The 127,770-nt window shown below is 37.4% G+C and overlaps 2 protein-coding genes and 1 pseudogene across 4 annotated transcripts; 2 read left to right on the top strand and 1 right to left on the bottom strand.

Moving 5' to 3' along the window:
• Positions 1-11,857: 11,857 nt before the first annotated feature.
• On the top strand, positions 11,858-82,171 carry LOC131792876 (uncharacterized). Of its 3 annotated transcripts, none has more exons than XM_066170856.1 (23): positions 11,858-13,201; positions 15,108-15,638; positions 16,145-16,261; positions 16,888-17,415; positions 17,881-17,997; positions 18,218-18,292; positions 18,692-18,775; positions 59,782-59,871; positions 60,453-60,542; positions 61,113-61,202; positions 62,104-62,184; positions 65,105-65,194; positions 65,743-65,832; positions 66,144-66,224; positions 70,524-70,640; positions 70,838-70,909; positions 71,788-71,871; positions 72,966-73,046; positions 73,664-73,753; positions 74,140-74,214; positions 74,563-74,640; positions 78,195-78,326; positions 79,376-82,171. In XM_066170856.1, the coding sequence occupies exons 1-23, from the start codon at positions 11,959-11,961 to the stop codon at positions 81,079-81,081; spliced, it is 5,742 nt and encodes a 1,913-aa protein (XP_066026953.1). In that variant the 5' UTR covers positions 11,858-11,958; the 3' UTR covers positions 81,082-82,171. The 3 variants fall into 3 exon arrangements, with proteins under 3 accessions (XP_066026953.1, XP_066026955.1, XP_066026954.1); XM_066170857.1 differs by lacking the exons at positions 11,858-13,201; positions 15,108-15,638; positions 16,145-16,261; ... (2 more) ...; positions 18,218-18,292; positions 18,692-18,775 and adding exons at positions 51,414-51,600; positions 53,147-53,196; positions 53,983-55,138; ... (2 more) ...; positions 57,966-58,040; positions 58,606-58,689; XM_066170858.1 differs by lacking the exons at positions 59,782-59,871; positions 60,453-60,542; positions 61,113-61,202; ... (11 more) ...; positions 78,195-78,326; positions 79,376-82,171 and adding exons at positions 20,759-20,848; positions 21,431-21,520; positions 22,099-22,188; ... (7 more) ...; positions 36,212-36,343; positions 37,389-38,779.
• Positions 82,172-87,894: 5,723 nt separating this feature from the next.
• On the bottom strand, positions 87,895-89,741 carry LOC136282876 (uncharacterized; annotated as a pseudogene).
• A 2,127-nt stretch (positions 89,742-91,868) lies between these two features.
• LOC131788575 (uncharacterized) lies at positions 91,869-118,166 on the top strand. The gene is made up of 15 exons (XM_066170830.1): positions 91,869-93,099; positions 96,132-96,662; positions 97,169-97,285; positions 97,511-97,582; positions 104,509-104,566; positions 105,028-105,086; positions 105,458-105,517; positions 106,678-106,761; positions 107,380-107,469; positions 107,856-107,957; positions 108,305-108,382; positions 109,769-109,900; positions 110,854-111,490; positions 117,643-117,659; positions 117,811-118,166. The coding sequence occupies exons 1-15, from the start codon at positions 91,869-91,871 to the stop codon at positions 118,164-118,166; spliced, it is 3,624 nt and encodes a 1,207-aa protein (XP_066026927.1).
• Positions 118,167-127,770: the final 9,604 nt, after the last annotated feature.

The following is a 127,770-nucleotide window of genomic DNA, read 5'->3' on the forward strand; positions in this document are numbered from 1 at the left end:
TCAGCGTGTGGAGCAACTTAACCTTCTTCCATCCGATGATAGTGGCATTGATGATGAGGACGACAATTTAAACCATCAGCAGGTGAGCCATCACCTCCCTTACGTCCTGGTAAGTTAAAAGTGAATTTACGATGCTGTGATTCTAGAAGACGCCGCAGTCTGTCTTGGTGGTCGCGTCGGGCCTGGCGGCTTGTATGTAAAATAGTTTACGATCGATTCCGGTCACGACGACGCGGCGAATCCTATTGGCAGGAAAATTTCACAATGCGCAAGTTTGAGATCAGCTCACCAAACATCGCAGCCACACGAGCAAACACAGTACGTGGAAAGTTTCTTAGCCTTTTTAACGCGTGAATTGCGCGCATGCGCAAGAGTGGGTTGTAGATATGATGTAGAGAATGGCACTCGCTCGCTCGATCAATTCCTGTAAACTTTTTTTCGATTTTAGGCTTTTGAGTGCATTTGATAGTTTTTGGCGAGTAATAAACAAACGAAATGACGACCTTTGTTGCTAAGAATAGTGGTGGGGTGAAAAAGAAGCCAATGATAATCTTAAAAGAGTTTTAGTTTCAACAAGCGGCGCCAGCGACTAGCAGGTGTCGCTTATTGAAAATTTTAAACTGTGTTTTTAATCTTACTGCAGTATTTCTTTTAATTGCTTGAGTTTGATTTAATCCTTTTCATTCATTTAAATTAAATTTCATTTAAACGGTGAAGAAAGAAAAGAAGGTTTTGGAATATACTTTGTTACGTTGCTGGAACTCGAATGAACCGGAGGAGCTTCATCATCTAAAATGGGACTCTATCATTGCAAAGGATATGTTGGTTCTAGAAGAATGTGCGGACGAAACCACCATACGGAAAGCAGTAAAGGAATCTTTAACGGCTAAATTTCCTTTACTTGGCGTTAATGATTTAGAGTTTGTATAGGTCCACCACAAGACAATTTCGACTCTTCAATTGGGACCAGGATCTGAGTACAACTATTCTGTGGTGAAAAAGTTGGCAGGCCAAGGTTTGGTATATCTGAAAGTAAAGCAAGGGTTTGGGTTTGTCTTTAATGGAAGGGCAGAAAGCGATGAAGATCTTTTGAAGTCAGCCTTTGACTGTTCAGCTAGTGCGACCAATGCTCCCCCAAAAATTTGATTTCTGATGTTGGAGATAATCAGCATGTTGTAAATCAAGATTTGTTGGACAGTGCAGATGCAAGGGCACCTTTAAAAGCTGATCAGCTGATAGAAGAAATTCACAAGCAAGGTCTGAGTGATCCTCTAGAAATGTTGCGTTTCTTGCAAAAAGAGCTTGTTCAAGGGCGTGATTTGGATGTGACAAGTGAATCTGAATTAAAGGAAGGGGAAACCAACTATATTCGCATAGACAGGTATGACATTTTAAAGACAACTTTCACAGAGCTTAGATCCATAGAGAATTTCCATATTACATTTGACGTGGATTTCTTGGGAGAAAAAGCAAGAGATCTGGGTGGGCCACGCAAAGAATGAATCCGCCTTATGAATTTGGCAATCAAGGAAAGTATTTTGACCACGGCCTTAGAGAACATATTTGTGATGACTATTTTTGTGTGGGCATCATGATGGGTATTGCTCTCCTGCAAAATGGACAGTCACCGGCTTTCCTACCAGTCAATGTCATTGAAGAATTTGTGATATCAACAAATGACCGTTGCATTGTCAATTTGCAACAGGGATTGGATGTGTTTGGATTTTTCAAGATCTTTCAGAAAGTACCAGTATTGCTTCATTTAATAAGGCCAACAACACACAAGCTTACTGCAAGATTGCTTCTCAATTTATTGTTCCATGAATTCTCTCAAGAGGGATCCACATGTAACCTAAGATAAAAGCAAGTTTATGCTTTATTTGTGAAATATGTACGAGAAGTTTCAATTTGCCGAAGAGATGGAATCACTTTGAGTCATGTTCTGGTATTTGTTACGGGGGCTTCAGAGGAGCCAGTCCTAGGATTTGTCCTTCACCCTGTAACTGCTTCCGTTGAAGCTAAGTGTCACTGCGCTTCCGAGAAAAGCTACGAAATATTTTCTGGTTAGGTTGACGCCCCTGTGATTAGTTATTTTTAGACAGAAAATTATAGTTAGCGTTTCAGTTCAAAATAAGACTCCGTGTGATCAAGATCGTTTTTGAATAGAAGACAAGTTAGACTGTAATCCTCGATAAGTTAGATAAAGTAATCAAGACCCGCGAACGTTGGTAAGCAATAACTTGCTTTGTGACTATGTTATTTAGCTCGTAGTCGTTACTCAAAGCGGAATTTATCGCTCATTTTTATCTTTCTTTTGGCTCTTTTAATTGCCACGTGCTCGTTTCCAAAATCGAGATTATTCTTAAGCTATGATCACAATACTTAAGTTTCTCTACGTAATAATTTCAGTTGACCGCTTCGATATCATAACGCCCCAAGGAATAGGGAAGGAATAAAGAAAGAAAAGATCCTATTTTGGTTTGGTGTTTATCGCATGCGCGTGTATCAACCCGGGAATCGAGTTTGCAACTCTAGCTTGAAAAGAAACATTTACACACCCCTCTATTAAATTTGCTTTATGTGAAGAACCTAATAAGGTACATGTCAATTTCATCCAGTAGCAATGCTATTTAATAATTAAATTGTGCTGTTTATTCCTTATAGAGCTATTTAAAAGTACTCTGGATTGTTATAGTCGGTATTGAATGGTGAAAATGCTGCTGTTAATAGCCATTTGCTGTGAACATAACTCATACAACTGAATTCTGGCTGTACATGAACCATGAGTGAAATAAGTTTCACAATTTAACGGTTACATCCTTCAGCCCCCTTTTTGTGTGAAGGGTTGCATTCAACAATTTTTTTTGGCAGGGAGGGAGGAAATGAATCTGAAAGCTACTAGACAGTAATATTAGCACTAGTTATTGGGATGCATTTTATTAAAAAGACAGTCCATTGTTGACTGCTGTGATGTTTTGGTGTTAGCACTGCACATCTGGTATATTTGCCATGCAATGTACTCAAGGAATTTTTTTGTTTGATCATGTGTTACTCAATGTTTTTCAGGTTGCAGCGTACCTTCCAACAGCACATACATGCGGCAATGGTTTAGTCTTGCCAATAGATTTCCTGATGACCACCCATTTACCAGAGGAACAAGAGCTTTTTCAGGTTTATGATCTTACCTTTGCAAATACCCATTTTGGAACAATTTAATCTCTTACTATCTACATTAACTGTACAACAAAAGAGGCCACTTGTACTTTGAATGCTCTTAAGAAATATGTCTGATAAGTAATGTAAATTACTTTGAAGTGAGGTTTAAGGCTTCATTTATTGGCATGGCTTAATTATGTTATAACTTGATCTTCCCTTTGCAAACAGATTATGCCACTTTATTGAGTACCGTTAAGTCACTAGACTCAAATTTTGGTGTTAACCACTGGTTTTCTTGCCTGAAGCCACTCTCAGTCAATTTGGAACAATTTGTGTTCGTGTATTGAACATTTCATGTTTTCTGGTTAATACACAGAAATTTGTACACTTCTGCGTCAGAACAAGATTAAAAATATTCTTTTCACCTAATCAGTCTTTAGTATTTGTGATTTAGAGAAAGGGTAAATGGCTTTGGCAAATGCACTGTCTTTTCTTCAATCTCTTGTAGCTGCCACCCGATCCATATTGAGTTTTGAGGGTTTCCAGAGGAATGTGAATCAGAATATTTTCATTGTCCATCCTACCTATAACCTTATAACAATGACACCTTTTTGCAAATTGTTGGATTTGATCCTGTTTTCACTGTAATGAAATTTACATGTATGTTGTTGTTAGTTAATTATCAACCATGTTAATTTAGTTAACTAAATATGTTCATTATACATTTCACCGAGTTCTGTCAGGCGATTTCTGCTGCTGGTCTCCCAGACGCTTCGTCCTTTCGAGGTCATTATTTCCGTCGCGGTGCGGCCTCTAGGGCCTTTAATCACTGTGTACCGGGGGAACTCATACAGATAGACGGAGACTGGGCGAGTGATGCGTATAAGGCTTATTTAGAATTTAGTGTTGAATCAAAGCTCACCTTCGCCCATCAGCTTCGTTTTGCAGTTCTTTCTAGTGCTTCGTAGTTTCATAATTAAAGCACAACCCGTTTTTGTTGGGCGTTCCGTTTGGTGGCAGAGAGATTTATTAGGCATACCATTGGCTTTTTTTTACTGTTGGTTCGTATTCTTAATAAACTTCTCTCTGTGCCAAAAAGCAAATTGTGTTTTATTTGTGTCAGAGGGCGTAGTGGGGGAATTTACACCCTTTGGACAAGCACGTGTTCAAAGGGATTAATTGCGTAACACACACCTTCTAGTACCAGGCACGAGGAGTTTCGTGTTTCATTTCGCGTCAGTTTTCACTTTGAGCGTTCACCAGACATTGTGTACTGTTTCGTTTTTCTTTCCACCCACCCTCCCACTCTGGGTGATTTTGTGTGATGTCATAGGGTGGCAGAGAGGTTTATTAGGCATATCATTGGCTTTTATTACTGTTGGTTCGTATTCTTAATAAACTTCTCTCTGTGCCAAAAATCGAATTATGTTTTATGTGTGTCAGAAGGCGTAGTTGGGGAATTCACTGACAACAGAGGCTAAGGAAATAGGTCTGTAGCTCTCCACGGATTTACCAAATTTGAACGAATTATTAAGCAAAGTGCATAGGGGCGAACCTCGTGAGTTACTGCAACATTTCAAGATTCTTGGATAAATGTCAGCTGGACTGCAGCTTCTATAGTCATTTAATTCCAACAGGAGATTTTTAATTTCGACGCGTTTGATACCTGCGCGAAATTCTTTGTCCTATTAACTTTCAAGAAGTCAGTCAGAATATCTGTATCAACTTACAGTATCTCAAGGTCGTTTGTTAAATTTTTGCTGTCGCTTTCGTTTACAATCTTGACACTTCTTTGTTTAAGGTAATCTCAAAGCGCTCGGCTGCATGAATTTTTGTTCTATTCTACAAATTTGGAACGTGTCTAATGCATTTAAAATCCTTCCTGTTATAACTAATATATTCTGGCTCAGTACTTTTTTTTTTTGCTTTTAATTTTTGTTAAAGGAAGTTTGATTTAAGGCAGGTCTTGAAGGATAGTGACAGCCAGGATAGGAAAATCAAACGCTTATCTCAAAAGTATATTAAAATTTGAGTTCTTAAATTTGTTTGAGATTCTATTGAGCAACCTCATGTTAAGTTTTATACTCGATTTACTTCCATCGCCGCGGATTTTGCGAAGTGAATGAAAGGCCTTGTGCTTGAAACTTCCAGTCAAATCTGTCAAGTAAACAATGACAGTAACTCTTTGGGAAGTTTCTGTAAGAGGCTCTTCGAAACTGAATAGGGAAATCTATCAGTTTTATTGTTACGTGACTCGTTCTCTAATTCTTCCTTTCAACTAAACCTTATGTACAAAAGAAAAAAATGCCCATATCTAGAGATTGCCTCTGTTCTTTGACAGAGCTTACATTTCACAGCAAATAGAGGCTGGGTATTCTCAGCCTTAAAGCTTATTCAGCCCTCTCTCTCTGAATTTCCAAGCCCCTCCCCCTCAAAAGAAGAAAAAATTACTGAGCGTTCAAAGCTATTTATTCGCTGGTATATTTTTGTTGTGCTTTGTTATTTATAACAATCATTTGGAGAACTAAGTTCTAATTTACTGCCCGTTACTCGTGATCAACAAGGCTTTTACTCGGTAGCGTAATTTTGCAAAATGATTTAGTTCTTTGAAAGGTTCTTGTAGTGATGACAACGTGTGATTAGCCATGTCGGTGGTCGGTTAAACTGAAACAAAGATACTCATGTCCATCACCCATACTTTGCCGGTACTGAGAATCCTAAGTTACCACCATGGAGCAATTCAAAATATTTTTCCTCTTCACTGATAATACAGTAAAGCCTTCCCCTTTCACACCCACTTCATGTTTTTCTGGTGCAGTTTTAATGAATGAATAACAGAGGTAATAATCTTGTATCTTCAATTTCAAGTTTCGATTGATGTATAATTGTGGAGAGGAGTGCCAGTGTGCGGCGATAGATTAAGCATCGATCAGCGGATGTCCTTTTTATCCACTGAGCATGCGCAGGTGAATGGCCGCTGGCTCGCATCTCAATTTTTCTTCGTGCCTTCTTCTTTTTGTCACTCATGTATGGGCAAGATAACTTTTTGAACTAGCATATGAATGCAATTTCCCGAAAATGTTTCCAGAGCAAAAGTATGACTACAGCTTTTTTTTTGGGCTATGATTCTATTTTTCGTTTTCTGTTTGTTTTATTTTTTAAATTTATTTTTCCAGCTGAAATCCACTCTGTTTACATTTACAACATTATGAAAAAGTGTAGAATTTCATTTATGTTTTCTAGTTTTCGTTTATTTATCTATTTTCATGCATTCATTTAATTTCAGTCACATTTGTTTTCACTGACTTACGCCGATGTTCTTTTCAGTCTTATCATCTGACCAGATCGTGGTTTAGATACTTAATTCAAGAACAACATGATGAGTACAAGGAGATTGTTGTTGGAGACTGTGAACACTTTAAAACTAGGTTCCTATCCCCGCTTCAAGGGTTTTTTTTTTCGTTTTCCTTTGTTTTCTTTCTTCCATTGAAACCAAAACACGAAATTCTAACAATATGTTCCTACGTTGCCGGAAAAAGAAACTATATTTACATTATAATGTTTCATATTTAGTCAGGCGATTTTTCGTGGCTGTTTAAGTGATATATAAAGCTTATAGGTGTTAGATTACTCCAAAGAGCTAAAAAGTGCAGATGAAATTAAACGAAAGTCAAGCCGCTCAGAGGACAGGATATAAAAATTCATTCACTTCTGTAGATATTATGGACTGGGATTGTATTATTTTCTTTCTCTACAAGTAACTTAGGTAAGACTTCAAAGTAAGTGGTTGCAGATATAAGAGAAAAACTTTTATCTCTCTAAAATAGCCAGCATGGCAGCCCGAGCGGCGCGTCGCAGCCCTCTCCTTTTAATGGAACGGGCCGACCCCTAAAAAGGTTTTCAAGCAGTTTTCAATGTATTAGTAGTAGTGAGCATACTACTCTCTCTCTCGGTAATGATCCTTCCGCAAGTTCACTTACGGAAACCTTGTTACGACTTTTACTTCCTTTAAATGATCAAGATTGAATAACTTCCCGGTCTCTCACTCTCTGCACGAGACAGAGTGTCGGCGCCAGTCCGGAGGCTTCACTGAACCACTCAATCAGTAGTAGCGACGGGCGGTGTGCGGTGTGTACAAAGGGCAGGAACGTAATCAACTTGAGCTGATGACTCGCGCTTACTAGGGATTCTTCGTTCAAGATCAATAATTGCAAGGATCTATCCCCAGCACGACGATGTTCATTAGATTACCCGCGCCTTTCGACGAAGAATGCACTCTCTAACGTCGTCAGTGTAACTCAAAAGGACCCAGCTCCACTCTCCCGGAGCGCGCGTGCGGCCCAGAACATCTAGGGGCATCACAGACCTGTTATTGCCTTCCTGACTTTGGTTGGATACCAACAGTCCCTCTAAGAAGTTCGCCGCCCTGGCCATCCGCGGCGGATGGCGTCACTATTTAGCAGGTCAAGGTCTCGTTCGTCAACCAGACAAATCACTTCACCAACCAAGAACGGCAAACGGCACCACTACCCATAGAATCGAGAAAGAGCTCTCAATCTATCAATCCTCACTATGTCCGGACCTGGTGAGTTTCCCCGTGTTGATTCAAATTAAGCCGCAGGCTCCACTCCTGGTGGTGTCCTTCAGTCAATTCCTTAAGGTTTCAGCTTTGCAACCATACTTCCCTCGGTACCAAACACGCTGGTTTCTCATGGAGGTGCCATAGGGGTCATCCAATAACACTCTCTTATCTGTGGTCAGCATGGTTAGAACTAGGACGGTATCTGATCGTCTTCGATCCTCTGACTTTCGTTCTTGATTAATGAAAACACTCTTGGCAAATACTTTCGCAGCAGTTCGTCTTTCGCAAATCCAAGAATTTAATCTCTGACAGCGAAATACGAATGCGCCAACTGTCTCGCTCAATCATTACTTCGGTTCTAGAGACCAACAAAATAGAACCAAAATCCTTTTCCATTATTCCATGCTTACGTATTCAGGCGTCGAAGGAACGAGGGAACGCTCGCCTTCCAAAAATCGTCGCACAAAGATCGGCTCGTTCTGGTGATCGATAAATACATTTCTTGTTGTAAACTAAGAGAAAATTATCTCATCCATTCTTCTGTCTAGTTAGTCTGGCATTTTGGGAAAACAAAACGTATAAGAGTGTATAAAAAAGAGTTTAGAAAAGCAAGGACCGAGATCTTGTGATGAGAACGTTACCTCTCTACATACTATCAACTCTTAAGCATTTACACAGATCTTTAGGACCAACTCTAAATCTACTCTGATGTTTAGAGTTTTTATTGTTCCTCAGCATAATTGACCAAAGCCAAATTAATCTTCTAGACACTTGGATCCGCGACGACCGTCACCTAAACTGGATCCTTTGGAGAGAAGATAGCATTTTAGAACTTAGCCAGTCTTAGTACGTGGATGATTTCATGATCAGAGGACACTGGGCTCCAGCTAGGCAACAATTTTCCAGAACGCATTGGTCCTTTCTCTCCAGTCAAGATCTGAATATTAATTTTCCTGTCTAAACCATGCATTCTTCGTCGGGTATTCCTCAGACTTTGTTTTTATGTCTGAATAGTAATCCCCGACTTGATGATGAGTGCTTTTCAATTGAATGTCGTAAATACAAAACCAAAGTTAGAAGAACTATCAATCAAAATCAAAGAAACTATCGCAAAGAGGAGCCAATGAGTGCTCGAGGCAAAAACAAGCAAACTGCCCGAAGAGCGGGAAAACGCGATTCACCAAGTTGAGATTGGTGTTAGTTTTGCATCTGATTGGTTGAGATGATGGCGCGAGTGATCTTGACCAATCAAAGAGCGCAGTCAGGAAAGCAAAACCAAAAGTAATCTCGGATTGTCTTTCGACACTCAATTGAAAATTGCTCTGTAGCTCGACCATCATCACTTATTTGCTAAACCTCTGTGAGGTTAATTTACGCCCGCACCCCTCCTTGTAAAGCCAGGAATAGGAATAGAAGGTTAGTTGAGCCGTCCTTACGAAAGGCCATACGAATTGTTTTTTCGATAATTTTTTGGGACTCACCGAAAATTCCTTCAATCCAAGAAATGGAAATCTGTTTATCTCACTACAGTTCTCTAATAACAACTGGTTCACCATTGTGGAAGTCGGAAATGAATGTTTCATAAACCTGAATTTAAAACCTGAATTTTAAACCTGAATTTATTAAATTCACTTATTGAAAGGTTTTCAGGCTGTCAAGAGGAGTGACAACATCAGCTCTGAAACATTATGAGTGATGTCATTGTGTAGTTCCTTCCGTACAACTCATTATGTTATTTTATACGAAGTGTTAAAATGTGTTCAAATAATAAAGAAAAATCACGAAGCAAGTAATATTCTATCAACTAAAGGAATCCGGATTGGGATCAATATCAGTATCTGGGCAACTGCCCACCTACCCCTCCCCTAACCCAACAATAACCTTAAGTTGTTGTCAATTGACTGTTGTTGAGTTAGGGGAGGGGTAGGTGGGCAGTTGCCCAGATACTGATATTGATCCAAGGATTGGTTGGGGTCGGAAATACGAAGGAAAGATTATAAAAATACATATGTTTATTCATCTTCTTCTTCTTCTTCTTCTTCTTCTTATTATTATTATTATTATTATTATTATTGTTATTACTAGTGGCAGTAGCAGTAGCAGTAGCAGTAGCAGTAGCAGTAGCAGTAGCAGTAGTAGTAGTGAAATTATTATTCCTTCTGTCTGGACAGCCGTTGTCGTTGACTGCATTGATAAAACTTTTCCACTCGTGTTTTGTGTATAATAAGTCAGGTCAACTAGGGTGAACAGACAGTTTTTTCATATCCTCCGCATCAGGTGGATGGCGCTGTAAGTTTTGTTAACACTTATCCGTTGGATAGCGTCATCCGTTCTTTGAAAAACTGGGCTCTGATTAATTTAAATCAAATTAACAATGAATGGACGACGATCGTGTAATATTCTATTCTAATATTCTATATATATAATATTCTATTCTAATATATTCTAATATTCTATATAGCGTGTTCTACAATAACTGTGGAAATTCTCGCGCGCTCACTCATCTAGGGTCATTTTTATTATAAAAAATAGATTCCTCTTTCCAGTATTAGATCACAGATGACGTCAAAATGTGTGAGAACAAAAAAGCGGCAGAGGTGTAGCCGAGGCCCCCCTGGAAACAAAAATTTTAAAATCAGAAGTCGACTTTCATAAATAAAAGATTTCTGAACACGATGAAAGAAAACGCCGAGGATAGAATAACGATCGACGAAATGGTTCTTTTAGGGAACTATGTTCGACGTTGAGCATATCCGATATTTGATATTCGATCCGACCTTCGATCTTCAGATAATTAGACTATGAGAGGATGTGCAAACTTATGTAAGATTTTTAAGCGGAGAAGAGAGATTGATCTTTCACTTGATATGAAAAGAAGGGCATAAATACACCTGTGCGAACATCGAAACGGTCTCAAGGCGGGCCAATGTCTCGCTTTTAGGCGAGGGTTACATTTGTAGGCACAGCTTCCTTTTTCATGGCGTCTCGACAAGTGGAGGGGGACAGGGGGGCGGGAGTCCGGGAGAACAGGGGGCGGGAGAGGGCGGGAAGCGGGAAAAGAAATAAAGAAGGCAATAATGAGTTGTTTATTACTGAGTACTGTTCAGTCAAACACACTTATATAGCAAAGTTTTGAAATTTCCATTTAACATCCACCAATGCTTAGAAGAAAATTCTGGAAACAAGGAAACGTAAGTTTATACTCGGGCTAGAAAAACAGTATCACTTCCGGTGAATTTGGAAATCCCTTCAATTTGATTACGTCATAGGTCATGAGATAGCATGACACATGACACATGTACACTTATATTTTAGTGTCAGAGTCTGGTAAGCTGTAACTGTCGAAAATCTCCAGCAAAGAAAGCAATTCAGGGTCATTCAGGTCAAATGTCGTCTTTTAATAGGCCTCAGTATTTTTCGTTGTGGCAACGAAAAATCCGTGCATGGAAGACCTTCTTGGGAGGTTGCTCCGTACGACTGCACATTCCAAATTACTGAAGATTTTCCCTCATGGTGCAAACTTGTTTCAAAGGAATGCCGCTTCAGTGAGCGCGCCAGAGAGTGCGGGGTGGTTCACTTTATAACGCAATTTTTTTTAAATTTAACCCGGGTTTCTGATCCTCTTGATTAACTTGAAGACGGGAGCAACACAATGAAGGGGGGGAGTCGGGAGGCAAAGGGGCACAAAAGTACGGAAGGCAAGAGAACGTGGTACGGGAAGCAGGAGACTCGGAAACGCTGCGTCACAGCTATGCGGTCAATATCGCGGGCTCAAGCCCTCGAGGTTAAAAATTCAGCGAAATTCGGGGAGAAAAATAGGGTTGGTATTTAAAACCAAGGCATTCTGTCGTAGTTTAAGAGATTTTCCTATTTCCAGTGTTTTTATGTAGAAAATTTATTTTTGGAAATATCTAGGGGGTGTACAAAGTTTTCGGAGGTTGTTATATAAAAGAAAAGCGGAAGGGAAACAACGCCCAGAAGAAAATCGAACGTGCAAACGACTCAAAATCCGTTTCCCGCCACGCCAAAGCCTGACGCATGCGCAAATGCTATTCAGCTCTGTCAGGCGAATCTATTTGTTTTTTTTTGGGTATAAACAAATGCAATTAAATATGCAAGATGGAGTCAGACGTGGATAGTCCTTTGGAATCTCCGCCGATTGCGGTATTCAGGGGATTGAGATTTATCTATTGGTGAAGGAAAACGTAGCAATAATAACCATGGCGTCTTCCAAAGCATCGAATGCCGGAATTAGCCACAAGGAGCAGAGAGAGCAGAAGGTTCTTGATGTCATGTTTCTCTGTGACGAATGGAAATCTTCAAAGGGTGGATTATCAACTTTCAATCGAGAATTTGCCATTAATTTGGCACAAGCGACGACTGGTAGCATGAAAATCCACTGTTATGTCTCTAATAGCGATGATTGGGACAGAAAAGATGCTAAACAACATGGTGTTAATTTAATCACAGCTCGAAATGTTCCTGGTTCAGCCGACCCCCTCGAGGGCTTGAAGTTTTCACCCCCAGAGCTCCCAAACCCACATCTGGTGGTAGGCCATGGAAGAAAACTGGGTTGTCCTGCGTATTCCCTCCTACAGAATACAAAGTGTAAATGGATCCAATTTGTTCACGTCTACTGTGAGGATCTTGGGAAATATAAAGAATCTGCCACGGCTGCAGAAGATACAATCGAAGAGAACGAGAAGAAGCACAAGATGGAAATTGAGTTGTGTAAAGCAGCGGATGCAGTTGTTGCCGTTGGCTCCCGTCTACAACAGAAGTACAGCAGACGTCTCCTTAAAGTTAAAGTGGAGATTATCACTCCTGGGATCTTCGGAAAGTTTTCCAATGAATCAAAATTAGCTGTAGACAGATCGGTAGTAAAGAATTTTAATGTGTCTTTGTTTGGCCGAGCTGCCTTTGAGGATCTTTCCCTTAAAGGCTATGATGTAGTTGCAAATGCCATTGGTTCTCTTGGTAAGAACTTTGAGCTGACATTTGTTGGCTCATCTCCTGGTGAACAACGAAAAGTTGAGCAATGGTTTCTTGACAACACGTGCATCAACCGCAACCAACTAACCATCCGTCGATATTGCCGTGAACAAGAGGAACTCAAGGTGATGTTCTATCAGTCAGATTTGGTTGCTCTGCCATCCCGTACCGAAGGATTTGGGCTTGTTGCCCTTGAGGCCATTTCTGCTGGTGTTCCTGTTCTTGTCTCTGGCGAATCTGGCATAGCTGAGGCTTTGCAAAAAGTAGAAGGTGGAAACACTGTCATTGTTGGATCAGGTGAAGATAAAGATGAATGGGCACGAAGGATCAGAGAGATGTATGAAGAAAGTGCAGAAGAGAGAGAAGTCAATGCCGTGAAGCTTCGCGAGAACTACAGAAAGGTTTACTCTTGGAAAGAAGAATGTGAGAGGTTTAAAGGGCTGATTGAAAATGTTGTGAAAACTGAAAATGGTGAGCCCACTTCTTTTAATTTTTCTTTTTTTTCAGTACATTTGCTTAAATTTTATGCTACATGTATGAAGCTAAATCTTATGTGTAGACTGAGCTGCATAAGATAAACTGAATACTGGTACATGTAGATAAGCACAAGAATGAGTAAAGTGCACCTTTAGTCCTGAGTTGTTACATTTATCTAGACTTGTGGTTGGACTACAAGTGTTCAAGTGCACTGTCTTTTTGAGTGCTTTTTGTTATGTTAGTGTACAGACTGAGTGTCTTATATCTGCCACCAATCAGATTGCTGCATTAGGGTATTTATCTTGCACCAATCAGATTGCCACATAAGAGTATGTATCTTGCACCAATCATATTACAGCATTAGGATATCTTACACCGTTCACAGCATTTGGGTATTGTTTTCTTGTAAATTATGTCATTGAATTAGGGGACCGTGTACAAAGAATGGTCTTAATCAGAAATTTTGGGCTCATTTGTTAAGTGTAATGGTTTTTGGCCTTTGCCTTAAGATTGAGATTTATCAGGATATGGTAGGATCACATTTGACTTTTTGTATCATTTTTAAGTTAAAACATGTTTTTTCCTTTCTTCTACTCATGATCCACATGCTAAACAACTCACATTCCATCGAGTACCATGGAAATAATGTTCAAAATCCAATCAGAACATACCCAATCATTGCATTACATGAACACTATGCAATTTTTCATGTGCTTGAATTGTACTCCACCAATCAAATTCCACTTTGCCCCTTTAGACTTTGCTCTATCATGTGTCATTTCCTTGTAAGCAACCTGCATTTTATCACATATTCAAAATGCATTTTCCAACCCACAAAAAAAAAAAATTCACACAGAACTAAATGGGACTGATGGTGAACTTTTCATGCAACTGCTACCATGGACTTAACCCAATTGCATGTCAATTCATTGTAAACAACCTGCATTTTATCATGTATTTCACATGTACAGGGCAAAGTCCAGATGGGCAACAATCAATCAAGGAGCCCTCTTTGAACTATTTTCCTCTTCTCTTGTTTAATGTATCCTAACTTATCCAAGATTATGATATATCTTTGGTTAGGGTCTATTGGAAATACAATAGAGTTTCAGTTTGCTTTTTGTCATAAAATTAGGTGGAATTCTATTTTTTGGACAACTAACTGTAGATGAATAATTTTCATTTTCTATCTGTTAGAGGAACAGCAGAGATAGTGGTCTCTTTTGCAACTATTATTTGGTGTCTTCACACAACATGCTCTCTTTCAAATGGGGAATAGAGGGTGTTGTGTGATGGGACCCAACTATGGCTGTGAAGGAGACAACAGTAAGTGTGGCGTGGATGCATTTAATTTTTGCTGAGAAGTATTTGGACAATAGAGACAATAGATCACAAAATACCTGTGTGAATTCAGATAAATTAGGTTTTTATTTTCTTTCTCTTAAGGTGAAGTAATGCAATATTTTTGTTTGTTTAAAAGTTATGCTCTTTTCCTGTTACAAAAATGAAAACATTAGTTATACAAAATGTCCTATCTTAACCCACCCAGCCAGAAAAATGACTCTTGCATGCTAGGCATGCCTATGTATCACCATGGCTAGTTCTGTTTAGATATTTCCATGTTTGAAACTAATCTTTTAGATCCATCAGAATTTTGATTCTACTATTGAATGAGATAAAGATGCAAAAGAAACAAAAATTGAGGCAATATATATACACTGTATGTGGTAATCATTTTCATTTCATCAATACGTTGTTGGTATCTATTCATTGGTAACAAGCTCTATGTTTGATTGGTGTTGCCTCATTGTAATGTTCTCACATTTCAGTGGTTAATTAGGTAGAAGGTGGAAAAAACCTTGTTATATTAGGATTAAATGTGACTGTTACAATTTAACAGGTGGTGAAATGAATATTAAGGTTGATGTGAATTACTTGAAACCTAAAGAACAGAATATGCAGACTGGCATGTTGGCAACAGAGACTGTCAGATGCCAAGAGGTTATACTGCCAAGGGTATCTGCTACATCAGCTGCATCTGGAAGTGCGTCTTGTCCACAAACAGAAGATCTCCACACTCGTAAAGAGGAAATCTTTCTATCAATTATTTTAAATTATTTCAATGCCATAAAGCCACAGTCTATTGAAGAGTTCAATAGGTTTATGGAATATGCAGAAAAAATGAGGTTCATCATTACTGGTGTCTCTAAAGGAAGTTTGGTGATAACGGTGAGGTGTGAATCTCTAATGATCTTGGAGGACTTGTGGACAGATTACTCATCTGGTCATCTTGATGAAGTGGTTCAGAATTGTTTTGTAACTGAGGAGATCTTGAAGGAACTGAACCTGGCTGAGCTGAGGCTGAAGACAACAATAGACATAGAAGAGTACAATGCATGCAAAATGTTCTTTGAGAAAGATGCACTTAGAGGTTGGTAGAAAGAATGTAACAAGGCCTGGTCCTACTATGAATTATTTGTCAAGGGCTTTTAATGAAATCCATCAGTCTTTCCACATGATGTATGGTAAGGTACATGTCATGAAGGGATGGGTCCAGTTTTTATATCAAGAGTTAGGGAACTTGTCTCTTGAACAAATTCATGCTGACTACTGTATGTAAACCATGCCAATGCAAGAAGTAATTTGTTTGCAAGATGTTTCATTTGATGTTTTGTTCTTCTCAAACATCTCTTCCCAGTAGCCTGTTATCTTTCCTACTAAGACATGTGGCTCAGTATTTCCTCTCTACAGGGTTGTATTTATCTTTCCTTAATTTATTCGATTGCATCCATTAATCAAAGGTTAATTGGCAAGACTTTTGTTGGAGGAACCATGAAAGAAAATTTTTTCTAGTTTTTGCATGTTGTGTGTTTTTAAAAATAGTTTGAGGTGTCTTTATCTTTTAAAATGTGTGTCTTCTTGTAAATCTGATTTTAGATGCTTTATCCTCTGAATTCCACTCCACAAGTTCAACCAGTGAAAGCCCACAAAAAAAAGAACAATGGGAAAAAAGTGAACAGAAGACAAAGATTATGGAGACAGCAAAATTGGAAGGTGAAAAAGAAATTAAAAACTTGTATTAATTTATTATGGAAAGTTTTTGTGAACAGTAATAACAATTATGTGATAAATCTTTGAAGAATAATTTCAGTGCAATAATGTGGCATCAATAATTTAATATAATTGTACACAGTTCCACTTATGGGAACTAAATATTTGTAGAGAAGCTGTGAATGTTAATCTCTCCATTTTTTACCTTGACACTGTATGTGGAAATACAGAAACCTTTTGTAAAAGACTAAAGGCAGGTACATGTAGATAACATGCTATCATTGAATGCATGCTAGATTGCATGATTTATTTCTGTAAGTGTTTTGATATGGATAAACTAGCAGTAATAGTTCCCTTTCAGTCACCATTAACTTTTTCCCACTTTCTTCCATCTTGCAAATACATGTATGAAATTTGTCATGTTACAAAAATTTTGTGTACTGGGTACTATTTAATTGGAGGATTGGTGTGCGATTTCAGGTTTTAGGAGAAGGAACACTGGAACACAAGCAGACTATTATCCAATATATATATATTATCCAATATGTTTGAAGTTTAATGTGATATTAATGGTTTCAAGTGCAGCTGAAGCACAATTTTAACTTGGACACTTTGCTCCAAATCAACAGATCAGAAATTAAACATCAAAGTTGATGTGGAACATATGAAACGTGCAGATCAAGATGCTTATAGTACAGCTTCAGTTTTAGCTTTGGAGCCAGCAGGATATCAGAAGGCATCCACAGCTTCAGGCCCAAAGAGAAAAACAGAATCTGATGCAGATTTAGAAGATCCCCAACCACTCAAAAAGAAAGTCTTGTGCTTAATTGCCATGAATTACCTTGATACTACACCAGCACAGAGCAGGGATGAACACAATGAGTTTAAGGAATACTTACAAGAAATGAAGGTCTTCATTACAGGTGTTTCTATGGAAAGGTTGGTGATAACAGTAAAGTGTGATTCTCTCTCGAGCTTGGAGGAATTATGGGACGATTACTCTTGTGGCCTTTTGGATAAGATGGTACGAGATTGTTTTGTAACTGAAAAGATCTTGAAGGAACTTAACCTGGCAGAACTGAAGCTGAAAACAACGATGGACACAGAAGAGTACAATGCATACAAACTGTACTTTCTTGAGAAGGATGCACTCAGAGGTCAGTTGAAAGAAAGAAAAAGGCCTGGTCTTTCAGAAAAATGTTTTGAAATGAATAAAAACACAATGCATCACTCATTCAACATGGTGCACCATAGGGTTAACAGAGGTGTAGAGGGGGTCCAGGTTTTGACCAAGATATTCAACCAATTGTTTCATGACTAAGCTCATGCTTACTATGTATACAATGACAATCTGTAGCTAGAAGTGATTTGTTTTCAAGAAATTTCCTAGTATATTTTCCTTTCTGTCTGCTTGTATTTATCTTTGGCTCCAAATATAAACAAAATAAAACAAGCTAAAATAAAACTTGGCAAGATTTTAGTTGGAGAAGCTATAAAAGAAAATGTTACCTGTATTTGTGTGTGGGGTTTTTATAAAAATGATTTGAGGTGTGTTGTATGGTTTTGAATGTCAGTATTTAGTGATTGCCCCATTATTTGTTTTCTTTTAAATCTGATTTTAGGTGCCTCATCTTCTGAATTCCACTCCATAAGTTCAACCAGTGAAAGTCCACAAAATCAAGAAGAGCTGAAAAAATGGAAACAGAAGACGAAGATTGTTGAGACAGAGAAACTGAAAGGTGAAAACAAAATTAAAAGATGTATTAAGTTATTATGGAAAGTTTTTGTGAACAGTAATAACAATTTATTATTTGACAAAGCTTTGAAGAATTATCTCAATGCAGTAATGCAGTGTTACATGTAGTATTATTTTAAGAGTACAACTTATGGGGAACAACTTACAGCGCATCTGAAGAGAGGCTTTGAATGCTGATCTCTTCCTGTACTTTTTGTTCTTAGCTACTTCACCACTCACTGTAAAACCCACCACTGGTCATGGAAAAGAACTTATAGGAAAAGCACAGGGAAGGAAAGGTGAACAGGAAGCTCAGTTTGAATTAATATCTGTAGTGAATATGTTCAGTATGTTTAGTTATTATGTCAAGTGTAAAAAAGTGTGCTTTTGGGATTAAACGTTTAAGGTTGTAAGGGTCTTTAGGGTAAAACTAACCTGACAATTATTTGAAATACTCTCAGTTCTTCATAAAAAAGATTAATTTGAAAGAAATTAAAACCCAATTTAGTTTTCCCTAAATTTTGTATCTTGGATAAATTTCATGCACTATATAGAGATGGTCACATGACTCGTTGGTTTGCCGTGTTATCATCTCTCAAATGAAAGTAACACCTTGAATACTAATATTGCTGTAAATAATGTAAAATACATAAATGTAATGCTAGAAATGCTAATTCTCAGTACAACTTTGTTTTTAGGCATGCTGCCTCTTCATGGATCTTACACCTCTGATCCTGAAGAAGAACTAGAAGAGCTACGTATGAAACTTCAAAGTATGAAAGGTGAATGAAAAAATACTATGATGAGTAGCACAATCACCATGCCCATAGGGGGTTGACTGCAAACTTTCAATGATTTCTTCTGTTTTACATTTTCATTGAAGCCAAATCTTTGCTTACAGGTAAAGTTGTTCTTATTGATTATAGTAAAAGCAAAAAATCAGAAAACCACATTGCTGTCTTTGAGAAAATACCCGTGAAAGATGAAATGGAGCCAATTTTGGTTGTAACGCGTAACATAATCTCAGTGGTAAAATTTTTTAAATACATTTTTCACTGAAAGAAAGCTCGTTTGAGCAAACAAATTACACCTAATGATAACACACAATAAACACTACATTTGAGCAAAACTTTGACATTTCAAGTTTATTAAAACACATAGAAAAGATTTATCATTCTTAAGTATCCTTTGTGTAATGCTGGGTTTCAGAATTTGGAAGTACACCAAGTTGTTGTCCGCAGAATGACTGAACTGGAATCCTGTGGGAACAAAAACACATTAACCAAATGCTCATACTTGGTGTTCTAAAATAGCGAAAAATCAGTCTAAAGGATTGACTATAAACGGAGAAATATCAGTGTAAAACGGTCGCTACAGTTTTGTAAAACCTGATTACACAACAATATTTTTCATCAACTTACCTGCTCCTTTGCTACTATACTTCAAATACGGCAAAGTCGGGTTTCGAAATCGATTACACTTCAATGCTCATAAGTTTCTCTTGTCATTTTTAAGTTTTTGGGTCCATATCTTTAGAAACGGCCAAAATATTCACTTTTGACCAAGTCGCTACGCTTTTTACCATGTTGACGCCATATTGAGAACGGAGTCTTGCCACAAATGCCACCAAAAGCGCTGTGTCGGGAGTCTTCAAGCTCAATAATTTTTCTGAGATTTAGCCATCCGTAAATATCACTTCAGGTGCGCTTGACAAGAGGTATGGTTAACAAAAAGGAAGAAAAGCTTGCGAGGATCAAAGAGTGGAGGAGGAAAAAGCAGGAAAAGAATAGGCTAAGGAATCTAAAATATAATGAAAAGAATCGCAATAAGAGAGCTGAATTTCCAATAGAAAAATGGTGATGTGATCTTCAAGTTGTAAAAAGAGGCAGAAAGTCAGTTTTTAGAGTGCCAGTTGATCTCACTAGGGAGATACTAGCCTCCATGTAATACAAAATGTTATTATTTCTACTTTTTACTGTGTCAGTGAACTCGAAATTGATTATTTGTGAAAAAGACCACACCCACAAGGGATTATGGGTAAATACAAATTTGAATCAAATGTGACAAAAATAAAATAGTTTGAAATAAATCAGTTGTTATAGTAAATGTATAGTACATGTTGCTATTAAAAGTAACAACATGAATTGTTTCTTTGTACTTTACCCCTTAAGGTTGACTCCCATTGCTGTGGACATCCTTGGGGGGAGATTTAGTGTCTGTAATAGCAAAAAGTTTGTAATAATGGGGTACAAGAGAAATAAACATTTGTTTTGTTTCTTAACATATGAAATAAAGTTTCCACAAACCAGAAAAAGATCTGGCTGTGAGCAGAAAATTTCATATGTTCACACCCAATTGAAGAATGGTTTCTTTATTTCCCTTTTTCATAATGTTGGTTCATAGTATGCTAGTCATGATTTTGGACAGAGTAAATAAGTGTCTGTTACAACAAAAGAAAAAACAAGTGAGAAGTCATGCTGGGGGGCAGGAAAGAGTCTGCATTATTGCAATAGCAAGAGTCAGGTATAGAGGGAATTTATTTCAGTCATTTCTGTATGTGTTTCTACTTCAGCTAAAGATGGTATTGAGTTGGCATGCATAATAGTTGTTTTAAACAATGATCATTGGAGTTATAATGGAGAACTAAGACTATTTAACTTTAACACGACTATAATTTGCTGTTTGCACAGGTATACCTGTTGTTATCTTTTATATGTAAAGTAAGACACTAAATTTTGAAAAGCTTTGTATACCTTTGCTCTCAGGTTCTTCATCTCCTCCTCTTCTTTCCACCATTGATCTTGAAGAAAAACTGAGGAGAGTATGTGTGAACCTTAAGATGCTTAGAGTGGAAGGTGAATAGAAAAATTCATTTCCTATCATTTTTAGGAAGAAACTGATCCAAGAATGCTGTCCATAAAGTTTGCCTAGGTTTAAAATGAGCTAACATATTAAATAGGTAAAAACCAAACATTTTCAACACCAGGTCATCATCACCCTGATGATGACCTAGTGTTGAAAATGTTTGGTTTTTATTACTTTTTAAAAACATTTTAGCTATGTAAATAGCTCAATGCCTTTGAATATTTTCACCTTTTTTTCTAGTAAATACTTTAGAGAGAAATTATTCCTTATCTGAGATATTAACCTTTTCCTGTCTTTATTTTCATCTAAGAATACTGTTAAATGCTCTCAGCTTTTATTCAGTAACTTGGTTTACTTAAGGAACATATTTTCAATTCAGTTTTACCTCTAAATCCATAATTTCAGTCAAAGGTAGTATTGAATTGGCTGCAGCATGTGATAATGAAAAAATACTTAGATAGCTAATTTCATTGTTCTCTCCCTTGACCTCAATAGATGTTGTTATGCCTTTACTTTTTATATCAGGTGAGGCACTTAGTGCTAAATATATTTCTGTTTACCTTTGCTCTCAGGTGGTTTTCCTGTCCTTCTATTTTCAACCATTGATCTTGAGAAAAAACTAGATGAACTATGCAGTAAGTTTCAGATGCTCAGAATGAAAGGTGAATATAAAATGTTTATTGATTCATTATCAGAGAGAAATAAATCCAAGAATGCTATTTAAGGCGTTAACCCTTGTATCGAATTATCACTTTCCAAGGAAAATTTTTCCTTATTTTAAAGAACCTTTTATCTGATTTTATTACTATTGATGAATGCTTCTACTTCTTATTCTAATCATATGCATTTTCAAGGGGAAATTTTCCTTAGTAAAGATAGCCCTGCTTCCTTTATAGTTAATTAGTACTGTACTGTACTAAAGTACCTGTACTTTCAAGTATTATGTAAAGTGTTAGCTTTTGTATTAATTTTTTGTTTATTTGTTTTTCCTTATTCTGTGCCGTGGCAAAAGAGAGTATTAAGTTGGGCTGTGGCTTAATATGATGAAACAATTTTTCTCAATGGTTGATTTCAACAATTACCATAGGAGATTAATCAGAAAACTGACACTATAATTGTGCTATCACATGACCCTAACACAATGTGCAGTGTTAGTGTAATGCCTGTTTTTAACCATTTATGTGAGGTAAGGTGTTGAATGGTAAATACAGTGAATCTTACTGTTTACCTTACCTTTCAGGTACTTTGCCTCCCCCTGGACTCTTTACTGCTGATCTTGAAGAGGAACTTAAGGGACTTCGTACAGAACTTAACAGACTCAGAATGAAAGGTGAGTGAAACATGTTTATTGGCTTCATTGAACAGGGAAAAAGAAAAACGGAAAGTGATGCAAGGAAATGGTTCCACTAGTATTTTAGGCGTTTTTAAACGTAAAAAGCTGAAAGGTTTTAGTTTGTCATGGAGAACACCTAATTGTATTTTATTACATACATAATGATGAAATACCAGAATTTTTCCTTTTACTAAAAAGTCATATCTTCATCGCGCGCAGTGAAATGCTATTTTTCGCTTTCACGTGTGAGGATATTGGTGTCACCTTGGTTACTAACATGACTAGCCAATCACAAGAGAGCTTCCTGCTCAGGCCGGTTCTTTTGCTGTTATATAATTTTTCTCTTCATTAGAATTTTGACTTTTTTGAACAGAAAATATAAATATTATTGTCTTTATTTCTCCTGTATAACTTTATATCCCAGTTTCATAACATTTTTATGACAGGCATTTTGCGATAGGTGACCACTTTAATTGCACTATTTTGCTGTTTCGAAAATGAATTTAAAAAAAGTTGTCTTTTATGTAGGAATTTCATCAGTATCTATAAAATAAACAGAACATTACATGCCCGCTTGGGGATAGGAATTTTATCTTCTCGTGCTGAAAGTATCTCTCACGAGTGAGCAAAGTGAACGAGTGAGAGATACTTCCAGCATGAGAAGATAAAATTCGTACCTCCAAGCGGGCATGTAATATCCTCTATATCTTCTCTCAAATATCTAAGCCCTGCATGCAACTTGCAAATCATCTGCGCCACTCATTACATGTTAAAACATGGAATGATGTGTATCTACTCCATATTTAAGGCAAACCCCTTCTCTTATATAATGCTTTCAACCAAGAATGCTGTTAAATTCTTTAAACCATTTTGCTGTTTACTTCTTCTCTCAGGTAGCTCACATCCCCTCGTTTCCACCACTGAAGTACAACTCGACGAACTACTCAAGCAACTTCAGAAATGGAAGAAGGAAGGTGAATACATAATGCACGTTTAGAGAGAAAATAATCGAAGTTGATAAGTATTAAAATGCTTCCAGTTCTCTTTAGAATTACATTACCGCTCGCGTATACGTTAACCGAAAAAAGGAAAAATAAAACGCGCCAAAATTCGCATGCAATTGCGATTAAAAAAAATGTGCGCGTCAAAAAATTGCACGTGCGCGCATAAGCTTGATACATCTGCCTCATTAGTATATATGAAGTAATCCTTTTGTTTTTTTATGGTTGGCGGTTTACCGTTTTAGAGAATAGGCTGCAATGTAACAGGACTAAAATACTGCACAGCTATCAACGACAAGCAAACTTGTTCGTTTCAATCACCGTTCTAACCGACCTTCCCGATATGCTGTTACAAACTACTTCGACTTCGTAATCGGAATATATAATTGATTTATCATTTTCCAACGGAATTCTTTTATCAAAATAGCTATTTGTCACTCGGTTAAAAAAAAATCATTCGTCCCAACCGCTTGGGAATCCATTCAAAATAAATTTATTCTCAGTGTATCGTAATTCGGTAGAATCAGCTAAGGCGCTCGTTTGTAACCAGTTGTCGCGCTCTGAATGCAAACCCACACGCGAATGTTTATTTCATAGCTTTATCATCGGTGAACATGCTGTTCTCGAAAACCCGTTTGTTCATTGCGCCATTTATACAAAAACTAATAAGTTCCACTAGCTTATTTTAATGGTGTTGTGTTACAGTATGCTTACCTGTCACGACTAAGTCTTGTTCTTACTCATAAGCAAATTTTTATCAGAAACCGGATTTGCTTCTTGTTTTAATATTTGTGAAATCATCGATTGATATACACCAAATTGCTCGAAAAAGGGAAGGGAAACATTAAATGGATCATGTCTAAAAGTAAACACGAGTGACCGCTAGTAACCACTAATGAAAAAGCGAAAAAAATTAATCATTAACTAAAATAAAAATAATTGATTAGAAAAGAAAAATATTACAGTGAATTTTATGGGAAATATTAAAGGAAAAAGAACTGTAAGGCTGATTTAGACAACCAAAAAAAAGGATTTTAAGCTTTCTGAATGACTAATAAAAAATATATATTTAATATAATTAATACATTAATTTAATCAATAGATCCTTAAAACATTTTTAAAAGCTATTTTTTTCGGCAAAACGATACGATTGCGTTACTTCAGTCGACGACCCAAAGGTCAAACTATGAATGAAGCGTTGACAACTAGACTTTACTTATTACAGAATACAAGGAAAAAATCACATTCGAACTTAACAGAAATTTAGATCTTGTTATAAGCTTTCTTAAAATCTTACAATAAAATCACGTGTCATGCACAGTCAAGAAATGATTCGAAAAACGGAAACATCGGAGCATTTACCTTTTTTCCTTTTATTCGGGGTTTTTATTGAATGAGGGCTACAGTTCTTTTTAATATTTTAATTAATATTATTCGTTTAATATATCCCATTAAATTCACTGCAATATTTTTCTTATTATTGTTTTTATTTTGGTTAATGATTAACTTTTTCCCGCTTTTTCACTCATGGTCATTCGTGGTCATTCATGGTCATTCATGCGTACTTTTGCACTTGATCGTCAAAGTTGCAATTGTCTATTGTAGCGGAGCTCGCTTAGCGTAGCCTCATAATTATACAAAATAATAGTAACCCATCAAGCCGAAAAAATTTGGATGTACGACCGTACGACCGACCGTACAAGGTGCTACTTTTAGCATGCACGGCCAACTGTACCACTTATCTTATAATCAGTCCTCTACACGGAAACGGAGAAGTTGCGAATGAAAATCCATTAATATTACCACGCACTTTATCCATAGTAGGGGCTTTAGTTTTGTTGAAGAGACGTGCGGGAAAAAAAATGCGAGCTCCGCTTTAGGCTGGCCTAAATCTATATATAATGTGAAGTCGGTTTTCACATGCTGTGCGACTTTTTATGCCGCGACTAAAACTCATGGCAAATTTAGCTCAGCAAAAGGTATTTAAACAGGTTTACAACGCGAAAACGCGGCCATCTTTCATGCCTAATGGTTCGTTATTATTCATACCACTCAGTAAAAGAAAAATAATTAATAATACTTAATTTTAGTCACGCGCGTTATCGTTGTGGGGATCTATCCCTCCACTAGCCAAGACCTCCTGAACAAAGTACTCGACTTAGCTTCAGCCTACGACATCATCAACGACGAAGAAACATCATGTAACACATGCAAAACATTCGATCCCTATGCACAAACAGCAACCTTGGCTAAAGAAAGTCGATACAAAATTTGACGTCCCAATGGGCAGCTACGACGGTGCTGAAAAATGCGAGCTAGTGGGAAGCCTTTCCTCCTTTCCCAACGGCAAAACCTCAACATCAACATTGGACTTTACCGAGACTGCGGACTGGCCATTTCAAACGCCACACCGAGAGAAACAGACAACAGAAAATATGCCGAGGTTTTTTTCGACGAGGCGTCGTAAGAAGTTGTTCCGTTATGGTAGAGGAATATTTAACCATCGCAGAACGATTTCTCACAACGCCTCGTCGAAAAAATCGATCAATTTTTACGCAGAATGCACTAGAATTACAGTACCGCTCGTGTATACATTAACCAAAAAACGCGCGTGCAAATGCGAATTTAAAAACAATGTGCGCGTCAAAAAAACCGCACGTGCGCGCATAAGCTTGATACGTTTGCCTCGTTTGTAGATATGAGGTAATCCTTTTGTTTTTCTATTGTTGGCGGTTTACCGTTTTAAAGAATAGACTAAATAGAAAAACGAATAGAAAAAAATAGAAATAATAGAATAGAAAAACAAAAGGATTACCTCATATATTCTAAAGAGGCAGATGTATCAAGCTTATGCGCACACGTGCGATCTTTTGACGTGCACATTTTTTTAAATTCGCAATTGCATGCTATTTATGGCTACAATGTAACAGGACTAAAATACTACCCTGCTACCAACGACAAGAAAACTTGTTCGTTTCAATCGCTGTTCTAACCGACCTTCCCGATATGCTGTTACAAACTACTGCGACTTCGTAATCGGAATATACGAATGATTTATCATTTTTCAACGAAATTCTTTTATCAAAATTTGTCACTTCGTATTAAAAAAACATCCGTAACAACGGCTTGACTGGTTATGGTTACCTGTCACGACTATGGTTACCTGTCACGACTATGTCTTGTTCTCACTCATATGCATATTTTTATTGGAAACCGGATTTGTTTCTTGTTTTAATATTTGTAAAATCATCGAGCGATGTTCACCAAATTGCTCATAAAAGCGAAGGGGAAAATTCAATGCAGGCTACATTTAGTTCAAGTTTGTAAGACTCGCAGACGCGTGCAATTGGACAAAACATCAATACGGCGATACTTATGTCAGTCAACACAGTAATCCAGGACTTTTGGAAAATTGGTGGCTCCTAAAGGAGCCGTTTTTTCATTAAAGGAAGCTGTTACTAGGCTCTTCCTTCGCGTTGGACTACAGTAGAAATAACTTTTCGGAGGTGGCTAATGTATTTACAGCACTCAGCAGCAGTCCCAGAGTCCCTGAACCGGGGCTGTCCTGGTGTACCGGTACACGAGGGAATTCCTTTTGTTTTCATAACCATACATGGAGTTATGACGCATTCGTTAATGTTTCCTTCTTTTGTGTACCGGTACACGAGGACACAACCCCTGAACCGATGGATGCCCGCGACAAGTTCGTCCTTGTTAGTTGGCTTGTCAATGCGACGCAAGAGAATGTTTCCTGTTCGTGTCATGGGAGCTTTAAAGGATTCGTGTCCGGACTTTCAGCAGGAACAGGCCAGTATTTTATGTTATTATCTTCGAATCTTCGTCTTTGACATTGCGATTTACTACAACTTGACCTTTCATTGTAGTAATATATTGCACTCCGCAACCAAACAAATCATCAGGTGCGATGCGAAATGAAACTGTTTACATTTCTGTGCGTAAACGCTGAAGCTAGCGCCGATTGCAATGAATAAAATGAAACATTCACAATCTTAAATCGTATTGCTTCTGATCCTCATCGAAGGTGATCGAGGTAAGTTCGAAGTTTCGAGGAAATCGTCACCAGCGATGCGAACACCAAATAGTTCACATTCCGCTGCGCAAGCATTCAAGGGAACGCTAATTGCAATGAAGAAATTGGGAAGCAATATTAGTGAGTATTTGCTTCGTTACTCGCTTAATTGTACGCGTGTTTCGATGCTTTTCGATGTAAGTGACATTTTCCTTCCCAACTGATTTATCCACAACTCAAATCTGCTCGTTCTTCGATAAATTCGCGAACCGATGCGACATGCGTCAGTGGAACATTATAGCTTTTTTCATTACGTAAGTTTTCCGTTGTCGACTCGTCGCATTCTCAAACCTAAAAGTTCTTTGTTTTACACAACGATAAAATACAAAGGAATTTTATAGCACTGAATAACAAAGGCACATGAGTCGCGCATTTTTTCGACCGTGCGCGCAAAACAATCGTATATGCACGTCTGACTACCCTGAGTCTGAACGTACGTAATTCGTCTGCGCAGTTAACATATACGCAAACGGTACTGTAAAATTTTTTCCAGGGAACTCCTGCATATGCTGCCTTCTACTGCAGTAATTATTAACAATTGCTATGCTCATTGGAGGCCTTAGACATCAGTTACATTACTCCATTGGCACCCAGCACTTAGATGGAGACTGTTTTCACAAGCAGTAAATCCTAGCAACCTAGCCATCAGCCGTCATGTAGTGAGGAGAAAACCTCCCATTACACTAGAAAATAAAAATTGTCTAGAAGAAAAGGAACAAAATGCCAGGGAAAAGTGAATTTCTTCTTAGTGCAGAAAGAATACTTAAAACTGTTTAGCTTTGCGGCAATGGTTTAAGTTTATGGCGATGATTGGTTCTTAATGGTCGAGAATCATGTGCAAATGTAAAATACTCAAATGGGTGTAGCCCGTTAAGACTGTTAGCCGTCTTATAGCACTCGGTAAGCGAAGAAAATAATCTTCTCTGATGTAGAGTTAGCCATTTAAGGACCTTTAAGCGCTCTTCATATGACATATCTCGGGCAATGTTTCTGATTGCATATCTAGGTGTTCTGCGTCGTACTTTCTCTAAAATAGCCGAATCCTTTTTGAGGTGTGGAGACCACACTGGAGAGCAGTACTGAAGTATTGGACGTGCTAAACTCATGTACAATTTCGAGAACAATTTAGGATTCCTGGGGCCTTTTGTTCGACCTGTAAATCGGAACACGCTGTTTGCTTTGTTTTCAGGCTCCATGATAGATTTGATGAGATGTGAATTCCAAGATCCTTAACTTATTTATTTATTTATTTATTTATTTAAGGATTTGTACAAAGCATGACCGAAGCAAAAACAATAGGACATAAGTTCCCTACTGGGTTCAACTCCAACCCAACCCCCTCCTAAAATAACTAAATAACAATGGGAAAAAAGTGAACAGAAGACAAAGATTATGGAGACAGTGAAATTGGAAGGTGAAAAGGAAATTTAAAAAAACTTGTATTAAGTTATATGGAAAGCTGTTGTGAACAATAATAACGATTATGTTATAAGTACTTGAAGAATTATCTCAGTGCAATGATGTGGCATCAATTAATTAATGTAATTGTACACAGTTCCAATTAGGAGAACAAAACATTGAAGAGAAGCTGTGAATGCTAATCTCTCTCTGCATTTTTACCCTTAGGTACTTCACCCCCCATTGTGGTACCGACCACTGGTCAGTTTGAATTATTTTTGAAGTTACTGTAATTGAAATGTTGCTCATTATGTTCAGCTTCTACCAGTAAGCCAAGTAAAAAGTTGTATTGTCTTGCAAGTTATCAACTATTTAATGTTCTTCATGTTTGTTGAGTTTTTCCTTTTGTTATTGGGAAAAGTACCCCGGCGCTTTTAAGTGGATTTAGTTGATCTACCCTTAAAACTGTTATCAAACCACCTTGAAATGAATAAAAAGATGTGGGACTTACTACTTTCAGTTGTTTTTGCTGACGGGTTGAAGTCTAGCATGGGTTCCAGTTTGAGTTCAGTTCCACCTGACATGCTCCAAGAGAAAAAAGAAAACAACATAACAAATCACTGACTAGTTGTTTTGATGCATTGACATTGAAGAAGTGGAAGAATTCATCTGTGCGTTAATTGGCCAAAAAAGCTGTAGGAGTGAAGTTATGAAACTTCAGGAAAAGAAACGAGAAATTAAAGCTTCTGTTTTTAAATGAAGATAATCTACAGTGTACATGTACCTACTTGTATCTTTAATGCAAGTTGGTATGCCTTTTCCTAACTATTAATTAGTAGAAATAGTAATATCTCTCTGCATACCTTTGTTTATAGGCTTGTTGCCTCTTCCTGGATTTTCCACCTTTGATCTTGAAGAAAAACTAGGAAAGCTATGTGAGGAAATTCGAATAATGGAAGGTGAATAAAAATGTGCTGTTAAATTAAATTTTGTGGTAAAACTAAACCAAGAATGCCTTTAAATACATTTAGTTCTCATTCAAAATATTTGTTTTTTAAAGGAAATTTCACCCAATTTAGTTTTCCCTCACTCTGTGTTTTGCTAGAAGGGAATATTAAGATGGTAGAGGCTGAGGATGGTGAAACAGTATATAATGATAAACTAAGTTTTTTCGTTGTTGATCTTAAATTATGCCTTACAAAACTGACAATGATGTAGTTTAGATAGATTTTGTACATCATATACAATCAGTTAATCACATGTTGGTTTGACCTGTTATCGTGTCGCTATTAAAAGTAACACCATGAATTTCACTTTGTACCCTACCCCTGAGGGTTGACTCCCATTGCTATGGACACCCCTGCAGGGAGATTAAATGTCTGAAATAGCCAAAAGTCTGTAATAACGGGGTGTGAGAGATAGGAAATTGTTTTGTTTCTCAACATATGAAATAAAGTCTCTAACATGGCCTCACAAACGGGAAAGAGATCTGGCCGTAAGCAGGAAATTCTCATGTTCACACCCTGTTGAAGAATGGTTTCTCTTTTTTCCTTTTTCATAATGTCGCTTTATAGTATGTTAGTTAGGATTTTGAATGAAGCATTAAGTGTCTGTTATAGCAAGAGAAAAAAACAAGTGAAACTTCGTGCTGAGGGGCTTGAAAGTGTCTACATTTCGCTAAAAGGAAGAGTCCGTTTTAAAGGGAATTTATTTCGTTTCTTCATGCTTTTCCCCAGGGGCTGGCTCTTGTTTGTAGTGGCGAGGTGTCTGTAATAGTGAGGGGTACGCAGGGCGAGAGTAAACTGTATACTAATCCAAATTTGGCATTGTTTCACTCTCTACTTTAGCTAAGGATGGTATTGAGTCGGCATGTGGTAAAAATACACAATAGTCGTTTTCAACGATGATCGTGGAGTTATAATGAAGAACTAACACTGTTTTACTTTAACATGACAATAATTTGCTGTTTGCACAAGTATATCTGTTGTTATCTTTTATGTTTAAAGTCAGACACTGAATTTTGAAAAGCTCTGTATACCTTTGCCCCCAGGTTCTCTCCATTCTCTCCCCACCACTTCTCTTAAGGAAAAGCTAAAGCAAGTATTTGGGAAAAGTAGGATGCCGAGAACGAAAAAGCTAGAGCCAGTATTTGAGGGGTTTGGGATGCCGAGAATGAAAGGTGAATAGAAAAATTAATATATTGTCACTTTTTGAGAGAAACTGGTACAAGAATGCTAATAACTGTCCATAAAGTTTGCTTAGGTTTAAAAAATAAGCTAAAAATATTGAATAGGTAAAAACCAAACATTCTCGAAACCAGGTCATCATCAGGGTGATGATGACCTAATGTCAAAAATGTTTGCCTTTTATATTTTTCAAATATTTTAGTCATGTAAATAGCTCAATGCCATGAAATGAATTCCTATTTTTTTCAGGAGACACTTTAAGAGAAATTATTCCCTATCTGAGATATTATCCTTTTTTCTGTCCTTACTTTCATCCAAGAATACTGTGGAATGTTCTCAGCTGTTATTCAGTACTTTAGTTTTGTTAAGGAAAATATTTTCGATTCAGTTTTGTCTCTTAATCCACAACTTCAGTTAAAGGAAGTATTAAATTAGCTGTGGCATGTGATAATGAAATATTACTTATAGATAGGTTATTTCACAATGATATAATGGCAAACATGCATCATTGTTATCATGCTTTAACTTTTTATATCAGGTGAGGCACTTACTGCCAAATATATTTCTGCGTACCTTTGCTCTCAGGTAGTTTTCCTGTCCTTGATCTTGAGAAAAAACTAGCTGAATTGCGCATGGAGCTTCAGAGGCTCAGAATGGAAGGTGAATATAAAATGTTTATTGATTCATTATCAGAGAGAAATAAATCCAAGAATGCTATTAAAGGCTTTCGCCCTTGTATCGAATCATCACTTTTCAAGGGAAATTAATCCTTATTAAAAAGAACCTGTTATCTGATTTTATTACTATTGATGAATGCTTCCACTCCTTATTCAAATTATAAATTTTCAAGGGAAACTATTCCTTAGTAAAGATGATCCCTCTTCCTTTATAATTATTAAGTGAGATAGTTATCTAATACTTTCAGTTCTTCACATGAGCCTAGTACAATGTGAAGTGTTTGTTAAATGCCTGTTTTTAACCATTTATGCGAGGTAAGGCACTGAATGCTAAATACAGTGTATCTCTCTGTTTACCTTTCCCTTTAGGTACTTTTCCTCCCCCTGAACTCTTTACTGCTGATAAACTAAAACAACTTGAACAACTTCTTTTGATACTTCAACGAGGAGTAAGAGTAATTGTGCTATCACATGACCCCCACACAATGTACAGTGCTAGTTAAATGCCTGTTGTTAATCATTTATGTGAAGTAAGGCACTGAATGCTAAATACAGTGTATCTCTCTGTTTACCTTTCCCTTCAGGTACTTTGCCTCCCCCTGAACTCTTTACTGCTGATCTTGAAGATGAACTAGAACAACTTGACTATCATATTTTTGAAAGAAAAAGAGAGAAAGGTTAGTGAAACATGCGTATTGGCTCCGTTGAACAGGGCAAACGAAATATGGAAAGTGATGCAAGGAAATGGTTATACTAGTATTTCAGGCTTGATTTTTTAAGTAACAAGCTGAAAGGTGAAACACTTTCTCTGAGTTTGTTATAAAGGGTTACTAGTATTTTCTCTCAAATATCTCAGCCCTGCATGCAACTTGCAAAACATCTGCGCTGCTCATTACATGTTGAAGCGTTGAATAATATGTATTTACTCCATATTTAATATAACCCCTCCTCTTATATAATGTTACCAACCAAGAATGGTGTTTAAAAATTCTTTAAACCTTTTTGTTGTTTACTTCTTCTCTCAGGTAGTTCACCTCCCCCTGTTTCCATCATTGAAACAGCAACTAGACTACGCCAGGAACTTGAGAAAGTCAAGATGGAAGGTGAATAAATAATGCACATTTAGAGAAAAAACAATTTTAGTAGAATGCTATTAGACACTCCCACTTCTTTATCGAAGTATCTTTTTCCACGGAACTCCTGCACGTGCAGTCTTTTTCTGCATTAATTATTAACAATTGCAATGCTCATTAGAGGCCTAAGATATAAATTACATTACTACATTGGCACCCAGCACTTAGATGGAGACTGTTTTCACGAGTGGTAAATCCTAGCAATCCAGCAATCAGCCGTCATGTAGAAAGGAGACAACCTCATATTGCACTAGAAAAAAATATTGTAGAAGAAAAGAAACAAAATACCCGGCAAAAGTGGACTTCTTTTTAGCACGTGTTAAAAAATAACTAGCTTCTTAGGATAAGCTCATCCTGGTCTTAGAAACTTTCAAATTTTGGTACATATGCAAAATTACAGGTACTGTCTCATGTTATGTGTAGTTTCGTGGTGCGCGCTTGCAGTCCTCGGGATTTGCACGTGCATCAAGTGCGCGGTACTGTCGTGAATCTTGGATACAACTCTAGCATTTTATCAGAGTGCTTAGCCATTTTTAATCGTATCCATTTACAACCTTGATGTGTTAAGGCCCCGCAAGCATCAAATTGTGCTCTAATTCAGAACAAGGTGTACACATGAAGTTTGTAAATTGAGTTTGTGTGTCGAACGTTGAGGAGCCTTTGTGTAAGCCACCTCAGAGTTACGATGACCACATCGCGCTACCAGAGGTTATTAGCTTTACCATATTGCTGCTTCAATAGTGCATGTAGTACTAATGCATGTCAGTGAACTGTAATACATGTAGGAGGGTCTCAATGGGGCTAACTGTTAACCGTAATATAGCAAAAACATTTTGCTGTTATTCGTAAAAATTTACGAATTTCAACCGTAAGTCTTAACATAACATAACTGTTTATTCACAATTCAAATTTTAATGAAAAGTAAAAAGGAAGCAAAAGAGGTTACCTATTTCAAGTTTGTCTCCTAAAATAATTAAAAATTGCAGTAAAATAGTTAAAAATTTCCTAAAACATTAGTAAAATGGCGTCTGACTCTGTTCTTGAAAATGTTCGGAGTTTCTGCCTCTGCAACTTTTTTAGGTAAATTATTCCCTTCATTGACTATATTTGCACAGAAAGAATACTTAAAACTGTTTAGCTTTGCGGGCAATGGTTTAAGTTTATGGCGGTGGTTGGTTCTTAATGGTCGAAAATCATGTGCAAATGTAAAATACTCAAATAGGTGTAGCTCGTTAAGACTGTTAGCCGTCTTAAAGCACTCAGTAAGCGCAGAAAATAATCTTCTCTGATGTAGAGTTAGCCATTTAAGGACCTTTAAGCTTTCTTCATATGACATATCTCGGGCAATGTTTCTGATTGCATATCTAGGTGTTCTGCGTCGTACTTTCTCTAAAATAGCCGAATCCTTTTTGAGGTGTGGAGACCACACTGGAGAGCAGTACTGAAGTATTGGACGTACTAAACTCATGTAAAATTTCGAGAACAATTTAGGATTCCTGGGGCCCTTTGTTCGACTTATAAATCGGAGCACGCTGTTTGCTTTGTTTTCAGCCTCCAGGATAGATTTGATTTGATGTGAATTCCAAGATCCTTAACTTATTTATTGATTTAAGGATTTGTACAAAGCAGTACCGAAACAAAAACAATAGGACATGAGTTCCCTACTAGGTTTAAGCTCCAACCCAACCCCCTCCTAAAATAACTTAATAATATAAGTAGACTAAATAGGCTGCTTAACAAGTGCACGCAACAAGGGTATTTACCCGGCGACATTTAGGACAAATTATTTTAAAGGTAAGAAAGTAGTCTCCATCAAAAACGTTGAAAAGTCTCTTGAAATAAAACGACTTAAGTTTACGCTTAAAAGAGTCAATAGACTCAGCCTGCCTAACATTATTTGGTATATTGTTTCACAAATTTGCTATCCTATTAAAATAGAAGTCCCGAAATGTTGATGTATGATTTTTATTAATCTTAAAGTTCAGCCCTGAGCACGCTTGACGCATCTGACTCTTAACAAAGGAAAAATAGTAATTAAATGAACAAGTTAGATCAATATAACCATGAAGACATTTAAAAAAGAAAACTAAGTCGAGATATTCAAGCCAGTAATTAAGCGGCAATAACTTCAGTTTGATTAAGCGATCCTCATAAGATAAGTTACTACTATTTCTTTTTAGTATAAAGCGTGTAGCTCTTTTTTGCACATTTTCAACTAAGAATAAATTGCTGATAACAGACTGAGGTGCCCATAATTGAGAGCAATAGCAAAAGTGCGAACACACTAATGAACAGTAAAGACGCAACGGCGGAACACTGCCAACAATTCCTGCGCAGCTCCTTCTAATAAAGCCCAGTAACCTATTTGCTTTAGCAACTATCACGAGTATATGATCCTTCCGAGAGGTGTCATTTACGAGCACTACCCCCAAATCTTTTTCAGTAGAGACAACCTCCACATCTATACCATTTATACTATAGCTACGATATGAACTAATACGCTTCCTAGATATACGCAGATTACTGCACTTTGTAGGCTGAAAATACAATTCATTTGACAAGGACCAAGTTGTAAGTGAAACTAAATCCTGCTGCAATTTCGAAAAATCAACATCATTATTTATGATCCTATAACATCTAGAATCGTCAGCAAACATAGCCAGCGTCGCACTATTAATTACATTTGGCATGTCATTTACAAATAATAAAAAGAGAATCGGTCCTTGAAGTGACTCCTGGGGTACACCTGACCCAACGCCAGTCCAATTACTGAAAGTTCCATTTATAACCACTCTTTGACGCCTTCCAGTTAGGTATGAGTAAAACCAGGCGAGTAGGGGATCATCGATTCCAAACGTTTTTAGCTTCAACACGAGCTTTGCCGGGCACACAGAATCGAAAGCCTTGGCAAAGTCCAAGTTAATTATGTCTGATTCTAGCCCGCGGTCCAGTGCATGACCAATATCATAGAATACTTCAATAAGCCGAGTAACGCAAGACTTGACCTTTTGAAAACCATGTTGAAAAGGATACAAGATCTTCTTAACGTGAGAGACAAGGCGCGAGGCCACACACTGCTCCTGAACTTTAGGGATCACTGGAAGTAACGACACGGGGCGATAATTTTCGACACACTCTCCTTTCCCTCAACTATAACGTTAGATTACAAAGAGTTAACCAAAGAAATGTTTCTTTTTAACTCCTTAACAAGAAAAAGTTAGCCCTAACATGGCCAAAATTTTAACCGTTAGCCGTAAAAGCCATCGCCCCATCGAGACCCTCGTGTAGCTCGTGCATTAAAGAACTTTTGCATGAATGTTCCATGTCGGAAACGATCGACAAAACGTGTTGGTGGTATCTTTAAATGATAAATTTAAATTTGATCCCAAGCTTGTCCGTGATCTTTCACAGTTAATGACAACATTGACTCTTGCGTTGTCTTTTAAGTAGTTCCTCATTTTAATAATTTCTCTGAACTGAGAATGTGACCTTAAGTACTAAAATAGTTTGTGTCTTTTTGTGTCCTTCATGATAGCATTAGAGAACGCCATGTATCCGACCATTAGATCAGGACTGGCGAAGTTTGATGTCAGCTTACCCGGGGAACTCCAGAAATATGTCAGCAAGTTATTAAATGAGTCAGCCAAACTTCACTTCCGCAAGCAAGGTACTTAACATTGTTAAAATAAGCTTGTATTGGCTTTGAAACATATGTCCAGTTATCTATATTCGGTGGTAAGATTATTGAGAAATGCTGGGTTTGTGTAATGGTCAAGGAATTTTTCTTTTAACCCAGATTTGTGATCTAGTGTTGGGTTCTTTTCATTCTCAGTAGACCTGGTACCTTAATGTAATCATCAAATGAGCTGCGCGGTCTAATGCCCGTTCCTAATAAGAAAAGAAAAGATTTATAAATAAACCCCTTTATGAAGGCCATGCGCGGTTGCCCTGGCAGGGGCATTAAAAGCTGCGGGGCCAAGCGTGCGTCCATGCGAGAAGAAAGTTGAATGAGTAGAGCGGCGTTCATGGAATAAAAATCTGATTGACTGAGTAAGATCAAGCTGGACCCACATGACCCTACTACTCATTCCATAAGTGCATAGAATTCTGATGTTAAAGCTGGTCGCTTATGTGGTGTAACTTTAGTACTTTATGATCGTGTTTTCAAGAAAAGACATCTCTTTCCATTTATCAACACTAGTACTTCGTTGTTATGTTTGCAAAGTGAAAACAGTTTTTTTCTCTTGTGTTCTTGAAAATGTTCTGAAACTTTAAAACCAGATTTGGGAAAAAACAACGACAGCATGCAACTTTTCTCGCACGCATTTTCGACTCTAAGAGTTCTAGATTACTAGGGAGGGGAAAGATAATATTGGAATAAAACTTTATAACAATGATTTACACCTTCGCAAATGATTTGCTGACATTTTAAGACTTCTTGGAAAACAAAAAGAAAAAGGGCCTAGCTTAATGTTTTTGGTATCGCACGACCTTTATTGTTCATTCTGTCCGTCTCCTTGTTTTCCCAACTGGTTTCCTTTTACTTGGGATGATTCAACAATAAGTCGAAACACGGAGACTCGATTTTTTCTTGTTTCCAATTTGTTTAGGTATTTTTTGTCAGTTTTTAGACAAAAACAATGTAAAGGTAGTTTTTTTCGCTGTAATGTTTTCAAGTAAAAATTAATATTTCTTTTGTTTTAATCCTTTAGTACTCCAACCACCTGGTGTCTTTAAGGAATTACGAGAAGCAATGGATAAAGACGAATTGAAAACATTCCTTGCTATTCACATCAGAGAAGGTGCATGGCAGGTGGTGCTGCCGTTTACGGATGAGCTCCCCAGGGTTAAACTACCATGGGACTGGTGTGGTATCATTCATAACGAGGACGAGGACGAGGAGGTGTCTTATGAAGTGATATACAGTTCGACTTCAGGCATATTGAATGGGTGGCCAACAGAGTACGACCCTGATTTGATAACACTGTGTAAAGCGATCACCAACAGGGATTGGAAAGTAACCAGATTAATTCTCTTAGGGAGTTGGATATCTGATGAAGGTTTGAAGAACTTGAGTACAGCGCTTCCTCAGAGTGAACTTTATAGCTTGACACTACATGGCAAAGATTTACAAAGTCAAGGATTAAAATACCTGTGTGAAGCGCTGATCAGTAGTGACTGCCACTTAACCAGCTTAAACGTCAGTGACGATAAGTTTGGAGACGAAGGAATCATGCACTTGTGTAACGCGCTAACCAGCATTGACTGTTCATTAACCAGCTTAAACGTCAGTGACAATAAGTTTGGAGACGAAGGAATCATGCACTTGTGTAACGCGCTAACCAGCATTGACTGTACATTAACCAGCTTAAACGTCAGTTTCAATAGGTTAGGAGACGAAGGAATCGTGCTCTTGAGTAACGCGTTAACCAGCGTTAACTGCAGATTAACCACCTTAAACGTCAGTGATAATAGGTGGGGAGACGAAGGAATCGAATACTTGTGTAACGCACTAACCAGCATTGACTGTACATTAACCAGCTTAAACGTCAGTGACAATAAGTTTGGAGACAAAGGAATCATGTACTTGTGTAACGCGCTAACCAGCGTTAACTGCAGATTAACAAGCTTAAACGCCAGTTACATTCAGTGGGGAGAGAAGGGATTGAAACACTTGTGTGATGGACTTACCAGCAGTAACTGTGTGTTAACAAAATTGAAAATCGGTTCTATTAGATTAGGAGATGGAGGAATCAAAGAATTGTCTGGAGCTTTAACCAACGGATTCTGTACATTGACAAGTTTAGACATAAGCAACAATAAATTTGGAGATGAAGGAATCAAGCACCTGTGTAAGGCCTTGACTGATACCAACTGCAAACTACGGAGCTTAGACTACCACGGAAATCGGAATGTAACTGATAAAGGCAGAAAATATTTGTCTCAAATGTTAACTGGTACTGATTGGGAAGTTAGAGGAGCACAACTTTCCCGTTCAACTACAAAGTAGACCAAGTAACAAGTCAGAGTCACAGAGACCTGACAGATTCCTCCTGTTACGTTTCGCTTGTCATGAAATAAATTCCATTTTTATAAATGACAACTTAGAGATTACTGTTCAAGGTGCGTAATTAGATAACTGACCTTCTAGTCACTATCACTTGTTGAACGGAGTATTAAAAATGACCAGCAGTGAGGCAGTCGAAACATCGCGATCAAGAGTTTAGAAATGACTCGGTATCATGACTCAAACGATTATTAAACGTTCATTATTCGATAAACGAACTTCACTGTTTAAAAAAATAGACTACAAATGCAACTGCAATTTCGTATAACGGGTCTGTTGGCAATAATGTTATACCTTTTGTGACAAAAAGTTTTGAACTACAGGGAATTGGTTATACTGGTGATTTAGCTGTAAAAAGATGCCAAAAATATTAAATTATATTTTGGTAACCTATTCAATGAATGTCGTTGTTTTCTAAAAGAAAACTTTTAAAAAGTCTACATGAATTAGTGACGTATAAATAAGTAATAAGTAACAACATATTCTCAATATTTATAGGCTTTCGTATTTTTAGTGGGTAGACTCCAAGGGTATAATGTTTAAGCTTAATTGCAATACACTTGAACAAAAAGGAATGTTTTGTTCTGCCTTGTTCGTTTTCGAAGCCAAATGTAGGCGTTGTACAACCAATTGTATACTCGTTCAAATGAGTTTATTTGGACTTTACCTAGTAAGTCATTTACGCAAAGCTTGTACTCTAACTTGTAATTTTTTTTCATCCTAGCTGATGATTTTATGAAGAGCAGAGTTATGTATTACTCTAAAATTACATACTAATGATAAGAAAGTGTCTTACGGGTTACGTAGTCCTTATAATGTATAATCTCTTTTTCAATTTACTATAATAGTTCAGAATGTCGTCTGATTGATAATATTTCAAGGTTCCAAAATCTCATATTTTACATATATATATTTTATATTTTGGAAAGAACCACACTAAACTGCGAAGTATGTTAACCAAGGACATTAAATATGTACAAGGACTGCTGTTGAATTCGAATGTAATAAATGTTGTTTTTTTTTTCAATCCTCGCTTTTACTGAATCTGTCAACAAAGCCTTAATGAAGGGAACACGAGCTGGAATACACGTATCCGTTTTATTTGGACATGAAGGTTCATTTCCCGTTTGTATTTGGCCGAGAATGAATAGAAGTAACTCCCTCCCTGGTCAAACGCAAAACTTTAAATGGCTTGCGCAAGAGCCTGGTTCAGGGCTCTTTGTGGGAAAGTGTTGAGTAATTTTGGAAGGCAGGAACACTCTTTCATAAAACCAACTGCTTGGGCTTAGCCTTAGACTTCCCTTCGATCCTCTTGAAAATTAACTGACAATAGAGGTCTGTAGTTCTCCAATTTGATTTGGGCTCCTCTCATGGAAAGCAGAATAACACCGAGCTGTTTTCAAAAATTAAACAAACAAACAAGCAGCTACATTCCCGGCTTTCGGAATGATACCTAGTTTGAATGAATTATTAAACAAAGAGTATAAGGGTGAGGCTAGGGAGTTAATGCTACATTTAAAGGTTCTTGCCTGGATAAATGTCGTCGGGGCTGAAGCTTCTATGGGCTTTTAAGAGTCTGTCTGCGAGAGGACCAGTTAGGCGTGACACATGTCATCTCACCGATTTCTCTCAAACTTTCACAGCTTATGAGAGTCACTAAGTTATTCAAGAATCCACAGTGGTTCAGGCTCCCGGCTAATCCTTAGGGTATTTGAGCCCCCACATCAAATGCCTTCCAACGGATCTCTCTCACACTAACAGAATGCGTGGATCTTAATCTTATTTTGTCCAATGGTTGTTTGATACCTTAAGGAAACAATTCCTTAAAGTTGGGGTAATTTGATATAACTTCTGCCAATTTAGAGCAGTTAAAAAAGGAAAAAATTAGGGTTTTTTAATCGCAAATATCTCCAATGAGCAACATTGTATGGCAACAAACATTGGAAGGAAGTATTGCAAGTGCCCCCAATTTCGGAATCAAGACAAGACCACAACAGCGTGAGCTACGTCCCCTTCTCTTTACGAAAAGTGCGTGGGTTGTTTAACGTCCCTTGCCAACCAGTTATGGCAACTTGGGGCTGAGATGCTGCCACATGAAACCTTCCAACATCCTTAGATGACTAGCTAGGTGGCTGAATCCCATAGAAAACCGTAGTAAAAGCTGTTTCCTTCAAGTTTTGCTGCAAAAACTTTTTAAAAAAAAAGTATGTATTGTAGAATCGTTTTTTGTGGTTTTTGCGTGCGCCCCTCTATCGCGTCCTATTTAGGTTTAAAAAAATTTTCGAATTTTCGACACTTAGTGGCCATATATAATGAAATTCGTTTTGATTGAGTTTGTTTGAGCCGGAAGGGAAGAAATTTGGCACTCGGTCATGGCGCACGGACGTCGTTGCGCTTGGTCCGTCATGACGTCGACTCAAATATTTTCCGTCCGGCCCTCCCACTCAGGAAATAAGTAAATATTTTTTTCTGATGGAAATTGTGGAGAACTGTGTTTTTGAGACTGTCCCATTTAAAAAAAGCTCTTTTCTGTATTTTACACTTTTCAAGCTCTCGTCCCAAAAGATTCAAAGGAAAGTTGTTCAAAGCTTTGACGCCCACCATCCTGTACCTCTTCATATTTTGGAAAGAGTCTTTTTGCAACAGTGGCGTAGTCTATCGACGTATTTTAAAATTTCCTCTGCTGCGTTTTTACAATTACCATCTCGGACTTAAAGCTCTACCTCAACTTCACCATCCGCGCGCTTGTTGACTGCGACAGAAACGTGCAATGACCTGCCCATAATCCCAAACCATTTTCTCTGTATTTCCTGGTAACCAACTAAGGAGAATTTTAAGGCCAAGTTCATAATTACGAGCACTTGGTTATTGGCCAGGTTCTTAATAACAGTGCAGCGTCTCAAAGAGCTGCTCTGGGGATGTGCGCTATCCAAAATGAAGGGTTTAAGATTAGGAAATGGAGAAAACTTGTTCACCAAGGAGGAATAACTTTCATTTATCCAAATTGCTAGATATTTAAGCAGGCTATTAGCCTTTAGTAAGGCCGATCTCCTGAATGGAGTTGTAAGTGCCTCCTTGGAAGATGAATATACGAGCAATACGTCAACAATGCCTTAGAGATGGAGACGAGATTTCAAATAAGGAAGAGAACTAGAAACTTCTTACCGGTACAAAAAGATTTTTAAAAGTGACTGTCAGATAATGTTCTTCTTGTGAGTAACCTATAGAATCATTGGCTTCAGCGTGAGTAAAAAGAGGCGTTTATGCTGTTAAAAGGGACTAATAATCAAAAATGGACCGAGTAAGACCCTTTATTAAAAAAAAAAAAAATTTCAGAAACCTCTCCCTGCCTTAGTCTAAAGAAATCGGAATCTTGATAGATCTTTTACATCTGAGAAGCCAACCTCACTCGTCAGAGCTAAGTTTTTTTTCCTTTTTTGTTTTGTGTTTTTTCAATTAAAGGTTAAATGTAACAGGAATAACTGTTCAGTAATGTACCTAAAATTGGATAAAGCCTTCTCAAAATTATGGCGCATCGAGTAAAATTATAATAGGTGTATAAAGTGGTTCATTTGTGTAAATTACATTTGGCAAACGTCGCTGTCAACTGCCGACGTCCATTACTCAGTTCGGTAATGTTTGATGTATGATAAATACATACATTTATGAATCATTTTTTTCCAAAAGATTGTGTCAGCGTCACACAATTTCTATGATAAGAGGCTTCTTAGCTTAGTAGCCTTACATCTGTTGTTTTTAGACATTAGTTCCACAAAAACTAGCGTCGGCGATCCCATTCTCAAATTGAAATTGAGTGACCAAACATTAGTTTATCAAAATTGCATAAATTAACGTTAGAAGTCACGTATTTTAGAGGGAAGTGATCACGAATCTTTTACAGAGGCCAGAAATGTTTTGCCCACAAATTTAGTGTTAAGGTAGGTCTTTGCTGTGATAGTATGTTTCTCGTCATACAATGTTGCTCATTGGAAATATTTGCAATTAAAAAATCCTAATTTTTTCCTTTTTGGAATAGTTGCGTGACACAGTTAATGATTAACTGCTCTAAATTGGCAGAAGTTATATCAAATTAGCCCAACCTCATGGTTTTGGTTCCTTAAGGTTCAAACAACCATTGGACAAAGTAGGATTAAGATCCATCGCATTCTATTAGTGTGTGAGAGATTCGTTGGAAGTGCATTTTTCCAGCTAATTTTAGCTTTTACCCAGGGAGTTGATGTGGGGGCTCTAATACCCCAGGGATTATCTGGGAACCCGAACTACTGTGGATTCTTGAATAATTACTGACCCTCATAAAATCCTATTGTTCTCTCTCAGCATTATATCGGCGATTTCAGCCTGAGAAAGTATTCATATTCAGTCAAGTCCAACTGTCTGAGGAAAACGGTGGCGGTCCTTTTTGGTAGCAGGGAAATTATCAGGGGTAATCCTAAACGCGCTAAAACGTTCAATATTGCAGTGGGCTGGCTGCACTGCAATATTTTTAATAATGCAGCCTGCTTCCAGCAATATTTTTAATATTGCTGCATGACTGTGGTATTTACTTCGTTACTTTTCCACTCAGTAATTTTTGAAAATTCGCGAATGTCCGCGCATAATTTATGATGAAGATCTGAAGTTAAAAAGTAAATGAATACACCATGAGAAGTACCATTCCAGGAGACGTACAGACGAAAACATTTTACAGTTTATTTAGGGCACATCTGACAATGACAGTCTTTCTCACTTGTAAGAAATAACAATTTTCGTACTGTGAGTACTAATTACAACTGACTGATTATAATCTTCGCTCTGGTTTTCGTCTAAAACCTTTTCGCTTAACCCCTGTAACCCTGTTTCTTCCCTTTGTCCATCATATTTTTGCTCAACATCATTGTTAAACAGTTTTTCATTTTTTCCTTGACGTCTATTTCTGCCCTCTTAGGAGTCGCTCCCTGCAAGATTTCACTTGCTTTCCTTTTAAGTGTTGATGAGGTACACTTATACTCCCTAACCCCATCACATGATCGGTGACCAGTGGTTTCTACAATAACTTGTTCTGGCACACCACCTTCGTACAATCGTGTGGCGCAACTTCGTCGAAGGGCAACGGCAGCGGCATTTTCCGACCTCTGGCTCTGCGTTATGAAAATGGCAGATTCGTCTTCCGAAGAATCCTCCATCAAGCTTCAAAACAGTAGCAACTCTTTGCCTTCCAACAAACAACTCAAATAACCAAGTGCATTGCGTTAATATACAATGCAAATAACGTTTGCATGAAATTCAATCACACACCTGAAAGATGTGGAAAGTTACATAATCTTTACAAGGATTTAACAATGACTAAATTCCGGGAAATGAAAAGGGTTATGTAATTTGTATAACTACTAGACAATACGTGCTAATTGCATTGTTGGAGAGAGAAAATAGTAGGAATTCATGAGAATCAATGATTATATCATCTTTGCAAGTAGTTAACAATGGCTGAATTGGGGAATGAAAAAGGATTATGCAATTTGTATTATTACTGGACAATGCTTGCCAATTGCATTGTCGGTGTACCAAAACATCAATATGAAGGGGCGACTGAAATCGTCGATGTAATGCAGAGAGAGAACAATAGGATTTTATGAAGGTCAATAATTATAATAGTTAATTAATTCGGTTCGCAGCATTATTGGGTATAATGCAGGCAGCTTCGGCCTGCGGCCTCAGCTGCCTGCATTATACCCAATAATGCTGCGAACCTCAGTAATTATCTATTAAATAACTTAGGTGAGATGGCATGTGTCACGCCTACCTGGTCCCCTCTTGGACAGACTCATAATTCCAACAAGAGATTTTTAACTTTAATGCATTTGATGCCTGCACGAAATTCTTTGTCCTATCAACTTTCAGGAAGTTAAGAGGATAAGTCAAATTTTCCGATATGAAATATCGATTGAAACTATTTGCGATGGTTTTTTGATCAGTCAGAGTATCTGTACCAACTTAGAGTATCTCAAGGTCTTTTGTTCAATTTTTGCTGTCGGCTTCCTTTGCAATCTTGACACTTAGTTGTTTAAGGTAATCTCAAAGCGCTTGGTTGAATGACGTAATTTTTGTTCTATTATTCAAATGTTGGGAACGTTAATGCATTAAAAGTCCTTCCCGTTATAATATTCTGGCTCAGTATTTTGCTTTTTTTGAAAACATCTCTTGATATTCAAATCACCAATTTGCCGAGGTATTTTTTGTGGTTTGTCAGATTTGAGACAAAAGCAAAAACAAAAAACTCTGCAAAGGTGATTTTTTCGCAATTATGTTATCAGGTAAAATACTGATATTCTATTTATTTTAATCATTTAGTACTCCAATTGAAATTATAACTATATATATACAGCTTGACACTGAATGACATTGGTTTACAAAGTCAAGGATTAAAACACCTATGTGAAGTGCTGATCAGTTATGACTGCTGTTCAACCAGCGTAAACATCAGTGACAATAGGTTAGGAGATGAAGGATTAATACACTTGTGTAACGAGCTCATCAGTGTTAACGGCAAATTGACCAATTTGACCGTCACAGGGACTTTTTTGGAAAAACAGGATTAAAACACTTGTGTGATGCACTGATCAGCACTAACTGCAAGTCAGTAAACAACTTAAACGTCAGTTGCAATGAGCAAGGGGAAGAAGGAATAACGCTCTTGTTTACTTTGCAGACCAGCAGTAACTGCATATTAACCAGTTTAAATGTCAGTCATAATAGATTAGGAGATAGGGTATTAAAAGACTTACCTGAAACTTTGACCAACAAGAACTGTGCATTAACGAGCTCAGACATCAGTTACAAGGAATTAGGAGATGAAGAAATAAAGTACTTGTGTAAAGCCTTAACTGATACCTACTGCAAACTACGGTGCTTAAACCTACGAAGAAATCGGAATATAACAGACGTGGGCAAACAGTGTTTGTGTGAAGCGATAACTGGCACTGACTGGGAAGTCAGAGAAGGCCTGCTACTTTGCCATTCCCCTTAAGTCAGAGGCATAAAAGCTCGGATAGTCTCCTCTCGTTACTTATCGCATGTCAATCAAAATGTAATTTTTATGAAGGATAGAATTATTGTTTGACGCTTGTTTTTTGATTGGATAAATAATAGTTTGGTAGGTTATCTCAAGTTATTGACTCCCCATGAATTGTCGATCAAACTGTGTATTCTAAACGACTCTCGGTGTGGCAGACAAAACGTCGCCATCAACAATTAATGGCACCGTTAGACAAACTATTTGGGGGTACATTAGAATATTGCAGAGCCCTAAGGGGGATTAGGTAAATTTTATTGTGACACAATCAAATTCAAATTCCTGCGATCCCCCTAAAGGTAATGAATAATGACCAGTCCTAAAGACTTGTGTAGATTGATAACTGTTCAGCAAGTCTGAGACTCAAAGTCCCATCAAAGACAAGAGACCTACTTGTTTACCGGCGACTCTGTCCTGATGGTTGCTACTGATACTAATAACATTAAGCAAATTGCAGATCACCTAGTGATCTGCTGTAACTCTGTTGGATTTAAAATTTTTGCCTCAAAATCAAGACTTCTGTAAACCCTTGGGGTCTAACCAGTCCGACTACTCTGACTAATCCGACTAGTCTGAATGTTATATCTAGTCTAACTTGTATGATCGGTCTAACTCCTGACTGCCAACACAGCGGATTCGATGCCGACACCAGGAATGACATTTTAACATGCATTTTGTGACGATAGGTTTTCGCCCCAAGACTGGAAAACTGGAGGACTGAATCTTCGCGGACGGGACAACAACAACTGGGGGAAATAACTCTGTAGAGACGACTTGGCAGCGAGAACGGAAACTCGTCACGATTTCCTGGTACACGGAGATCTACTTCGAGCGAGCTTATACGGACGTCAAGGATAAGACAATCTTTGGTTCCACAGTACTTTTATTCTAGGTCAGGCCAACAAGCGACATGACCTCTAGCATACTCTAGTTTGTAATCATCAAAGCTGTACAAGGTACTTGCTTAAGAAGTAACTGGTGCGAAGTGCTATTGTTACACAAATCGCAATATTTGGATAAGGACACAAAGGAGCGGGAAAAAGTCTCTTTGAAGTTAAACGAAAACTACTCAAATATTCCATCTGTTTCTACGACGGAAAGTATCTCAAAATTAAAAAGACGGATGCAATAAACTTTAGGCCATTAAAGTAGGAAACCTAGGTGCGAATTTACAGCTCTGGTATAGAAAACAATACCTATCTTAATTGCAGTAGCGCAGCTCAGGAAATAAAAACGAAAAAGCAATTAAAAGTTTCTGCTTATTTATACAAGATTGGTTTGGAAACCATCGCATGAAAAGAAATTAGATTTACGAGTATAAACTCAGCTGCTATCTACCATGAAAACCAATGTTTCCAGAAAGACCATTAACACTTATATTTACCTAAAAAACCCATGTACTAGATGACAAAAGTGCCGACAAGCAGGTGCATAGTAAAAGCGAGTAACAACAAAAATCCATTCAAAAGCTACTGTGGTTTTTTTTATGCATTTTTTGATTTATTAAAATGAAAGGACTTGAAATGGTTAAATGTGAAAGTTTACGAATGAATATGTATCGAATAACACATACGGGAAAATCAGTAAATTTTCCCGTAACAATTTAATCTTAATTAACTTGACTTAAAAATAGATGTAATGAATTGTAGACCATGAGACAAATTGCATGACTTGAGTAATGGAAGCTGGATTGCTCACTTGATCTCTTCATTATATTTTCTTTGTATCACTTAGATTATTTGGGACACCCCTATTCAGGAAACACAAACTTTGGTAGGAGATGAACTTTATTCGTGTCTCACGAGGGAGTCACTTTGGATGTTGATCGCAACGTTGATGGTGTTCCCTCATATCATCATTCCCTAACACCATCTAACAACCGGAATAATATTAATAATGAGGATCGAAATGCACCAATAGCAGCGAACCAACGTGCTAAAAATAACGAAATGTAATCAATCGACCTCATCGCCTGATGAAGACTAGCAGTATTGCAGTCGAAATGTCGCGATCAACATCCACAGTGACAAGTGAGAAAACGAATAAAGTTCATCTCCTATCTTACACCACGATGAACAATAACCACATAATTATTTCATTATACAAACTTTGGTCTCAGAGAAATGTTTAATAATATCTTTACCTCAAAGGAAGGGACACCTATATTCCAGGGATTAGAACATTTTTCTGGGTCCTGAAGCCTGGTTGTAACGTTCATTCTAACCACTCAAAATGTGACTGATCCCAAAGATTAAATGTACGCTAATCACGATGACAACAGCTTTCACAATACGACCTTTTTTTAATACTTCACATCACTTTTGCCAAAGGATAACAATTCAGATGACGCTTTTTTAGGGGAATAAATTATTAACAAAAGTAAACCTCTTTGTAGGGGACACTCGCTCTGGTCCCAGGGTGTCCTCTGAATGAAGGTTTCACTGCAGTTGGAATAGGAAAATTATGTAAGACTGTAAGAGTCATACTCCAAACAGTTAATCGTGAATCTACTTGTTCGTGTTATGCAGCTGACAAAGCCTTTTTGCATACAATTCTTACAGACCTGCAGAGGGTGTCCCGGCATTGTAATGAAGTGTGGCTGTGATGTTCATAATGTTACAAAGAGCTTTCACGCGTGAATTTTGTAAAAAGCGTGATGTAAACAAATTATGGGAACAACAAGAAGAACGAGCCCCAACATGAGCGGTTGCCGCGAAAATTCCCCCACGGGATTCGTCCAAGTCCGAGATTATGACACCTACCTGATTTACTAACTTTTACTTGAAAATACGTTTCTTGTAAATAACTCGGGTGCTTTCAAAGGTTCCAGAAGTTTTTTTATGGAAAAGTTGGGTAGAATATTTAAATTCAGTTTTGTCAAATAAAAGAAAAATTGGTTTTTTTCGGCCTCTGAAGGTGGGAAGTAACCTTAAAGGCACTATAAATTTCATTGGTGACAGTGCAATTACAAAAAATATCTACATTTACTTGGTGGATTCTACCTCGTGAAAAATTTTCAGTGAAGCACGTTGCTTTGGGATTTCTTATTTCCCAATGCAAACTACAATAATTATTCGGTTAAGTACTGACAACCGCGCTAATTGGATTCTAAAAAGTCACATCAGCACCTGCCAATCACATTCAAGTTTGGCCCATACAAGTAACCCTCAAAATCAAAAACTAATGACCATAATTGTTTTTTAAAATTTAATTTTGGTTTTCTGACAACTCATTAGGATTTTCTGTGACACACTAAAATATATTCCATAAATATTTCTGGTGTTTACACACAATTTTCTGAGTTTAAAAGTAATACAGTATCACAGTTCATTAAGTCTATCCATTTCTTGCTTACTTTAACAAACACTGGCTAACTGCTGCCATCAAAGTCAACCAATCACTGTTTACCCATCTACCAAAATAGGTAAACAATGATCCAGATCCAAACTGAATAAAATCTGAAAATCCTAGCAGATTGATCCAGGCTTAATTAACTAGTGTTATTTCGAAGTCTACTGTGTTTCTATTGAGTGAAAATGCTTATTCATCAATGAAGGATGTAAACACCTCTGGTATCTAATACTTAAGGTAAAATCATAGTTCTAGATAAAAAATGTTGTCTCTAGTTAATTGAAAAAAAAAATAATCCCACCTTAAAATATTTCTTATACACAGCTTTGCTCACAATGAAGATTCCAAAAACTATAACATTATGACAAAAAAAATTGTAAATAATAATCTCTTCCAGAATATTGTTGACAAAACAAAATACTCAATTAGTCCATCGTGCAATCTGTTCATTTGGGTTTGTCTACCCCTGAGGAGGATAGTTTTCAGTGAACTGACTGCATGGTGCCTGGACAATCTGAGTGGAATTGATCATCAGAGGCAAATGATCAGAGTATAACTTCCACTCAGGTTGTGAAAAAAAAAGTATGTTATTCATTTACTTCCACAGACAACAGTCCTCTACTGGGGATTGAACAAGACATCAACATACAAAATCAGCTTTTACTAAACAATTAAACACCACAACAGACAGAGGTTTGTTTTGGTACCAGGTTGTTCACTAAATGTATATTCTATGTAAACAATACACTAAACTATTACTTAAGAGATATTTGATGAATACACTAAAACAACAGTCTAGTAATCAGGAATAAATTACAAACACGAGTAAAATAAAGAAACAATCAAAATTGTCAGTGGTGTGGATGGGAGGGAAACTAAAACTTTTTCAGAAGCTAGAAATAACTTATTATTTGCTTGCTTGCTTGATTACAAATAACATGTGCACAGATTCCAAGGCGGTAATACACTTAACTAATTTCGAAATTAAAATGCATTTAAGGCTACACGAACCATCATGTGACCACTTATTCCAGTTTCAGGAGCAAAAAGCAAAAAGCATTATTGGTACATCAATTGGATAGGATTTCAGTCTAAAAAAAACAGTCTTTACTGAGTTAAGTTGGGCCAGAATGAGAAACATTTATTCAATTAAACATTCTCAGTCATGAAATTTGGAACAAGCGCAGAGTCAGAGCACTCTATGAATCCACAACCTGGAGTTAAATATATTTTATTCTGGCCCTACCATTTACTCAATAAGTACAACATATTAACCTGCTCTCTTCCAGACATTCCATACGATGCACTATGAAAAACCACATCAATCTGATGACTCATAATCTTTCTAAAATCTTATATACTTGTTATAATTATCCCCCGAAAACACACATATGAATCTCATGACATAAAATGATACTTAACATTATCATAAGATTAAAAGAAAAAATTTTCACTTTTATCCAGGATATCACATTATCCTTGGCAAGGTGAAGTGGAAATTATGAGAGAATTCTATAATCTTTAGAAAACACTTCCCGCCGGCTGCCTGGTGTCTGACACAGCAAATTGAAATAACTTCCATGTATTTTCCCTTTGGTAAAATTTAATATTTTCGTATGTGCATAGAACAAAGGCAAGATCCGAATGGAGTTGTTTTAGTAAAATAATCCAAAGTAAATTACGTAATTTACCGATCAAGTCTCTACCTGTTAACACTCCATTTGGTTGTATCCTCGTGTACCGGTACACAAAAGAAGGAAACATTAACGAACTGCGTCATAACTCCATGTATGGTTATGAAAACAATAGGAATTCCCTCGTGTACCGGTACACGAGGACAGCCCCCTCCATTTACTCGTTCACAACTTCATCCTGCGGCCGCGAGATGTCATTTAATACAACCACGGCTCCCATCTTCTTCAGCTCATTCCCCAGCTTGTGGCTAAAATATCCTCCTCCTCCAGTCACGAGAATTTTTCTCCCTTGGAACATACCAACATTCATCTTCAAATTTCCTTCCTAACTCAGATATTCCTTACACTCCGTAATGAACGAGCCTGCATTCAACCAGCTGCGACGTACTTTCGCTGTTGTCATAATCAAAAGTGTGGTGTAATAGTCATATCTTATAACAGCATAGTAGAGGAATTTTCTTTCCCCCCCACCCCCCCCGCCAAATTCTGTCACGTGATAATAAATGAACCAATTAAAATAATTCATTAAACCGAAAGTGATAGGGGAAGGCGGAAATCGACCTGAAATACTACTAATACTAATGTTTAGCGAGGTGTTTCACCACTTAATTTTTCTAGCTATAAGTAATGGTTTCAGCTCCTGTGAAGTGATTCCAGATCGTCAGCGAACTGCAGCTTCAAACTGACACGGAAGGGAAAAGATACAGGACCTTCACTCTCAGTAGCATACCAATGAAGTCTTGGTAAGCCAATTCAAGTTAGCTTTTAATGCATGATGCCTAGAATTCTTACTAAAATGAAAAATTTTGGTAAATACCTGAGAGCGACTCATCACCTCTATTTTCAAACGACTTTTCTGAGACGAATAGTAGACTGAATCATAAATACAAATCGTGTAACATTGTCTTGATCTTTAAGGCTATGTGGTCTTCGCGGATGTCCCTCGCAAAAAATTCTGAAGTAAGGCCTATGCAATTTGTGGTCTGACAAAATTTAGGATTTATTCCAGATTTTATGACAAACATCTTGGGATTACATATTGATTAACAAATAGAGAAGCCTTGACTGTGCTCTGTTCTGTTGTAAAGCACGCAGCAAGCGGCTAGAGCGTCTCTGCACTGCGTCTCGTGTTCCTCCCTACACTTCTTGAGTGCTCTAGCCGCTTCCTAAGAATCCGGTAATTCCCCAAACATCACTTTCAATTTTCCAAAACAAACTTTATTTTCAAAGCGAACAACAGTGATGTCAGCATGCTCTATACTCTCATAAAGCACGCTACGATAAGCCAATTAGAATCCCTGTTAGAATGGTTCAAATAATCTGATTGGCTGTACAAGAATAAAGCTATCAAAAATGTCAAACCATCAAAGTTCTAAAACCACCAAAGTTCACATTCTGGGATAGTTCACAAACTTAAATAGTTCGGCTGGTTGAATTTAACACTTTTGCCTGAAGTTTCTAATACAGAAAGTCTGTAAGTCTCTAATACAGAATCTTAAAATTCATCTGAACTTGAAGTTCACTCAGGATGACAGTGCTGCAAAACTCAGGTGCAGTGACTGATGTGGCTTTCCACTCAATGCATTGGAAAGGATATCAGGATTTTCACCTCTGCTCACATTTTATTAACATAAATTATGGCACCTGATATGTTTACAAATCTTTGTTTGGTTCTTCTGTTGCTTCTTGCCAGCTTGCTTGTTCTGAAATTTCACTCTCAATTATCAAAAAAAAGCTAGAAAGAAGTCTTGGAAAAGGTTGAACATATGTCACCAATTTGGCAGATGGTGTGACAGCTTTAGCTCAGCTCTATGCTCTACTCGCATAGAGCATGCTCTTTCAACCAATGACAGCATGTGTTATATCCGAACTTTATAATAATAACTAATATACATGACAAAACTATGTGACAACTTTTAATAATTCTTATTTACAAGAATGGCATGTAGAATAATTTATTCAAACCCTGCATGTAATCGCTAAACAATTCGTCAAATTTTTAGCACTTTTAAAGTAACCTCTTTTTGGCACTGAGATACATGTACCTCTCCTCTGTATTGTTATCTGAAAACTTAATTTCTCTTTGCTTATCAGAAGGAAGAAATTTTTTCATGGATATATTAGTCAATTAAATTTCACTTGATCAAAAAGGCAACATGATTACTCTGTGATATGCTAGCAACAGTAATTTCCAGTTGTCATCTTATACGGTTGTCTACAGTTAGTAATTTAGGACATTTTCTGTGAATAAGTAATGAAAGTAATTCATCTTTTTTATTTTCATTTTAGCAACTTCCTATTCAATATTTAAGGTTCTTGTGATGTCAGGACAATTAAAGGTAGGATATCAAACAACTGCTTTTGAAAATCACAGCTACTACCAAGTTGCTTTGTTCAATCTGGTGTCCCCTTAGGAGCAAATTACATGCCTGCAGATACAAAATTTGATAATAATATATTAGTGGTATTTACCAAGCAAGAGATCAATATGGGAAAAAAATTATGGGAGAGTAAAATAAGTCCACATCAGTTTAAGATTAAGAGTCCACATTGATGATTGTAGAACATTTTTACTGTGGGATGATTGAAGCTGATGAAAAATATGTTCTAGGTCTCATGTTTCACATTTTTTTAGATGGTAAGTGATCATACAAGTTGGTTAGGGTTGGATAATTTAACGTTTGCCATGTCATGCAAAACCAAACTCTGAATAACTGTAGAGGAAAAAGTTGTGTATGACACTTTTTGCATGGTATCAAAAAGTTACAGATGCAGGTCACTTCTTAGAGTTAATGAGATTATACAGTTGTATCACACTAACACTGATATCCACAACAATTGTTCTTTACTGTTTCATGGAAATTTTGTACAACTTTTGTCAATAAGTTTATCGGCTTTGTGAAGTTACTAAATGAATTGAAAATTCATGTACAATTCCTCTTTACTGTCTCACGGAAATTTTTCACAACTTTTTCTTATAAGTTTATTGACTTTGTGAAGTTACCAAATGAATTAAAAATTAAGAAGTGTCTTTCAAAAGTAAAATAGTTCTTAAAATGAGTTTTTTTTATTATTTCTATAACTCTAATTGAATTTCCTAAATCACAAAAATCTTGTGTTTACAGAATGACACTGAGGAAAGGAAACTGAGAGTAACCCTTTTGAGTGTTGGATGGAAAGCTTCCTGCAATGGAGACTTGACAACCATCAACAGAGAGCTAGCAATACAGATGGCTAAACATCCTAATGTGGAAGTCAGTGTCTTCTTACCTTGGTGTAGTGAAGAGGACAAGAAAGATGCTGATGGTTACAATGTTAAACTCATTGAAGCAGTGAAACTGCCTGGTTTAAAACCAGTTCTTTGGTTAGCCTCTGTACCTGATGGCCATGCCATGGATTGTGTTCTAGGGCATGGAGTAGATCTTGGTCAGCAAATTCCACTCATAAAGAGAAATCCAAATTACAGTAATTGCAGATGGATTCAAGTTGTCCATACTGTCCCTGAAGAAATTGGCATGTACAAAAGCATTTCTGAAGGTCAACAAATGCAGCAAACAGAAATAGAACTATGTAAAATGGCTGATCAAGTTGTGACAATTGGCCCCAAGCTAACTGATGCATATAAGCGCCAACTCAGAAAACCAGATGTTTTTAACCTGACACCAAGCATTCTCTCTGAATTTTCAGATGTCCAGCAAGCAAATGATGAAGAAAGAACATTTTGTGTCTTGGTTACAGAGAGTGGTGATAGTGAAGATTTTTATGTTAAAGGGTATGACATTGCAGTGAAAGCTATTGCTGAGCTAAAGGATAAATCTTACCAACTCAAGTTTGCTTCTAAACAGAAAGGAAAGGAAGATGAATTAGCAAACAAGTTACTTCAGTGTGGTATTGGTCGTAATCAACTAATTATCTGCAGCTTTGATGAAAACAGGGAAACATTAGCCAACTTATTCTCTGCTGTGGATATTGCTATATTTCCCTCAAAAACTGAGGGATTCGGGTTGAGCTCTCTTCAAGCTATATCCGCTGGTCTTCCAGTACTTGTCAGTGGCAACTCAGGAATTGCAGAAGCCTTAAGGAAGGTGCCTCTTGGGTCACAGTGTATAGTGGATTCAGAGGATCCTGCTGAATGGGCCAGAGCAATCAAGGCTGTGCGTTACAAAGAAAGGAATGTACGACTTGCAGAGGCTAGGATTCTTCGCGAAAACTATTTGCAGCAGTTCAGCTGGGAGAAGCCCTGTAATTCCCTTGTTGAAAAGATGTACAGTCTTGCATTTGGTAAGTTTTGTTATCTTGCATTAAGGATGTAGAAGTTTTAATCAAAGGAAAAGTGGTGTAGCAGCCCTCTAGTAACAAGGACCTGCAAGCAGACTGTCATCCAATATGTTTGTTTGGATGATTTAAAGTTTAATTTGATATTAATGGACCTGAAGTACAATTTTAACTTAGACACTTTGCTCTAAATCAACAGATCAAAAATTAAACATCAAAGTTGGTGTGGAACATATCAAACTTGCAGATCATGATGCTTATAGTACAGCTTCAGTTTCAGCTCTAGAGCCAGCAGGATATCAGAAGGCATCCACAGCTTCAGGCACAAAGAGCAAAAGACAATCTGATACAGATTTAGAAGATCTAGAAGTACTCCAAAAGAAAGCCCTTGCCTTAATTGCTATAAATTACCTTAATACTACACCACCTCAGAACAAGGATGAACGCAATGACTTTGAGGAATACTTAGATAAAATGAAGGCCCTCATATTAGATGTTTCTGTCAACAGTTTGGTAATAACAGTAAAGTGCGAATCTCTCAAGAGCTTGGAGGAATTATGGGAAGATTACTCATGCGGCCTTTTGGATAAGATGGTTCGAGATTGTTTTGTGACTGAAAAGATCTTGAAGGAACTGAACCTGGCAGAACTGAAGCTGAAAACAACAATGGACATAGAAGAGTACAATGCATGCAAATTGTACTTTCTTGAGAAGGATGCACTCAGAGGTCAGTTGAAAGAAAGAAAAAGGCCTGGTCCTTTGCAAAAATGTTTTGAAATGATTAAAAACACCAGGCATTACTCATTCAACATAGTGCACAACAGGGTTAACACACATGTAAAGAGGGTCCAAGTTTTGTTCACTGTAGAACCAATTATATCATGAATAAGCTCATGCTGACTATGTAAGCCATGACAATCTGCAGCGAGAAGGGATTTGTTTTCTATATTTTTCCTATATTTTCCTTACTGTCTGGTTGTGTTTGTCTTTGCCCCAAATATAAATTAAGATAAAAACAAGCTGAAATAAAAATTGGCAAGATTTTATTGGAGGAGCTCTAAAAGAAAATGTTACCCATATTTGTGTGTGGGATTTTTACAAAAACAATTGGAGGTGTCTTTCATTGTTTTAAATGTTAGTATTCAATGATTGCCTCATTATTTGTTTTCTTTTAAATCTGATTTTAGGTGCTTCATCTTCTGAATTCCACTCCATAAGTTCAACCAGTGAAAGTCCACATAAACAAGAAAAGCTGGAAAAATGGGAACAGAAGACAAAGATTGTTGAGACAGAGAAACTGAAAGGTGAAAACAAAATTATAATAAAGTTCGGATTTAATGCACGTTTTCATTGGTTGAAAGAGCATGCTCTATGAGAATATAGAGCATAGAACTGAGCTAAAGCTGTCATGTCATCTGCCAAATTGGACCTTTTCTGGGACTTAGGGTTAGTTGTTCTCTAGCTTTTTTTCATTAATTGAAAATGAAATTTTGAAACAAGTGAGCTGGCAAGTAGCAACAGAACAACCAAACAAGGTTAGCTCGGAGATTGCCAGTGAAGCAAGCCTCAGAAATTACATCAACCGCCCTTTGAGTGAACAACCAAGAGCTTGCTCTGATGTCCTCTCTGATGCATTGAGTGGTGAAGGCCACATCAGTTACTGCAACCAAGTTTTATTGCTCTGTCATCCCTAGCAATCTTCTTGTTCCAGTGAATTTGACTGTCATTCTTTTGTAAAACTCGCCTTGAGCAGTTTGTTTACTATGTCATGTGAAAAAGCTTGCTTATTTTTGTGAGCCACAATTCAACTGGATTTCACTGAACATTTCACCTCTGCATTCTGTATTAGAGACTAGAAAAACTTCAGGCAAAATTATAACAAAGCTAGTAAATTTGTCTAATCAAATTCAATTGTGTGAGCGTGCTTCACATTCCTATTGTGCACACTCATGACGTCAGCAAACAAATCCCTCAAGAAAAAACTTTTCCTTTGGGTTGAAAATGTAATAAAACAATTGGTTCATATGTCAGCTGTGCATTCATCGAGATATGAAGCACTTGGGAAGTTTGGAGAGCACTCAAGAAGCTAGAGTTGCTCTCGGCTGCGCCTCAAGCGACTCTTACACATCTTTCATGCTCTCCAAACTTCCCGCGTACTTCATATCTCAATGAATGCACACTGACATATGAACCAATTGTTAAGTGTCAGATTTGACCTGCCATACTATTTAAGTTTGTAAAAAATTGCAGAATGTGAACTTTGATGGTTTTTGACATTTTTGACAGCTTTAGTCTTGTACAGCCAATCAAATTATTTGAACTATTATAACAATGATTCTGATTGGCTTCTTGTAGCGTGCTTTATGAGAGTATAGAGCATGCTCACGAGACTGTTGTTCACTTTGGAATTAAAATTTATTTTGAAAATTGAAAATAATGCGTGGGGAATTTAATGGATTCTTTATTATAAAACAAATAAAGAAGCCTTGTCTGTGCTCTTTTCTGTTGTAAAGCACTTAGGAAGCAGTTAGAGCACTCAAGAAGTGGGGAGAAATACTTGACTACATCTCGTGTTTTCTCTTATTTTTCCCTACACTTCTTTTGTGCTTGAACGGCTTCCTGCGTGCTTTACAACAGAACAGAGCACAGTCAAGGCTTCTCTATTTGTTGATTAAAAGATGCATTAAGTTATTATGGAAAGTTGTTGTGAACAGTAATAACAATTTATTTTTAGTATTCTTTTAAAGAGTACAACTTATGGGAAACAACATACAGCGTATCTGATGAGAAGCTGTGAATGCTTATAATCTCTCCCTGTACTCTTTGCTCTTAGGTACTTCGCCGCTCACAGTAAAACCCACCACTGGTCATGCAAAAGAACTGATAGAGAAAGGGCAGGGGAGGAAAGGTGAACAGAAAGCTCAGTTTGAATTAATTTCTTTAAGTGAATATGTTCAGTGTGTTCAGCTATTATGTCAAGTGTAAAGATGTGTGCTTTTGGGATTAAACATAAGGTTGCAAGGGTCTTTAGGGTAATACTAAACTGACAACTATTTGAAATAATTTTAGTATTCAATTAAAAAGATTAACCTCAAAGAAATTAAAACCCAATTTAGTTTTTCCTAAATTTTGTATTTTACCGGTAGATAAATTTCATGCACTTTATACAGTTGGACACATGTTGGTGTGCTGTGTTTTTAGCTCTCAAATAAAAGTAACACCTTGAATACTAATATTATTGTAAATAATGCAAATTATTCCAAATATGATTGTGCCTTAGTCTCTACTTATGTTAAAGGGAATTTGAGTTGGTTTGTGGAATTAAAATGATATACATGGGATATATATGTGTAAATGAAATCAATGTTTTCAACAGCTTTTTTAAATATATCTTTAACTGCAATTTGGTATGTTTGTTTCTAACTATTTATCAGTAGTAATGCTAATATGTCTCTGTATAACTTTGTTTTTAGGCATGTTTCCTCTCCCTGGATCTTCTACCTTTGATCCTGAAGAAGAACTAGAAGAGCTACGTTTGAAACTTCAAAGAATGGAAGGTGAGTAAAAAGATGCTGTTAAATTAACTTTAATGATAAAACTAAATTAAGAATGCTTTGTAGTTCCCATTCAAAATATTTATTTGGAAAGGAAATTACACCCAATGTAGTTCTCCGTCACTCTGTTTTTTGTTATAAGAGAATATTAAGGTAGTAGAGGCTAGGTCAGTGAAACAGTGTTTAAGGATAAACTTAGTTTTTTCAGTGTTGATCTTAAATTATGCCTTTAAAAACTGACTGTGATGTGGTTTAGATAGATTTTGTACATCAAATACAATCAGTTAATGGCATGTTCGTTTGACTTGTTATCATGTTGCTATTAAAAGTAACACCATGAATTGCTCTATATATTTTTCCCCTTAAGGTTGACCCCTGTTATTGTGGACACCCTGGGAGGGTGATTTAGTGTCTGTAATAGCAAAAAGTTTGTAATAATGGGGTACAAGAGAAATAAAATTTTGTTTTGTTTCTCAACATGTGAAATAAAGTTTCCACAAACCAGAAAAAGATCTGGCTGTAAGGAGAAGATTTCATATGTTTACACCCAATTGAAGAATGGTTTCTCTATTTCCATTTTTCATAATGTCAGTTCATAGTATGCTAGTCATGATTTTGGACAGAGTAAATAAGTGTCTGTAATAGCAAGGAAAAAAAACAAGTGAAAAGTCATGCTGGGGGGCAGGAAAGAGTCTGCATCATTGCAATAGCAAGAGTCTGTTATAGAGGGAATGTATTTCAGTCATTTCTGTATGTGTTTCTCCAGGGGCTGGCTCTTGTCTACAGTGGCAAGGTGTCTGTAATAATGAGGTGATCGCAGGGCTAGAGTCAATTGTAGATTAATCCAAATTTGGCATTGTCTCATTCTCTACTTTAGCTAAAGATGGTATTGAGTTGGCATGCATAATAGTTGTTTTAAACAATGATCATTGGAGTTGTAATGGAGAACTAAGACTATTTAACTTTAACATGACTATAATTGGCTGTTTGCACAGGTATACCTGTTGTTATCTTTTCTGTGTTAAGTAAGCCACTAAATTTCTGTGTAAAGTGAGAGACTGAATTTTGAAAGGCTCTGTATACCTTTGCTCCCAGGTTCTTCATCTCCCCCTCTTCTCTCCACCACTGATCTTGAAGAAAAGCTGGGGAGAGTATGTGAGGACCTTAAGATGCTAAGAATGGAAGGTGAAAAGAAAAATTCATTTCTTATCATTTTTAGGGAGATACTGAACTAGGAATGCCATTAACTGTCCATAAAGTTTGCTTAGGTTTAAAATGAGCTAACATAATTATTAAATAGGTAAAAACCAAACATTTGCGACACTTAGTCATCATCAGGGCAATGATGACCTAATGTTGAAAATGTTTGGTTTTTATTACTTTTTTAATATTTTAGCCATATAAATAGCTCAATGCCTTTGAATATTTTCACCTTTTTTTTTCTAGTAAATATTTTAGAGAGAAATTATTCCTTATCTGAGATATTAACCTTTTCCTGTCTTTATTTTCATCCAAGAATACTGTTAAATACTCTCAGCTTTTATTCAGTAACTTAGTTTAGTTAAGGAACATATTTTCAATTCAGTTTTGCCCCTAAATCCAAAGGTAGTATTGAATTGGCTGCAGCATGTGATAATGAAACAATACTTAGATAGCTAATTTCATTGTTCTCTCCCTTGACCTCAATAGATGTTATTATGCCTTTACTTTTTATATCAGGTGAGGCACTTAGTGCTAAATATATTTCCTTGTACCTTTGCTCTCAGGTGGCTTTCCTGTCCTTCAATTTTCAACCGTTGATCTTGAGAAAAAACTAGATGAACTATGCATGGAGTTTCAGAGGTCCAGAATGAAAGGTGGATATAAAATGTTTATTGATTCATTATCAGAGAGAAATAAATCCAAGAGTGCTATTAAAGGCTTTGACCCTTGTATTGAAATATCACTTTTGAAGGAAAATTGTTCCTTATTTTAAAGAACCTTTTATCTGATTTTATTACTATTGATGAATGCTTCCACTTCTTATTCTAAATAAATGTACATTTTCACAGGAAACTTTTCCTTAGTAAAGATAACCCTGCTTCCTTTATAGTTAATTAGTGAGATTGCTGTCCTATACTTTCAGGTATTATATAAAGTGTTAGCTTTTATATGAATTTTTTCTTAATTTGTTCTTCCTTATTCTGTGCCGTGGCAAAAGGGAGTATTAAGTTGGCTGTGGCTTATTATGATGAAACAGTTTTTCTTAATGGTTGATTTCAACAATGACCATAGGAGATTAATCAGAAAACTGACACTATAACTGTGCTATCACATGACCCTAACACAATGTGCAGTATGAGTCTAATGCCTGTTTTTAACCATTTATGTAAGGTAAGGTGCCGAATGCTAAATAAGTGTATCTTACTGTTTACCTTTCCTTTCAGGTACTTTGCCTCCTCCTGAACTCTTTACTGCTGATCTTGAAGATGAACTTAAAGGACTACGTACAGAACTTAACAGAGTCAGAATGAAAGGTGAGTGAAACATGTGTATTGGCTTCGTTGAACAGGGCAAAAGAAATATGGAAAGTGATGCAAGGAAATGGTTGCACCAGTATTTTAGGCTTTTTTTTAAGTTAAAAGCTGAAAGGTTTTAGTTTTTCATGCAGGACACCTAATTTTATTTTATTGTATAGATACTGATGAAATGCCAGGATTTTTTCTTTTACTCAAAAGTCATATCTTCACCGCGCGCAGTAAAAATGCTATTTTTATCTTTCTCGTGTGAGGATATTGGTGTCGCCATGGTTACTAACATGATTAGCCAATTACAAGAGAGCTTCCCGCTCAGGCACGCGGCCGGTTCTTTTGCTGTTGTAGAATTTTTCTCTTCTTCATTAGAATTTTAATTTTTTGAACAGAAAATATAAATATTATTGTCTTTATTTCTCTTTTATAACTTTATATCCCAGTTTCATAACATTTTTGTGACAGGCATTTTGCGATAGGTGACCACTTTAATTGCACTATTTTGCTGTTTCGAAAATGAATTTAAAAAAAAAGTTATGTAGGAATTTCACCAGTATCTTTAGAATAAACAGAACTTTACATGGCCGCTTGGGGATACGAATTTTATCTTCTCGTGCTGAAAGTATCTCTCACTCGTTCGCTCCGCTCAATCGTGAGAGATACTTTCAGCACGAGAAGATAAAATTGGTATCCCCAAGCGGGCATGTAATGTCCTCTATATCTTCTCTTAAATATCTAAGCCCTGCATCCAACTTACAAAACATCAGCGCCAATCATTACATGTTAAAACATGGAATGATATGTATCTACTCCATATTTAAGGCAAACCCCTCCTCTCATATAATGCTTTCAACCAAGAATGCTGTTAAATTCTCTAAACCATTTTGCTGTTTACTTCTTCTCTCAGGTAGCTCACATCCCCTTGTTTCCACCATTGAAGTAGAACTCGGCGAACTACTCAAGCAACTTCAGAAATGGAGGAAGGAAGGTGAATAAATAATACACATTTAGAGAGAAAATAATCGAAGTTGAATGGTATTAAAATACTTCCAGTTCCCTGTAGAATTACATTACCGCTCGCGTATACGTTAACCGAAAAAGAGAAAAATAAACCATCCGTCACAACGGCTTGGGAATTCAAAATAAATTTACCCTCAGTGTATCGTAATTAGAAGCAGTAGAAGTCGTCCGTTTGTAACCAGTTGTCGCATTCTTAATGCAAACCCACGCGTGAATGTTTATTTCATAGCTTTATCATCGGTGAACATGCTGTTCTCGAAAACCGGTTCGTTCATCGCGCCATTTATTCAAAAACTAATAAGTTCCACTAACTTATTTTAATGGCGTTGTTTAATGGTGTTGTTGAAAAAAAATCAATCATTAACTAAAACAAAAATAATTGATTAGATGAGAAAAATATTACAGTGAATTTTATGGTTAATATTAACGGAAAAAGAATTGTAGGAAAAAGGACTGTAGGGCTGATTTAGACAACCAAAAAAAAGTATTTTAAGCTTTCTGAATGACTAATAAAAAATATATATTTAATATAATTAATACATTAATATAATAAATAGATCCTTAAAACATTGTCAAAAGTTATATATTTCGGCAAAACGATACGATTTCGTTACTTCAGTCGACGGCCCAAAGGTTGAACTATGAATGAAGCGCTGACAACTAGACTTTACTTATTAAAGAATACAAGGAAATTTAGATCTTGTCATGAGCTGTCATAAAAACTTACAATAAAATCACGTGTCGTGCACCGTCAATAAATGATTCGAAAAACGGAAACATCGAAGCTTTTTTTTTTTTTCCTTTTATTCGGGGTTTTTATTGAATGAGGGCAACAGTTCTTTTTCCTTTAATATTTCCCATTAAATTGACTGCAATATTTTTCTTATTATTGTTTTTTTGGTTAATGATTAACTTTTTCCCGCTTTTTCACTCGTGGTCATTTTCCGCTGTTCTGTGTTTTAGGATTTACGGTCATTTTCGGTAAAATTTCCGCACAGCCCCATACTACATTATGCATTCTGTTCTTGGATAGAGAAAACAACGACAAAAACAATACATTGCCATTAGGAAAACAGATTTGTTTTACAATAGTATGGGGCTGTTTTACCTCATTTTCCGCCATTCCGCCGTTCGGCCGTTCCGGCTTTTATGGTTGCCCGAGATTAGGAAGCAATATTAGTGAGTATTCGCTTCGTTACTCACTTAATTATACCCGTGTTTCGATGCCTTTTGTAAGTGACATTTTCCTTCCCAGCTAATTCATCAACAACTCAAATCAAGGAAATCTTCTGCCACTACTCGTTATTCCATAAATTCGCGAAGCGATGCGACATGCGTCAGTGTAGCATTATAGCTACACTGACATTATGTAAATCTTCCGTTGTCGACTCGTCTCATTTTCAAACCTAAAAGTTCTTTGTTTTACACACCAATGTAATGCAAAGGATACTTATAGCACTGAATAACAAAGGCACATAAGTTGCACATTTTTTGCCACCGTGGGCGCAAAACAGTCGTATATGTGCGCCTGACTACCGTGCGTCTGAGCATATGTAATTCGTCTTCGCAGTTAACACATACGCGAGGGGTACTGTATCATTCATAACTCTGAGAGACTACAAACCGAACTTCGTTGACAAACCGACCTGCCGACTAATCAACCCCGCCAAATCCGAGATTGGCAGAATCAGCAAAGCAATCCTCGACAGAAAAATCACGAGAGCAACACGGCATCTGTGATCGAGTGGTTTAAAGACATTAAAAACAAAAAAAAACACAGTTTACTTTGACATCGAAGAATTATATCCCTCCATTAGCCAAGACCTCCTGAACAGAGTACTCAACTTTGCTTCAGCCTACGACGTCACCAACGACGAAGAAACATGTAACACATGCAAAACAGTCGATCCTTATGCACAAACAGCAACCTTGGTAAAAGAAGGTCGATACAACATTTGACGTCCCAATGGGCAGCCACGACGGTGCTGAAACATGCGAGCTTGTAGGAAGCCTTTCTTCCTTTCCCAACTTCGAAACATCAACATAAGACTTTACCGAAACGACGGACTGGCCTTTTCAAACGCCACACCGAGAGAAACAGATGACAGAAAATTTGCCGCGGTTTTTTCGACGAGGCGTCGTAAGAAGTTGTTTCGTGATGGTATAGGAATATTCAACCATCGCACAACGATTTCTCACAACGCCTCGTCGAAAAAATCGAGTAGTTTCTACGCACAATGCACTGGAAAGCTTACTTCTTCTTCAACTTTGATACGACCACTCGCTCTTACGACATATACGACTTCAAGTCTACCAAGAACCCCTCTCGGATCGACTAGTTAAAGGAATTTGTAGATGACATGCTAAAGATGATATTTACAAAACATTTTAAGCATTTAGACTGAACAGTTTTTCAGTTATTCTCAAATGGTTTTAGAGCATTTTTGTTCAAATAAAGGTAATCTACTTTTACTTTTGAAAAAGTAAAAAATCAAACATTTTCAACACTAGGTAAACATCACCATGAAGATTAAATATTCTAGCCATGTAAATAGCTCAATGGCATTAAATTTTTTGATATTTTTTCCAGTAAATACTTTTAAAAGAAATTATTCCCTACCTAAGATATTAACCTTTTTCTGTCTTTACTTTCATCCATAAATACTGTTAAATGTTCTCAGTTATTATTCAGCAACTAAGTTCAGCAACTCCATAATTTCAGTCAAAGGTAGTATTAAATTAACTGTGGCATGTGATAATGAAGAAATACTTAAAGATAGCTTATTTCATTGTTCTTTCCCAAGACCTCTATACATGATATGCTTTAAATTTTCATATCAGGTGAGGCACAAAGTGCTAAATATATTTCTGTGTACCTTTGCTCTCAGGTAGTTTTCCTGTCCTTAAATTTTCAACCATTTGTCTTGAGGAAACACTAGCTGCACTATGCAAGCAGCTTCAGAGGTTCAGAATGGAAGGTGAATATGAAATGTTTATCGATTCATTATCAGAGAGAAATAAATCGAAGAATACTATTAAACACCCTTGTATCAAATTATCACTTTTCATGGGAAATTATTCCTTATTTAAAAGAACCTGTTGTCTGATTCTATTCTATTGATGAGTGCTTCCACTTCTTCTTCAAATCATACATTTTCAAGGGAAACTATTCCTAAGTAAAGATGACATCTCCTCCTTTACAGTTATTAAGTGAGATTGCTGTCTTATACTTTTGGCTATTATGTTAAGTGTTAGCTTTTATATGAAATTTTTCTTAATTTAGTCTTTGCTAATTCTGTGCTGTATTAAGTTGGCTGTGGCTTATTATGATGAGACAATTTTTCTAAATGGTTGATTTCAACAATGACCATAGGAGATTAATCAGAAAACTGACACTATAACTGTGTTATCACATGACCCCAACACAATGTACAGTACTAGTTAAGTGCCTGTTTTTAATCATTTATGTGAAATAAGGCACTGAATGCTAAATACAGTGTATCCTTCTGTTTTCCTTTCCTTTCAGTTACTTTGCCTTCCCCTGAACTCTTAACTGCTGCTCTTGAAGAAAAACTCAAAGAACTACTCACAGAACTTGAGCGACAAAGAGATAAAGGTGAGTGAAACATGTGTATTGGCTCCATCGAACAGGGCAAAAGAAATATGAAAAGTGATGCAAGGAAATGGTTGCACTAGTATTTTAGGCTTGTTTTTCTAAGTAACAAGCTGAAAGGTTTTAGTTTGCCATAAAGGACTCCTAATTATATTATCTTCCCTCAAATATCTAAGTTCTGCATGCAACTTGCGAAATATCTCCACCACTCATTGCATGTTAAAACATGGAATGATCTAACCCCTCCTCTTATATAATGCTATCAACCAAGAATGCTGTTAAATGCTTTATACCATTTTGCTACCTTCTCTCAGGTAGTTTACCTCCCACTATTTCCACCATTGAAGTAGAAGTAGACGAACTACTCAAGAAATTTCAGAAAAGGGGGACAGAAGGTGAATAAATAATGCGCATTTAGAGAAAACAATTGTAGTAGAATGCTATTAAAATATTTCCAGTTCTTGTAGAATTACATTACCGCTCGTGTATACATTAACCAAAAAACGCGAATAAAACGCGCCAAAAATCGCATGCAAATGCGAATTTAAAAAAATTTGCGCGTCAAAAAATTGCACATGCGCGCATAAGCTTGATACGTCTGCCTCGTTAGTATATATGAGGTAATCCTTTTGTTTTTCTATTGTTGGCGGTTTACCGTTTTAAAGAATAGGCTAAATAGAAAAACGAATAGAGAAAAATAGAAAATAGAAAATAGAAATAATAGAATAGAAAAACAAAATGATTACCTCATATATTCTAAAGAGGCAGACGTATCAAGCTTATGCGCGCACGTGCGATTTTTTGACTTGCACATTTTTTTAAATTCGCAATTACATGCTTTTTTTGGCTACAATGTAACAGGACTAAAATACTACACTGCTACCAACGACAAGAAAACTTGTTCGTTTCAATCACCGTTCTAACCGACCTTCCCGATATGCTATTACAAACTACTGCGACTTCATAATAGGAATATATGAATGATTTATCATTTTCCAACGGAATTCTTTAATCAAAATTTGTCACTTCGTATAAAAAAAAAACATCCGTCACAACGGCCTTGAGAATTCGTTCTTGGTAACCAGTTGTCGCATTCTTAATGCAAACCCACGCGTGAACGTTTATTTCATAGTTTTATCATCGGTGAACTTGCTATTCTCGAAAACTGGTTTATTCATCGCGCCATTTATACAAAAACTTATAAGTTCTTCTAGCTTATTTTAATGGTGTTGTGTTACAGTATGGTTACCTGTCACGACTACGCCTTGTTCTTACCCATATCCATATTTTTATCGGAAACCGGATTTGCTTCTCGTTTTAAAATTTGTAAAATCATCGAGCGATGTTCACCAAATTGCTCATAAAAGGGAAGGGAAAAATTAAATGCAGGATACATTTAGCTCAAGTTTGTATAAGACTCGCAGACACGTGCAATTGGACAAAACATCAATACGGCGATACTTATGTCAGTCAACACAGTAATTCAGGACTTTTAGAAAATTGGTGGCTCCTAAAGGAGCCGTTTTTCATTAAAGGAAGCTGTTACCAGGCTCTTCCTTCGCGTTGGACCACAGTAGAAGTAACTTTTCGGAGGTGGCTAATGTATTTACAGCACTCAGCAGCAGTCCCAGAGTCCCTGAACCGATAGATGCCCGCGACAAGTTTGTCCTTGTTAGCTGGCTTGACAACGCGACGCAAGCGAATGTTTTCAGTTCGTGTCAGGGGAGCTTTAAAGGATTCATGTCCGGGCTTTCAGCAGGAGTAGGCCAGTATTTTATGTTATTATCTTCGAATCTTCGTCTTTGACATTGCGATTTGCTATAACTTGACCTTTCATTGTAGTAATATATTGCGCTCCGCAACCAAACAAATCATCACGTGCGATGAGAAATGAAACTGTTTACATTTCTGTGCGTAAACGCTGAAGCGAGCGCCGATTGCAATAAATAAAATGAAACATCATTCACAATCTTAAACGTTATTGCTTCTGATCCTCATCGAAGGTGATCGAGGTAAGTTCAAAGTTTCGAGGAAATCATCAACAGCGATGCGAACACCAAATAGTTCACATTCCGCTGCGTAAACATTCAAGGGAACGCTAATTGCAGTGAAGAAATTGAGAGGCAATATTAGCGAGTATTTGCTTCGTTACTCGTTTAATTATACGCGTATTTCGATGATTTTCGATGTAAGTGACATTCTCGTTCCCAACTGATTTATGCACAACTAAAATCAAGCAAATCTACTGCTACTGTTCGTTCTTCGATAAATTCGCGAACTGAATACTAGTGGATACTACTCCGGCTTTTTATCAGATTGCCAAGGCGTTTTTAATTGTATCCATTTACACCCTTCAGTTTGTTAAGGCACTGCAAACTTTATTGTCCGAGTCAAAGCCATAACTCAGTGTACACATGCAGTTTGTAACTTGGATTTTGTTACTTGAACGTTGAAGAGCCTTTGTGGAAGCTACCTTAGAGTTACAATAATCACATGTGCTACCTGACATTATTAACTTTACTTTATACTGACCTTGCGATTTACTATAACTTGACCTTTCATTGTTGTAATATGTTGCGCTCCGCAACCAAACAAATCATCACGTGCGATGCGAAATGAAACTGTTTACATTTCTGTGCGTAAACGCTGAAGCGAGCGCCGATTGCAATGAATAAAATGAAACATCATTCACAATCTTAAATGGTATTGCTTTTGATCCTCATCGAAGGTGATCGAGGTAAGTTCGAAGTTTCGAGGAAATCATCACCAGCGATGCGAACACCAAATAGTTCATATCCTGCTGCGTAAACATTCAAGGGAACGCTAATTGCAATGAAGAAATTGGGAAGCAATATTAGTGAGTATCTGCTTCGTTACTCGCTTAATTATACGCGTGTTTCGATGCTTTTCGATGTAAGTGACATTTTCCTTCCCAACTGATTTATCCACAACTCAAATCAAGCAAATCTACTACTACTACTACTACTACTAGTTCTTCGATAAATTCGCGAACCGATGTGACATGCGTTAGTGTAACATTATAGCTTTTTTCATAACGTGAGTTTTCCGTTATCGACTCGTCGCATTTTCAAACCTAAAAGTTATTTGTTTTACACAACGATGAAATACAAAGGAAATTTATAGCCCTGAATAACAAAGGCACATGAGTCGCGCATTTTTTCGATCGTGCGCGCAAAACAATCGTATATGCGCGTCTGACTACCCTGAGTCTGAGCGTACGTAATTCGTCTGCGCAGTTAACATATACGCAAGCGGTACTGTAAAATTTTTTCCAGGGAACTCCTGCATATGCAGCCTTCTACTGCAGTAATTATTAACAATTGCTATGCTCATTGGAGGCCTTATACATCAGTTATGTTCCTCCATTGGCACCCAGCACTTAGACGGAGACTGTTTTCACGGGTTGTAAATCCTGGCAACCCAGCCCATGAGGAGAAAACCTCCCATTGCACTAGAAAATAAAAATTGTAGAAGAAAAGGAGCAAAATACCAGTGAAAAGTGAATTTCTTCTTGGTGGATGTTAAAAAATATCTGGCTTCTTAGGATAAGCTCATTCTGGTCCTGGAAACTTTCAAATTTTGCTAAATATGCAAAATTACATGTATTGTTTCATGTTATACACAGTTTGCGTGGTGTGCGCGTGCAGTGGTTTAGATCTGCACAAGTGTCAAGTGCGCGGTATTGTAGTGGATACTACTCCGGCATTTTATCAGATCGCCAAGGCGTTTTTAATTGTATCCATTTACACCCTTCAGTTTGTTAAGGCACTTCAAACTTTAATGTACGGGTCAAAGCCAGAATACAGTGTTCACATGCAGTTTGTAACTTGGATTTTGTTACTTGAACGTTGAAAAGCCTTTGTGGAAGCTACCTTAGAGTTACAATAATCACATGTGCTACCTGACGTTATTAACTTTACCTTATACTATCGCTGGCCACACTTGTGGGTAATATGAAGAGAATCCTGTGTTGGGATTGACTATCTAAGCTTCCCCCTTGGGATTTCCCGCTTAGATCCCAGACAAGAAAAACACTGCGCTAAGGCGACTTACAAATCTCGGTGATGGAGGTGGAAAAAAGGGACAGAAGACTGTCAAAATAAAGACATCATGAATGACTCGCGTGGGTTATTGTGTTACAAACACAGTTGGCTTTCTTTCCGTGCTACTGAAATAAACAAGTCACTCTTGATTCTTAATAAGGCGAAATCTTTTTGTGTTTTTATGGACCTCGAGTTCGTCTTGGTCCATAAAAATACAAGAAAAATAACACGGCCAATATTCAGCCATCTTGACCTCGTGATTGGTTAACAAAACACACACAGACACACACACGCACACGCATATATATGTATATAATTGCTTAGTCAGTCAACCTTTGTACAGGAGGAGGAGTATGTAGGAGGGTCTCAATGTAGTTAACCATTAACCATAAAATGGCAAAAAAAAAATTAGCCGTTAGGCATAAAAATCGACAAATTTCAACTGTCAGTCGTAAAAATGGATTACTGAAAAAATTTTTCTTGAAAATTCTTTACAGATTTTTGCAAGATTTTCATTGGAAGGGCTATGAAAGAAAATTTTTCTAGTTTTTACACTTTAGGTGTTTTTAAAAATAGTTTGAGGTATGTTTATGGTTCAAAATGTTTGTCCTCTTGTAAATCTGGTTTTAGATGCTTTATCCTCTGAATTCCAATCCACAAGTTCAACCAGTGAAAGTCCACAAAAAAAAGAACAACGGGAAAAAAGTGAACAGAAGACAAAGATTATGGAGACAGTGAAATTGGAAGGTGAAAAGGAAATTAAAAAAACTTTTATTAAGTTATATGGAATAATAACGATTATATTATAAATGTTGGAAGAATTATCTCAGTGCAATGATGTGGCATCAATTAATTAATATAATTGTACACAGTTCCAGTTATGAGAACAAAACATTTGGAGAGAAGCTGTGAATTCTAATCTCTCTCTGCATTTTTACCCTTAGGTACTTCACCCCTCATTGTGATACCGACCACCGGTCATGGAAAAGAACTAGAAGAACCTTGGCGAAGGAAAGGTGAATAGGATGCTCAGTTTGAATTATTTTTGAAGTTAATGTAATTGAAACTTGTTGCTCATTATGTTCAGCTACTACCAGTAAGCCAAGTAAAAAGTTGTATTGTATTGCAAGTTATCGACTATTTAATGGTCTTCATGTTTGTTGAGTTTTTCCCTTTGTTATTGGGAAAAGTACCCGCTTTTAAGTGGATTTAGTTGATCTACCCTTAAAACTGATATTAAAGCACCTTGAAATGAATAAAAAGATGTGGGGCTTACTACTTTCAGTTGTTTTTGCTGACGTGTTGAAGTCTAGCATGGGTTCCAGTTTGGGTTCAGTTCCACCTGACATGCTCCAAGAAAAAAAAGAAAACAACATAACAAATCACTGACTTGTTGTTTTGATGCATTGACATTGAAGAAGTGGAAGAATTCATCCGTGCGTAAATTGGCCTAAAAAGTTGTAGGAGTGAAGCCATGAAACTTCAGGAAAAAAATGAGAAATCAAGAAAGAGCGTGAATGTGGTTTTAGTCATCTTTTAGAATAGAAATTAATGTTATTAATAAGCAAGAATGCTTCTGTCAGCAATTATGAAAAATGATACTTGTCAATGCAAATTATTAGAAATGTGTCTCTGCCTCATTCTCTTCTCTAGTTAAAGGTAGTGCTGAGTTTCCATGCAATGAATTAAGGAAACATTACATACATGTAGAGTGATTACTTTTGCAGTTGTTCTCATTGGTTTTTTTTTTTGGTTTTAAAGCTTTTGTTTTTAAATGAAGGTAATCTACAGTGTACATGTACCTACTAGTATCTTTAAATGCAAGTTAGTATGCCTTTTCCCAACTATTAATTAGTAGAAATGGTAATATCTCCCTGCATACCTTTGTTTATAGGCATGTTGCCTCTTCCTGGATCTTCCACCTTTAATCTTGAAGAAGAACTAGAAGAACTATGTAAGAAACTTCTAATAATGGAAGGTGAATAAAAATATGCTGTTAAATTAAATTTTGTGGTAAAACTAAACCAAGAATGCTTTTAAATACATTTAGTTCTCATTCAAAATATTTTTTTTGAAAGGAAATTTCACCCAATTTAGTTTTCCCTCACTCTGTGTTTTGCTAGAAGGGAATATTAAGATGGTAGAGGCTGAGGATGGTGAAACAGCATATAATGATGAACTAAGTTTTATCGGTGTTGATCTTAAATTATGCCTTAAAAAACTGACAATGATGTAGTTTAGATAGATTTTGTACATCATATACAATCAGTTAATCACATGTTGGTTTGACCTGTTATCGTGTCGCTATTAAAAGTAACACCATGAATTTCACTTTGTACCCTACCCCTGAGGGTTGACTCCCATTACTATGGACACCCTCGCAGGGAGATTAAATGTCTGAAATAGCGAAAAGTCTGTAATAACGGGGTGTGAGAGATAGAAAATTGTTTTGTTTCTTAACATATGAAATAAAGTTTCCAACGTGGCCTCACAAACGGGAAAGAGATCTGGCCGCAAGCAGGAAATTCTCATGTTCACACCCTGTTGAAGAATGGTTTCTTTTTTTTCCTTTTTCATAATGTCGCTTTATAGTATGTTTGTTAGGATTTTGGATGAAGCACTAGGTGTCTGTTATAGTAAGAGAAAAAAACAAGTGAAACTTCGTGCTGGGGGGCTTGAAAGTGTCTACATTTCGGTAAAAGGAAGAGTCCGTTTTAAAGGGAGTTTATTTCAGTCATTTCTTCATGCTTTTCTCCAGGGGCTGGCTCTTGTTTGCAGTGACGAGGTGTCTGTAATAGTGAGGGGTACACAGGGCGAGAGTCAACTGTAGGCTAATCCAAATTTGGCATTGTTTCACTCTCTACTTTAGCTAAGGATAGTATTGAGTCGGCATGTGGTAAAAATACATAATAGTTGTTTTCAACGATGATCGTGGAGCTATAATGAAGAACTAACACTGTTTTACTTTAGCATGACAATAATTTGTTGTTTGCACAAGTATATCTGTTGTTATCTTTTATGTTTAAAGTCAGACACTGAATTTTGAAAAGCTCTGTATACCTTTGCCCCCAGGTTCTCTCCATTCTCTCCCCACCACTGATAAGGAAAAGCTACAGCAAGTATCTGGGGAAATTATAATGCTGAGAATAGAAGGTGAATAGAAAAATTCATTTCTTGTCATTTTGAGGGAGATAATGGTACAAGAATGCTAATAACTGTCCATAAAGTTTGCTTAGGTTTAAAAAATAAGCTAATAATATTGAATAGGTGAAAACCGAACATTTTCGAAACCAGGTCATTATCAGGGTGATGATGACCTGGTGTCAAAAATGTTTGCTTTTTATATTTTTCAAATATTTTAGTCATGTAAATAGCTCAATGCCATGAAATGAATTCATATTTTTTTCAGGAAACACTTTGAGAGAAATTATTCCCTATCTGAGATATTAACTTTTTTTCTGTCCTTACTTTCATCCAAGAATACTGTGAAATGTTCTCAGCTGTTATTCAGTAACTTAGTTTTGTTAAGGAAAATATTTTTAATTCAGTTTTGACTCTTAATCCTCAATTTCAGTTAAAGGAAGTATTAAATTGGCTGTTGCATGTGATAGTGAAATATTACTTATAGATAGGTTATTTCACAATGATATAATAGAAAACTTGCATTATTGTTCTTTCACTTGACCTCGATACATGTTATCATGCTTTAACTTTTTATATCAGGTGAGGTACTTAGTGCTAAATATATTTCTGTGTACCTTTGATCTCAGGTAGTTTTTCTTTCCTTCAAATTGCAACCATTGATCTTGAGAAAAAACTAGCTGAACTACGTATGAAGCTTCAGAGGCTCAGAATGGAAGGTGAATATAAAATGTTTATTGATTCATTATCAGAGAGAAATAAATCTAAGAGTGCCGTTAAAGGCTTCCACCCCCGTATCGAATTATCACTTTTGAAGGAAAATTATTCCTTATTTAAAATAATCTGTTATCTGATTTTATTACTATTGATGAATGCTTCCACTCCTTCTTCAGATTATACATTTTCAAGGGAAACTATTCCTTAGTAAAGATGATCCCTCTTCCTTTATAATTATTAAGTGATATAGTTATCTAATACTTTCAGTTCTTCACATGAGCCTAGTACAATGAGAAGTGTTTGTTAAATGCCTGTTTTTAACCATTTATGCGAGGTAAGGCACTGAATGCTAAATACAGTGTATCTCTCTGTTTACCTTTCCCTTCAGGTACTTTGCCTCCCCCTGAACTCTTTACTGCTGATCTTGAAGATGAACTAGAACAACTTGAACAAAGAAAGGAAGGTGAGTGAAACATGCGTATTGGCTGCGTTGAACAGGGCAAACGAAATATGGAAAGTGATGCAAGGAAATGGTTATACTAGTATTTCAGGCTTGATTTTTTAAGTAACCAGCTGAAAGGTGAAACACTTTCTCTGAGTTTGTTATAAAGGGTTCCTATTATTTTCTCTCAAATATCTCAGCCCTGCATGCAACTTGCAAAACATCTGCGCTGCTCATTACATGTTGAAGCGTTGAATAATATGTATTTACTCCATATTTAATATAACCCCTCCTCTTATATAATGTTACCAACCAAGAATGGTGTTTAAAAATTCTTTAAACCATTTTGTTGTTTACTTCTTCTCTCAGGTAGTTTACCTCCCCCTGTTTCCATCATTGAAACAGCAACTAGACTACGCCAGGAACTTGAGAAAGTCAAGATGGAAGGTGAATAAATAATGCACATTTAGAGAAAAAACAATTTTAGTAGATTGCTATTAAACACTTCCACTTCTTTATCGAAGTATTTTTTTCCACGGAACTCCTGCACGCGCAGTCTTTTTCTGCATTAATTATTAACAATTGCAATGCTCATTGGAGGCCTAAGATATAAGTTACATTACTACATTGGCACCCAGCACTTAGATGGAGACTGTTTTCACGAGTGGTAAATCCTAGCAATCCAGCAATCAGCCGTCATGTAGAAAGGAGATAACCTCACATTGCACTAGAAAAAAATATTGTAGAAGAAAAGAAACAAAATACCCGGCAAAAGTGAACTTCTTTTTAGCACGTGTTAAAAAATAACTAGCTTCTTAGGATAAGCTCATCCTGGTCTTAGAAACTTTCAAATTTTGGTACATATGCAAAATTACAGGTACTGTCTCATGTTATGTGTAGTTTCGTGGTGCGCGCTTGCAGTCCTCGGGATTTGCACGTGCATCAAGTGCGCGGTACTGTCGTGAATCTTGGATACAACTCTAGCATTTTATCAGAGTGCTTAGCCATTTTTAATCGTATCCATTTACAACCTTGATGTTTTAAGGCCCCGCAAGCATCAAATTGTGCTCTAATTCAGAACAAGGTGTACACATGAAGTTTGTAAATTGAGTTTGTGTGTCGAACGTTGAGGAGCCTTTGTGTAAGCCACCTCAGAGTTACGATGACCACATCGCGCTACCAGAGGTTATTAGCTTTACCATATTGCTGCTTCAATAGTGCATATAGTACTAATGCATGTCAGTGAACTGTAATACATGTAGGAGGGTCTCAATGGGGCTAACTGTTAACCGTAATATAGCAAAAACATTTTGCTGTTATTCGTAAAAATTTACGAATTTCAACCGTTAGTCTTAACATAACATAACTGTTTATTCACAATTCAAATTTTAATGAAAAGTAAAAAGGAAGCAAAAGAGGTTACCTATTTCAAGTTTGTCTCCTAAAATAATTAAAAATTGCAGTAAAATAGTTAAAAATTTCCTAAAACATTAGTAAAATGGCGTCTGACTCTGTTCTTGAAAATGTTCAGAGTTTCTGCCTCTGCAACTTTTTTAGGTAAATTATTTCCTTCATTGACTATATTTGCACAGAAAGAATACTTAAAACTGTTTAGCTTTGCGGGCAATGGTTTAAGTTTATGGCGATGGTTGGTTCTTAATGGTCGAAAATCATGTGCAAATGTAAAATACTCAAATAGGTATAGCTCGTTAAGACTGTTAGCCGTCTTAAAGCACTCAGTAAGCGCAGAAAATAATCTTCTCTGATGTAGAGTTAGCCATTTAAGGACCTTTAAGCTTTCTTCATATGACATATCTCGGGCAATGTTTCTGATTGCTTATCTAGGTGTTCTGCGTCGTACTTTCTCTAAAATAGCCGAATCCTTTTTGAGGTGTGGAGACCACACTGGAGAGCAGTACTGAAGTATTGGACGTACTAAGCTCATGTAAAATTTCGAGAACAATTTAGGATTCCTGGGGCCCTTTGTTCGACTTATAAATCGGAGCACGCTGTTTGCTTTGTTTTCAGGCTCCATGATAGATTTGATTTGATGTGAATTCCAAGATCCTTAACTTATTTATTGATTTAAGGATTTGTACAAAGCAGTACCGAAACAAAAACAATAGGACATGAGTTCCCTACTAGGTTTAAGCTCCAACCCAACCCCCTCCTAAAATAACTTAATACTATGAATAGACTAAATAGGCTGCTTAACAAGTGCACGCAACAAGGGTATTTACCCGGCGACATTTAGGACAAATTATTTTAAAGGTAAGAAAGTAGTCTCCATCAAAAACGTTGAAAAGTCTCTTGAAATAAAACGACTTAAGTTTACGCTTAAAAGAGTCAATAGACTCAGCCTGCCTAACATTATTAGGTATATTGTTCCACAAATTTGCTATCCTATTAAAATAGAAGTCCCGAAATGTTGATGTATGATTTTTATTAATCTTAAAGTTCAGCCCTGAGCACGCTTGACGCATCTGACTCTTAACAAAGGAAAAATAGTAATTAAATGAACAAGTTAGATCAATATGACCATGAAGACATTTAAAAAAGAAAACTAAGTCGAGATATTCAAGCCAGTAATTAAGCGGCAATAACTTCAGTTTGATTAAGCGATCCTCATAAGATAAGTTACTACTATTTCTTTTTAGTATAAAGCGTGTAGCTCTTTTTTGCACATTTTTAACTAAGAATAAATTGCTGATAACAGACTGAGGTGCCCATAACTGAGAGCAATAGCAAAAGTGCGAACACACTAATGAACAGTAAAGACGCAACGGCGGAACACTGCCAACAATTCCTGCGCAGCTCCTTCTAATAAAGCCCAGTAACCTATTTGCTTTAGCAACTATCATGAGTATATGATCCTTCCGAGAGGTGTCATTTACGAGCACTACCCCCAAATCTTTTTAGTAGAGACAACCTCCACATCTATACCATTTATACTATAGCTAAGATATGAACTAATACGCTTCCTAGATATACGCAGATTACTGCACTTTGTAGGCTGAAAATACAATTCATTTGACAAGGACTAAGTTGTAAGTGAAACTAAATCCTACTGCCATTTCGAAAAATCAACATCATTATTTATGATCCTATAACATTTAGAATCGTCAGCAAACATAGCCAGCGTCGCACTATTAATTACATTTGGCATGTCATTTACAAATAATAAAAAGAGAATCGGTCCTTGAAGTGACTCCTGGGGTACACCTGACCCAACGCCAGTCCAATTACTGAAAGTTCCATTTATAACCACTCTTTGACGCCTTCCAGTTAGGTATGAGTAAAACCAGGCGAGTAGGGGATCATCGATTCCAAACGTTTTTAGCTTCAACACGAGCTTTGCCGGGCACACAGAATCGAAAGCCTTGGCAAAGTCCAAGTTAATTATTTCTGATTCTAGCCCGCGGTCCAGTGCATGACCAATATCATAGAATACTTCAATAAGCCGAGTAACGCAAGACTTGACCTTTTGAAAACCATGTTGAAAAGGATACAAGATCTTCTCAACGTGAGAGACAAGGCGCGAGGCCACACACCGCTCCTGAACTTTAGGGATCACTGGAAGTAACGACACGGGGCGATAATTTTCGACAAACTCTCCTTTCCCTCAACTATAACGTTAGATTACAAAGAGTTAACCAAAGAAATGTTTCTTTTTAACTCCTTAACAAGAAAAAGTTAGCCCTAACATGGCCAAAATTTTAACCGTTAGCCATAAAAGCCATCGCCCCATTGAGACCCTCGTGTAGCTCGTGCATTAAAGAACTTTTGCATGAATGTTCCATGTCGGAAAAGATCGACAAAACGTGTTGGTGGTATCTTTAAATGACAAATTTAAATTTGACCCCAAGCTTGTCTGTGATCTTAATGACAACATTGACTCTTACGTTGTCTTTTTAGTAGTTCCTCATTTTAATAATTTCTCTGAGCTGAGAATGTGACCTTAAGTACTAAAATAGTTTGTCTTTTTGTGTCCTTCATGATAGCATTAGAGAACGCCATGTATCCGACCATTAGATCAGGACTGGCGAAGTTTGATGTCAGTTTACCTGAGGAACTCCAGAATTATGTCAGCTACTTATTAAATGAGTCAGCCAAACTTCACTTCCGCAAGCAAGGTACTTAACATTGTTAAAATAAGCTTGTATTGGCTTTGAAACATATGTCCAGTTATCTATATTCGGTGGTAAGACTATTGAGAAATGCTAGGTTTGTGTAATGGTCAAGGAATTTTTCTTTTAACCCAGATTTGTGATCTTGTGTTGGGGTTTTTTCATTCTCTGTAGACCTGGTACCTTTATATAATCATCAAATGACCTTCGCGGTCTAATGCCCGTTCCTAATAAGGAAAAAAAAAAGATTTATAAATGAACCCTTTTATGAAGGCCGTGCGCGGTTGCACTGGCAGGGGCATGAAAAGCTGCAAGGCCAAGCGTGCGTCCACGTGAGAAGGAAGTAAAATGAGAAGAGCGGCGTTCATGAAATAAAAATCTGATTGACTGAGTAAGATCAAGCTGGACCCACATGAGCCTTCTACTCAGTCCATAAGTGCATAGAATTCTGATGTTAGGACTGGTCGCTTATGTGGTGTAACCTAAGTACTTTATGATCGTATTCTCAAGAAAAAGACGTCTCTTTCAATTTATCAACACGAATACTTCGTTGTTATGTTTGCAAAGCGAAAACAATTTTTTTCTCGTGTTCTTGAAAATGTTCTGAAACTTTAAAACCAGATTTGGAAAAAAACAACACCAGCAACTTCTCTCGCAGGCATTTTCGACTGCAGAGTTTTAGATTACTAGTGAGGGAAAAGATAATATTGGAATAAAACCTTATGACAATGATTTACAACTTCTCAAATGATTTGCTGACATTTTAAGACTTGGAAAAGAAGAAGAAAAAAGGTTTGGCTTAATGTTTTTGGTATCGCACGACATTTTATTGTTCATACTGTCCGTCTCCTTGTTTTCCCAACTGGTTTCCTTTGACTTGGGATGATTCAACAATAAGTCGAAACGTGGAGACTCGAAATTATTTTTGTGTCCAATTTGCCGAGGTATTTTCTGTGGTTTGTCAGTTTTTAGACAAAAACAATGTAAAGTTAGGTTTTTTCGCTGTAATGTTTTCAAGTAAAAAAAATTACTATTCTTTTGTTTTAATCCTTTAGTACTCCAATCACCTCGTGCCTTGGAGGAATTACGTGTAGCAATGGATAAAGACGAATTGAAAGCATTCCTTACTATTCACATCAGAGAAGGTGCATGGCAAGTGGTGCTGCTGTTTACGGATGAGCTCTCTATATCTAAACAACCATGGTACTGCTTTCGTGTAATTTATAACGAGGACGAGGACGAGGACGAGGACGAGGACGAGGACGAGGACGAGGACGAGGACGAGGACGAGGACGAGGACGAGGAGGTGTCTAATGAAGTGATATACAGTTCAATTTCAGGCATATTGTATGGGTGGCCAACAGAGTACGACCCTGATTTGATAACACTGTGTAAAGCGATCACCAACAGGGATTGGAAAGTAACCAGATTAATTCTCTCAAGGAGTCGGATATCTGATGAAGGTTTGAAGAACTTGAGTACAGCGCTTCCTCAGAGTGAACTTTACAGCTTGACACTGTATGGCATTGGTTTACAAAATCAAGGATTAAAACACCTGTGTGAAGCGCTGATCATTAGTGACTGCCATTTAACCAGCTTAAACGTCAGTCACAATATGTTAGGAGACGAAGGAATCATGCACTTGCGTGACGCGCTAGCCAGCGTTAACTGCAGATTAACCACCTTAAACGTCAGTCACAATAGGTTAGGAGACGAAGGAATCATGCACTTGCGTGACGCGCTAGCCAGCGTTAACTGCAGATTAACCACCTTAAACGTCAGTCACAATAGGTTAGGAGACGAAGGAATCGTGCTCTTGAGTAACGCGCTAACCAGCGTTAACTGCCATTTAACCAGCTTAAACGTCAGTCACAATATGTTAAGAGACGAAGGAATCATGCACTTGCGTGACGCGCTAGCCAGCGTTAACTGCAGATTAACCACCTTAAACATCAGTCACAATAGGTTAGGAGACGAAGGAATCGTGCTCTTGAGTAACGCGCTAACCAGCGTTAACTGCGGATTAACCACCTTAAACGTCAGGGAGAATAGTTGGGGAGACGAAGGAATCGTATACTTGGGTAACGCACTAACCAGCATTGACTGTACATTAACCAGCTTAAACGTCAGTAACAATTGGTTAGGAGACGAAGGAATCGTGCACTTGTGTAACGCGCTAACCAGCGTTAACTGTACATTAACCAGCTTAAACGTCAGTAACAATTGGTTAAGAGACGAAGGAATCATGCACTTGTGTAACGCGCTAACAAGCGTTAACTGTACATTAACCAGCTTAAACGTCAGTAACAATTGGTTAGGAGACGAAGGAATCATGCACTTGTGTAACGCGCTAACAAGCGTTAACTGCAGGTTAACAAGCTTAAACGCCAGTCACATTCGGTGGGAAGACAACGGATTTAAACACTTGTGCGATGCACTTACCAGCAGTAATTGTGTGTTAACCAAATTGAAAATCGGTCTTATTAGATTAGGAGATGGAGGAATCAAAGAATTGTCTGAGGTTTTAACCAACGGATTCTGTACATTAACAAGTTTAGACATAAGCAACAATGAATTTGGAGGTGAAGGAATCAAGCACCTGTGTAAGGCCTTGACTGATACCAACTGCAAACTACGGAGCTTAGACTACCACGGAAATCGGAATGTAACTAATAAAGGCAGAAAATATTTGTCTCAAATGTTAACTGGTACTGATTGGGAAGTTAGAGGAGCACAACTTTCCCGTTCAACTACAAAGTAGGCCAAGTAACAAGTCAGAGTCACAGAGACCTGACAGGTTCCTCCTGTTACGTTTCGCTTGTCATGAAATAAATTCCATTTTTATAAATGACAACTTAGAGATTACTGTTCAAGGTGCTTAATTAGATAACTGACCTTCTAGTCACTATCACTTGTTGAACGGAGTATTAAAAATGACCAGCAGTGAGGCAGTCGAAACATCGCGATCAAGAGTTTAGAAATGACTCGGTATCATGACTCAAACGATTATTAAACGTTCATTATTCGATAAACGAACTCCACTGTTTAAAAAAATAGACTACAAATGCAACTGCAATTTCGTATAACGGGTCTGTTGGCAATAATGTTATACCTTTTGTAACAAAAAGTTTTGAACTACAGGGAATTGGTTATACTGGTGATTTAGCTGTAAAAAGATGCCAAAAATATTAAATTATATTTTGGTAACCTATTTAATGAATGTCGTTGTTTTCTAAAAGAAAACTTTTAAAAAGTCCACATGAATTAGTGACGTATAAATAAGTAATAAGTAACAACATATTCTCAATATTTATAGGCTTTCGTATTTTTAGTGGGTAGACTCCAAAGGTATAATGTTTAAGCTTAATTGCAATACACTTGAACAAAAAGGAATGTTTTGTTCTGCCTTGTTCGTTTTCGAAGCCAAATGTAGGTGTTGTATACTCGTTCAAATGAGTTTATTTGGACTTTACCTAGTAAGTCATTTACGCAAAGCTTGTACTCTAACTTGTAATTTTTTTTCATCTGAGCTGATGATTTTATGAAGAGCAGAGTTATGTATTACTCTAAAATTACTACTAATGATAAGAAAGTGTCTTACGGGTTACATAGTCCTTATAATGTATAATCTCTTTTTCAATTTCCTGTAATAGTTCAGAATGTCGTCTGATTGATAATATTTCAATGTTCCAAAATTTTCAACTCTCAGTAGAAATAATATTTTACATATATATTTTATATTTTAGAAAAGACCAGACACTAAACTGCGAAGTATGTTAACCAAGGACATTAAATATGTACAAGGACTGCTGTTGAATTCGTATGTAATAAATGTTGTTTTATTTTTTCGATCCTCGCTTTTACTGAATCTGTCAACACGGAACACGGGCTGGAATAGACGTATCCGTTTTATTTGGACACGAAGGTTCATTTCCCGTTTGTATTTGGCCGAGAATGAATAGAAGTAACTCCCTCCCTGGTCAAAGGCAAAACTTTAAATGGCTTGCGCAAGAGCCTGGTTCATGGCTCTCAGTGGGAAAGTGTTGAGTAATTTTGGAAGGCAGGAACGCTCTTTCATAAAACCAACTGCTTGGGCTTAGCCTTAGACTTTTCTTCGATCCTCTTGCAAATTAACTGACAAAAGAGGTCTGTAGCTCTCCAATTTGATTTGGGCACCTTTCATGGAAAGCAGAATAACACCGAGCTGTTTTCAAAAATTAAACAAACAAACAAGCAGCTACGTTCCCGGCCTTCGGAATGATACCTAGTTTGAATGAATTATTAAACAAAGAGTATAAGGGCGAGGCTAGGGAGTTAATGCTACATTTAAAGGTTCTTGCCTGGATAAATGTCGTCGGGGCTGAAGCTTCTATGAGCTTTTAAGAGTCTGTCCGCGAGAGGACCGGGTAGGCATGACACATGCCATCTCACCGATTTCTTTCAAACTTTCACAGCTTATGAGAGTCGCTAAGTTATTCAAGAATCCACAGTGGTTCGGGCTCCCGGCTAATCCTTAGGGTATTAGAGCCACCACATCGAATCCCTGGGTAAAAGGCTAAGATTAGTTCGAAAAATGCACTTCCAACGGATCTCTCTCACACTGACAGAATGCGTGGATCTTAATCTTATCCTTAAGGAAACAATTCCTTAAAGTTGGGGTAATTTGATATAACTTCTGCCAATTTAGAGCAGTTAATCATTAACTGTGTCACGCAACTATTGCAAAATAGAAAAAATTAGGGTTTTTTAATTGCAAATATCTCCAATGAGCAACATTGTATGGCAACAAACATTGGAAGGAAGTATTGCAAGAGCCCCCAATTTCGGAATCAAGACAAGACCACAACGGCGTGAGCTACGTTCCCTTCTCTTTATGAAAAGTGCGTGGGTTGTTTAACGTCCCTTGCTAACCAGTTATGGCAACTTGAGGCTGAGATGCTGCCACATGAAACCCTCCAACATCCTTAGATGACTAGCTAGGTGGCTGAATCTCATAGAAAACCGTAGTAAAAGCTGTTTCCTTTAAGTTTTGCTGCAAAAACTTTAAAAAAAAAGTATGTATTGTAGAATCGTTTTTTGTGGCTTTTTTTGTGGTTTTTGCGTGCGCCCCTCTATCGCGTCCTATTTAGGTTTCAAAAAAATTTCGAATTTTCGACACTTAGTGGTCATATATAGTGAAATTCGTTTTGATTGAGTTTGTTTGAGCCGGAAGGGAAGAAATTTGGCACTCGGTCATGGCGCACGGACGTCGTTGCGCTTGGTCCGTCATGACCTCGACTCAAATATTTTCCGTCCGGCCCTTCCACTCAGGAAATAAGTAAATATTTTTTTTCTGTTGGAAATTGTGGAGAACTGTGTTTTTGAGGCTGTCCCATTTAAAAAAAGCTCTTTTCCATATTTTACACTTTTCAAGCTCTCATCACAAAAGATTCAAGGGAAAGTTGTTCAAAGTTTTGATGCCCACCATCCTGTACCTCTTCATATTTTGGAAAGAGTCTTTTTGCAACAGTGGCGTAGTCTATGGACGTATTTTAAAATTTCCTCTGCTGCGTTTTTTACAATTACCATCTCGGACTTAAAGCTCTACCTCAACTTCACCATCCGCGCGCTTGTTGACCGCGACAGAAACGTGCAATGACCTGCCCATAATCCCAAACCATTTTCTCTGTGTTTCCTGGTAACCAACCAAGGAGAATTTTAAGGCCAAGTTCAAAATTGCGAGCACTTGGTTATTGGCCAGGTTCTTAATAATAGTGCAGCGTCTCAAAGAGCTGCCCTGGGGATGTGCGCTATCCAAAATGAAGGGTCTAAGATTAGGAAATGGAGAAAACTTGTTCACCAAGGAGGAATAACTTTCATTTATCCATATTGCTAGATATTTAAGCAGGCTATTAGCCTTTAGTAAGGCCGATCTCCTGAATGGAGTTGTAAGTGCCTCCTTGGAAGATGAATATACGAGCAATACGTCAACAAATCTCACTCGTTTTTTCCTTTTTTGTTTTGTTTTTTTTCAATTAAAGGTTAAATGTATCAGGAACAACTGTTGAGTAATGTACCTAAAATTGGATAAAGTCTTCTCAAAATTATGGTGCATCGAGTAAAATTATAATAGGTATATAAAGTGTTTCATTTGCGTAAATTACATCTGGCAAACGTCGCTGTCAACTGCCGACGTCCATTACTCAGTTCGGTAATGTTTGATGTATGATAAATACATACATTTATGAATCATTTTTTTCCAATAGATTGTGTCAGCGTCACACAATTTCTATGATAAGAGACTTCTTAGCTTAGTAGCCATACATCTGTTGTTTTTAGACATTAGTACCACAAGAACTAGCGTCGGTGATCCCATTCTCAAATTGAAATTGAGTGACCAAACATTAGTTTATCAAAATTGCATAAATTGCATAAATTAACGTTAGAAGGTACGTATTTTAGAGGGAAATGATCACGAATCTTTTACAGAGGCCAAAAATGTTTTGCCCACAAATTTAGTGTTAAGGTAGGTCTTTGCTGTGATAGTATGTTTCTCGTCATACAATGTTGCTCATTGGAAATATTTGCAATTAAAAAATCCTAATTTTTTCCTTTTTTGGAATAGTTGCGTGACACAGTTAATGATTAACTGCTCTAAATTGGCAGAAGTCATATCAAATTAGCCCAACCTCATGGTTTTGGTTCCTTAAGGTTCAAACAACCATTGGACAAAGTAGGATTAAGATCCATCGCATTCTATTAGTGTGTGAGAGATTCGTTGGAAGTGCATTTTTCCAGCTAATTTTAGCTTTTACCCAGGGAGTTGATGTGGGGGCTCTAATACCCCAGGGATTATCTGGGAACCCGAACTACTGTGGATTCTTGAATAACTTAGGTGAGATGGCATGTGTCACGCCTACCCGGTCCCCTCTTGGACAGACTCATAATTCCAACAAGAGATTTTTAACTTTAATGCATTTGATGCCTGCACGAAATTCTTTGTCCTATCAACTTTCAGGAAGTTAAGAGGATAAGTCAAATTTTCCGATATGAAATATCGATTGAAACTATTTGCGATGGTGTTTTGATCAGTCAGAGTATCTGTACCAACTTAGAGTATCTCAAGGTCTTTTGTTCAATTTTTGCTGTCGGCTTCCTTTGCAATCTTGACGCTTAGTTGTTTAAGGTAATCTCAAAGCGCTTGGTTGAATGACGTAATTTTTGTTCTATTATTCAAATGTTGGGAACGTTAATGCATTAAAAGTCCTTCCCGTTATAATATTCTGGCTCATTATTTTGCTTTTTTTGAAAACATCTCTTCATATTCAAATCACCATTTTGGCGAGGTATTTTTTGTGGTTTGTCAGATTTGAGACAAAAGCAAAAACAAAAAACTCTGCAAAGGTGATTTTTTCGCAATTATGTTATCAGGTAAAATACTGATATTCTATTTATTTTAATCATTTAGTACTCCAATTGAAATTTCGTGAAGCAGTGGATAAATACAAATTGAAAACATCTCTTCACATTCACATAAGAGGAGGTGCATGGCAAGTGGCGCTGCTGTTTATGGATGAGCTATCTACACGTAAACTGTCATGGGACTGGTATCACGAAGTGTGGGACGAGGACGAGGACGAGGAGATGTTTAGTATACCGTTATACAGTTCAAGTTCAGGTATATTGAAGGCGTGGTCAACACAGTACGACCCGGGTTTGGTTACACTGTGTAAAGCGATCACCAACAGGGACTGGAAAGTAACCATTATGATCCTCTCTAGCAGTCGGATATCTGATGACTACAGCAGTTACTCAGAGTGAACTATACAGCTTGACACTGAATGACATTGGTTTACAAAGTCAAGGATTAAAACACCTGTGTGAAGTGCTGATCAGTTATGACTGCTGTTCAACCAGCGTAAACATCAGTGACAATAGGTTAGGAGATGAAGGATTAATACACTTGTGTAACGAGCTCATCAGTGTTAACTGCAAATTGACCAATTTGACCGTCACAGGGACCTTTTTTGGAAAAACAGGATTAAAACACTTGTGTGATGCACTGATCAGCACTAACTACAAGTCAGTAAACAACTTAAACGTCAGTTGCAATGAGCTAGGGGAAGAAGGAATAACGCTCTTGTTTACTTTGTAGACCAGCAGTAACTGCACATTATGATGATTAATTACTAAAAAAATGGCTCTACCTCATAAAAATGATCCCGTCCAGGAATTTCTTGGAAATAACTCTCCCTTTATACTGTTACTCATTTAATACTCTCGTTTTTAGGCTAAATCCATGTTGAATTCCCGATCAAGAAAATAGTTTTAAGTTTAATTTAGCACATTCGACACCTCTTTTCCTTAGAGTTGACTTAAGGTATAAACATGTAGTACTTTTCATCTTCCGCAGTGAATTTGTAATTAGATAACTTATACGACCAGCACGTAGCTCTTTCAGGGGCGATACCCTGGGTACGCCCTTCTCCGAATTTTGTGTTTATTCTGCTGTTATGCAACAGCCTTCAAGGACTATTTTCTCTAAAGATATCTTTTCGAGTATGATTTTAATTCTGTTAGTAAGTTTATCATAATTTTTATGTTATCAATCTTGTTTTTGTTTTACCCGAATTTGACTGTAAGACCAAGAAATTTAAGTTAGAAAGACATTTTGTAAAGTGTAAACATCGCGAAGGTATCTACGTTGTGTGCGAACTCCGCTCTGCGCAGTTTAGCGTGATCCGCTAGTTAAGTGTAAAAGCATGACGAAGGTTAGAGATTGACAGCTCAATAAGTGTCACCTTTATAAGCGGTGACCTACACTTTCCTAGAAAGATCAGAGCTAGTCCCCGTTGTAATAAGTTGAGTGATAAAAGAGAGAATAAATGAAGTAGTTTACTGTACGACGAGTTCAGTAAACTGCGAGAGCGAATGAACACATTTCCCTTCAACACCAAATGAATGAGAGAGAAAGAGGAGAAATCAAAGTCCGCCATTTGAGCATGATTTTCCAGGTCATTTTTACCTGCTAATTTATGACTTCTGCATTTATACAAAGCTCAATCCATTTTAGACACCACTTGTCACCTTCTTATTTAAGACGTGTAAGTCAGTAAGGGGCCAGTCTATCGCCTGGGGGTGGGGTGGGGGTGGAGGATTTTGGGAGATAATATGGATTTCAGGGGGAGTGGAGGGGGGATCAGTCGTTGTTAACAGGGTATAAAGAGGGGAATATATAGAATTAACCACCAATGAGGTGTTTGTGTTTGTTTAAGGTTGGGGGGGGAGGGGTGCATCAGAATATTACAGAGCCTATGGGGGGAGTAGGTAAATTTTAATGTGACACAACCAAATTCCTCGACCCCTCTTAGAGGCAATGAATAGTGACCAGTCCCAAAGACTCGTGTAGATTGATAAGTTTTCAGTAAGTCTGGGACTCAAAGCTCTATCAAAGACAAGAGACTTACATGTCGGAGAGCTCCTGTTTACCGGCGACTCTGTCCTAGTTGCCACTGATACTGATAACATGAAGCAAATTGTACGGCACCTAATGATCTGCTGTAACTCTGTCAGATTAAAAATTGATGCCTCAAAATCAGGACTTCAGTCCGTGAAACTCACGGGATCTAACTAGTCTGAATAGTCTAACTAGTCTAATCAGCATCGTTGCAATGCAATAAACCGATTTTTCAACTGATCTTCGGAAGATAATCGTACTTGAACAGCTTGTTTTGCGTCTCAGTGCTGTTATTGGTGTTAACTATGTTTGTCACTTGCTGCTTTCGAAAAGCCTGTGCCTAGCGAACTTTGCATGATAGCCACGTGTTAGATAGTTCTGAATACTTCATTGGTCTTTGTAAAGCCGGGATTCTTTCAAAGTGTTCATTCGCTTTTCGAATTTGTCTACTGTGTTAGCATAGGTGATGCTCTTCATAAGCTCTAAAATATCTCTTGCTCAGCAAACGAAAGGCCATTCTTCTTTGACTTGGACCAGCGGTACATTGCTTGTAATCTATGGAAATAACAAATGTAAACCAAACTTTTGGGAAGTTGGTCTTCGAGGGCAGCGATTTCTGCATTGAAATAATCCACCATAAAGTACGCCGGATTCCACACTAGGTTCCATCCCTTGATTATGGCAAGTGCTTCACTTATAGAGGCTTGATCTTCGGACTGGCACATGAATTCAGCCACAACCTTATATCCCACGTCAGTATGTACACAAACAAAAAAAGTGGAATTGCGTACCTTGTCGTTTTATATGTGGCGTCCATCAGGGCCAGTTCACTACCATATCTTTCAAGCATTCGTTGTTGCCATGGCTGTTGATCTACAAAGAGGAAGGTTTCCTCAGCAGTTCTAGGTCTTGATTCATCTTTTTCGTTAATGACAGCGTCTCTGGTTCGGTAAAAGAAGCTGCTTTTGGGAAACTTAGTTTGCCAGTCTTCTATTTTTTTACCCAATGCCTCTTGGTTGTCATCGTAATACTTCACTGCTGAAATCGCCTTGGCAATGTGGTTGTGCACGTCCTGGCGACATGGGTAGTATCGCCTATTTGTTTTCTTTGTTCTTCGTTCCTCGGGATGGCCGGAAAATAGATCCTCTCGAACATATTTATCAAGAGACCTTTGCACCTCAGAAAAGTTGGTTATGTTTTGGTTTACAAGGTCGTAGATTTTGTCAACTACACGTTTATCGACGTATTGTCCTATCTTGGACGAGTCCCCGACAGGGTGGTTGACATGGGAGGAGCTTAATGGGATCTTCAGATGGAACCGAGTCGAAGTACTGAAACTAAACCCTAAGTCACTCTTCGGTTTGTCATTGAATTCTTTTAGAATAGCCCCGGCCTCTTAGCCATCACCAAGCTATCATCCGACAGGAACTTTGCTTTGTCAATGAAGTAATCGTTGTACTCCCGAATACATCGAATCTACATGACGGCCGGGCAATCCAATTTTCTCGAATTCTGCGAGTGTACTCTAGTTTTTCTTGCATAGTCGTGTACATTAGCATTGTTACTCTTGCAGGTATAACTTCCTAGGGCATCCTAATTGATACAGAAGATTTTAATATAGGTCACGGCTGTGTTCTACAGGGGCAAAGTTAAATTACATTATTTTTCCAGCAGCGACATCATCTGGGACATCGTAAATGGAAAATTAATCAGTCAATTTGAATAAACTTAAATTCAACCTCTTGACTCTCAGTTTCTGTTATCATTTCTCGATTGACCTCTTTTTTTACTTAAAATTTGAATATTTGTGAATTCATTTACTGTAATTGTAACCAACCTTTGTAGATCCATGTATACAATGTCGAATTTCACTGCCAGAGATTGAAAAGGGTTGGCCAAACAGCTGTATGGGGACATTTCCGCGGTTGTTTTTCAAATACGGGAGGTGCTGTCGAATGAAATCAGATAGAGTTGTTAAGCAACATGTCTTATTTCCGGTTTACGTGCAAAAGTGGCAATAAGAACCAGACCTTTGACCCAAACCTTTCAACCAAAGCCACTTTTGGCTGTTTCTAAACCAAATAGACCTTTTAGGTAGAGATAAATGAATAAAAAATAATAACAACAGCGATAACAACAAACACGGGGAAACTGAAATGATAACATAATTAATATAAATATAAACATGTAGTTAAGAGGTAGCATCTTGCAAATCGCGTAAGACTGCCTTCGAAGAAATTTACCATAAATTCTGAAAGACGGCGATTCTTCTCTATTAAATTATCCCTGAATTAGGAGAATCAGGATAGGAAACCGGGATCTTTGCACTTTAAAATACTGAGAGATTATATACCTGTTTGAGAAAATCTGGTGTGGTTTTTCTCTTTTGAATGGCTTTCTGTAAGTACATAACACGTGGAGTTCAATGCCTGAAATGAAACTAACAGCTCATCCATCTCTACTCTGTTTCCCTCGAAATATCCAAAACAATAATCGTCTTCAACAGAAAAGCCATTGAGCTGTTCTTTCAAAAAGTCGATCTCTAAATCTCTTAACGTTCTTGGCTTTTGGTCTTCATCCATGGCAAAATCTTCCGGAAAAGGCAAACTAGAGTGCGAAAACCAAGTTCGTGCCAAATTTGATTGACATTTTTGACAACCGGAAATCATGATACTTCTTTTTTCGTCACGCAGCAAGTTACAAAACGTAAATTTCATTCTTCTCGGTGCCTCTCGGATGCCACTGATGCCTTCATTGTTTATTAAAGCAGTAAAGATATATGTACAGTCAACACTTTTGAAAAATTGCTTAAAATTTGATTTAGTGAAGTAAAGCATACTATTCCTATTCCTCATATCGTGTTCAAATTCTCAACGGTTCCACCCGTAACTTAACACCGAGTCACACAACGCGTGACGCGTTCATGAATTTATCGTTGGCTTTTTCTCGAGACGTGAGCTTGGGCCGCCTGTAAGAGACAGAAAATAAACGTTATATGGTGTGGTCTTCGGTGACCGCACGCAAAATATCGCGGGCGCTCTTTCCCACGAAAAGCACATGTTTTGTTATGGAGTTATACTGTCGTTTCGTTAGGACAAGTTTTCCTTTCTATTTAGAAGGCACAATAACTTGTAAGTATGCAGTATTTCGGTTATTCGGTCAATATCATCTTTGTTATAGTCGCGTTGTTGTTATTTCAGCGAATCTTTCTCTTTCACGTGCAACTTGTGAATGGAATGAATACAAGTTATGTGCAGATTAGAAACGAACTAGCAAGTGAACAACTGATTAAAGTACAAATTCAAGTAGCTATGAGTGGACGCTACACCGCCTGTGGTTGTATAGCTGAAATGTAAACGGTTTACTTCACTAAATCAAATTTTAAGCAATTTTTCAAATCAATAAAACTTATTCATGCCCTGTGTATCCGTCGTAGTTTCTGGCGATTTCTGCCGTTTTAAGCTTGTTATCCATGTCATGTCTTTTGACATGGATAACAGTGATGGTAAAGCCAGCTTGAAACGGTAGAAATCGCCAGAAACTACGACGGATACACAGGGCATGAGTAAGTTTTTATTGATTTTACGTGTAAAATATTCATATTTCGAAATGTTTATCGTTGTAAATCGACCATATTTCGTTCCCCATACTATTCCTTATAACGTGTTCAAATTTTCAACGGTTCCTCCCGTAACTCAACACCGAGTCACAAAACGCGTGACGCGTTCATGAATTTATCGTTGGCTTTTTCTCGAGACGTGAGCTTGGGTCGCCTGTGATACAACACGATTGTTTTCTGCAATTACAAAGGATATGTCTCTATATGCGTTATAAAAGTTGTTTCACCGCTGACCACTCATATTTGGGTCTTTTTTTTTTCTTTCCCCACTCGTCGCCAGTGATGTAGAAACACTCTTAACTTCCGTGATACGATCCCTTCGAATCCCCTGCGGCATCTATTAGCATTCTGTAACATGAGCCATGAACGTTTAGATGCTCAAGGTGTGCTAGATGGAGTCAAACGCGAACGTTCTTTACGAATTTACTTTGAATGTGATATTTAGTGGAGTGAAACTTATCGATTGCTGGAAGAAATTAGAGCAATATTGACAATGGCGTGTTCGAGTGCATCTACTGCTGCCACTGGCGAAGAGGAGAAGGAAGAACAGAGGCTTATTGATGCCATGTTTCTCTGTGACGAGTGGAGATCTTCGAAAGGTGGATTATCAACTTTCAATCGAGAATTTGCTATTAATTTGGCAGAAGCGACGGCTGGTAGCATGAAAATCCACTGCTATGTCTCTAACAGCGATGTTCGGGACAGAGAAGATGCAGAGCAACATGGTGTAAATCTAATTACAGCTCGAAGTGTTCCTGGTTCAGCCGACCCCCTCGAGTGCTTGAAGTTTCCACCGTCGCAGCTCCCAAACCCACATCTGGTGATAGGCCATGGAAGAAAGCTGGGTATTCCTGCATATTTCCTAGCACAGGCTACAAAATGTAAATGGATCCAATTTGTTCACGTCTACTGCGAGGACCTTGGGAAATATAAAGAATCTGCCACGGCTGCAGAGGACACAATCGAAGAGAACGAGAAGAAGCACAAGATGGAAATTGAGTTGTGTAAAGCAGCGGATGCAGTCGTCGCCGTCGGCTCCCGTCTACAACAGAAGTACAGCAGACGTCTCCTTAATGTTGAAGTGAAGATTATCACTCCTGGAATCTTTGGAAAGTTTTCCAAGGAATCAAAGTTGGCTGTAGACAGATCGGTAGTAAAGAATTTTAATGTGTCTTTGTTTGGCCGAGCTGCCTTTGAGGATCTTTCCCTGAAAGGCTATGATGTAGTTGCAAATGCCATTGGTTCTCTTGGTAAGAACTTTGAGTTGACATTTGTTGGCTCATCTCCAGGTGAACAACGAAAAGTTGAGCAATGGTTTCTTGACAACACGTGTATCAACCGCAACCAACTAACCATCCGTCGATATTGCAGTGAACAAGAGGAACTCAAGGTGATGTTCTATGAGTCAGATTTGGTTGCTCTGCCATCCCGTACCGAAGGATTTGGGCTTGTTGCCCTCGAGGCCATTTCTGCTGGTGTTCCTGTACTTGTCTCTGATGAATCTGGCATAGCTGAGGCTTTGCAAAAAGTAGAAGGTGGAAACACTGTCATTGTTGGATTTGGTGAATGGGCACGAAGGATCAGCGAGATGTATGAAGAAAGCGCAGAGGAGAGAGAAGCCAATGCTGAGAAGCTTCGCGAGAATTACAGAAAGGTTTACTCTTGGAAAGCAGAATGTGAGAGGTTTAAAGGGCTGATTGAAAATGTTGTGAAAACTGTAAATGGTGAGCCCACTTCTTTTAATTTTTCATTTTGTTCTGTACATTTGTTAAAATGTCATGCTACATGAATGAAGCTAAGCCTTATGAGTAGACTGAGCCACATAAGATAAACAGAATACTGGTAGCATAATAACAAGTTAAGTGCTCTTGTGTGTCCTGAGCTGTTACATTTATGTAGACTTGTGGTTGGACTACAAGTGTTCAAGTGGATTGTCATCTTGAGTTATATATATATATATATATATATTTATATATAAAATAACTATGTTAGTGTGCAGAGTGGTATGTAACTTACACCAATCAGATTGCCGCTTAAGAGTATGTATCTCGCACCAATCAGATTGCTGCGTGAGGGTATTTATCTTGCACCAATCGGACTGCCACATAAGGGTAAATATCTTGTAAATATCAGAGTGTTTGGATGTCTTGCACCAATCACAGTGTTTGGGTACTGTTTTCTTGCAAATGATGCCATTGAATCAGGGGGCTGTGCACAAAGAATGGCATTAACCAGAAATTTTGGGCTCATTTGATAAATGTAAGGCCTTGGCCTTAAGGTTACTTCCCACCTTCAGAGGCCAAAATAATTGATTTTTCTTTTATTTGAAAAAACTGAATCAAACATTAAACCTAACGTTTCCATCAAAATATATCTGAAATCTTTAAAATGTAAAAATGTATTTTCAAATAAAAGTTAATATATCAGGAAGGTGTCAAAATCTTGGACCCGGACAATTCCCGTGGGGGAATTTTTGTAGCAGCTGCTCATGTTGGGGCTCAATTTCATGTTATTTCCATATTTTGTTTACATCGTGCACTTCACAAAATTCACAGATGGAAACTCTTTGTTTATGGAAAAATCTTTGCTCAAGGAAAAATCATAAGCAGAAGAAAGTCCTTGGGAAAAGAAAAAAAAAAACCTAAAGAAGAAAGAAAGGATACCACTCTGTCAAGTAATGAAAAAAAATTCCTTTGCGAAAGCAACTTGTACTAGCGGAGCTTCACACTGGCATCCAGATTTCTAACAAAGAAGTTGCTGTCAAACCACAATTTGCCATACATGATGTTAAAAACAAGGTTTCCTTTTCTTCATGCCAGTACTAGCCTTGATATAAAAACATCGACAATCACCTCAAATTGTAATTTTGAAAGCTGTATGTCGATTTGTTGTCTTGCTCCTCAGCTCATTTTGCAGTTTTTCCATTTTTGGCACAGGTTTTTCCTTTACCTTTGGCAACTTTGCTTATTATTGTGTCTTCCTCTTCAACGCTCCACGGAGCAATCGAGATGAAAAAAAAAAAACGTGTCCACAGTGGGTTACTTTTCTTGGAAAATCTTGGTCTGTCATCATTGACACCAGAAGGTCCCATTGTCCTATTGGTTTGAAGTTTCGGGAGGCAAGATAATCTCCTGGCGTAGTGCAAGTTGTTTGCGAACCTGTAGGAGCTAAAATCTCGCATTTGATTTTTGGAGGAATACAACCACTTTGAGCAAATTTATAGGGTATATTGATTTGACCGATTTTTGTAAAATTTTGCCAAAAAATTATGGGAATAATGACAAAGGAAGGTGTGTCAGGAAATTTTGATAATTGAAATATTTGTCCCTTGGCGTCCATTTTTTCAACACATATTCTTAGTTACTCCAACTCTAGATGTTCTACAGAACCAATCAGAATATTGAAAAAGCTTGACACAGTTTTGTTGATTGATGCCTTGTGAATGACACTGCAGCCATTTTGCTCGTGCTGCAGAATCTGATACCCGTTTAATTCAGTAGAAGAACCTTCAGTTGTTTCACGTCTTACTGGCTCCTGACACTTCCTTAAAAGAAAAATCACTTCAATTATATTTTTACCTTAATCTGCATTTATTGAGCTTTCTTCTGATTTATAATTTGCTAGGATTTTAGTAAAAACTGGCGTGCGTAAGAATTTTTTCCTGCAAAGGTGGGAAGTAACCTTAAGGTTGAGATTTATCAGGACATTAAAAGTTCACATTTAACTTTTTATATCATTTTTTAAGTTAAAATGTGTTTTTCTGCTTCTTTACTCACAATGCACCAGCCCAAACAACTTACATTCCATCATGTACCATGAAAAAAACATCCCAAGTCCAATCAGAACATACCCAATCACAGCAGCACATGAACATTGGGTAATTTTTTACATGCTTGAATTGTACTCCACCAATAAAATTCCATTTTACCCCACCAGACTTTGCTCCATCATGAGTGATTTCCTTCTTAATAACTTGCATTTTATCTTGTATTCTGACCACATTGTCCAACCTGACTGAAAAAAATTTACATGGCACTAAATGTGACTGATAGTGAACTTTTCATGCAATTCTCTGTCATTTTGACTTTTTCTACATGCAAAATTCACTTTTAGCTACCTTGGACTTAACACAATCACAGTCAATGCATTGTAAACAACCTGCATTTTACCACGTATTTCACACACAGAGGGCAAAGTCCAGAGCCCTCTTTGAGATATTATACCTTCCTCTTGTTCAGTGTATCTTCACTTATTCGAGTTATTGGCTAGGTTTTATTGGAGATACAACAGAGTTTCAGTTTGCGTCTCATTGTAAATGAGGTTTATTTTCTTTCTCTTAGGGTGAAGTAATGTAATATTTTTGTTCGTTTGAAAGTCAAGATGCTTTTTTTCTGTTATAAAAATGAAAATATTAGGTACACAAAGTGTCCCATCTTGACCCACCCAGCCAAAATAATAACTCTTTCACCTTAGCTAAGTCTGTTTGGATATTTTCATGTTTAAAACTGTAATCTTTTAGATCAATCAGAATTTTGATTTTACTGTGGAATGAAATGAATATGCAAATGAAACTGAAACTGAAGCAAATTATATCTATTGTATGTGGTAAACCTCTTCATTTCATCAAATTGTTGTCGGTATCTATTCATTGGTAACAAGCTCTATATTTGGTTGGTGTTGCCTCAATGCTTAAATAGGTAAGAGGTGGAAAAACCTTCTTATATTAGGATTAAATTTGAATGTTGCAATTTAACAGATGGTGAATCAAAAATCAAGGTTGAGGTGGATGACTTGAAGCCTGAAGAACAGAATATGCAGACTGGCATGTTGGCAACAGAGTCTGTCAGATGCCAGGAGGATCAGCAGCCTAGGGCATCTGCTACATCAGCTGCATCTAGAAGTGTGTCTTATCTGCAGACAGAAGATCTCCACACTCTTAGAGAGGAAATCTTTCTATCAATTGTCAGAAATTATCTCCAGACCACACCACCACAATCCAGTGAAGAGCACAATAAGTTCAAGGAATACTTAAAAGAAATGAGGGTCATAATTACTGGTGTCGCTGTAGGAAGTTTGGTGATAACAGTGAAATGTGAATCTCTAATGATCTTGGAGGAGTTGTGGACAGATTATTCATCAGGTCATCTTGGTGAAGTGGTTCAGAATTGTTTTGTAACTGAAAAGATCTTGAAGGAAATGAACCTGGCCAAGCTGAGGCTGAAGACAACAATGGATGTAGAAGAGTACAATGCATGCAAAATGTTCTTTGAGAAAGATGCACTTAGAGGTTGGTAGAAAGAATGTAACAAGGCCTGGTCCTATCATAAAATATTTGTCAAGGGTTTTGAATGAACTCCATCAGTCTTTCAACATGAAGTATGGTAGGGTACATGTCATGAAGGGATGGGTGCAGTTTTTATATCAAGATTGATGGAACTTGTCTCTTGAATAAATTTATGCTGACTACAGTGTGTAAACCATGCCAATGCAAGAAGTAATTTGTTTGCAAGACATTTCATTTGATGTTTTGTTCTTCTAAACATCTCTTCTCAGTAAACTGTTATCTTTTCTACTAAGACATCTGGCTCAATATTTTCCTCTCTATTAGGTTGTATTTGTCTTTCCCTTATTTAATTAAATTACAAAAATTTATCAAAGATTGATTGACAAGACTTTTGTTGGAAGGCCCATGAAAGAAAATTTTAATAGTTTCTGTATGTGGGGTATTTTTAAAAATAGTTTGAGGTATGTTTATGGTTTTAAATGTTTGTCTTTTTGTAAATCTGATTTTAGATGCTTTATCCTCTAAATTCCACCCCACAAGTTCAAACAGTGAAAGTCCACAAAAAAAAGAACAATGGGAAAAAAGTGAACACAAGGCAAAGATTATGGAGACTGCAAAATTGGAAGGTGAAAAGTAAATTATAAAAACATGGTATTTAATTTAATTAAGTTATTATGGAAAGCTGTTGTGAACAGTAATAATAATTATGTGACACATGTTCGAAGAATTAGCTCAGTGCAATAATGTGGCATCAATTAATTAATATAATTGTACACAGTTCTAATTATGAGAACAAAACATTTGAAGAGAAGCTGTGAATGCTAATCTCTCTCTGTTTTTTTTACCCTCAGGTCCTTCGCCTCTCACTGTAGTACCCACCACTGGTCATGGAAAAGAACTAGAAGAACCCTGGGGAAGGAAAGGTGAACTAATTTTTAAAGTTATTGTAATTGAAACATGGTGCTCAGCTATTAATCCAAGTGGAAAGTTGTATTCTATTGAAAGTTATTGACTATTTAAGGTTCTTTATGTTGGTTGAGTTTTTCTTTTTTGTTTTTGAGAAAAAACCCACTTTTAAGTTGATTTAGTTGATCTACTCTTTCAACTGATATCAAACCACCTTGAAATGAATAAAAATATGTGGGGCTTACTACTTTCAGTTGTTTTTGATGACTCATCAAAGTCCAGGTTCCAGTTTGGGTGCAGTTCCCCTTGACGTGCTCCAAAAAACGAAAAAGGAAAACAACTTAGCAAATCACTGACTTGTTGTTTTGGTGCATTGATATTGAAGAAGTGGAACAATCCATAGATGCATAAATTGGCAAAAAAAATTGTAGGAGTGAAGCTATGAAACTTGAGGAAAACAAAGGAGAAATAAATAAAAGAACCTGACTATGGTTTTAGTCATCTTTTAAAAAAGAAATTAATAAAACATTATACACATGCACACTGAATACTTTTTCAGTTCTCAACAGTTTTCTTTTTTCGGTTTTAAAGCATCTTTGTTCAAATAAAGGCAATCTACTTTTACTTTTGAAAAAGTAAAAATCAAACATTTTAACACTAGGTAATCATCACCCGGATAATTAAATATTTTAGCCATGTAAGAAGCTTAAATGTTTTGATATTTTTTCCAGTAAATACTTTTAGGAGAAATTATTCCCTATATGAGATATTAACCTTTACCTGTCTTTACTTTCATCCATAAATACTGTTAAATGCTCTCAGCTATTATTCAGCATCTTAGTTTTGGTTAGGAACATATTTTCAATTTGGGTTTGCCTCTAAATCTGTAATTTCAGTCAAAGGTAGTATTAAATTGGCTGTGGCATGTGATAATGAAAACATACTTAAAGATAGCTAATTTCATTGATCCCTCTCTTGACCTCTTTACATTTTTGTATGCTTTAACTTTTTATATCAGGTGAGCCACTAAATGCTAAATATATTTCTGTGTACCTTTGCTCTCAGGAAGTTTTCCTGTCCTTAAATTTTCAACCACTGATCTCGAGAAAAGACTAGCTGGCCTAAGCATGGAGCTTCAGATGCTCAGAATGGAAGGTGAATGTAAAATGTTTATTGATTCATTGTCAGAGGGAAATAAATCCAAGAATGCTATTAAAGGCTTTCACCCCTGTATCAAATTATCTCTTTTCAAGGGAAATTATTCCTTATTTAAAAGAATCTGTTATCTGATTTTATTACTATTGATGAATGCTTCCACTCTTTATTCATATCAAGCATTTTCAAGGGAAACTATTCCTTAGTAAAGATTACCCCTCTTCCTTTATAGTTATTAAGTGAGATTGCTGTCTTATACTTTTGGCTGTTATGTAAAGTGTTAGCTTTTATGTCAAATTTTTCTTAATTTAGTTTTTCCTTTTATCTGTGCTGAGATGAAAGGGAGTATTAAGTTGGGCTGTGGCTTATTATGGTGAAACAATTTTTCTAAATGGTTGATTTCAACAATGACCATAGAAAATTAATCAGAAAGCTGACACTATAATTTTGCTATCACATGACCCCAACACAATGTACAGTGCTCGTTCAATGCCTGTTTTTAACCATTTATGTGAAGTAAGGCACTGAATGCTAAACCGTTACCTTTCCTTTCAGGTACTTTGAAACCCCTTGATTTCTATATTGATGATCTTGAAGAAAAACTAAAAGAACCACTTACAGAACTTAACAGACTAAGAGTGAAAGGTGAGTGAAACATGTATATTGGCTCCATTGAACAGGGCATAAGAAATATGGAAAGTGATGCAAGGAAATGGTTGCACTAGTATTTTAGGCTTGAGTTTTTAAGTAACAAGCTGAAAGGTTTTAGTTTGTCAAATAGAACTCCTAATTGTATTATCTTCTCTTAAATATCTAATTCCTGCATGCAACTTGCAAAACATCTGCGCCACTCATTACATGTTGAAACATGGAATGATGTGTATTTACTCCATATTTAAGATAACCCTGCCTCTTATATGATGCTTTCAACCAAGATTGCTGTTAAATGCTTTTAAATGCTTCAAACCATTTTGCTACCTTCTCTCAGGTAGTTCACCTCCCCTTGTTTCCACCATTGAAGTACAACTAGAGGGACTACTTGAGAAACTTAAGAAAGGGAGGATGAAAGGTAAAAAAATATTGTACATTTAAAGAGAAAATAACTGTAGGAGAATGCTATTAAAATAATTCCAGTTCCTTGAGGAATTACAGTACCGCTCGCGTATACGCCAAAATGATTTGCAAAATAGAAATCTGTAATTTGCAAAATGGAAGTCTGTAATTTGCAAAATGGAAATATGCCAAAATGGAAATATGCCAAAATAGAAATCTGTAATTTGCGATTTCTATTTTGCAAACGTTAGCATATTTCCATTTCGTAAATACTGTTATAAAGTCGCAAAGAAAAGAAACACTTGTGTCTTCGATTAAACCTTGTTTATTATGTGTGTTGGTCTCGAAGTGTCAGAAACTATATACAAGTAATTTGACCAAGCAATAAAATCAAGGTGTGTCCTGTACAAGCAAGCAAAAAGTTTTTTTTGGGATCACTTTCTGAAGGAGCTTCGAAATTAAGCTCAACTCAGTAGCCAAGGCTACTGAATTTGTGTGAAGCCTTTTCTTGCCTGCGTGACCCTTCATAATATGTGTTTATTTTGTTGACAAAAATGCGGACCTAGACCAAAACTATTCCTTGGACTTATTATATTTTCGACGTTAGTAGATCACATCATATTAACTTACATCGTAACTCATTCATTCCAGATAACAAAATCAAATAAACATGTTAACGATGGTATCTGAATTCGTCTTTGGCAAAGCACAAACGACTCCACAAGATCACTTTCTCCAGGCACCGAAAACACACGCAAAATCGTCCATAGTTAATTTCAATCAGACATTCATCTAGAGATTGCACCGAGCAAACTAATCCAAAAAAATATAATCGGCACACTCAACAAATCATTAATCTTGCAACACAGCTTGCCGTTAAAGAACTGCTCAAATCAAAATGTTTAGTGCAATTCATCAATATTTGATTCAAAATTTTTCCACTTACTCTCGTCTTGAAGAAACAATAACCATGATCGTGCTACAGTGCACAGAGCTCCATTTTCTCTCGAACAACTATCCACCATTTTCACAGCATGAGTAACACGTTTACTATAGGTAATCTGATATCTTTCATCTGTCCGGTAGTATCGCATTTCTCATAAAACGCGGTAAAATACACGTTAAAAACACAGAAAAGCCAATATTTCTCATTCTAAAAGATGATTCCATTTTACGAACCGCTCTCTCCGAATTCCCCATTACTTCGGTGAAATTTGAACACCTCTCAAACCAAAGAACAAAAACGACGCTCTGATTGGTGCGAGGTACATACCCTAATGCGGCGATCTGATTGGTGCGAGATACATACCCTAAACGATCTGATAGGCGCGAGCAACATACCACTTTCTGTACGCTAACATAGATTTTTTTTTTTTAATTAAAAAAAAAAAAAAAAACTCAAAAATGTTCCCTTCCCTGTTCCCCTCCAATCGCACTTCAACTAGTGGGGGAAGGTGAGTGTAGAATTGTTCACATATCATCAGAAGGCTTGGTTACCCAATTGAGCCTGGGGTCTAACCTCCTTCAGAAAGTGATCCCAAAAAAATTTCTGCCAACCGTAAACGCGTGATTAAAGGTTACACGAAGAAATTGATTAAAAATAAACGTGACTTTTCGTATCGTTTCATTTCGTATCGTTTCGTTTCGCAAATTGCAGTAAGCCCCAAAGATTGCATGCAATTGTGAATAGAAAAAAATGTGCGTGTCAAAAGATCGCACGTGCGCGCATAAGCTTGACTCATCAGCCTCATTAGTATGTAAGAAGTAGTCCTATTGTTTTTCTATTGTTGGCGGCTTACCGTTTGAAAGAATTGGCTATAATGTAATAGCACTAAAACACTACACGGCTACCAACGACAGGCAAACTTCTTTGTTTCAATCACCATTCTAACCGACCTGAAGATATAAATGATTTCTCATTTTCCGACGGAATTCTTTTAATCAGAATAGCTATTTGTCACTTCGATTAAAAAACATCCGTCACAACAGCTGGGAAATTCGTTCAAAATGAATTTATTCTCAGTGTATCGTGGAATCAGCGGAGGCGCCCGTTTGTAACCGTTTGTCACGTTCTGAGTGCAAACCCACGCGTGAATGTTTATTTCAGAGCTTTACCATCGGTGAACATGTTGTTCTCGAAAACTGGTTCATTCATCGCGCCATTTATACAAAAACTAATAAGTTCTACTAGCTTATTTTTTAAAATATTAAAATGGTGTTGTGTTACGGTATAGTTACCAGTCACGACTACGTCTTGTTCTTACTCACATACAAATTTTTATGTGAAACTGGATTTGCTTCTTGTGTTAATATTTGTCAAATCATCGATCGATGTTCACCAAATTGCTCGTAAAAGTGATGGGAAAAATTAAATGCAGTATACATGTAGTTCAAGTTTGTTTTAGACTCGCAGACGCGGGTAAAACGGCGATGCTTAGGTCAGTCAACATGATAATCCAAGACCTTTGCGAAAGGAGCCGTTTTTTCATTAAAGGAAGCTGTTAGTAGCCCCGACGCTCTTCCTTCGCGTTGGACTACAACAGAATTAACTTTTCGGAGGTGGCTAATATATTTACCGCACTCAGTCGCAGTTCCAGAGTCCCAGAACCGATGGATGCCTGCTTCAAGTTCGTCCTTGTTGGTTTGGCTTGACAACGCGACGCAAGAACGTTTTCAGAGGAGCTTTGTAGGATTCATGTCCGGGCTTTCAGCAGGAGAATGCCCGTATTTTATGTTATTATCTTCGATTTTCGTCTTTGACATTGCGATTTACTATAACTTGACTTTACCTTTCATTGTTGTGCGCCGACTGCAATGAATAAAATGAAACCCAAATCACAATCTTTAATAGTATTGCTTCTGATCCTCATCGAAGGTGATCGAGATAAGTTTGAAGTTTCGAAGAAGTCGTCACCTGCGATACGAGCACCAAATATTTCACATTCCGCTGCGTAAACATTCAAAGAAACACTCATTGCAATGAAGAAATTGGGAAGCAATGTTAGTGAGTATTCACTTCGTTACTCGCTTAATTATACACGTGTTTCGATGCCTGTGTCTTAGATGTAAGTGACATTTTCCTATCAAGCTGATTCATCAACAACTCAAATCAAGCAAATCTACTGCTACTGCTACTGCTCGTTATTCGATAAATACCCGAAGCGATGCGACACGCGTCAGTGTAACATTCTAGCTTTTTTTCATTACGTGAATTTTCCGTTATCACTCGTCTTATTTTCAAACCCAAAAGTTCTTTGTTTTACGATGAAAACGATGAAATGCAAACGATGTCACGCTCAGTTTGCTTGGTGCGCGCGTGCAGTAGTTTAGATCTGCACAAGCGTTAAGTGCGCGGTATTATAATGGATACAACTCCGGCATTTTATCAGATTGCCAAGGCATTTTTAATTGTATCCATTTACACCCCTCAATTTGTTAAGCCACTGCAAACTTTTTTGTCCAGGTCAAAGTCAGAACATAGTGTACACATACAGGTTGTAACTTGAATTTTGTTAATTGAACGTTGAAGAGCCTTTGTTGAAGCTACCTCAAAGTTACAATAATCACAACTTGCTACCAGACATTATTAACTTTACCTTATACTATCGCTGGCCATACCTGTGGGTAATATGAAGAGTATCCTATGTTCGGATTGGCTACCCAAGCTGCCCCCTTGGGGTTACCCGCTTAGATCCCACACAAGAAAAACACTGCGCTGAAGCGACTTACAAATCTCGGTGATAAAGGTGGAAAAAAGGGACAGAAGACTGTCAACACAAAGACATCATAAATGACTCTCGTGGGTTTATTGGGCTACAAACACAGTTGGCTTTCTTTCGGGGCTCTTGAAATAAACAATCTTTTTGCGGTTTATAAACCTCGAGTTCGTCTTGGTCCATAAAAATAAAAGAAAAAGAACTCTGTCAATATTCAGCTATCTTGACATCACACTTCGTTAACAAAACATATCTATATATGTATGTAAATAAATAAATATTTATGTAAATAAATATGTATTGATGTGTGTATGTATGTATATATAAGTGAAAGAATCAAAGAGGACGCATCGGTTCTCTGTTACTCTGAGTTTCAATGTATTAGCTAGACAGAAAGTTCTGTCTGACGAACGCTTAGGCGCGAAACTCAGAGTAACAGAGAATCGATGCGTCCTCTTTGATTCGTTCTTTTATATATACTCAGCTCTGCTACCACAGCATTGAGCACTTTATACCAAGGTAGACTCTACCCCCACATTTTTATGTATTTGTATATATATTTGTTTTTAACAGTGCATGAAGTAAAGACGCACGTCAGTAAACCTTAGTACAAGTAGGAGGGTCTCAATGTAGTTAACCATTAACCGTAAAATGGCAAAAAAAATTAGCCGGTAGGAATAAAAATTGACAAATTTCAACTGTCAGTCGTAAAAATGGTCAACTGAAAAAAATTTTTCTTTTAAATTTCTTAACAGATTTTTTCAAGATTTTCATTGGAGGGGCTATGAAAGAAAATTTTTACTAGTTGTTACATGTTGGGTGTTTTTAAAAATAGTTTGAGGTATTTTTATGATTTAAAATGTTTGTCCTCTTGTAAATCTGATTTATGTGCTTTATTATCTCAGTGCAATGATGTGGCAACAATTAATTAATATAATTGTACACAGTTCCAATTATGAGAACAAAACATTTGTAGAGAAGCTGTGAATGCTAATCTCTCTCTGCATTTTTACCCTTAGGAACTTCACACCTCAGTGTAGTACCGACCACTGGTCATGGAAAAGAACTAGAAGAACCGTGGGGACGGAAAGGTGAACAGGATGCACAGTTTGAACTTATTTTTGAAGTTAATGTAATTGAAACATGTTACTCATTATGTTCAGCTACTACCAGTAAGCCAAGTAAAAAGTTGTATTGTCTTGCAAGTTATCGACTTTTTAATGTTCTTCATGTTTGTTGAGTTTTTCCCTTTGTTATTGGGAAAAGTACCTGCTTTTAGGTCGATTTAGTTGATCTACCCTTAAAACTGATATCAAACCACCTTGAAATTAATAAAAAGATGTAGGGCTTACTACTTTCAGTGTTTTTGCTGACGTGTTGAAGTCTAGCATAGGTTCCAGTTTGGGTTCAGTTCCCCCTGACATGCTCCAAGAAAAAAAAAAAACAACATAGCAAATCACTGACTGGTTGTATTGATGCATTGACATTGAAGAAGTGGAAGAATTCATCCGTGCGTTAATTGGCCAAAAGAGCTGTAGGAGTAAAGCTATGGAACTTCAGGAAAAGAAAAGAGAAATGAAAAAAGAACCTGAATGTGGTTTTAGTCATCTTTTAAATTATAAATTAATGTTCTTAATGGGCAAGAATGCTTCTGTCAACAATTATGAAAAACGATACTTGTCGATGCAAATTGTTTCAAATGTGTTTTTGCCTCATTCTCTTCTCTAGTTAAAGGTAGTGCTGTGTTTCCATGCAATAAATTAAGGAAACGTTACATACATTTAGAGTGATACTTTTTCAGTTGTTCTCAATAGTTTTTTTTTTCGGTTTTAAAGCTTCTGTTTTTAAATGAAGGTAAACTACAGTGTACATGTACCTACTAGTATCTTTAAATGCAAGTTGATATGTCTTTTCTTAACTATTAATTAGTAGAAATGGTAATATCTCTTTACATACCTTTGTTTATAGGCATGTTGCCTCTTCCTGGATCTTCCACCTTTGATCTTGTAAAAGAACTAGAAAGACCATGTAAGATACTTCAAATAATGAAAGGTGAATAAAAATATGCTGTAAAATTAAATTTCATGGTAAAACTAAACCAAGAATGCTTTTAAATATATTTAGTTCTCATTCGAAATATTTTTTTTGAAAGGAAATTTCACCCAATTTAGTTTTCCCTCACCCTGTGTTTTGCTGTAAGGGAATATTAAGATGGTAGAGGCTGGGGTTAGTGAAATAGTGTATAATGTTAAACTAAGTTTTATCGGTGTTGATCTTAAATTATGCCTTAAAAAACTGACAATGATGTAGTTTAGATAGATTTTGTACATCATATACAATCAGTTAATTGCATGTTGATTTGACCTGTTATCGTGTCACTATTAAAAGTAACACCATGAATTGCACTTTGTACCCTACCCCTGAGGGTTGACTCCCATTGCTATGGACACCCTCGCAGGGAGATTAAATGTCTGAAATAGCGAAAAGTCCGTAATAATGGGGTACGAAAGATTAAAAAAATGTTTTGTTTCTTAACATATGAAAAAAAATTTCCAACGTGGCCTCACAAACGGGAAAGAGATCTAGCCGCAAGCAGGAAATTCTCGTGTTCACACCCTGTTGAAGAATGGTTTCTTTTTTTTTCCTTTTTCATAATTTCGCTTTATATTATGTTAGTTAGGATTTTGAATGAAGCACTAAGTGTCTGAAACTTCGTGCTGGGGGCCTTGAAAGTGTCCACATTTCGGTAAAAGGAAGAGTCCGTTTTAAAGGGAGTTTATGTCATTTCATTTCTTCATGCTTTTCCCCAGGGGCTGGCTCTTGTTTGCAGTGGCGAGGTGTCTGTAAAAGTGAGGGGTATGCAGGGCGAGAGTGAACTGTAGACTTATCCAAATTTGGCATTGTTTCACTCTCTGCTTTAGCTAAGGATGGTATTGAGTCGGCATGTGGTAAAAATACACAACAGTTGTTTTCAACGATGATCATGGAGTTTTAATGAAGAACTAACACTGTTTTACTTTAAGTTTTAGTTGTTTTCAACGATGATCTTATAGTTTTAATAAGGAACTAACACTGTTTTACTTTAACATGATAATAATTTGCTGTTTGCACAAGTATATCTGTTGTTATCTTTTATGTTTAAAGTCAGACACTGAATTTTGAAAGGCTCTGTATACCTTTGCCCCCAGGTTCTCTCCATTCTCTCCCCACCACTGATCTTAAGGAAAAGCTAGAGCAAGTATTTGAGGAAACTGAGATGCTGAGAATGATAGGTGAATAGAAAAATTAATATCTTGTCATTTTTAGAGAGATACTGGTACAAGAATGCTAATAACTGTCCATAAAGTTTGCTTAGGTTTAAAAAATAAGCTAAAATATTGAATAGGTAAAAACTAAACATTTTCGAAACCACGTCATCATCAGGGTGATGATGACCTAGAGTCGAAAATGTTTGCTTTCTATATTTTTTTAAATATTTTAGCCTTGTAAATAGCTCAATGCCATGAAAGGAATTCATATTTTTTCCAGTAAACACTTTAGGAGAAATTATTCCCTGTCCGAGATATTAACGTTTTTCTGTTTTTACTTTCATCCAAGAATGCTGTGAAATGCTCTCAGCTGTTACTCAGTGACCTAGTTTTGTTAAGGAACATGTTTTCAATTCAGTTTTGCATCTTAATCCACAATTTCAGTTAAAGGTAGTATTAAATTGGCTGTCAGTCATGTGATAATGAAGTATTACTCATATATAGGTTATCTCACAATGATATAATGGAAAACTTGCATCATTGTTCTTTCACTTGACCTTGATACATGTTATTATGCTTTAACTTTTTATATCAGGTGAGGCACTAAGTGCTAAGTATATTTCTGTGTATCTTTGCCCTCAGGTAGATTTCCTGTCGTTAAATTTTTAACCTTTGATTTTGAGAAAAAACTAACTGAACTAAGCATGGAGCTTCAGAGACTCAGAATGGAAGGTGAATATAAAATGTTTATCGACTCATTGTCAGAGAGAAATAAATCCAAGAATGCCATTAAAGGCGTTCACCCCTATATCGAATTGTCACTTTTCAAGGAAAATTATTCCTTATTTAAAATAATCTGTTGTCTGATTTTATTACTATTGATGAATGCTTTCACTCCTTATACAAATAATACATTTTCAAGGGAAAATATTCCTAAGTAAAGATTATCCCTCTTCCTTTATAATTATTAAGTGAGATTGTCATCGAATACTTTTAGCGCTTCACATGACCTTAACACAATGTGCAATGTTGGTTAAATGCCTGATTTTATCCATTTATGTAAGGTGAGACACGGAATAATAAACACAGTGTATCCTTCTGTTTACCTTTCCTTTCAGGTACTTTGCCTCCCCCTGAACTCTTTACTGCTGAGCTTGAAGTTGAACTAGAACGGCTTAAAGAACTTTTTATGATACTTAAACGGAGAGAAAGAATGAAAGGTGAATGCAACATGCGTATTGGCTCCGTTTAACAGGGCAAAAGAAATATGGAAAGTGATGAGATGTTTACACTGTCTAGTATTTTAGGCTTGATTTTTTAAGTAACAAGCTGAAAGGTGAAACACTTTCTTTGAGTTTGTTATAAAGGATTCCTATTATTTTCTCTCCAATATCTAAGCCCTGCATGCAACTTGCAAAACATCTGCGTTGCTCATTACATGTTGAAGCATTGAATAATGTGTATTTACTCTATATTTCAGATAACTCCTCCTCTTATATTATGTTATCAACCAAGAATGGTGGTTAAAAATTATTTGAACCATTTTGCTGTTTACTTCTTCTCTCAGGTAGATCAAATTTCCTTGTTCCTACCATTAGATCAGTGATTAGCCTACGTCAGGAACTTAAGAAAGTCAAGATGAAAGGTGAATAAATAATACACATTTAGAGAAAAACCAATTTTGATAGAATGCTATTAAACACTTCCACTTCATTATCGAAGCATCTTTTTCCACTGAACTCCTACACGAGCGGTCTTTAACTGCAGTAATTATTAACAACTGCAATGCTTATTGGAGGCCTAAAGTATACGTTGCGTTATTACATTGGCACCCAGCACTTAGATAGAGACTGTTTCTACGAGTGGTAAATCCTGGCAACCCAGCCATCAGCCGTCATGTAGAAAGGAGACAACCTCTCATTGCACTAGGAAATAAAAACAGTGAAACAAAAGAAACAAAAGCCCAGAGAAAAGTGAATTTCTTCTTAGGACGTGTTAAAAATAACTGGTCTCATAGGATGAACTCATACTGATCTTAGAAACTTTCAAATTTTGTTACTGACTTATGCAAAATTACAAGTACTGTTTCATGTTACGCGCAGTTTTAGTGGTGCGTGCCTGCAGTATTTTGGATTTGCACAAGCGTCTAGTGCGCGGTACTGTTGTGAATACGACTCCGGCATTTTATCAGAGTGCTTACACATTTTCAATTGTATCCATTTACACCCCTTGATATGTTAAGGCATTGCAACCTTTATTGTCCTGGTCAAAGTCAGAACACGGTGTACACATGCAGTTTGTAACTTGGATTTTCTTTGTCGAACGTTGAAGAGCCTTTGTAGAAGCTACCTCAGAGTTACAATAATCACGCCGTGCTACCAAACGTTATCAACTTTACATTATTCTATCGCTGGCCGCGCCCGTGGATAATATGAAGCAAATCGTGTGTTTTGATGAGCTACCCGAGCTGCCCGCTTGGGATAGCCCGCTTAGATCCCGCGCAGGAAAATACTGCGTTGAGCCGACTTACAAATGTCGGCGATGCAGTCGGAAAAAGTAACAGGAAACCGTCGAAACAAAGACGGCTATTTAAAACATAAAAATCTGATCATTAACGGCTAACAATTAACTTGTTTTTGTTAAGAAGTTCAAAAGTAAAATTTTTTCAGTTTACTGAAAAAAATTTTCTTTTGAACTTCTTAGCAGAAACAAATCAATGGTAAGCCGTTAAATGATCAAAATTTTACCTGTTTTAGCCGTAAAAGCCCCAACTCCATTGAAACCCTCATGAAGCTCATACATTAAAGAACTTTTGCATTAATGTTCTGTGACAGTGGTGATCGACAACATGAATGGCAAATGCGAATTTAACTTTAATAAGCCTGTCTGTGTTCTGTCACAATCTATGACAACATGGACGCTTACGTTGCCTTGATGAGTAGTTCCTAAATTTGTACATTAATTTCTCTTAACCGAGAATATGACTTAAAGTACTGAAATAGTTTGTGTCTTTTTGTGTCCTTCGTGATAGCATTAGAGAACGCCATGTATCCGACCATTACATCAGGACTGGCGAAGTTTGATGTCAGTTTAGCCGATGAACTCCAGAGATACGTCAGCTACTTGTCTAAAGAGTCAGCCAAACTTGGCTTACGCAGGCGGGGTACTTAACATTGTTAGAATAAGCTTGTATTGGTTTTCAAACACATTTCCAGTTATATATGTTCTGTCGTAAAGTTATTGAGAAATGCTGGGTCGGTGTAATGGTCAAGGGATTATTTTTTCCCCTGATTTGTGATCTTGTGTTGAGTTTGTGCGCGGTCGAATGCCTGTTCTTAATAGGAAAAAAAATGATTTATTAAGAAAACTCTTTGCGTGCGGACCCGCGAGAAGAGAGAAGAATGAGAAGAGCAGCGGTAATGGAATAAAAATCTGATCTACTGAGTAGGATGAAGCCGGACGGACACGATCTTCCTAGTTAGTCCATAAGTAAACAGAATGCTGACGTTAAAACTGGTCACTAATATGGTGAAACTTAAGTACTTTATGATCGTATTCCCAAGGAAAAAACTTTTCTTTCAATGTATCAAAACTAATATTTCGTTGTTATGTTTGCAAAGTGAAACCAATTTTTTTCTTGCGATTTTAAAAAATGTTCTGAAACCTTAAATCGAATTTGGAAGAATAAAACCCAACAATAGCAACATCTCTGGCAAGCATTTTGGACTATAGATCTTTTTTTAGATTACCAGCGAGGGGAAAGAATATATTGGAATAAACCTTTATGACAATGATTTACAACTTCGCAAAGGAATAGCTGGAATTTTAAGACTTCTTGGAAAAGAAGATGAAATAGACTTAGCTTAATGTGTTTAGTATCGTGCGACATTTATTGTTTATACTGTCCGTCGCCTTGTTTTACCAACTGTTTTTTGTTGACGTGGGATGATTCAACAGTAGATCGAATACTAAAACTTAAGTCTTTTAGTTTCAAACTTGCGGAGTTATTTTTTGTGGTTTGCCAGCTTTGAGACAAGAAAAAAATTGTAAAGGCGTTTTTCTTCGCTGTAATGTTTTCAAGTAAAAGATTAATATCTCTTTTGTTTGATCCTTTAGTACTCCAAGCACCTCGTGCCTTAGAGGAATTACGAAAAGCAATGGATGAAGACGAATTGAAAACATTCCTTACTATTCACATCAGGGAAGGTGCATGGCAAGTGGTGCTGCTGTTTATGGATGAGCTCTCTGAATATGATCTACCATGGGACTGGTGTCATGAAGACGAGGACGAGGACGAGGACGAGGACGAGGACGAGGACGAGGACGAGGACGAGGACGAGGACGAGGACGAGGAGATGTTTCATAGTCCGTTGTACAGTTCGACGTCAGGCATATTGAGGGCGTGGCCAACACAGTACGACCCTGGTTTGGTAACACTGTGTAAAGCGATCACCAACAGGGACTGGAAAGTAACCAGATTAATATTCTCAAGGAGTCGGATATCTGATGAAGGTTTGAAGAACTTGAGTACAGCGCTTACTCAGAGTGAACTTTACAGCTTGACACTGTATGACATTGGTTTACAGAGTCAAGGATTAAAACACCTATGTGAAGCGCTGATCAGTAGTGACTGCCATTTAACCAGCTTAAACGTCAGTAGTAATAGGTTAGGAGACGAAGGAATCGTCCTTTTGTGTAACGCGCTAACTAGCGTTAACTGCAGATTAACAAGCTTAAACGTCAGTTACAGTCAGTGGGGAGAGAAGGGATTGAAACACTTGTGTGATGCTCTTACCAGCAATAACTGTGCGTTAACCAAATTGAAAGTCGATGGTAATGGATTAGGAGATGGAGGAATAAAGGAATTGTCTGAAGTTTTAACCAACGAATTCTGTACATTAACAAGCTTAGACATATGTGGCAACAAATTTGGAGATGAAGGAATCAAGCACTTGTGTAAGGCCTTGACTGATAGCAAATGCAAACTAAGGAGCTTAGACTCCAGCGCCAATTGGAATGTAACAGATGATGGTAAAAAGTATTTGTCTCAAATGTTAACTGGTACAGATTGGAAAATAAGAGGAGCTCAACGCCTACAACTTTCCCGTTTAACTACCAAGTAGAACAAGTAACAAGTCAGTGGTACAGAGACCTGACAGGTTCCTCCTGTTACGTTTCGCTTGTCACGAAATAAGTTCCATTTTCATAAATGACAAGTTAAAGATTACTGTTCAAGGTGATTAATAAGATAACTGAACTTCTAGTTACTATCACTTGTTGAACGGAGTATTAAAAATGACCAGCAGTGAGGCAGTCGAAACATCGCGATCAAGAATTGAGAAATGACTTGGTATCATGACACAAACGATTATTAAACGTTCTTTATTCGATAGACGAATTTCTGTGTGTTAAAGAATTGACTACAAATGCAACTGCAATTTCGTATAACGGATCTGTTGGCAATAATGTTATAACTTTTGTAACAAAATGTTTTGAGCTACAAACAATTTGGTGATTTAGCTCTAATTAGATGCCAAAAATATTAAATCATATTTTGATAACCTATTTAATGAATATCGTTGTCTTCTAAGAGAAAACTTTTAAAAAGTGTACATGAACTAGTGACGTATAAGTAGTAGGTAACGACATATTTTCTCAGTTTTTATAGGCTTTCATATTTTTAGTCGGTAGACTCCAAGAGTCTAATGTTTAAGCTTCATTGAAATACATTCGAACAAAAAGGAATGTTTTGTTCTGCTTTGTTCGTTTGTGGGCGTTGTACAACCAATTGTATACACGTTCAAATGCGTTTATTTGGACTTTACCTAGTAATTCGTTTACGCAAAGCTTGTACTCTAACTCGTAATTTTTTCATCCAAGCTGATGATTTTATGAAGAAGAGAGTTGTGTGTTACTCTAAAATTACGAACTAATGGTAGGAAATTGTTTTACGGGTTACGTAGTCTTTACAATGTAAAGTCTCTTTTTCAATTTACTGCAATAGTTCAGAATGTAATCTAATTGATAACGTTCCAACGTTCCAAAATTCTGAACTCAGTAGAAATCATATTTCACATATTTATTTTATATTTTTTAAGGACCACACTAAACTGCAAAGTCTATTAACCAAGGACATTGAATACGTGCAAGGACTGCAGTTAAATGTAATAAATGTTGTTTTATTTTTTTTGATCCTAGCTTTTACTGAATCTGTCAGTAGAGCCTTAATGAAGGAAACACGGGCTAGAACACACGTATCCGCCTTATTTGGGCACGGAGGTTCTTTTCTCGTTTGTATTTGGTCCAGAATGAATAGAAAAAACTCCCTCCCTGGTCAAAAGCAAAACTCTAAATGGTTTGCGCAAGAGCCTGGTTCAGGGCTCTTTGTGGTAAAGTGCCGAGTAATTTCGGAAGGCAAGAACGCTCTTCCTTAAAACCAACTGCTTGGACCACATCAAATCCCTAGGTAAAAGGCTAAAAATTAGCTCGGAAAATGCACTTCCAACGAATCTCTCTCACACTAACAGAATGCGATGGATCTTGATCTTATTTTGTCCAATGGCTGTTAGAACCTTAAGGCAACAAAACGTTGAAGTTGAGCTAATTTGATATAACTTCGGCCAGTTTAGAGCAGTTAATAATTAACTGTGTCACGCAACTATTCCAAAAAAAAAAAAGAATAATTAGGGTTTTTTTAATTGCAAATATCTCCAATGGGCAGCATTGTATGTCGACAAACATACTATCACAGGGAAGACCTACCTTAACACTACGTTTGTGGACAAAAACATTTTTGGCCTCTGTAAAAGATTCGTGATCACGTCCCTCTAAAATACGTGACTTCTGACGTAAATTTATGCAATTTTGGGTGATAAACTAATGTTTGTTTGTTCACTCAATTTCCATTTGAGAATGGGACCGCCGACGCTAGTTTTTGTGGTACTAATGTCTAAAAACAACAGAAGCATAGCTGCGAAACTAAGAAGTCACTTATCATAGAAATTCTGTGACGCTGACACAATCTATTAGAAAAAATTATTCATAAATGTATGTATTTATCATACATCAAACATTACCGAATTGAGTAATGGACGTCGGCAGTTGACAGCGACGTTTGCCAAATGTAATTTACACAAATGAAACCCTTTATATACCTATTATAATTTTACTCAATAAGCTTTAATCTGTCTGTGGGAAGCTTTGGAGAAGACTCCATCCAATTTTAGGTACATTACAGGAACATTGTTCCTACTACATTTAACCGTGTAGAGTCAAGTAGAGTAGTCTGTATCAACTTTCCTCTTAAGGGGCTATTCTGAGTTAATTAAAACATTTTGTGGGGGACTCTGGCCGGACTGCGTTGAGGAGTTTGAAAATTTCGGAAGAAAGTGTTGCAAGTGCCTCCGATTTTGGAATCAAGGCCAGACCATAACGGCGTGAGCTACGTTCTCTTCTCTTTACAAAAAGTGCTTGGGTTGTTTAACGTCCCTTGCTGACCAGTTATGGCAACTTGGTGCTGAGATGCTGCCACATAAAACCTTCCAACATCCTTAGATGACTGGCTAGGTGGCTGAATCCCATAGAAAACCGTAGTAAAAGCTGTGACGTGTGCCGATCCCGGCCCTGCCCACACAGCTTTGCCACAAAAACTTAAAGGAAAAATTAAAATAATACAAAAGGTCGCGTTTTTCGTAGAATTATGTGTCTTCATAGCTCTGACTCGAGAAAACAAGGGATAAGTTTGTATTGTAGAATCGTTTTTTGTGGCTTTTTGTGGTTTTCGCGTGCGCCCCTCTATTGCGTCCTATTGAGGTTGAAAAAAAATTTTCGAATTTTCCACACTTAGAGGTAATATAATGAAATTCGTTTCGATTGAGTTTGTTTGAGCCAGAAGGGAAGAAATTTGGTACTCGGTCATGGTGCACAGACGTCGCTGGGCTTGGTCCGTCATGACCTCTGACCAAAATTTGGGTAGAGGTCATGACGGACCGGCCCTCCCACTCAGTCAATAAGTACATATTTTTTTCTATCGGAACTTGTGGAGAACTATGTTTTTGAGGCTGTCCTATTTCAAAAAAAAAAGAGCCCTTTTCTACATTTTACACTTTCCAAGCTCTCATCCCTACAGATTCAAAGGAAAAGTTGTTCAAAGCTTTGATGCCCACCATCCTGTACCTCTTGATCTTTTGGAAAGAGTCTTCTAGCAACGATGGCGTAGTCTATCAGCGTATTTTTTACTTTTCTCTGCTGCGTTTTTACTATTACCATCTCGGACTTAGAACTCTACCTCAACTTCACCATCCGCGCGCTTGTTGACCGCGACAGAAACCTGCAATGACCTGCCCATAATCCCAAACCATTTCTCTGTGTTTCCTGGTAACCAACTAAGGAGAATTTTAAGGCCAAGTTCATAATTACGAGCACTTGGTTATTGGCCAGGTTCTTAATAACAGTGCAGCGTCTCAAAGAGCTGCTCTGGGGATGTGCGCTATCCAAAACGAAGGGTCTAAGATTAGCAAATGGAAAAAATTTGTCCTAAAATAACTTTCATTTGTTTAAATTTCTAGATATTTCAGCAGGTTATTAGCCTTTAGTAAGGCCGATCTCCTGAATGGAGTTGTAATGTCTCCTTGGAGGATGGATATACGATTAAATACTTCCACAATGCCGTGGCGATGGAGACGAGATTTCAGATGAGGAAGAGAACTAGAAACTTCTCACCGGTACAAAAAGATTTTTAAATGTGACTTTCAGATAATCTTCTTCGTGTGAGCAACCTATGGAATCATTAGCTTCAGCGTGAGTAAAAAGAGGCGTTTATGCTGTTAAAAGGGACTAATAATGAAAAGTGGACCGATTAAGACCCTTTATTTAAAAAAAAAAATTTCGGAAACCTCTTCCTGCCTTAGTCTAAAGAAATCGGAATCTTAATAGATCTTTTACATTTGAGAAGCCAACCTCACCCGTTAGAGCTAATGTTTTTTTCCTTTTTTTGTTTTGTTTTTTTCAATTCAAGGTTAAATGCAAAAGGAACAACTGTTCAGTAATTTACCTGAAATTGGATAAAGTCTTCTCAAAATTATGGCACATTGAGTAAAATTATAATAGATATGTAAAGTGTTTCATTTGTGTAAATTACATTTGGCAAACGTCGCTGTCACCTGCCGACGTCCATTACTAAGCTCGGTAATGTTTAATGTATGATAAATACATACATTTTTTAATCATTTTCCCCAATAGATTGTGTCAACGTCACAGGATTTCTATGATAAGTGACTTCTTAGCTTGGCAGCCATACATCTGTTGTTTTTAGACATTAGTGCCGCAAAAACTAGCGTCGGCGATCCCATTCTCAAATTGAAATTGAGTGAACAAACATCAGTTATGACCAAAGATTGCGTAAATTAACGTCGGAAGTCACGTATTTTAGAGGGACGTGATCACGAATCTTTTACAAAGGCCAAAATTTATTTTGTCCACAAACGTAGTGTTAAGGTAGGTCTTTGCTGTGATGGTATGTTTCTCGTCATACAATGTTGCCCATTGGAAATATTTGCAATTAAAAACTCTCAATTTTTTTCTTTTTAGAATAGTTGCGTGACATAGTTAATGATTAACTGCTCTAAATTGGCAGAAGTCATATCAAATTACCCCAACCTCAAGGGGTTGTTTCTTAAAGGTTCAAACAACCATTGGACAAAGTAAGATTAAGATCCATCGTATTCTGTTAGTATGAGAGAGATTCGTTGGAAGTGCATTTTTCTTGCTAATTTTAGCTTTTACCCAGGGATTTGATGTGGGGCTCTAATAACCCAGGGATCATCCGGGAACCCAAACTACTTTGGATTCTTGAATAACTAGGTAACCCTGATAAATTGTGAAAGTTTGAAAGAAATCGGTGAGATGGCATGTGTCACGCCTACCCGGTCCTCTCGTGAACAGACTCGTAATTCCATCAGGAGATTTTAACTTTAAGGCATTTGATGCCTGCACGAAATTCTTTATCCTATCAAGTTTCAGGAAGTTAGGTGGGTAAGTCAAATTTTCCGATGTAAAATATCGATTTTAACTATCCGCAATGTATTTTTTTGATCAGACAGAGTATCTGTACCAACTTAGAGTATCTCAAAGTCGTTTCTTAAATTTTTGCTGTCGGCTTCCTTTGCAATCATGACACTTGGTTGTTTAAGGTAATCTCAAAGCGCTTGGTTGCATGACATAATTTCTGTTCTATTATTCGAATTTTGGGAACGCGTCTGATGTATTAAAAGTCCTTTCCATTATAACTAATATATTCTTGCTCAGTATTTTCTTTTTTTTTAAAAAACATCTCTTCATATTCAAATCACCAATTTGCCGAGGTATTTTCTGTGGTTTGTCAGATTTGAGACAAAAACAAAAACAATAAACTCTGCGAAGGTGATTTTTTCGCAATTATGTTTTCAAGTAAAATACTAATATTCCTTTTGTTTTTTAATCATACAGTAATCCAATCGAAATTTCAAGAAGCAATGGATAAATACGAATTGAAAACATCTCTTCATATTCACATGTCATGGGACTGGTATCATGAAGTGTGGGACGAGGATGAGGACGAGGAGGAGGAGATGTTTTCAGTTCAAGTTCAGGCATATGGAAGGCGTGGCCAACACAGTACGACCCTAGTTTGATAACACTGTGTAAAGCGATCATCAACAGGGACTGGAAAGTAACCAGATTAATCCTCTCTGGCAGTCGGATATCTGATGAAGGTTTGAAGAACTTGACTACAGCGGTTACTCAGAGTGAACTCTACAGCTTGACCCTGTATGACATTGGTTTACAAAGTCAAGGATTAAAACACCTGTGTGAAGCGCTGATCAGTTATGACTGCTGTTCAACCAGCTTAAACATCAGTGACAATAGGTTAGGAGATGACGGAAGTCCTGTGATTGTGCAAATTAATCAATTTGACCATCACAGGGAATTTCTTTGGAAAAACAGGATTAAAACACTTGTGTGATGCACTGATCAGCACTAACTGCAAGTCAGTAACCAACTTAAACGTCAGTTGTAATGAGTTAGGGAAATAAGGAATAATGCTCTTGTTTACTTTGCAGACCAGCAGTAACTGCACATTAACCAGTTTAAATGTCAGTCATTATAGATTAGGAGATGGAGTATTAAAGGACTTACCTGAAACTTTAACCAACAAGAACTGTGCATTAACGAGCTCAGAAATCATCCACAATGAATTAGGAGATGAAGAAATAAAGTACTTGTGTAAAGCCTTAACTGATACCAACTGCAAACTACGGTGCTTAAACCTGCGAAGAAATCGGAATATAACAGACGTGGGCAAACAGTGTTTGTTTGAAGCGATAACTGGCATTGACTGGGAAGTCAGAGAAGGCCTGGTACTTTGCCATTCCATTAAGTCAGAGGCATAAAGCTCGGATAGTCTCCTCTCGTTACTTATCGCATGTCAATCAAAATGTAATTTTTATGAAGGATAGAATTATTGTTTGACGCTTGTTTTTTTATTGGATAAATAATAGTTTGGTAGGTTATCTCAAGTTATTGACTCCCCATGAATTGTCGATCAAACTGTGTATTCTAAACGACTCTCGGTGTGGCAGAAAAAACGTCGCCATCAACAATTAATGGCATCGTTAGACAAACTATTATTAAACTTTCAATGATCTTTTGGGGGTACATTAGAATATTGCAGAGCCCTAAGGGGGATTAGGTAAATTTTATTGTGACACAACCAAATTCAAATTCCTGCGACCCCCCCTAAAGGTAATGAATAATGACCAGTCCTAAAGACTTGTGTAGATTGATAACTGTTCAGCAAGTCTGAGACTCAAAGCCCCATCAAAGACAAGAGACCTACTTGTTTACCAGCGAATCTGTCCTGATGGTTGTTACTGATACTAATAACATTGAGCAAATTGCAGATCACCCAGTGATCTGCTGTAACTCTGTCGGATTTAAAATTTTTGCCTCAAAATCAAGACTTCTGTAAACCCTTGGGGTCTAGCCAGTCTGACTACTCTGACTAATCCGACTAGTCCGAATGTTATATCTAGTCTAACTTGTATGGTCGGTCTAACTCCTGACTGCCAACACAGCGGATTCGATGCCGACACCAGGAATGACATTTTAACATGCATTTGATCTTTATTAACTTGACCTAAAAATAGATGTAATGAATTGTAGACCATGAAACAAATTGCATGACTTGAGTAATGGAAGCTGGATTGCTCACTTGATCTCTTCATTATATTTTCCTTGTATCACTTAAATTATTTGGGACACCCCTATTCAGGAAACACAAACTTTGGTAGGAGATGAACTTTATTCGTGTCTCACGAGGGAGTCACTTTGGATGTTGATCGCAACGTTGATGGTGTTCCCTCATATCATCATTCTCTAACACCATCTAACAACCGGAATAATATTAATAATGAGGATCGAAATGTACCAATAGCAGCGAACCAACGTGCTAAAAATAACGAAATGTAATCAATCGACCTCATCGCCTGATGAAGACTAGCAGTATTGCAGTCGAAATGTCGCGATCAACATCCACAGTGACAAGTAAGAAAACGAATAAAGTTCATCTCCTATCTTACACCACGATGAACAATAACCACATAATTATTTCATTATACAAACTTTGGTCTCAAAGAAATGTTTAATAATATCTTTACCTCAAAGGAAGGGACACCTATATTCCAGGGATTAGAACATTTTTTCTGGGTCCTGAAGCCTGGTTGTAACGTTCATTCTAACCACTCAAAATGTGACTGATCCCAAAGATTAAATGTACGCTAATCACGATGACAACAGCTTTCACAATACGACCTTTTTTTAATACTGCACATCACTTTTGCCAAAGGATAACAATTCAGATGACGCTTTTTTAGGGGAATAAATTATTAACAAAACTAAACCTCTTTGTAGGGGACACTCGCTCTGGTCCCAGGGTGTCCTCTGAATGAAGATTTCACTGCAGTTGGAATAGGTAAATTATGTAAGACTGAAAGGGTCATACTCCAAACAGTTAATCGTGAATCTCCTTGTTCGTGTTATGCAGCTGACAAAGCCTTTTTGCATACAATTCTTACAGACCTGCAGAGGGTGTCCCGGCATTGTAATGAAGTGTGGCTGTGATGTTCATAATGTTACCATTGCCATTATTCTAAAAATAGTGTTACTTCCCACCTTCGCGGGTGTCCTTCGTGAAAAAATTCCTACGCGCGCTAGTTTCACTAAAATCCTAGGAAACTAGATATTTGACAAAAACGTTAATAACTGCAGTTTTCGATAAAAATTTAATTTAAGCGACCTTTTTTTTAAGGAAGTGTCAGGAGCCGGTGAGGCGCGAAACGACCGAAGGTTCTTCTGTTGAATTTATCGGGTATCGGATGCCGCAGCACAAGCTAACTGGCTGCACAGTCTCATTCACAGGCATCAATCAGAAAAAGTGTGTCAGGCTTTCTTCGATATTTTGATTAGTTGTCTAGATATCGGCATCTAAAGTTGGTGTAGCTAAAAATATGCGAGTCGTGTTGAGTATTTCAAATATCGAAATTTTCCGATACACTTTTGTTTGTCATTATTCCTCGGATGTTTTGGCGAAATTTGACGAAAATCGGTCAAATCCATATACCTTTCATATTTGCTCAAAGTGGTTGTATTCCCCCCAAAACCAGGATGCGAGATGTTAGCTCATAAAGGTTCGCAAACAACTCGTGCCAAGCCAGGAGAAACCCGCAAACCAATAAGGCAACGGGACCCCCTGGGGTCAACGATGGATCGAGATTTCCCAGGAAAAGTAACCCATTGCAGACACGTGTCTTTTTTTTCACCTAGATCGCTCAGTGGAGCGTTGAGGAGGACGACACAATAATGAGTAAAGTTGCCAAAGGCAAAAGAAGAACCCGCGGCAAAGATGGAAAAACCGGAAAAGGTGCTGAGGAGCAAGACAACGAATCGACATACAGCTTTCAAAGTTACGATTCGAAGCGATTGTTCATGTTTTTGTATCAAGGCTGGTACTTGCAAAAAGAAAAGGAAATCTCGTTTTTAACAGCGTGTTTGGCAAACTTTAGTTCGACGGGGACTTCTTCAATCGAAATCTTGACGCCAGCATGGAACTCCGCCAGTACCAGTCACTTTCACAAAGGAATATTTTTCTTTTCTTGACAGAATGGTACTCTTTCTTTCTTCTTTGGGCCTGCTTTCTGTTTTCTTTCCTTGGGACTTCCTTCAGCTTTTGATTTTTCCATGAGCAAAGATTTTTTCAAAAACAAAGAGCTTTCACGCGTGAATTTTGTAAAAAGCGTGAAGTAAACAAATTATGGGAACAACAAGAAGAACGAGCCCCAAAAGGAGCGGTTGCCGCGAAAATTCCCCCACGGGATTCGTCCAGGTCCGAGATTATGACACCTTCCTGATTTACTAACTTCTACTTGAAAATACGTTTCTTGTAAATAACTCGGGTGCTTTCAAAGGTTTCAGAAGTTTTTTTATGGAAAAGTTGAGTAGAATATTTAAATTCAGTTTTGTCAAATAAAAGAAAAATTGGTTTTTTTTGGCCTCTGAAGGTGGGAAGTAACCTTAAAGGCACTATAAATTTCATTGGTGACAGTGCAAATACAAAAATTTACTTGGTGGATTCTACCTCGTGAAAAATTTTCAGTGAAGCACGTTGCTTTGGGATTTCTTATTTCCCAATGCAAACTACAATAATTATTCGGTTAAGTACTGACAACCGCGCTAATTGGATTCTAAAAAGTCACATCAGCACCTGCCAATCACATTCAAGTTTGGCCCATACAAGTAACCCTCAAAATCAAAAACTAATGACCATAATTGTTTTTTAAAATTTAATTTTGGTTTTCTGACAACTCATTAGGATTTTCTGTGACACACTAAAATATATTCCATAAATATTTCTGGTGTTCACACACAATTTTCTGAGTTTAAAAGTAATACAGTATCACAGTTCATTAAGTCTATCCATTTCTTGCTTACTTTAACAAACACTGGCTAACTGCCGCCATCAAAGTCAACCAATCACTGTTTACCCATCTACCAAAATAGGTAAACAATGATCCAGATCCAAACTGAATAAAATCTGAAAATCCTAGCAGATTGATCCAGGCTTAATTAACTAGTGTTATTTCAAAGTCTACTGTGTTTCTATTGAGTGAAAATGCTTATTCATCAATGAAGGATGTAAGCCCCTCTGGTATCTAATACTTAAGGTAAAATTATAGTTCTAGATAAAAAATGTTGTCTCCAGTTAATTGAAAAAAAAAATAATCCCACCTTAAAATATTTCTTCTACACAGCTTTGTTCACAATGAAGATTCCAAAAGCATCAATACCAAAAACTATAACATTATGACAAAAAAATTGTAAATAATAATCTCTTCCAGAATATTGTTGACAAAACAAAATACTCAATCGTGCAATCTGTTAATTTGGATTTGTCTACCCCTGAGGAGGATAGTTTTCATTGAACTGACTGCATGGTGCCAGGACAATCTGAGTGGAATTGATCATCAGAGGCAAATGATTAAAGTATAACTTCCACTCAGGTTGTGAAAAAAAAAAGTATCTTATTCATTTACTTCCACAGACAACAGTCCTCTACTGAGGGTTGAAAGAGACATCAACATACAAAATCAGCTTTTACTAAACAATTTAACACCACAACAGACAGAGGTTTGTTTTGGGACCAGGTTGTTCACTAAATGTATATATTCTATGTAAATAACACACTAAACTATTACTTAAGAGATATTTGACGAATACACTAAAACAACAGTCTAGTAATCAGGAATAAATTACAAACACGAGTAAAATAAAGAAACAATCAAAATTGTCAGTGGTGTGGATGGGAGGGAAACTAAAACTTTTTCAGAAGCTAGAAATAACTTATTGCTTGCTTGCTTGATTACAAATAACATGTGCACAGATTCCAAGGCGGTAATACACTTAACTAATTAATTTTGCAATTAAAATGCATTTAAGGCTACATGAACCATCATGTGACCACTTATTCCAGTTTCAGGAGCAAAAAGCAAAAAGCATTATTGGTACATCAATTGGATAGGATTTCAGTCTAAAAAAAACAGTCTTTACTGAGTTAAGTTGGGCCAGAATGGGAAACATTTATTCAGTTAAACATTCTCAGTCATGAAATTTGGAACAAGCGCAGAGTCAGAGCACTCTATGAATCCACAGCCTGGAGTTAAATATATTTTATTCTGGCCCTACCATTTACTCAATAAGTACAACATATTAACCTGCTCTCTTCCAGACATTCCATACGATGCACTATGAAAAACCACATCAATCTGATGACTCATAATCTTTCTAAAATCTTATATACTTGTTATATCCCCCGAAAACACACATATGAATCTCATGACATAAAATGATACTTAACATTATCATAAGATTAAAAGAAAAAAATTTCACTTTTATCCAGGATATCACATTATCCTTCGCAAGGTGAAGTAGAAATTATGAGAGAATTCTATAATCTTTAGAAAACACTTCCCGCCGGCTGCCTGGTGTCTGACACAGCAAATTGAAATAACTTCCATGTATTTTCCCTTTGGTAAAATTTAATATTTTCGTATGTGCATAGAACTGTCATGTATTACTTAAGAACTACACACCCCAAACAATATGGCGGTTCGGTAAGTAAAAGACTGTTTAATGAAGCCTCATGCGTGCGCATGAGCAAACCATATATGGTAACACACAACATACAACACACTGGAAAACCATAACATTCCTCCACACATTAAACGATCTGTCCCTAGTTTTCAAAACAAGCCCTAAAATACAATTTCAAGGAAAACATAAAATAAACCAACAGTGTCCGGTAACCACAGTTCGAAAGGTAAGAACGACCTTTAAACAAGAAAACGAACAGAATAAAACAAAGTTCAGAGATCAAGCCTCTGTGGTGCCCTGCGAACTCTCTGAGGGTGTTGTCGCATTTTGACCATCGGACTAACTGTAGCTGGTTTAGCATCAGGAGGGTCAGGTACCGTAGGTGTGGAAACAGGAACCATCTTTGGTTGATCTTTTTGGAACCTCCTGGAGCTGTGCCGCCCTCAGTGGTTGGAGTACTTGATGTAATTGGGGTCAGTGGTGTGTTGGCCATTTCAGGTTGGCTGACTTCAACACTACAGTCGGCGTCAGTGCTTTCAACTGTGTGTCCAACTGCCGTTGGTCTCAACTGATCAATATGTCGGCGCCAGATCAGTCCCGGTGCCACCTGTACCTCATACATCAGCGGACCTGTCTTGTTAACAATCAGCCCTGGACGCCACTTCAGATCCCCTCGATAATCCCGTGACATAACTGAGTCACCCATCTCTAACTGGCGATACTGTTTACCCTTGTCAATCGCTGCCTTAATGCTCTGCAGGTGTTGTTGGTTAACCATCTTACGGTTTAAGTTAGGTTTCACCAAATCTAGGAGAGTACGCAATGGTCTTCCCAGGAGTAACTGTGCTGGGCTCTCACCGGTGGTGGAGTGTGGAGTGTTCCTGTAAGCTATGAGAAACTTCGCCAACTTCTCCCTCACTGGCTTGGGGCTTTGACGCATGGAACGCAAAGCCTGTTTGAAGGTTTGTACTGTCCTTTCCGCAAGACCATTCGTCGCTGGATGGTACGGTGCTGAAGTTATATGGCGGATGCCATTGGACTTGACAAATGTCTGGAATTCCTCAGAAACAAACTGTGTACCATTGTCACTGACTATCTGTTCTGGAATTCCAAATCTGGCGAACAAATCGCGTAGAATTTCGATAGTCGAACTTGAAGAAGTTGACTTGACTGGAACCACTTCTGGCCACTTGGTGTGTGCGTCGACAACCACTAAGAACATCGAGTTCTGAAATGGCCCTGCGTAGTCGATGTGTATACGCTGCCATGGTGTAGTGGCCCACTCCCACGGATGTAGTGGTGTTTTAGCAGGCATCTTCTGGTTTTGCTGACACCCGCTGCAGCCTTTCGCTAGCTCTTCCAGATGACCATTGATATTAGGCCACCATACGTAGCTCCTCGCGAGTGCTTTCATTTTGACCATGCCCAGATGCCCATCATGAAGTTCCTCTAACACTCTGCTTTGTAACTTATTGGGAACTACCACTCTTATTCCCCATAGGATGCAGCCTTGGTGAACTGTCAGTTCATTGCGTCGCTCGTAATAAGGCTTGTCTCCCTCCACACGAGTAGACCATCCTTTCACGATAGAATCATGTATCCTCGCTAGGACAACGTCACGACGTGTTTCTCTTGCCACTGCTTCACTGGTTATAGGTAATGGCACAAACTGAGAGGCGTGGAACACCCCTGTTGAATCCACCTCCAAGTCTTCTCGCTCTTTCTGCTGGAGAGGGAGCCGCGACAGTCCATCGGCATTGCAGTGTTTGGTTGTACTCTTATACTCAATGATATAGTCGAACCCAGACAAGAACAATGCATATCGCTGAAGCCTTGCAGCAGTCATGGCTGGAACTCTCTTTTCTGGGTGGAAGATGGCAGTGAGGGGCTTGTGGTCTGTAATGAGCGTAAATCGTCTCCCATAGAGGTAAACATGAAATCGTTTCACCCCCCACACAATGGACAATGCCTCCTTGTCTATCTGTGCATACCGTCGTTCAGTCTTGGTCAACGATCGGGACGCAAAAGCTACCGGCCTTTCGCTACCATCGGACATGACGTGTGAAAGAACCGCGCCGATGCCAGTTGGTGAAGCATCACATGCCAGCCTAACCGGTAATGCTGGGTCATAGTGCGTTAGCACCTGCTCAGATGTAATCATACGCTTAGCCTCAGTGAACGCTCGCTCGCACCGTTCAGTCCACTGCCATTCGTTGTTTTGCTCTAACAACTGGTGAAGTGGGTGGAGAACTGTAGACGCATTGGGCAAGAAACGGTTGTAATAGTTTACGAGCCCTAAAAATGAGCGAAGCTGTGACACATTCTCAGGTCTTGGTGCACTGACCACTGACCACTGCTTCAATCTTCTCTTGTGTCTTGTGTAGACCTTCCTTATCGATCTCATGCCCACAAAACTGAACTCTATCTTTGAAGAACTCGCACTTCTCCTTGTTAGCCTTCAGACCCGCATCTTGTAATCGCTTGAGTACACTCTCCAGGTTCTCCAAATGTTCTTCATCGGTTTTGCCTGTGACAATCATGTCATCAAGGATGCACTGGGTCCCAGGTATTCCCTGTAATACCTGGTCTATGGCACGCTGCCAAATGGCTGGAGACGAAGAGATGCCAAAGACTAAGCGATTGTATCGAAAAAGGCCCTTGTGTGTATTAATCGTAAGGAGTTCCTTGGATCTTTCGGTTACTTCCATCTGGTGATAAGCTTGGCGAAGGTCAAGCTTGCTGAAATGTCTACCGCCAGCCAAATTTGCAAAATATCCTCTATACGTGGCAGAGGGTACTGTTCTGCAAGAAGTACTGGGTTCACTGAGACCTTAAAATCGCCACAAACTCGTACCGATCCGTTTCGCTTGACTACCGGGACAATTGGGGTCGCCCATTCACTGTATTCTACTTTAGAGAGAATACCTTCCTTCTCTAAGCGTGTCAATTCTGCTTCTACTTTGGGGCGGAGTGCGTATGGCACTTGGCGTGGTTTATGAAAGCTGGACTGGCAGCCTTCCTCGACCTTCAAATCCGCCTTGTAGCCTTTAAGTGTGCCCAGATTTTCGGAGAATACAGACTCGTACTTCTGTAGTAGCTGATCCACTTTGCGTGCCATACCCCCTTCTGAAGTCTTGCTAAGCTTAAAGGTTTTGATTTCACCCCAGTTCAGTTGAATGTTGGACAACCAGTCACGCCCAAACAGTGCTGGTCCCTGCGTCTCAACAACTTGTAGGTTTAACTCTTTTTCCTGGCCCTTGAACTTAACATTACATCTCATCTCTCCCTTAGGTGTGATTTTCTGCCCAGTGTATGTCTTAAGTGTCACAAGGCTCTTTGAAAGTTTGACATGATTAAAATGTTCCTTATATTGTTTGTATGGAAGTACAGACACCGCTGACCCTGTGTCTAGTTCCATCTTGACCACCTTTCCCTGTATTTCGGGGTTGACCCATATTACGTGATCCTTGTCACCCACATTATTAACCTCAAGGGATGCCAAATAATCATCACTGTCCCCGTCATCGCTGTCCACATAATTTACTGGGGGTTGGGAAACTTGTGTCTCTTTTTTCTTTGATTTACAAGCCCTCACAATGTGACCAGTCTTGTTACAGTGGTGGCATTTTTCTTTCTTGAATGGACAACTTTTGTGATCATGAATTCCCAAACAGCGGTAGCAACTTTGATCACCCGCTCTCTTGGGGGAAAAGAACCCCTTTTCTCTGAAAGCTTGGCTTCTCTCTTGAATTTAAGCTTCTTGCCTGGCTTTGATTTGGCTAATAGATCGATTGATTCTGACGCTTTATTCCCCTGGAGAGCTTCAACATCCTTGTAAGATTGCTCAATAGCTAAGCACTTTGCAACAGCAATGTCAAATGTTAGTTCCTCAAGCTTAAGTTTCAAAAGCTCTGACATCATTCTCTTATCTCGAATACCCGAAACCAGTCTATCTCTAAGCCTTTCCAAACGCATGGCGTCGTTAAATTTGCAATCCATAGCTAGATGTTTCAAAACAGCAACATATTGACTCACCGTTTCTCCTGCGTTACGTGCTCGGTTGTCAAACTCATACCTGGCTACTAAAGCAGACTTCTGTGGCTTCAATTGTTCGCGGAGACGCTCTACGATTGCGTTGTACGTGAGAGAATCTTCTCCTAACAAGGTCGGAGCCATCAAATCTTTCGCCAGTTGGTACGTTTCAGTGGGAAGATTGGTTAACAGGATGGCTTTCTTCTGTTTCGCGTCGGTCACTCCATTGGCCACGAAGAAGAATCCTAACTGTTCTGTATACGCCTCGAAGTCAGTTCCCACAGTGAACTTTTGAACTTTTCCGATGTTACGAACTGG

Source organism: Pocillopora verrucosa, chromosome 8 (genome assembly GCF_036669915.1).
Source record: "Pocillopora verrucosa isolate sample1 chromosome 8, ASM3666991v2, whole genome shotgun sequence".
Taxonomy (NCBI): domain Eukaryota; kingdom Metazoa; phylum Cnidaria; class Anthozoa; order Scleractinia; family Pocilloporidae; genus Pocillopora; species Pocillopora verrucosa.

What these genes read in the sequence shown, in the direction of transcription:
- LOC131792876 (XM_066170856.1), top strand. Translation starts at nt 11,959, where the DNA reads ATGGCGTCTTCCAAAGCATCGAATGCCGGAATTAGCCACAAGGAGCAG. An exon ending in GAAACTTCAAAGTATGAAAG is followed by an intron (nt 18,776 to 59,781) that starts GTGAATGAAAAA and finishes CTTTGCTCCCAG; the next exon opens with GTTCTTCATCTCCCCCTCTT. An exon ending in TAACAGAGTCAGAATGAAAG is followed by an intron (nt 61,203 to 62,103) that starts GTGAGTGAAACA and finishes TTCTTCTCTCAG; the next exon opens with GTAGCTCACATCCCCTTGTT.
- LOC131788575 (XM_066170830.1), top strand. Translation starts at nt 91,869, where the DNA reads ATGGCGTGTTCGAGTGCATCTACTGCTGCCACTGGCGAAGAGGAGAAG. An exon ending in GGAAAAGAACTAGAAGAACC is followed by an intron (nt 104,567 to 105,027) that starts GTGGGGACGGAA and finishes AAAGAGCTGTAG; the next exon opens with GAGTAAAGCTATGGAACTTC. An exon ending in TCAGAGACTCAGAATGGAAG is followed by an intron (nt 107,470 to 107,855) that starts GTGAATATAAAA and finishes CTTTCCTTTCAG; the next exon opens with GTACTTTGCCTCCCCCTGAA.